Genomic DNA, 142708 nt, shown 5'->3' with positions numbered 1-142708 from the left:
CCCACACTCAACCACTGAGTGTAGGCTAGTGTGTTGTCTGAACCCAGCCAGTAACTGGGTTCGCATGACATACCATGGCTCATCATGGCTTATTTAAGCCACAGTGAACTGCAGCACCTACTGGTGCCATCCTGAATATTCAACCCCTGACCATGGTTCGTCTTGTCGTATATACCCATGGCAGCCATGGTGCACACAGGCACTGCAGCTCTTCATGGCTTATTTAAGCCGCGACAAGCTGTGTTGTTCACCAAGCGAGTGGCCCCTTGGTTTGCCATCAGTTCGGTCAGGTGACCTACCAGCTTCCTACAATAATCACCATCGAATCGAGCCCTTTTAGTACAAGGGTTTTCTTCAAAGCTTTCAGCAAATTGCAGCCTCCATTGGGCTTCAGTCCTTGCACCCACTGCCTGGCTTCATGTAAACTAGAAGGAAAAATATATATGAAAGTGGAATCTACTGCATGCCAGTTAGAAACATGCCAAAGATTTATAACAGAAAATACATACACCTACAACCACACCATCGATGCCCATACTTTGATTTATATGCCACTTTTGTCTCTCTCGTTCTTATTACATTTATATCCTGCCTTCTTTTTCCTCCAATGAACCTAAGGCGGCGTACATAATCCTCCTCCTCTTCTCCATGTTATCCTCACAACAACAACCCTGTGAAGTAGGTTGGGCTGAGAGTCTGTGATGGGCCCAAAGTCACCCAGTGAGCTTCCGTGGCCAAGCGGGGACTAGAACCCGGATCTCCCAGCTCCCAGTCCAACACTCTAACCACTACACCATACTGGCTCATTATTATTATTATTTATAACCTGCTCTTCTACTAAATGTACCCGGAGCAGTGTTCAAAGCACAAGCACATGTACATTGATGGTGCTATATAAATAAATAATAATAATAATAATAAGCAATTCTTAGCAAGCATGAACAGGAGATTACAACTAAAACCAAAGATGGAAACCTTGGAGCTGAGCAGCATACTTACACATTGACACTGATCTCTTGTGGCCTCTCCCAAAGACATGAAACCTCGGTCCCAAATGAAACGAAGTATAATTTCTTCATATAACAGAGCTGCTTATCTATTAATGACTTAAGAATAATAAGAAAGAAACCTTTTTGTCAGTAATGATCAGGGGTGCCCCCAGGAGAACTGGCTCAGCAGAAGACAAGGAATTATTATTATTATTATTATTATTATTATTATTATTATTATCATCATCATCATCATCATCATCATCATCATCATCAATAAATTTATTTCTTACTCGCCTCTTCGTTTGGATCGAGGCGAGGAACAGCAATAAGTATAAATACATAAAATTGATTAAAAACATAGTACACATTATTAAAACATCCTAAAAACATCCTAAAATTCCACTGGGGAGGCCTGCCAGAAGAGATCAGTCTTGATAGCTTTCTTAAATGCTAAAAGACTTTTAAGTTGACGAGTCTCCTCCGGCAGACCATTCCATAGTCTGGGAGCAGCAGAAGAGAAGGTCCTCTGGGTAATACTTGTCAGCCTAATTTTGGTTGACTGAAGTAGATTCTTCCCAGAGGACCTGAATGTGCAGGGTGGATTGAACAGGAGAAGGCGATCCCGCAGGTAGCCTGGACCAAACCATGTAGGGCTTTAAAGGGGATAACCAACACTTTATACTTCGCCTGGAAACTAATTGGCAACCAGTGAAGAGATTTTAAGACTGGTGTAATGTGGTCACCCCTAAGTATACCGGTGACCAGCCTGGCTGCCATATTTTGAACTAGTTGAAGATTCCGGACTAGGCACAAAGGTAGCCCTATGTAGAGTGCATTGCAGAAGCTGAGCCTCGTAGTTACCAGCACGTGCACTACCATCTATTATTAAATTTATTTGTATCTCGCCTTTCCCCCAATACCAGGACTCACAGCAGCTTTACAAAATTAAAATATAGGCCTTAGCTAGAAGTACCAGTTAGCCTGCAACGGAGGAAGGAAGATCTCATGTTGCGAGATTCCTCTTCTGTTTACATGTGACGACCTCAGAAGGAGAGGCATCGCGCCCGCCATTTTTTAAAAACTTAAAGGGCCAGCAGCGCACAAACGCTCGTGCGCAAACGGTAAAGAATTTTTAAAATTTAAATTACTTTCCCTACTCCCCCCATCTTACCCCGATGGGCGCAGTGCTCCTGAGGAGCGCTGCGCCCTGTGCGCGGCTCCTGGCTTTTCGCGAGGAATCGTGCAGAGCTGGGTCAAACTATGGCGCCGGGCCACACATTCTGCGGCCCGAGATTGCAGAAAAACCAAGGCTAAAGTGGAGGACAAGATCCCAGGGCAAGGGAAGGATCATCCCTCCCTGATCCTGGGATCCGCTGTGCATCAGGTGGACGCACGGGGATGATCCCGGAGATCTCCCTGGAATAAAGCCCCATACAATTAAAAACACATAGATAGAAATATACAAAAGTTTAAAATATAGTTAAACCTGTTGTAATATTAAAACATTAAAAATTCAAATAATTATAAAAAATAAAATAAAATCCAATGCATAAACAGAGACCCAGACTATTCCTCAAAGGCCTGCTGGAACAAAACAGTTTTTCGCCTGCCTCTGGAAGCATAGCAATTCCCTATATGTGCGATCAACTTGCCAGATGCAATGTTCTCGTTCAGTTAAGAAATGACCAAAATCGTTCCAGCCCTTCTCTCACCAGTTCCAGTCCAACACGCTGTCTGATGCATTGTCCCAACCCAGCGTCACTTCTGACGTTAAGCGCTAACACGTGCTTCAGTCATATTTACCAGAAGATCTTTTTGGAAATCGCGTAGTCTTGGTCCACAACTTATATCCGATGCATCCACCAGAACTCCGATGTTGTTGCCTTGAATAATACCAAACATCTAGAGGGAGGAAAAGGCAAAAAAGGAGTTCTAAAATTTCTGCGTACTGGCAATGACAGGGCCGGCCCAAGACATTTTAGTGCTTTAGCTGGAGCAGCAAACGTTAGCCTTCCTTCCTTCCTTCCTTCCTTCCTTCCTTCCTTCCCCCAAACCAAGGTGCACAGGACACAAAGACAGACTCATTAATTGGGCACCTGAGGCAGAAAATCCTACAAGTACCGCTCCTCATATCTGGCGGTAAAATTATAATAATAACAAACCGAAGGGATAACTATTTGCTGCCCTTTTAAACCTGCTGCTTGAAGTAGCTGCCTCAGTCTGCCTCATGGCAGGGCCAGCCCTGGATATTGACCAGGCAAAGATTTCAAGGGGACCAGCAAGTAATATGCCAGGTCAGTATCTATCACCCCCTGCTTGGCAGTTATGGATACACAACTGAAAATGGGGACTGCACTCTCTAGTTATCAACTTACCTAGAATCCGTTATCTATTCTTGGCCAGGACAAAATCCAATAGCAATGGGTTCCAAAGGTTAACGATGAGCTGTGCGAAGAAATATTTCCTTTTCATTGGGGCTGTTCACGTATAACGTTAAGCCACTGTCAGTTTATTTCTTTCTGGGGGCTTAGCGGAGCACATTGGCTGCCATTTTGAATATGGAGGTGATGCACTTGTAGCTTGCTGTGTCATACAAAGCCAGCAACAACCCTCAAATAACCCATGGCTTGTTTTAGGGTTAGTTGAGGGCTGTCCACCTTTTTAAACAACCCATGACAGTGGTTTCAGATGACACGGCATGACGCAACAGCCTCATGGCTAAATTAAGCCACTGTGGGCTGTTGTGTTGCGGAAACCGACGCGTTCAGCCAGTTTGCACAATCATAGAGGGGGAGATAAACAAATATGGCTTGTTTCCCCCTCCGTGATCGTGCGAACCCGGTAATTGTCTAAAACCTGTTGCTACTCAATTCCAGTGCTCTACACGGATGGTGATGACAGTGAATTGTTTTAATTTGAAAGAATGATGGGTGTTGTTTTCCCATTTTTGTACTACATGAAGGTGCTTTTTTTAAGCAAACAAATGGTGCCCATTACCTTTCTGCTGTCCTGCAATAGCCATTGAATCCGTTTGTCATATAGATCAATAGCCCTGTGGATAGGGAAATAAGAGCAAATATTGATAATGCAATACATTTTATATTGCAGCTGGCTTTGCATCTGTCTTATTCTAAATCAACATGGTGGGATTGTGGGAGTTGGAATCCAAAACATCTGGTGGGCACCCACCCCCTCTGGACTCTCACTTTCCTTGGCTCCACCCCCTCTGGACTCTCACTTTCCTTGGCTCCACCCCCTCTGGACTCTCACTTTCCTTGGCTCCACCCTTTCTGGACACTCACTTTCCTTGGCTCCACCCAAAGAAACACATCTGGAGAACCCCAGCTCGGCTAAGGCTGGAGCAGACAAGCTTGGGCCAACAGTCTAGCCTGGCCTAAGATAGCTTGCCATGTTCCAACGCAGATGTGGCCCTAGAGAGAGGGGATTGCAGAGGGAACATGTTGTTGGGTACTTACTCACGCAACTCAGATTCAAAATCGCTAACGGCCTCCTTCGTAAATTCAATATGTTCCGTCGCATCACTGGCATTTCTAAAAGGAAACATGGAAAGATGGAGGAAAGGGCAAACAAGGCCGGCTTGAAATGAGATGGTCTCGTACTTACAGCACCACGGTGCCTTTCTTGCTGAGGTCGTCTAAGGTGAGATGCCCGTTTTCTAAGCCATGGACCTGAATCCAGCCGTCCGTGGCCTTTAAGCCAGCAAACAGCACCACTGTATTATTAAGTCTCTGTTGACGAAAGGAGAAAAGTTGAGGGTTACAAAAGGCCTTTTTTCTATGTTCCTCAATTTAGAGGCAGAAAACTTGTGTGTTATGTTGTCAAAGCATGCGAACACGAAGACTCATGACTTAGCAAGATGGTTCCAGGGCGGCCCGTCCATACAAGGCGAACAGGGCAGATGCCCAGAGGTGCCAAATTCAAGGGAAATATGCACATTTTTAAAAAACACACAAATAAAAATGAACATTTTGTGTCTCTGGTTTATCTGATCTCAGAAACATTGTTGGATAGATAGACGGACAGAAAAATTGAATAATTGTGACTGCGTTTAAATATTAAATGGAAAACAATTAATGTTTCCCAGTTTTCCAAAACCAAACCAACCCTCAGCCTAGATCTGCTCTTGCGGTTTGGGGCACTGATTGAATTTTTCACCTACGACACCAGTTGCTGGCAGCTAGTTGAGATGCAACCTGGAGGGTTCAGAAAACTTGGGCCAGGGTTGGTCATGATGCCTAAACCAACCTTCTAGGATCTTCCCTACACTACTAACGGGTGCCCCTTAAGTTCATTGTCCCGGAGTCTGATTCTGGCAAAGCGTCTTCTGGAAGAATGGCGCCATCCATGATGTTGAAACCCAACCATGAGAGATCAAGGAGAATCAACAGGGTTGCATTTACCCATCACTGAAAATCTAAAGGGTGAGAATGGGGCATGAGGAAGGAGTTACATCTCGATCATCCCAGAGTGCAGGACACAGAATAGCGGGCTGAAGTTACAGGAAGTCAGATTCTGGCTGGACATCAGGAAAAACTTCCTGACTGTTAGAGCAGTACGACAATGGAACCAGTTACCTAGGGAGGTTGTGGTCCCTCCCACACTAGAGGCCTTCAAGAGGCAGCTGGACACCCATCTGTCATGGATGCCTTTAGGGTGGATTCCCGCATTGAGCAGGGGGTTGGACTTGATGGCCTTATAGGCCTCTTCCAACTCTACTATTCTATGGTTCTATGATCTGTCCTTCGTTTCATTGAATGCAAAAACTGACTTACCAGTAAGTCTGACGTCTGGTTGATATTAGTCACCAATAATCCATTGTCCTCTTCGAAATCTGTTATGGAAATGTTCTGCCAAGATCTGCGCCCATTGGGCGAGGTGGCACGTGATCTTGAACGTGCTCTACAAAAAGAGGGGAACTGGTAAGGCAACAGTGCAAGTGCAATTCTGTTCTTTTCAGACATGATATGCATCCACTGATATTTTAAAACCTAACAACTCAATAGCATATTCTTGCCTCCATTCCCTCCCCCTTGAATGTAAATAATGTAAGAGGGCAATGATATGGTCCCCAGGCAACATCCCAGGGACCATAGGATTGATTGAAGTCCCACTCCCAATTTCAGGAGGGGGGGTACATGATCCAATCCTTCCCCCTGCCCCTCGCAGCCGCTGCAGAAAGAACTGTGTTGGCTGCTTTCCGAAGTCATAAAAACAGCCTTGGAAGACCTCGTAGAGGTCACAAAGGGGCCATTCTGGTGGGCGGAAGAGGGCGGGGAGAGGAGAGGCCCGGATATGAAAAAACCTATGGCCTCTCTAGTCCCAGTGCTGCCCGTGCTGGCAGCCCTCCTCTAGATGGGCTCAGAGGCTCAGCTACACGAAAAATGCAAGAACAGGACGATGAATACTTGAAAACCTCTGAAATTGAAGTCTTCTTTGTAACAAGCAGAACTCTGATAAGACTGCACCTTAAGGGAGTGAAATTGGTTATCAAGCTAATTTTTGCATTCCCAAAGAGCTGAGTGCATTTATTTATTTATTTATTTATTTATTTATTTTTATTGTATTTTTATACTGCCCAATAGCAGAGTTTCTCTGGGCAGTTTACTCTTAAAACCATAACATACATGTCAAGATTTAGAACTTTAAAAACTTTAAAAATATCATATAAACCCAAAATAAGTTGTAGTCCAGGGAACGCTTTTCAAAAAAGATATATTTTAAGGAGGCGTTTAAATATCACTTCCAGTACAGAATAGGCAAATACAAGGCTCTCTTTGCATAAGAAAACTTCGTGGGACTTTGAAAAGGGCAAGAAGCGTCATCAGATGGGGGGGAATCATGGTTTCCTACCGTTGCTTCTCCGTCCCTGCTCCTTTCCCACAATACTTCCTCTTTCTTCCCGAGAAGAAAGAGGAAGTAAACAAAGACCACGTGGCCCATTCAGGGGCCGTTTTTATCAAGCCGCTTTTCCTGCACACAACAGGAAATGGCGGTGTATTCCATATTCCCCCCCAAAGTTATTTTTTGGGGGGTCTATTCTGTGACGAAAAGAAGGCAAGAATCAGTGGGAGGCCGATGGCGTTGCCTAAAGGACGCGCGAAAAACTGTCCGTGGGCAGAAGCGAGCAGCCAATAAAATGCTTGTCTTATGAACCCCAAAGTAACCCAGCTATTTCTGAGGGAATAGATAGAAGTAGTTTGGCAAAATAGTTAAGCGGCAATTGTACATGTGATCCCAAATAAATCCTGCTGAAGTCAAAGGGGCTTATTTCTGAGTAGATGTACATAGGATGATGATGATGATGATATTTATTTATTTGTATCCCGCCTTTTGCCCAATATTGGGCCTCAAGGCAGTCTTACAAAGTTTAAAACATACATTGTAAAACCCAGGAAAAGAAATGTACAAAACAATAACAACAACCCCACAATATTAAAACATAAACGTTTAAAATACACGACAAAATTATAAGTCATTAACATAGATGGAGGACCAGATTATTCTCCAAAGTCCTGCTGGAACAAACAAGTTTTAGCCTGCTTCCGAAAGCCCATCGAGGGGGGATCCAGCCTAGCTTCCCCGGGAAGAGAGTTCCAGAGCACTGGAGCAGCCACCGAGAAGGCCCTGTCCCATGTCCCCACCAAGCGCGCCTGTGAAGATGGTGGGACTGAAAGAAGGGCTTCTCCAGAAGATCTTAAAGCACGGGCAATAAGGGAGAATACGGTCTTTCAGATAACCTGGACCCGAGCCATATAGGCCTTTATAGGTCATAACCAGCACTTTGAATTGTGCCCGGAAACAGACTGGAAGCAAGTGGAGCTGTTTTAACAGGGGAGTTGTATGCTCCCTGTAACCAGTCAACAATCTGGCTGCAGCTCTTTGATTGCACTGTACAAGACTGTGTTACAACTCAGAAAAGTACAGATCTACACCAAGCAGGACATGACTCTTTGAAAACAGTTTGAGAACTGTATCTGGGGTGTGTCCTGGGCCCCACAGTTGTTGCTACTGTTAAAAACCGTTTTAAAGCAGTAGTGTAGATCCTGCCCTAGTTCAACTCTCACCTCTCTTGTGGCAAACTGGGTAGACAGCCCTTTAGGCAAGCCGTTCTGGGTCTCAGCCCCTGGGCTGCCATAATGACGTACATTATAGAATTATCCCAAAGATTACCAAGATAATATATGCAAAGTGCTTCGACCACTATGCTGATGCTGCTGTTCTTAGTCAAAGGAATTACTTTGATTCCTGGAACTGATCTGGACGGTATCATTTACAAAGCATCTAAAATTGACCACTGTACAGATTCAAATCAAGATAGATCATAAGCCTCGAGTCCGTTCATCATGCCCAAAGGTCAAAAGGGTCTTACCTCACATTTTTCAGGAACCAATCATTGTCCAGTAATTGTGCCATGCTCTCTGTTTCAGCGAGGTGTTGAAACGTCTATTATTATTTATTTTTTAAGAGAAGGAGGAGCAGCTGTCAAACACGGAATGTAACACCTTTTTCTTTTCTTCTTTAGCAAAATGACCTATTCGCACAAATGAACAGCTGTTGCATTTTGATTTTGCAATACGTATGAAATAACATCAAACTTCTTTTTAAAAAGAGGGTGGTAGAAAGGCCCGCATGCCTCAGGTAGAACATCCCTGGCCTTGGGAGATTGCAGCGATAAGCAAAACGTACTGATATTATTTGAAAGAGAAATGGACATGTATACCATTAATTGATAAGATCAATGGATTATTTATTGGAATTAACACCAATTTTGTATCACGGGATAGAAACTTGGTTTGGTAGATTTAAATTTAAAAGTTAATAAAAACGGTGGAAGTGAAAAAAGAAAGAAAGCTTACATCAAACCTTTGCAATCAAATGTTGGTTGAACAAAAAATAGCATGTTTCAAGACATATATTCTGGGGCTTACACATCACAAGGCTATGCTGAATGAAAAATTATTTAGAGCGTTGAAATAGCATAGATAGCTATGTTGGTTCACAGGGGTGAAAAATCCAGAATATACAATATTAGGTCAACTAAAATGTGCACAAGCTTTTGAGTCCTTCAGAATCCTTTATCATGCCGTATTTTGACACTGAACACTGACTGATCAGTTGCTACTGAAAAGAAAAGGCTAGAAGTTCATAGCTTGGAGGATTAACCACATCCAAGAGACGCAGACATAAATAGCAAGTCATTTATTATTGCTGGGATCTAACTCCAAAGAAGATGCACACATTTATAATACTAACAGCTATACCTGGAGGTGCAATTTTCTTGGGGTTGGTTTTCAATGTATGTCCTGCTGTGCAATTAATCTGGATAAAACTTATGCATGAAATTAGGACAAAATTGTGGTATCTTCTTAAGTCCTAAAACCTCAGGGAGTCTGCACTGATTTCCCTTTTTTTCATTATTTAGGAACAGCTGCACAAGCGGTTGCAGCTAAATACTGGGGGTGGGTGAAACTGCCAGTTTTGTCTCTCAGTTTCTCTATTTTCCAATCTTAAATCAGTTAATCTGGAACTTTGAGGTATTTTAGCTTTTGTTTTTACATTGACATGAAAACTCATAAGCATTCATGTGCACATTTATCCTAATATGTGCATTTTTGCCTAACTTCCACATTTTTATCATTGTTTCCCCTAATACATGAATTTTTGAACACCTTTCTTGATCGGAGAACTCACTCGTGAAATTCGGCGGAGTCCGAATGCCAAAGGATAACTGACTTCAAAAGCGCACGTGGTGGTTCAAAAGCGCGCATTAAAACATGAGAACAAACTCCTCTTGGATCTCCTGCTTGACACATCCCCTGCTAGTAGGGTGACCCTATGGAAAGGAGGACCAGGGCTGCTGGACCTTTAATAGTTGTACAGCAAAGGGAATTTCAGCAGGCGTCGTTTGTAGGCATGCAGCACCTGGTGGAGTTCCCTCTTCATCACAACAGATAAAGCTGCAGGAGCCCTGGCTCCTTGAACAGATACAAAAGAGGGCAGGGCTCCTGCAGCTTTAACTGTTGTGATGAAGAGGGAACTTCACCAGGTGCTGAATGCCTACAAACGACACCTGCTGAAATTCCCTTTTTATACAACTGTTAAAGATACAGGAGCCTTGTCCTCTTTTCCATGTGGTCACCCTACCTGCTAGTCAAAACTAGTTCCAGAGCTAAGCCCTGATGAAACCTGCCTCAAACGAAGCCCCATGCCATGCCGGATCACCACTTCACACACGGTCACTACTTCACACGCTTGCACCCTCCTGAGGAGGACTCACAAAGACTTCCAGGCAGCCTTGTCCTAAGATCGGGGCGTCACTAGCAATGCTGCATTCTCTCACGCACCTCCATCAGGCCTGTTACAGCCAGACTATTCAAAGGAGCACTCCCCGGCTTGGACTGTGTTTCCGTCGCCAATGGCAACGGAAGCAACCATTGTAACCCTGGGAGGGAGGAAAGGACTTAAGGCATCCAGAGGAAGAGGCTTGTTTAGCAGAGCTCAGGCAATGGAGCAGACTGGGTGGGGTGGGTGGGTAAGGCTACCCAGATCTAAAGGGGTGTGGAGTGAAATCCCTCAGTGCAGCGCAACTGAGGTTTTTTAAGCCATCTTCTCTGCACTCAGCACCCCTTTGAGACAAAGCGTTTATCAGTTTTGGTTATTTTTTAAAAAGACACACACACACTCCTGAAAGGTGGCTAGTGGTAATGTTCTGAAAGTAATACGGCCCCAGAGGGCTATACCACATCTGCCATCCCCCTCGCTGAATTTTGAGGATAGGTCCATGACACCTTTGAGGAAAAAGAAACTCGGGCTGTGTTAACATGCCAATGATCCCACTGGAAATCAACACCACACTTTTTGGGGATCCTTTGCAAATCACGTAACCGAGAAGTATGAAACACTGATGCATCCTCACCAGATGTGGCCTGAAAGCGCTGACCCACGTTAAAGCTTTCCACACAAATTCCATCCTGTTTAAACAGTGCACAGGTCCCTTCCTGTGTTTCACAGGTAGGAAGCGTGGGAATGGGCCCGTGTATGTGGAAACGACAGTTCAATGTGACAAGCACGTGAAAAGCTTACATGGCCAAGGGTTTTCTCGAACAATGACATTTATACCCCACCTTTCTCTGCAAAGCGGATACAAGATGGCTCACAACAAAAAATTAAGAAAATTATGTTCATTGTATACAGTTTGTATTAACAATTTGTTTGGAAATTAATAGCAACGAAGAAGAAGTCCTAATCCATTAATTTGTTTGGAAATTAATTGAAAAAAAGAAGTCCTAACCAATTAATGTTTGGAAATTAATTGCACACTGCCACGACACAGGCTCTGAACACCAGGCCCGGCCGCGGCTACTCCCTGCTCAAGCCAAGCCCCACCGCTTGATACGCCTGAGGCAAGGGATAAAAACCACCTTCCTCCAAACTATGTGGAGGAAGGGGTTAAATGGAGAAGGATTTCAATATATAAAATAAAACACTGTGAGTTATATGTGCTGAGGTGAATTATTGTCAGAGTGGGTGCTAAATGTGTAAACCTCAGATGATAAATGCCAAACAGACCCGTGGGGTTTTTGTGGTAGTTGAAAACAAAATAATTAAAATTTATTTTTAAAAGTTCACAAGCTTTGTTTCAAAATAAAACATTTAAAAACTTTTTTGAAACCTTTCATCCAATCCTTTCACTCATTCACATATGCGCTTTTCTTTCTCTCACACAATCACTCTTGAGCTTTATTATCAGTATTGATTGATATACATCCACTACGTGCACACCACACTCCAAAGACACCACTCTCTACACTGAACCTCCAATTTCCCAGAACTTAAGTACCCTAAACACAGAGAGCACTAAAGACTCTAAGAGGACCTAACAAGTCCCTCACAATCCCCCCAGTCCTTCCTTATATATGACTCCTCCCCCTCCCAGGACATTCTAACTCCGCCCACTCAGGCCAACATTCTAAAACCCACAGACTTACAAACTGCAGACATACATTTGGGAACTGACTTGTGGGGTGTAACGCCACACACACACACACACAAAAAGTCCTAACCCATTAGAAAATAATTGTTAACAGTTAAATATGACAAGCATGTGGAAAACTTATATGGCCAAGAGTTTTCTTGAAGAATGCAATCTACACCCCACCGTTCTCTGCTAAACAGGCACAACAAAAACGTAAGAAAGCAGCAGCAGAAGAAACTGCAACAAAATGTTGCAGTATAACCCCCCCCCCCATTAACAGGCTACCAGCCAGCCAGTTATGCAGGATACCTTCAAGCCGAGGAACCTGTGGTCCTCACTATGTTGTCGGAGATCATCTCCCATCAACCCCAGCCAACATGGCCAGTGGTCTGGGGTTATGGGAATTGTAGTCGCAATGCCTGGAGGACCAGTTTCCCATCTGTTGTATTAGACTACGTGCCAGCAGTGAGCAGGGCCACATCCAAAAGTGCTTCGTGAAAGTAAATTATTTGCAACCTGAGAACCCGTTTCTCCTTTTATGTGACCTGGCATGTGGCCCCACAACCTAACAGTGTAGGGTCCATTCACTCACACACATCCACACAAACACTGTGCAAGTTGCAAGCAGGCCATATGGGGACCTCTCATGGGTTGTACCCCGCACACAAGCTACAGCTTCTCCGTTCCTGGTTTAAACCTTTCCATCAGACTTTTAAAAAGCCTCCATTGGAAAGATTAACCCTGTGCTCCCCAGCAGACACCGCTCTCGTTAGGCCTTCAAAATGCAATAATAATAATAATAATAATTTGTTACCCGCCTCTCCCTCTGGGATTGAGGCAGGGTACAACACAAATAAAAATACCATAAAACACATACAACTAATTCAAACGTTTAAAACCAGTGCATCATTAAAAGCAGCACACCATTAAAAAAAGGCATCTTAAAATTCAACTGGGTAGGCCTGCCGGAAGAGATCAGTCTTTATGGCGTTCTTAAATTCCGGAAGACTGTTAAGTTGACGAATCTCTCCCGGGAGGTCATTCCATAATCTGGGAGCCGCAGAAGAAAAGGTCCTCTGGGTAATACCTGTCAGCCCTGTTTTTGTTGGCTGGAGTAAATTCTCCCCAGAGGACCTGAGTGTGCGGGGCGGATTGTACAGGAGAAGGCGATCCCACAGGTAGCCTGGACCCAAACCATGTAGGGCTTTAAAGGTGATAGCCAGCACTTTATACTTCGCCCAGAAACTAATTGGCAGCCAGTGAAGGGATTTTAAGTCTGGTGTGATGTGGTCACCCCTAGGTGTACTGGTGACCAACCTGGCTGGGAGCAAGGAAGCCGTCTGATCAGTGTTGGTGGGAAAGTTGGTGGGCTGGAGGGGGACTTCCTGGACCCTGGGCTTTTTGTTGTTGTCGAATAAACGTATTAGTTTATTAGCATAAAATACACAGCCACACCTAGCAATATAACACCGGAGGGATAAGGTTAATAAGCAACATTGCAGGGACTAACGTTGTTCTTACAATGTTTATGTTTTTGATGGTTTTAAACTTTGTGCACTTTTTAATGTTCACTGTTTTTAACTTTTGTAAACTGCCCAGAGAGCTTCGGCTATAGGGAAGTATATAAATGTAATAAATCAAATCAAAACAAAACACAAAAATAATGAAATGTTTTAACAGACTTTGAAAAATGGTAAAAAGCCTGGGAGAACAAAAAAGTTCCAGCTTGGCACCAGGAAGACCGCAGCGTGGCAGCACAAGGCAAGCTTCCTTTGGGCGAGCATTCCAGAGCTATGGGGCCACCACTGAAAAAGCCCCCCCCCTTTGTGTTATGCTCATGGGCTAGAGGGTCCCCAAACCCTCTAGCGGTCGGATCCAGCAGCAGGGCCCTTCTGATGTTCTTTTCAAGACAAAAAACTGGGCCCTGGCCTTTCCCTCCTGGGGATTATGGGAGCTGCAGTCCATCCCATCAGGGGGATTGTGGGAGCTGACTGTTAGAGCAGTACGACAATGGAATCAGTTACCTAGGGAGGTGGTGGGCTCTCCCACACTAGAGACCTTCAAGAGGCAGCTGGACAAGCATCTGTCAGGGATGCTTTAGGGTGGATTCCTGCATTGAGCGGGGGGGGGGGGTTGGACTCGATGGCCTTATAGGTGCCTTCCAACTCTGCGATTCTATGATTCTATGAAACCCCATCTGTTTTCTACTAGGCTGCAAGAAGGGACTTGGAAGACACCATTTAGGGCTTTCAATGCCAAATTGAGTACTTTTAATCGACCCCCAAAAACATCTTTCCCTGTGTCCAGTGTAAATCCAGATGTTACTGGACTGCCACTCCAGTCACCTTGACCACGGGCTTATGTGAGATGGAGTGCAACAACATCTGGAAGGCCAAAGCACCTGCAAGCCTCACCCCCCCCCCCCAGTTTTTAGTGGGTGCATTTTCCTTTTGGGGAACCTACCCACAGTGGAAGCTTTCAATCCTAGGCTGCACTTGCCATGATATTTAGCCACCTGTCCCTAATAACACCAACACCCAAACCAGTTTCATTTCTTTAAGTAGACAATTTATTTTGATAAACTTGCTCAATAACAAAAATACAAGTGAAGAAAATTATGTTCATTTTATACAGTTTGTATTAACAATTTGTTTGGAAATTAATTGCAAAAAAAAAAAAAAAAAAAAGCCCTAACCAATTAGAAAATAATCCTTAATAGTTGCAGGATGGCAGGGGTGTAGTGGGCAACAAAAGAAAAGACCACAACAAAAACTTTGAGGTCAAACTTTTAAATATCTTGGAGTGGGTCAGAAAAGCTCTTTTAAAATGACATTTCCTTCATCTTTTTTTGATCCTTCACAAGGTTTCATATATTTAACAGAAGGCCAAACAGTAACGGACATATATTTATATGGGTGGTGATGGGGACTGAGTTTTAGTAGTGTTTTGAAACTGTTAAAACGAAATAGTATGGAAGAAAATACCTAACTTGATTCCTAACCTCTGCAATTTTATCTCAGGCATAACTCCAGTGACGTTTAAGTTTGCAGAGTAAAAGGCCCAAGCTTTAAGATTTATCCCCCCGCATCTAAAAAGGGGATAAATCCCGCAGGATATTAAAATATTGCAGGGCAATAGAAATCCAGGTTTGGTTTCAGAGAAATCACATTGCAGGCATCTCAACAAAGGAGCAGGGAACTACCCTATTGATGTGAAATGTATTGGTCACAGATACAAGGGCCATACATGGTTACTATAAGCCTGTCAAAATGATTGTAGGAAGAACTTCATTTGCCCAGAAAGGGGATGTTAAAAAGAGTATTACCCAGACTGTGTACTAGGACATTAAATCTTTTTTTTATGGGGGGGGGGCATTAAGGAAATAGCAGCTAAGTGAACATGTCTGGATTAATAGAAATGAGCTGCTCTTAAAATAAAGCTGGCAGTTTTTGAAAAGGCTTGATGTGAACACTCACCCTATCAATGGGGATTTCCTTGGACAAAAAAGAGTTACACACACCAAACCAAATTAAGGGCACAGGTATTTATTAAAAAGCCTGGAAACGTTTTTCCCCCCCAAAAGAATCCTTGCACAAAGAGAAGCGGTAACTATTCCCTTGCAGATTTTACCTTGATGCTCTTAGGTATGAGAAAAATGCACACACGTCGAATTCCCCCCACCCAACCCAAAAAAGTAACAGACAGAAGGTTGGACGAACAATTGCACCATAAAACTGTGTTTTATATACAGTTTACAAGATATGTTCTTTCTGCTATAAATTAATACTGCACTCTTGTGTGATTTTATGAAAAGTAACGGTTGATTCTCTCTCCCTCCGACCCTTTTTTGCAGTTACAAATATTACCCCCACCCACCCCAAGACTTAAATGATTTAATTTCAAGTTACAGAGACTGAAATGCCAAATAGTTACGCATTGTGCTAGCTGGAGCGATTTCGGTTTTTCGCAAATGCTTGTGGATGGGTCAAACTCCCATTCACGGTGTTTGATCACAGCGAATGAAGACATTTATTACCGTCACGGAGCAATACAACTGGGATCACAGCTTGACATAGGCAAATATTCTTCTCCAGTTATAGACAGGAATAGGAAAATGTCACCATATGGTGATTTTTGTTGGGAGGGGAGGTCCTTCTCATGTGGTGAAGCTTTCTGGCAAATATGCCCCCACTTGTGCGTGTCTTTGTGCGCCTGGCTTAACAGACGATTTGGATAATCTGACCCTGATCTTTCCGCATTTCCCTTTGGCCTCCCGATTCCCTGTTTAGCACTGAGAATACAAGTTCAACTAGTTCGATGTTTTCTTGGGGACGCCTTCACAGCTCAATTTAAAAGTTAAGGCTCCTCCTGCATGGCCCTGCCATGTTTAAGCAGGCTTTATGTTTTGCGTCTCCTTAGAATGGCTGTGTGGGTGCGGACAGGCGCGTGTATGCGCAAAGTCTGGCTCAGACCCTCTGCTTCTTTCTCACAAGGCAGGATCTTTATACAATGCGTCCCTATTTTACGATTTCATGAAGGGAAGTACTCCTGGTCATTTAGGGAGCTCCCACTGTCTTCTAGTGGTTATTTTGATCTAAAGTACTTTTAGTGTTACTGTCCTGCACATCTGTTTTCAACATTAAGTAATAAGGGGAGAGATTTAAGTGGCTGAAAAACTTTCTTTCGAGACAGGGGTGGCACAGTAGGTACTGGGAGGAATGGATGCAAATTACACCTTCAAGCATGAAGCTGTAACACTTAGATCTGCTTTGCCACCAGTTGTAGAAAGAGACTTGGGAATGGGATACGAGGGCAAGATCCCAGCTCTATAAGGCGTGCCACTATAAACCAGTGCTTGGTGGTACTAGATATCATGGGTTATCGTGTTGTCTGAATGCAGTGCTTTTTCGGCAGGGAGACTTATTAACCGTGCAGTGCGGTTCGTTTTTCTCGAACAAGCCGCCTTGAGATTCCATGACTTGCTGTTGGGTTGTTCGGGGCGGTTCACCAGCCACGCCGCGTGGTTTAATGAGCAAACCTGCGGAAAACACGCTGCGTTCAAACAGCACAATAAACCGCCCTGTGGGAAAAGCGCTGCGTTCAGGCGACACGATAACCCCCAGTTTAGCAACTGTTCTACGAACCCTGCAAAAGAAAGGTCTAGAAGAGAGAGCTGCAGATACACACAGCTCAGCCCTACATCGCTCTGTCCTGCTGGGCAGCTATTCAGCGAGTTTGCGCGCTTGCCTTCCCATTTTCAAAACAGCACCTGTGACAAACTAGACAAGAAAAGAGGCTGTAGAATGAATGATGGGCTTATAGGAAAGCCACATAATTAACTATGGCAAGAAAGATCGTGGAGAAGGTCAAATGCTGCCAGCTTTTGTTTTGTTCCAAACAGATCGTAGCCTTGTGTCTTCAAACACCAGCCAGATACACAGGAATGATTCAGGAAGGGTTTCTGCCATGACAAGAAAAAGTTTCACCTGTTGAATTTCTGCTTGCCAGGCTGCTATTAGAAGCACAGCAGCCTGGGCAGCAATGATACGGGCAAGCAAAGAGGCCGTGGAAAAGAGCTCCAGGGAAGACAACCATCCCCAAATTATCCCATGGAACTATATATAATGCCCCTTTGCAGAAAATATTTTTGGTGGTGGTTTTTACCATTAAAGGGTCTGGGCGGCAGCAATTTGTGTTCAATCGTTCCCCAGGGGTCAGAGAAGTCAGCTTACTCATCCATGTTAAATATTAATCCTTGAAATAGAAATTCACAACGAAGCTCAGATCTTTGGACAGCGCTTCCTGTTAAGATATGATTCCTCCCTTCAACAGTGCACGATATATATGCAACTGTTCAAATCCGAAACCAGCAAGTATAGACAGGGGCATCTTTTAGGAAAAACCACTAGAATACATTCACACTCGCCAAGTGCTTTTGTGAGATCTCCTCAGCCAGCTGAGTGGAGAGATGAAGCATTTAACCATCAAATACCCCAGGGGGAAAAAATAGTACCACATATTCCAGGGGATTGTGGTGGTGGGGGAAATCACAGTCATTAATAAGAATTAATGGAGAAGAGATTTTAATGCATCAGCTTCCCCACACTGGGGCCCTCTGGAGAGGTTGGACTGGAAGCCCCAGCATCATGGTTAGGGGACGCTGGGAGCTGTAGTCCAGGGGCACCAGATCAGGAAAGATATATCATCCTGTTAACCCCTTGAAGCAATACTGTGATGGGAACATTTTCATGATTTGAAGGCCATTTATCATTTGATGCTGCGTTCATCTACCCCAGAGAGCCCCAAATTTTGTAGCGGACTTTGCATACCCCTATTACAATGGCTCAGGCTCTCTCGCTCAGACAGAAGCAACTCCCTCAGTGCCAGACCATAGCATCAGCTGCTGACAGCCTGGTAATCCTACATTATTCCACTGAGACCATGAAGAATCCCAACACAGGCCTGGCATGTTTGCAGCAACTAGGGAGTTGGCAACATCCTGCAGTTACTTCCCAACCAACATTCATGAACTTCTAACACAGTGGTTCTCAACCTTCCTAATGCCGCAACCCTTTAATACAGTTCCTCATGTTGTGGTGACCCCCAACCATAAAATTATTTTCGTTCTTCTCTACACAATCCATTGTCATGGGATGGTTTGCCAATGAAAATAATACATAATAGCTTTAATAATACAAAAGATGATACATGACATAGTTCAGTCAATACAGTTTCCTAAGACCATCGGAAAGATGTGTTTTCCAATGGTCTTCTGCGACCCCTGTGAAAGGGTCGTTCGACCCCCAAAGGGGTCCCGACCCACAGGTTGAGAACCGCTGTTCTAACATAACTCTTGCCAGGAAGAAACAGTGGCTAGTACGCGATACTATTTCAAGGCCCAGACTTCTGCCAACTATGCTTCGGGTCCAAAAAGAGATTGTAACGAGGACCTGCAAGGCCCACTCAGGAGCAGGTGCTTAACTAAGCAGGGCTGGTGTCGAGGGTTGAATTTGTCAGGCATTTGCCAAGGGCCCCCCCACTGGCACAGGGCTTAAACGGACCACCGCTGCTGCGCCCAGTGACGTAAACGGAGGAGCTTAGACGTGGACTGGTTAGTCCCAAGTAGAGCTGCACAGCACATTCTGGCAAGTGGCTGTTGCTTAGGCCTTCCTTTTTGGCGATTGCGGGCCACTGTCTGCCACGGGTGGGCCCTCAAGGACTCTCTTGGCTAGAGAAACCAGGAAGCGGCCTAGTAACTGAGCAAGGACAAGACAGTGATATGCATTGTAAAGGGCCTCAAAAGTGGCCTGCAAATGTTCTCTGTGTCAAAACAAAACAAGACATGAGGACGTCAGATCACCATTTTGCTCATTTCGGTAACAATTCTGGATTTAATACTTGCAAGGGAAAGAGAATTTGTCCCCTTTTGATGCCCAACCATACAGCTCATGGTATAGCTAACTGGAGGTGTCTTGTAGCAGATTTCCTATGCAGAAACTCATTTTATTGTACACCCAGAGGGAGAAGAGAGAGAGAAACCCAACTCCATAACACAACAGTTGCTCATAATTTAAGTAGTGTAATGTCCCATTATTGGGGTCGGACCTTTTAAAAGTATAACATGATCTTGCCTTCTACCCCAATATACAAATAAATTACCGTACAGAGAGAGAGAGAGAGAGAGAGAGAGAGAGAGAGAGAGAGAGAGAGAGAGAACACACCTCTTAGCTTAACTTAAAATTCCACCTAGAAAGGCATGGAGTTGTTTGTACCTATTACAAAAAACCTGTTAAAACCAAGGACTGCTACAAAGAATGAGGTAAACTGAAGACTCCCCCAGCTACGTGGCCTTCAGAGAAATGGCTTTGTTCTTTCGATTTTCCTATCAAGTTCTAGTTTTTGCACACCACAGTGTTTTTGCTAGCAAAAGTGCTCCAAGAGTTCTCTTCCAGGAACGTGCGTGTGCGGGTGTGTTTGTGTGTGACTGTCTGTCTGTATTTATATACATATATATGTATACACATTCTGTATACTGCATCAGCAATATATATATTTATATAAATATAAGGAAGAATTCCCAGGCCCGCCCCTCCCCGCCCGGCTCGGTGGTTCCTTGGTGTTTCTACGGCTCCCAGGAGTGGTGGTGATGGTGGTGGAAGGTGGACGGTTTGTTGCAACAGGTTTCCGAGAACATCTTTTGATCTGTTGGCTTCAGGGTGCAGTTAGTGTGAGATCGGTCCGTATTTTTGCTTTTCTTTTGGTGGCAAACACGTCTTGCCTATCACAGAAGGAAGATGCTTATTTCCTAAAGAGAGTGAGGCCCAGCCCCACTGTCAAGTCCCTTGGCAAACCTCTGGTCCACCAAGGTTCATAAATATTTTTGAGACTTTCAAAATTGTCAGGTATTTAAAACGGGGTACAGTACAGCGATGTCGAAAGGGTGGAGGAGGGGCGCAATAATGCTGCTCAGTGTAGAAAATAATTTCTCCTCTTCTTCTTCTTCTTCTTCTTCTTCTTCTTCGACACTAGTTCCTATCACAGTGCACACCTGACCGCATCCAGCTGCTCAGGAGATGAATCAAGGTTGTCTGTATTTGGTTATGGGAAAGGCTCTCCGCTTAAAAAAAATAAAATAATCCAAAGTGCATAGTGTGAACACAGAGACCTCTTTGTTCCGGTAAGACTGCCACAGCCCGACACCGGCATCCTCCCGAGAATGCGTCAGACGCCCTACTCTCCTTCATGACCGAGTGAAGCAAGATCTAGACATTCGTCAGCCAGGTAAACACACTTTGCCGGCAAATAGAAGTCCCACTATTGTAAAGAAAATGGATAAAACAAAGAGTACGTAGGACGACCCAACCGCTGTGTTGTTTGGAAGTTTATAAGGTTGGCCTCCCACTTCGTTGATGTAAAATCCTATGGGGAATATGAGGGCTGCCATGCAGAACAGGATCACTGGGGGAGGGAAAGAGAGAGAAAACAAGATTAGCATAGAGACGAGGCATGTTGGCAGGTCAAAGCGTAAAAAAGAGCATACGGACTGCAGGTCTCAGAAGTTTCACTCCACCTTCTCAAACGGGGGACAGGAAAGGCATTTGGAACCCCCCCCCCCAAAGGGCTAACTGCCATCTTCACCCTGTGGGGAAGAAGATGCGAGGGAGACTGGAGCAGGCAGGCACCATCGGGGCCTGCTTCAGTTGGACCCCCCCCCCCCCAGGGCTAACATCTTCACCTTGTGGGGAAGAAGCTGTTGGTTTGCCCCTCCATTGGGAGATGAGAGGACGGAGCAGGGCCTTCCCACCAGCCTAAACAGTCTCCTTAATTTCTTTTTATTTTCTCCCTCTTCCCTCCCCATCCACTTTTCCTTGTGTGTCACGTCTTTTTTTAGAATGTAAGCCTGAGGGTAGGGACTGTCTTCTTTATTGATACATTGTAAGCCGCTCCGAGAGCCTTTTGGCTGAGGTGCGGGATAAAAATACTCTAAATAAATAATAAATAAATAAATTTGGAGAGTGGGACGTGTGAGCTCAGGGACTCAAACTGAGGAAAGCCAAGCTAACAGATTTTTACCTAGATTGGGCGCTTTGTTCTTTGAACAGCTACTAAATGGTGACGCAAACCACTGAACTTCATGAATATCTTTCCGTACAGTTAGATCTTCAGTAGAGAGCTTCTTTTTGGCTACCCCTGCCATCTATAGCTGATGGGCTAGAGCCCTGTCCAAACGAGGCGGCACTGCTCAGCCCACTGAGATGTAGTGGCTAAAGTGTGGGACTGGGAGTCGGGAGATCCAGGTTCAAGTCCCCACTCGGCCATGGAAACCCATTGGGTGACTTTGGGCCAGTCACAGACTCTCAGCCCAACCTACCTCACAGGGTTGTTGTTGTGAGGATAACATGGAGAGGAGGAGAATTATGTACGCCGCCTTGGGTTCCTTGGAGGGAAAAAGGCGGGATTTAAATGAAGTAAGTAAGTAAGTAAATAAATAAGATGCTTCAGTCTGAGTGACTCCTTCAACAAGCTCCCCCCTTTCTAAACACTCTATCGGTTTCCCAGAGAAGTCTAACAGCTTCTAATTACAACTTGTTGAAATCTATATCTGACAAGTGGCCCTCCACTAACAGAATCCAGGCAAGGGATGACCCAAGGTAGGGTCTTTATTGTGGCATCACCCTTGCTGGGCAACATCTACCCTAAAGCCACTTACTAAACACTGTCCTTGTTGAGTTTTAGGTACCAGCTTAGCCTCTGTTATTTTGCTGGGCTTATAAATGAACAGTAAATGGCAAGGTTTTAGCTGGTCAGCCTTTTATATTATTGGGTTTTTATTGTGCTGTTCTGTCCTGCAGTTTTATCAATTGCTTTTAGCGTTCCTATAATTTTTAAAATTCTTTTTATCATAAGCCATCTTAGAGATATTAAATCAAAATGCAGGATGCAAATGGATTAATGAATAAAACGAGAAGGGCACGGAATGCGAGCCGTAGAAAACACACTCAGAAAAATGCGAATGTGGAGCAAATATCTGTAGTCATGCCCTAAGCACAAGCCAGGAGGCTGATGGCTTCTCATGCCACAGATAGCACACAATGGTAGCCATGGATCACCTACCTGAAACACATATAGCCTACCAATTCAAATTCAAAACAAAACAGGTGTCATGGCTAGGCCTGTTCCCCTTACGCTGGGGGAAGGAGTTTCAGGCAATCAATCTTAGAATCAGATTCTGAAGCAGAAGAGACGGCGCCAGAAATATACCAGCCTATATGGGGAGTGGGGGAGGTGACTCTCATGGGCTCTTCACCAGCTGGGAACGAACCTTCGCCAGACCTTATCTCTGAAAATGTTAACAACACAGTCTGTGGGAAATCAGTATGCTTCCGAGAAGGAGGGCACGTCAACTACACAGCAGACTAAAATGGGTGGAGCTAAAGGAAGGTGAGAGAAGGTCGGCCCGGCTAGCTTTTCGCCAAAGTCTTCTTCAGAACCAGTCTCCTTGAAGTTAAAGCGTTCTGGGAGAAGGCTTTCTGTTCTTCTTGAAAGGACAATTGTCTTGCTTAGTTTGCCTAGTTGACAGTTCCTAGAGGTTGGACTCTCTTCAGGTGGGAAGAGATGTTTTATGGCTTGAATAAAGCTTTGTGGATTACTTAGCAGGCCTCGTCATTGTCTCCCAAGAAGGCGGGAGGTTTTGAGAAACACAACAGCAGGCTTAATTCAGTTTAGCAAGACTCCAGTTAAGCTGCCGCCACTAGAGGGAGCTTAAAGCTTTCTGTTCATGTGACACCAGATGAATTGCTAACCAAGTAGGAGATGGGGGCTACTTTACTAGCAAGCTTCCAATTCAAACCGTTTCTAGCTTTGCCCATTTGTAAAGCGACCGTGGAGTCATATTTGTCATTGACCCCGGCAGGTTTTTAAGTGGGCGAGGGCGTGCGAGTGTCATTTTTAGTTCTGCTTCTATATTTAGCACAATCTCATCATTAGCGTCACATGCAAGCTGGGGTTACACAGGAAGGCAGAACGAGGCGGCGAAGAGAGAACGGTGCATGACGGAATGGACTGTGGCACTTCAAGTCATGAGCGGCTGATGCCGCTTTCGCACACCCCTCCGTGTGCCACAGAACCCAGCTGGCTGCAAAGCTGAAATGAGCAGGCTGGAGAGCAAGGATCACCAATCTCCCGTAAAGAGAACATGAGCACAGCGGGACGATTTTTGCTTATCGGAAAGGAGCGTTCAGAAACGCGACCCCCCGACGACAGTCTAAAGTGGTGCCTTATCACCTTTCTCCGCTGCAAGTCAACACCAGGGTCTGGTCAGCCTACACTACTAAGAACATGTGAAGTGAAGCAGCCCAGCAGAAAGAGGTACGTGGCCTTTGGTTTTCAACGCCTTGAACAGGATGTACCATCAGGCCTGCTGAGTCAAAACATATATCCTTTGGCTATGGCCAGGGCCTTCCTTTAGAGGGAGCTGCATCCTCTCTCTCTCTCTCTCTCTCTCTTCCCATTAAGACTGTATTAAGAGAAGCCTAATGGATCAGATAATAGGCCCATCTAGTCCAGGATCCTGTATCCAACCAAAACCCGGCACAGGCATACAGGAATTTGCTACTGGATAATAGGAACAACTCTGAGCAGTTCCTTTTCCCTGCTTCCTCCCTTTCCTCTTCCTTCTCCTTTCTCTGCCTCAGCAACAACCATTGTGTGCTCCCTCTCCTCCAGAAGGAAGCAAGTAACTACGTCTCACGCCTTTGCTCATTTACACGCACACGCCCAGCGTTAAGGGGTGCTTGTAGTGAAGCCGTGTTAAACAGCTTTCTGTGTATAAAAGCGCTAATAAAATTGATTTGAACTTCTTTTAAACTGGCTCTAGCTGGCCTTATTGCTACCAATGCTTAATGCTGTGTCGCCACGCTTTCTCTGTATAAAACAACTCTGCTGTCAGTCACACCAGCCTTTCCAACCATTGGCTTATGCCGGGTCAGACTGCTGGTCAATTAAGTCCTCTAATGCCTATGCCGACAGGCAGGAGCTCTCCGAGGCCTTGGATGGAGGTTTGCCCCCATCCTATTCCTGGAGGAGAAAGCTATCAATGGCTACTCGCCCTGATGGTTATGTGCTATCTCCAGCATGTGAGGCAGTAAGCCTGTGTGCACCAGTTGTTGGGGAACTTCGGCCGGAGGGTGCTGTGGCACCACGTCCTGCTTTGTTGGTCGCCGGTCCACATCTGGTTGGGCACTGTGTGAACAGAATGCTGGACTAGATGGACCTTTGGCCTGATCCAGCAGGGCACTTCTGATGTTCTTTGCTACCAGAGACTGAACCTGGGACCCTCTGCTATGGGGGGGGGGGGGGGGAGGAATGGGCAGAACCTCGTTCAGCCTGAGGGCTGAATTCCATTACGGGGGAAGTTTTCAGGTGCCATATTACAGTGGTGGGCAGCATCAGAGGTTAAAAAAAAAAGGGGGGGGAAGGCAGGGCCAAAATACCAGCATGTTTTAGCTCGATGGTCTTGCTGTCATGAACCAAGCCTTAGGACGGGCATGTTAATCTTTCAGAATCGGGGAGGAGAGAATCCATGCAAAAGTCAGAAGCCACCAAGGGATTGAGGTGTGTGGGGAAAGGGGGTAGGGCCAGAGGAAGGGATGTGGCTGTCTGGGGAACCCCGAGGGGTGTATATGGGCCCCAAGAGGACCGGATTTGGCCCACGGGCCTGAGTTCAACACCCCTGAAGGTATGGTTCCTCCCAAAAGTCAGGAAACAAAGTCCTATGAGGAGAGACTGAAAGAACCTTGCGAAGAGAAGATTGAGCGGAGACAGGATAGCACCCTTCAAGTCCTTCAAAGGTTGTCACACAGAGGATCTCTTCTCGATCCTCCCAGAGTGCAGGACATGGAATCATGGGCTCAAGTTATACGAAGCCAGACTCCGGCTGGACATCAGGAAAAAACTTCCTGAGCGTTAGAGCGGTACGACAATGGAATCACCTAGGGAGGTTGTGGACTCTCCCACCCTAGAGCCCTTCAGGAGGCAGCTGGACAGCCATCTGTCAGGGATGCTTTAAGGCGGATTTCTGCATTGAGGAGGGGGTTGGACTCGATGGCCTGATAGGCCCTTAGCAACTCAACTGTTCTAGCCCATGATTCCGTGTCCTGCACTGACAACCTTTCTAGTATTTGAAGAGCGCTATCATGTCTCCCCGCCATCTTCATTTCTCCAGGCTAAACACGCCCAGAATGAAAGAGAGTATCAAGGTAGGCCCAGGTGCTCTTTTGCCAACTTCCCCAAAGACAAGGTGATTTCCAGCTGTTGGTCCCTGCAGACATACAGCACTCAGGCACACACTTACTTCCAGTGAATGCTATCCAGCGTGCGTATTTAGTCGCTTCTCTTCGCCAGTGGGAAGCCACCAGCAAGCCGCACGTGACAGTCAGTGAAATGATCCCCATGATGATGAAAAACAAGGTGGTGACCCACTCAGGAGGCAACCGCGGAGGAATACAGGTCCTGTCACGTCCATGAATGGTTTGACACTGTCGCACAAGGCCAACTGTGAGAGCACCTGAAATGACACACACAACAAGACGACAACCCGTTAACGGAAAGTTTCGGGGGAAAGGAGATCGCCAGGGATGCGGTGGGTTTTTTCCCCCCTCCGGAAATGAGACCACTGAACACCCGGCTGTATCTGAATCGTAGGTCAATTTAGTTGAGATCCCCCTACCGCCTCCCTATACTGGGAACCCCACAAGCAAGACAATGAAGGGAGGAAGCAGCAGTCAGGCACCTCTCCACCGTGCCTGGGTCCAGCTCCAGCTGAGAGCCCCCTCCCTTCTGCTACCAACTGTCTCTGCAGAGGCCACTAGTGAGGGAGGAAGCAGCAGCCTGGCACCTCTCCACCATGCCTGGGTTCAGCTCCAGCTGAGAGCCCCCTCCCTCCTGCTACCAACTGTCTCTGCAGAGGCCACCAGTGAGGGAGGAAGCAGCAGCCTGGCACCTCTCCACCGTGCCTGGGTCCAGCTCCAGCTGAGAGCCCCCTCCCTCCTGCTACCAACTGTCTCTGCAGAGGCCACCAGTGAGGGAGGAAGCAGCAGCCAGGCACCTCTCCACCGTGCCTGGGTCCAGCTCCAGCTGAGAGCCCCCCCCTCCTGCTGTCAACTGTCTCTGCAGAGGCCACTAGTGAGGGAGGAAGCAGCAGCCAGGCACCTCTCCACCGTGCCTGAGTCCAGCTCCAGCTGAGAGCCCCCTCCCTCCTGCTACCAACTGTCTCTGCAGAGGCCACTAGTGAGGGAGGAAGCAGCAGCCAGGCACCTCTCCACCGTGCCTGAGTCCAGCTCCAGCTGAGAGCCCCCTCCCTCCTGCTACCAACTGTCTCTGCAGAGGCCACTAGTGAGGGAGGAAGCAGCAGCCAGGCACCTCTCCACCGTGCCTGAGTCCAGCTCCAGCTGAGAGCCCCCTCCCTCCTGCTACCAACTGTCTCTGCAGAGGCCACCAGTGAGGGAGGAAGCAGCAGCCAGGCACCTCTCCACCGTGCCTGGGTCCAGCTCCAGCTGAGAGCCCCCTCCCTCCTGCTACCAACTGTCTCTGCAGAGGCCACCAGTGAGGGAGGAAGCAGCAGCCTGGCACCTCTCCACCATGCCTGGCTCCAGCTCCAGCTGAGAGCCCCCTCCCTCCTGCTACCAACTGTCTCTGCAGAGGCCACCAGTGAGGGAGGAAGCAGCAGCCAGGCACCTCTCCACCGTGCCTGGGTCCAGCTCCAGCTGAGAGCCCCCTCCCTCCTGCTACCAACTATCTCTGCAGAGGCCACCAGTGAGGGAGGAAGCAGCAGCCGGGCACCTCTCCACCGTGCCTGAGTCCAGCTCCAGCTGAGAGCCCCCTCCCTCCTGCTACCAACTGTCTCTGCAGAGGCCACCAGTGAGGGAGGAAGCAGCAGCCGGGCACCTCTCCACCGTGCCTGGGTCCAGCTCCAGCTGAGAGCCCCCTCCCTCCTGCTACCAACTATCTCTGCAGAGGCCACTAGTGAGGGAGGAAGCAGCAGCCAGGCACCTCTCCACCGTGCCTGAGTCCAGCTCCAGCTGAGAGCCCCCTCCCTCCTGCTACCAACTATCTCTGCAGAGGCCACTAGTGAGGGAGGAAGCAGCAGCCAGGCACCTCTCCACCGTGCCTGGGTCCAGCTCCAGCTGAGAGCCCCCTCCCTCCTGCTACCAACTATCTCTGCAGAGGCCACTAGTGAGGGAGGAAGCAGCAGCCAGGCACCTCTCCACCGTGCCTGAGTCCAGCTCCAGCTGAGAGCCCCCTCCCTCCTGCTACCAACTATCTCTGCAGAGGCCACCAGTGAGGGAGGAAGCAGCAGCCGGGCACCTCTCCACCGTGCCTGAGTCCAGCTCCAGCTGAGAGCCCCCTCCCTCCTGCTACCAACTGTCTCTGCAGAGGCCACCAGTGAGGGAGGAAGCAGCAGCCGGGCACCTCTCCACCGTGCCTGGGTCCAGCTCCAGCTGAGAGCCCCCTCCCTCCTGCTACCAACTATCTCTGCAGAGGCCACTAGTGAGGGAGGAAGCAGCAGCCAGGCACCTCTCCACCGTGCCTGAGTCCAGCTCCAGCTGAGAGCCCCCTCCCTCCTGCTACCAACTGTCTCTGCAGAGGCCACCAGTGAGGGAGGAAGCAGCAGCCGGGCACCTCTCCACCGTGCCTGGGTCCAGCTCCAGCTGAGAGCCCCCCCCCCCTGCTGTCAACTGTCTCTGCAGAGGCCACCAGTGAGGGAGGAAGCAGCAGCCAGGCACCTCTCCACCGTGCCTGGGTCCAGCTCCAGCTGAGAGCCCCCTCCCTCCTGCTACCAACTGTCTCTGCAGAGGCCACCAGTGAGGGAGGAAGCAGCAGCCGGGCACCTCTCCACCGTGCCTGAGTCCAGCTCCAGCTGAGAGCCCCCTCCCTCCTGCTACCAACTGACACTGCAGAGGCCACCAGTGAGGGAGGAAGCAGCATCCAGGCACCTCTCCACCATGCCTGGGTCCAGCTCCAGCTGAGAGCCCCCTCCCTCCTGCTACCAACTGTCTCTGGAGAGACCACCAGTGAGGGAGGAAGCACCAGCCAGGCACCTCTCCACCGTGCCTGGGTCCAGCTCCAGCTGAGAGCCCCCTCCCTCCTGCTACCAACTGTTTCTGGAGAGGCCACCAGTGAGGGAGGAAGCAGCAGCCAGGCACCTCTCCATCGTGCCTGGGTCCAGCTCCAGCTGAGAGCCCCCTCCCTCCTGCTGTCAACTGTAACTGCTGAACTTTGCAACTAAGACTGTAGTGCCTGAATTTCCTTTCCTTTCCCCCGTCCTCCTCCTCCCTCCCAATCTCCTTTCCTTTTGTGTCATGTCTTTTAGATTGTAAGCCTGTGGGCAGGGACTGTCAAGAAATACTTTTGTAAGCCGCCGTGAGAGCCTTTTTTGGCTGAATGGCGGCATAAAAATCCTTAAATAAATAAATAAATAAATAAATGAAGCTAACAGCCCGCTGCTGCTGGTCCTTGCCGGCAGCTTGTTATTCACTTCCCCGCGGCTTGTGAACTTGGGGTTTACGCAGAGCCATCCCAACTACCAGCCATGGCTTTAAAAAACTCTCGGTAGCCAGCATCAGCAGTGCTACTGGGAAGCTCTGCCCCGTTCTTAAAGTAAAGAAGGTCTTTACGATGCCGTCCACCCAAACAGAGAAGGGAACAACGAGTGCATCTAGAACAACCAGGTTTTCCCCAGGAAACTGACACGCTGTGCAGGGCAGGTTTGCTTTTCAGCTCTGGCTTGCTGCCCAGGCCCCTCTGAGCACAAGGTTAAAAGAAGTAGGTCTAACACAGCTTGCGATCGGCATACATTTGTCCAGGTGTGTTGAACCTCCTGGGGTCCTCCTCCAGTCCTCTGGGGGTTACCCCAGGAGGCCACGCTCCCTTCCCCATATCACCAGGTGCTTCCTGCTCCCCCACACATCATTTAGTGTTTTTGCAGAGCTCCCCCCGCTCTCTAAAAGGTTGAAATGTCTTCCATGAGGCTTAGGCCCTTTCTACACCTAAGGGTTATCCCATGAAAATGGAGGGATTTTCCTTGCCTGCTCCTGGGATCCCGTTTGGCGTTTGGACGCACAGGAACGATCCCAGGACGATCCTGGGATATAGAGCTGGTGTAGACACGCCCTTAGTTATGAAAGGGGGGGGGTAAACTGTTTTAGGCATCACCCCTTTTCCCTACAGACCCCCCTTTTAATGTAACGTTTTGTTCATTTATTCATTTGTTTAGTTATTCGTTCTAAATAGGTTTTCGGTTGCCTTTAAGAGCAGAACCTCAATGAATAAAGTATCTTCTCAAATTAGACTACACGTCGTCACTCGCTTGCTTACACTTCAACGGGTCTCTGGAGGAGTTGATGCCCATTGATATATCGATGCACCATCTTGTGGTTTTTCACTCCTTCTCTTTCTCTTTTGTGCCGCTCTTATTTGAGCCAGCGTTAATGCAAAAAAAAAAAAGGTACTATTTTTACACAATGAAGGACACTGAATCCGGTCCTTGGGCTAAACAAATTCTGCACCTCTGTTCCCCTCCCTCCGAGGACCAAATTACAACCCACATGGGATATTAAAGATCGGACTTCCAAGTGTCATTTTTAAAGCTCAAAGCATGTGCTGGCATGGCATGGAATTGGCTCAGGGCAGTAGCTCTGGGTGGTTGGTTTAAAAAAATCCCTGCACTGTTTTCCCTCCACCCCGCCCGACACACAAGGCAACTGCCAAATTACCTGTCTTTCCCTCCCTCCCGTAGGGCTTTTAGCAACTTACAAGCAGAAATTCCAAGTAGGAAAATGATAAGGGTTAAAGGTCCCTCTGTCACTACTCTCATCCAATTCCACCCCAGCTCCTGGAGGCTGCTTTCAAGCTTTTAAAAGGGGGAGATCTGTTCGACGATGCCACGTGCGGTTGGGGCAACGCTTCTCTCCGTTGAGAATACATTGTTAAATTATTCCATCTGCGTGCCACGTTTAGGCAATAAGGGTGCAGGGAGAGAACTGCGTTGCACATGATGCAGAAGCTGGCTGAGAGAGTCATACACACCTCCTCCCCATCCTGCTGCATCTGTGTGAAACGGTTTTCGGGGGAGGGGGGCGCGGCTCCAACAACGGAGCACCCTCTTGGATGCACGCCTGCAGCTGGAGACGCTTTTAGAAGCCATCGAAGGCCGGTCTCTCCGGGCTGACTTCTAACAGCTAGGAAGCCATCACCTAGCAATGTTTTTAGCACGTGCTTGATTGGTTCTGTTGGTGTGTGGGTGTGGGTGTGTGTGTGTGTGAGAAAGAGAGAGAGAGAGAGAGAGAGACAGAGACAGAGACCCTATATATAACCGGTAGACAGAAAGTAGATTGAGATCTACCAGTAACCACTGAAAGATTTACAGCAGTTCAGCAAAGCTTTCTGACTCCTACTTTTTTTTATAGAATCATAGAATAGCAGAGTCGGAAGGGGCCTACAAGGCCATCGAGTCCAACCCCCTGCTCAATGCAGGAATCCACCCTAAAGCATCCCTGACAGATGGCTGTCCAGCTGCCTCTTGAAGACCTCTAGTGTGGGAGAGCCCACAACCTCCCTAGGTAGCTGATTCCACCGTCGCACTGCTCTAACAGTCAGGAAGTTTTTCCTGATGTCCAGCCGGAAACTGGCTTCCTGTAACTTCAGCCTGTTTAACAATAGCAACAACAAAAAGCCGCCACCCCCCATTCTCCTGCTAGAGCAGCCTTCCCCAACCTGGTGCCCTCCAGATGTGGCCTACAGGTCCCATCACCCCCAGCCAGCATTTGGCCATACTGGCTGGGAGGAGCTGCAATCCATCACATTTGGAGGACATTTGATTGGTGAAGGCTATGCATATGCAGGTCATCCCAATGGGTGGAATGGGGTGCAAGTGGTACCTGGTTCCATCCCTTGAGCCAAAATGTTGCATCGGACTCTGCCGCCATTCACCCCCAGCCATTATTCTGCACCTGGCTCCAATCAATGGACCCTGGGGATTCTAGTAAACAAAACAAGAGCAACGCTTGCAAGCCTGAAGGTCTGCTCGCAGCAGCTATAAGCTACCCTGAGCCATTAGTATGGGGCAGGCTAGGCAACCAATCAAACCAACACACGATCTCTCATCTAGTTGAGTTCACACACAACGCTATAGCTTTGGCTCAGGCACTCCCGGTTCTCCTCTCCTCCTGTGGCACAGCCACAAGCTTGGAAACCTGTGCTTCCACTTTAGATTAACATCAGTTCAGTTTTACACCTGACCCATAAACGGATAGCCTTAATGATGGGTTGTCGACAACAAGCCAGCTTCATAAACTACGGTTTAAAGTTGGCCTGTTTCAACAAACCACAGTTAAGATTTATCAAAGTTTGCCCAAGGTTGGATGTCATGACAAGCTGTGGTTAATCTAAACTGGGAAAGCTTCCATACTCCATGCAGCCGTGTCGGAGGAGTAGAGGAGAGTACGTAAGCTCAAGGCAGCTCGTCATCATAATGCAAATCATGGCTTATTGTTTCAAGCAACCTCCCCACCCACAAGCACTGTTCAAGAGTAACAATGATAAACCATCCAAGTGTATAACGATGAAGCTAGACAAGTCCTGAACAAGGGGGTCATGGCATTGCCAGTGTAGCTTCATTGACAAGTCTCACCCACATGCGCTTGTGCTATCCTCGATACCATATGGCAGACAGCTGCCTTTGGCCAAACTGTCGAATTCCACATAGCCCTACCCATATTTCGCAACCAGTCACATGTGGCATAATGATGTTCACAGTAGCCATTTGGGCAGGGCTGGCCAGAAACAGACAAGACCCCCCCCCCGTGTGCCAAGACTTCACCTAGAGATAGACAATCGAGGAATTTTCTAAGTTACTTACGGCGATGCTGCACATTTCCATATTAGCAACTTTCCGCAGTTTGTTCCTTTAAAGAACACGTTTAAGGATCCATTTTGGAACCTTTCCGAGGCACATGACCTACATTGGGGACCTGCACAGATTGTAGCCAAATGAGAGATGTCACTTGTCACTGCTCTGAACGTTGCACACAACAGCAAAAGCTACTCTAAATCCTCCGAACGTCCTGCACATTTGCCACAGAGCATGGGCTTCATTTTCCAGAAAATAAGGCCAAGATCATTAACAGAATAAGGCCGCGTAATTAATACTCTTTGTCCAGCAGTAGAAGATTTATTCTAAATTGTCTCGATGCAGGAAAGGAGCGCAACAATGCAACATGACCTTGTGTGTACCGCAGAAAAAGTGTTGGGTGTTTCTTATTAACTCGAAGCACAAAACTCTGGCTTGAGTTGAATTTCACTTAGCGCTTTCAAGATGCAAGTGATTTTACAACTTGAGACCAACTACGTTCCAAACCCGACTTCGCAGCTGCAAACCCACAAATATGAATATGTTCCTGTGATTTCCAACCAACTTTTGGTGGCATGAAAAACCTTCGGCTCTTCTCTCTAATGCTTCCTTGTCTCTGAGCTTACAACATATTCGTCCCAATGGCCACGCTGGGATGGGGTTTGGGAACATTCCGTATGGGGAATGAGAATATTCAGCTGGAGGATGAGAAATATTCCACAATTGGCATTATGGGCCAGAAGTGGATGTAAGGCAGACGAAAGAGAAGTGGTCCTTGGTTGGGCTGGGGGCGGAGTGGTGAGATTGGGGGTGAAAAGAGGATTTTGTTGGGTGAAGACATCCGTGGGTGAGAGGAGATAGCCTAAACTTTACCCCCTCTTTGTTCACCTTCCCAGAGCTTCTTTGGTTTATTTGTTTGTTTGTTTATTTATTGCATTTATATACTGCCCCATAGCCGAAGCTCTCTGGGTGGTTTACAAAAGTTAAAAACAAACTCAGCTCATGTTGTTAAATGCTATTAAATGCCTGGGAGAAGAGAAAGGTCTTAACCTGGCACTGAAAAGATAACAATGTTGGCACCAGGCGAGCCTCATCGGGGAGATCATTCCATAATTGGGGGGCCACCACTGAAAAGGCCCTCTCCCTTGTTGCCATCTTCCCAGCTTCCCTCGGAATAGGCACTCGGCGGAGGACCTTAGATGTAGAGCGCAGTGAGCGGGTAGGTTCGTGTCGGGAGAGGCGTTCCGTCAGGTATTCTGTTATTTAAGATGGCAAAGACAAGCTTGGACATATCATAGAGTCAGAGTTAAGAAGGGCCTCAAAGGTCTTATAGTCCAATACAGGAAAACCATTTCTACAACATCCAACCTCTGCTTAAAAACCTCCAGTGAAAGGAGAGCTCCCTCCCTCCAGAGGCAGTCTCTGTGATATGGGGAAGGCAGGCTACAAATGTTTTAATAAATAAGTAAATAAATAAATATCAAATCACTGTGTACTAGCCCCTCTGGGAAAGAGAGAGTTTCCACATCAGCCAGCACCCTGAGAAACACACACCATCATTGTAGAAGCTCTCCATACAAGGTGTCTGAACCACAAAGAATGCAGAAGCCAACTTTGCAAAAAACCAAGCCGATGGTAAAGGTAACAGGTAGACCAGCTCTAATGCACATTGCAAACGACAGAAAACTTAGCCTTTATATTACGCAACATACAACATAAATGATGTAGCTAATCAGCTTGAACAAAGTAATAAAATAATACTAATACTAATAATACCACCGAACTGGGCTGCGAATAATACCATTTAAATTGTTCCGATTTCCTTTCAACGCAAGTAAAACAGGGACCTTATTAACCCAAGCCTCTTAAATGTAGAATAACTTGGGTCATCCCAAGGGCGACTAGCAATGCAAAACCCAAGGCCTTATCATTTCTAAGAAAGACAGAATATGTATATGGCTTAGAAGGAGAGGGGGGTGGGCCTGGACTTCTTGGAGACATTCAGCAGTGGAAATATAGTTGAGCTTTATCCTCTGTGGTTTTCCTAAGAGGAAACTATTTCACTCCCCCAAAGCCAAGCCACTGACCAAAGTAATGGCTGGTGTTTGTACTGGAGGGGCCAGGTGGAAATGCCAGCATCTCCTGGGAGTACGTTCCCCATGATCAATGAATGCAGGGCTTTCTGGCTCACAACCACAGCTGGGACCAGCAAGGTCAGATTGCAAGGTCGGGCTGCTGCTATTTGACTGACATTGGCAATGTCTGTTTAGATGCAGAACCAAGGCGAGAAGAAAGAAAGACCCTGCTGGATTAGGCTGGAGGGTACATTTAGACCAGTAGTCAATAAGCCGAGGCATCTCAATATGTGGATGAGACAGTGGCGTATGGTCGAGGGGTTTACATTTGTTAGATGCGGGGGAACATTTGGGGGAAAGCTAGATCTGCCACAAAAGGGATGGGCACCGCTTGAAACAGACTGAAACCGGACCTGCTGGTGCTTAACAAAAAAAAGGTAGCGGAGCAGCTTTTAAGCTAGACCCACGGGAAAAGCCAACAGAAGCTGGAAAGCATCTGATTCAGGTTGAATCAACCCTGGGGGATGGAAGTGAAAATGGTTCCAATTGCCCAAAGCTATCCTGAGCAAACTTAGCAGTCCTCTTGCGGTGAAAGATCAGAAGATAGGAGAGTAGGAATAAATGGTTGATTCTCAGAATGGAGGAGGGTAAACTGTGGGGTCCCACAAGGATCTGTATCGGGGAATACAACTTGTACTGTATTTCAACTTTTGAAATACAATACAGCTTTTCAACTTGTTCATAAATGATCTGGAATTAGGAGCGAGCACGGAGGTGAGGTGTCCAAGTCTGCTGATGATACCAGAGGGAGGTTTAAACAAAAAGGGATTGCAAAGGGCTCCAAAAGGTTTTCTCCAAATTGGGAGAATGGGCGTTAAAATGGCAACTGCAGGTCAATACAAGTAATTAAAGTGATGCACGTTGGGGCAAGAAATCCCAGCTTCATGCAGGGAATGTGAGACGGCAGTGACAGGCCAAAAAAGAGATCTTCTGTTTGTCTGTCCTAAAAAAAAATCTACCAATTCCTTCAGATTACCACAAGTTCTGGTGTTCTAAGAGAAGGAGAGGAGATTCTTTTTATCCACACCATACAAAGGTTCTATGAATCCCCATCATGTCTTCCTTACCTGATACTTTTCCCTCTAAACAAAGAAGTCCAAAACACTTTTTCTTGCAGGGAAGACGCATGAACTGCTTGACTGTTTTTGTCAATCTTCCCTTCATCTTTTCTAGGTCTGCGATGTCCTTGTTGAACCCCGATCGCATCTATACAAGCTTTCGAATCGTCACAGAGCCCAAGACGTAAAACGGAGTGCGGGACTCTCCCCAATATACTAATTAATTCATTATACTCATCTCAATCCCCCTCTCCAGGAGAGCTTGAAACAACCCAGTGAAGAAGCTTCAGCAATGCACTCATTTGGGCCAAGTGGCGATTCTGGAGTAGGAAACCCAGAGGGATCTAGAACTGCTGTGTGGCAGCTGTTCCACAAAAGGAATTTCTGGCAGATTCATGCTCAGCAAGTAACCTGCATGTTGCCACATATCCTCAAGTTCTAGCCCATGCAAGGGAACCAAAAGGCACACCTTTAATTTCTATGACATGTATGCAAATCTCACTGGCTAGCATTTTGCATTTTCAAGGTTTATAAGGGTAACGAAAAAGAACTTCCCGGGAAGGGGGGACAGCCCCTTGTGACAAAGCATTTTCTTGTCATTCACAGAGAAAGAGGCCCATTCATTGCACTGTCCTAGATCTCGGTATGGGAAATTGAATCCCGACCATTCTTGTAAGAGGTAGGGTACTGACAATTCAACCTCTGTTTCAAGACAACGGCTCTCAAAAGCCGAGATTGTTCTGGCTGCAGTTTAATTGAGCAACTGTGCAAGCGCAGCGGCTCCTCCTTCCTTCAAAGAGCTGTTTTCTTTGGGCACTGGATGAATTCGCGGCGGCAAAAAGCGTGTTCTCCGTTTTCCATTCAACGGGACAAAGAATGAAGACTTTGATGGAATCCCTTCCATCGGGACTATCAAAAGGATCTCTTGTTTACTTCCACTCACTTAAGCATGTGGAGGCCTATTGCAGGCAACATGGTCCCCGTGGGCTTATGCGGGCCAGCAAGGCTGTTATTACAGGTGAGAATTTGCACGGAGAAACGATTCCAGCTTAACTTTAAAGCCTCAGGCTGTAGCAATAGGGCTGTCAGTTTGCCCAACCCGTTCATCACTGCTTAAGATTGCCAACGATGATCTAGTCTCTACCACCAAGGTGTGCCAGGGGGAAGGCTGGGAGGTGCCACCGTGAGTCACACTGCTGCTGCTACTGTACTCTCCTAGATGGGCAGTTGCTAAGCCAAGACAAACTCTTTTGGGTCAAAGGTAGCATTTCTCCCACTGTCCTCAAGCCATAGGATAACCATTAATAACTCTCTCTACATCAGTGGTTCCCAATTGGTGGTCCACGGACCCCAGGGGGTCCACGTAACCCACCCAGGGGGTCCGTGGCAACGTTCACATATTCACCATTCATTTCTGGAGTCCACTGACAACGAATTCCTACCAGAAGTAAAATGTACCATCACTGAGCACCTGCGTGATTTAGCGAATAGCTTCAGAGATGACTTCCCTGCACCTAATCTTGAACTCATGGATAAGGAATCCTTTTGAATGTGGTGATGCACAACTAACGACTCTATCTGCAGAAGAGCAAGATGCACTTGTTGACGTGACTTGTGATGGTTCATTGAAATCATTTTTCAAAGAATATAGACTGGACCAATTCTGGGTGAAGGTTTTCCCCGATTATAAGAAGTTAGGTGAAAAAGCTTTGAAACATCTAGTTCCCTTTTGTTCCACATATGTTTGTGAACAAACATTTTCGACATGTTGTTCGATGAAGAACAAGCATAGAAATCGGCTCGATGCTGATCCAGATTTGAAATTAAAAGTAGGAAATATTGAACTGGAAGGGATTGTTCGGGACAAAAAGAGGCATGATTTCTCCCATCACATTTACATTTAGTAGCTGCTAGACAAGTCATAATTTGTTTAATTGTAAACTAGACGTTAGTAAAGTTAAATTCGTCTTTATATTCCTAACTAAATCATTGTCATTTTTGTGTGGTAATATCACAAATATCACAAATTTTATGGTCTGTTTTTTAGTATACCTAAAATCCTTTGCTTATTAGGGGCTACCCCTTATTTTCTCCAACAAATTGCTTCGCACAGGTAACTACCATAGAGATAACACATTTTTCAAAAGTAGGGGGTCCATGGCTTGGCATTTGAAGAACAAGGGGTCCGGAGTACTTAGCTAATTGGGAACCACTGCCCTACATGATTTATATAGACCTCCCCTTGCAAACAGATATGAATCAATTCATATTCCCATTAACAAGGTGACAAGGCGGAGGAGCATGCTTTAAGGATCTTACACGCTCAAACTACTTGGGATAGTAATTCTTGCACTTGGCTAAACCTGCATTTGTTTTCACAGTTGGGAGGACTGCCTTAGTGAACAGGGTGGGGGAAATTCACTGCCAGCTGGTTAAGGGCAGGATTCCTTGAAACATTTTTCACCCTGAGATAATTCAGCATGCAAAAACACACGAGTTAGCCTGGTGGAGTTCATCATTGCTGAAAAACAAATACAGCAGCCTGTGTGTGATGTCAGTGCTGCCGGGAGGCCAAGAGAGTTGAAAGAGAAGGCAACTAGGGGACTGTGGTATCCCAGGATGCTACCAAACTGGATGGAGCAAAAACTGGAATGGCTGTGTTAGCCATACCAGTAGCCCTACATTAACAATTGTGGGTAAATCCAGGACCCCTCAAGAGATTCCAGTCTGGCCAGGTCTCGGATATTAGCACCAGCCCTCTTTAAAGTGTGGAAAAGGAAAGGTTCCATGCAGCATTGTGGAGAACATCTCAGGATTCCCTGCAGATTCTAGAAATCCAAGGAATCCAGGCAGAAATAGGAAAACACTGTGAAAGTCATAAGAACAGAAGTGCCATGCTGGATTGGACAAAGGGTCCATCTAGTCCAGCACTCTGTTCACACAGCTGATGGCTGGCCAACCAGCCATCAGCCAGGGATGAACAAGCAGGACATGGTGCAACAGCACCCTCCCACCCATGTTCCCCAGCAACTGGTGCTCACAGGCTTATTGCCTCGAATACTGGAGATAGCACACAACCATCAGGGCTAGTAGCCATGGATAGCCTTTGCCTCCAATAATTTATCCAACCCTCTTTTGAAGCCATCCAGATTGGTGGCCATCACCACATCCTGTGGCAGTGAGTTCCATGATTTAACTTTGCGCTGTGTGAAGAAGTACTTTCTTTTATTTGTCCTGGATCTCCCACCAATCAGTTTCATGGGATTCCACTCCCCTCTTCACAGAGGTGCTCAGAGATGAAACCTGATCACATGAATGAGCTAAATCAGCTAACAAGTAAGCACGACTTCAGTTACCCTGCCATTTCTTAATGTCTTGTTCATTCCTACTGTACAATCAAGTTCCAAGCAAACTGAAACTTGGAAAACCATAAATGCTTTCCCTTGTGTTTTAGAAATCGAATAAGTCACCCTTACCGGAACTGTTCACACTTGAAACTATTTCCTAGGGATGACCGAAGTTCAAAATGCTTACATGTATTTCAGCACCATGTTTTCACAGAAATTTAGAAATGGGAAGAAGCCAATGGAAGAGGAGCCCGCAATTTTCAACAGTGACGGGACCCGTGGCAATTTAAGGGAATTTGACTGTTTGGAAGAAAACCGAGGCCTGATTCATAGAGGAGGAAGATAGCTTTGACAGCTAGGACTACTTCTGACTCCACCCAGTCATCAACTTACCAGCCAACTCGGGTTTCCTAGGCAACAGAAATGGAAGCTCATGCAATGAAAGGACGGGAAAGCGCAAGACTGTGGTACCTGCTTCTTCTCCCACTTCTTAATGCCGTTGAATTATTCAGAGAGTCTCGGGGCTAAGAGCGTGACATTAACCGCGGCACTCCTCACACCCCTACAGACAAATCGTTATGAATAATCCGTAGCACAGCAGTAGCCGAAGGCAGCTGTGCTGCGTGTGCGGAAGAGCATACAAATGGAAAAAGGTCTGCCCAGAGATCTAAGGAGGCTAGTAGGAACGGTAAATGCATAACAGTGCCCCCCTCGGAGACTCTCGGCGCATCTTCGACTTCAATAAGATATTAGGGAAGTTGAGCATCCCAGAAAATAATTATTCCAGTCAACAGGACACATGTATGGACTAAATCAGCCTTCCTCAACCTGGGGCGCTCCAGATGTGTTGGACTACAACTCCCAGAATGCCCCAGCCAGCTGGGGCATTCTGGGAGATGCAGTCCAACACATCTGGAGCGCCCCAGGTTGAGGAAGGCTGGACTAAATGGAGATGGGAGCAGGCAGAGACTACCAGACTACTAACTGTCATCTTCACCCTGTGGGGAAGAAGAAGGAGCTGTTGATCTGCCCCTCCATTGGGAGATGAGAGGGCGGAGCAGGGCCTTCCCACCAGCCTGAACAGTCCCCTTAATTTCTTTTTATTTTCTCCCTCTTCCCTCCCCATCCCCTTTTCCTCGTGTGCCATGTCTTTTTTTAGAATGTAAGCCTAAGGGCAGGGACTGTCTTCTTTACTGATCAATTGTAAACCGCTCCGGGAGCCTTTTTGGCTGAGGTGCGGGATAAAAATACTATAAATAAATAAATAAAAAATTAATAAATGCCGCCGATAGCAAAATTTACTCTCGAGACTTTTTAGGGGGAAATAACAGGCAACAATGTGCTCCTACCATGTTGTGCTCCCATTTCCAATGCTATTGGACTGCTTTCTCCACTTCTCGCCTGAATCATGTTCATTGGGGATGTTATGCTTTGACCCGTTACTTCTACCCCTGGGCAGTGCAGCGGGTTTTCCAAAAGCTTTCCCATAGGCTTAAATGGATTTGGATTGGATTGGGCATGCTCAGATGTGTTCTATCCCCAATGTTGCTCCTCGTGCGGCACAGTCAGGAGACTCAGCAATGTGTAACAGATTCGGCTCTAGTTAATGGGAATTCATGTGACACTGTCGCCCCGGAAGATGGACTGGGGTCAGATGGAACTAAAAGGTTGAAAGCTTTTGCATGGGAAGAGCAGGAAAGGGGTGGCATATGCTCCAGAGCTACACTGGAAGAGAAAGGCCAGCGATCCAGCCGGTTGTGCAGTTCCAAGGAGGCAGTTCTGGGCCTAGACAGAAGTGCTGCCAATGATCCTATGAAACATAATATGCTGGAATCCAGCTCAGAGCTGCTGGTGATCATGATAAAGGAGTTGGCAGAAAGGATGGACAACAGCAGCAGCCACATTGAACCAGACCAGGTCACTCGCACTGGCAGCAAGCCTTGCCCACACAGCATGTCACAATGACATCACAGGACAAATGTTGGAGGTGTTAATACTAGGATGGCATAGGGCATCCTGGTGCAGATTCGACCGCTGTCCTTTCTCCTCCTCCTCCTCCTCCTCTTCCCCTCAGCTATCCAGGCTTTCCCGATCATTGCCCTCCTAGCTCTGAGACACAGATGCTAACGTCAGTGCCGTTGTCTGGGCCTGGGATACTTTGAAGGACCGCCTTCGCCCAAATAAGCCTACCTACACACTACGACTTTCCTCAGAGGCTTTGCTTCATGAGCACAGTGTGTGAGCGTGGAGAAAGGGGGTGGTGGGGATATGAGCATTAGGGCCTTCTCAGTAGTGGCACCCAATTTGCGGAACTCTTTGCAAGGATGCACACACTACTATTTCTCTGATATTTGTTTAGGTGGCTGTCCAAGGCAGTGAGCCTCGTGTGGCGCAGAGCAGTAAAGCAGCAGTTTTTGCAGCTGAAACTCTCCCCATGGCCTGAGTTCGATCCCAGCGGAAGCTGGTTTCAGGCAGCCGGCTTGGGTCGACTCAGCCTTCCATCCTCCCAAGGTCGGTAAAATGAGTACCCAGCTAGCTGGGGGAAAGGTAATAACGGCCGGGGAAGGCAATGGCAAACCACCCCGCTATAAGGCCTGCCAAGAAAACGTCAGCGAAAGCTGGCGTCCCTCCAAGAGTCAGTAATGACTCAGTGCTTGCACGAGAGGTTCCTTTCCTTTCCTTCCAAGGCAGTATTATTCCAGGGAGCTTTTGGAGTTCTATGACTGAACGGATTTTGTTCTGTATCTCATACTGATATTGAACTGGAAGTATTTCCTACAGAGGAGCCATAAAATCAAGGTATATTAGAAGAAAGAAAACTTCTGGGTCTATAGACTCAAGACCCAAGCTGTTCATGGACTTAATGTAGAAAACAATACTTCTTAGAAATTAAAAACAAACTCTTACAAAAAAAAATTCCTCTGCACATAGAAAACTAGTATGTCAAAAACAGGGTTTTTCTAGCCTTCTCCCCTGACATGCTAGATTTTAAAGTGCAGGGGATTTGGAGTGGGTAGGAAGGAGCATTCATTCACACTGAACCCCACCTGCTACCTGAAGCAGTACAGGCCAAATGTGAGTTTACCTTCTTGCCTGTTGGAGAAAAACAGGCCTGAGTCATACATATTTAACTGAATAATCTCCGTTTTCGCACTGAGTCCTGAGTCCTGACCAGCATAAATAGAAAAGTGGGCAATTTTTGTGTTGTGTTGTGGCAATTAAAATGTTCTTTGACAAGGACTCCATTTAAAATACACACAGAGAGAGTTTAAAAAGTGATATACTCTCACACTCAGATAACAACGAGATTGCATTTAGATTCATTAGGGTACTAACAAATTCAATCTGTGCAAAACAGGAGGTTTTTATATAACCGTATCTGGGGAGAAAGAGATGCACATTTTCCCAAACATTCTTTTTATCAGTTTTGTCCTGAATGGAGCCTATTTCCGCAGGTACCACTTAAGATGTAATCTGAGAACATATATTCGAAACATGGCATCATAGACGGAGGCTTTATTTCACAGGTTCTTCTGGCAGGTTGTTCAATTTACAGATTAAGAGGCAAACATGTTCAGACCTGTGTCCCGAACTCATAAATCTTGCCCCACCACATTCAAATCTTGCCAGACGTGTCGTAAAGCACATCAGCACTTAGTGTTAAGAGGAGGATCAAGACAAAAAGGCATCCGTCACAGCCTGAATTATTACCCTATCTAAGATTTCTAAAACATCTGAACACTCTTTGCTCATCCCCATCTTCAGCTAGCTATTATTTAAAGTGACTGAATGGATGAGCACCCCGTTCAGAAGTTTAATGGCATTTCAGAACAGCAAACCATGTACGGTCCTTTAGCACATGCATCGTAATAAAAGCGTATCTATCGGTCACTACACTTTCCCTAATGTGAACAGAGACCCACCAATGCAGGCAAAAAGGCATGGTAAACCAGACTCCTCCTCCTCCTCATTATTATTATTATTATTATTATTATTATTACATTTATATACCGCCCCATAGCTGAAGCTCTCTGGGTGGTTTACAATTATGTGCTGTACAATGCTTATTATTCTTATTGAAATCTTATGAAGTTGCTTATCCCAGTAATAATAATAATAATAATAATAATAATGGCTCCCAACAGGCCAGTTTTAGACTGTAAGCTCCTTGAGAGCAGAGCCCTGTCAAAGATTCTTATATACAACTCAGAGGCCTTAGCTTAGCCTTTGGCATCTCTCATCGGTCTTTTTTTTATTATTTTAAAGGTTCAGCTGATGAGGAAGTTCCCTCTCTATTTACGAACCCTGGAGAGCCACCATCAGTCAAGAGATTACAAGACTGGGCAAAATGACAAATAGTCTGACCTGGCACAAGCCACCCTCCTATATGTGCCCAGATGATGTGATTCATATTAGTCCGTCTGATCATCGGATGAATCATTTGCTGCACCCAACATACTGGGGGAGGCGGGTGGGAGAAAAGCATAGCCACATGGTGTGCGTATTCTCAGATTACAGCTTTAGTAGTACAGGCAGAAACCGTATGTGAAATGAAGCTCTCTCTGGCGCTATTCATTTGCTTAGTGTTCTTAGGCCTTGCTCTGTGCCTCACCACCTTTGTATTCTTTCTGGAAGTCTGGGCAACACAACACACACACACACACACACCAGCATTCTGCAGCACCACGGTCTCCAATGCAAATCCCCACCTCCAACTGCCATGAACCCTTATGCTTAAAAAAAAGCAAGAGATCCTATTCACTGATCTCCTAAGTCATGTCAAGTCTAGCCCTCAACACAGAGCAAAACTGGCAACCTGGCTTTAAGGTGACGGAATCCGAAGCTATCCCGATTGTCATCGTCGCTCATCATTTTTCAAAAGCATCCGCGCCTCCAGACATGATCGACTGGCAGCACGGAAAGGTTATTCCGGGTTACTCCCTGGAAAGCACAATGAAGATGTTGTTGCGCTCTTGCATACCAAAGCAGAGCATTTGGCTCAAAAGCTGAAGGGTATTCTTGCCCAGCTCAAAGTTGAATCCACGTTGAATTCAACTCCTGCCCCATAACTAATACGCTGAATCGTTCTGGACATGCATTTTCCAGTGTGAGCCATAGTGCTGCAATGGGAAGTCACCACTGACATGGAAATCTAGGATGTTTTGTTTTGCAGTGGCAAGAGGCTGCAAGGGGAGCAATCACAGAAACGGAAAGGCCAAGGAACCGATGCAGCCGCGTCACCGTCCTGTCACCTGAGCCTCATCGCTCCAGCAAACCAGAGGCACTACCTGACCAGTCGTAGACTTCTGGTTATTCCACGATGGTGGAGCCAGAAGCTACAATGACCACATAGCTGTTCTGCTCCTGCGTAAGACAGTTATATTTAGCTTCACACAGAAACGTAAGTCAATCCCAATCAACAGCGAGCATAAAAATAAGAGAGGCATGGTTTGCAGAGTGGGAGAAGCATTCCTTGGGGAACGGGGCATGAATAGGTGAGGAGCAACCTCATCCCTAAATCCCAGCAATGTGGTTCTGGTGCTTCTTGGCTTGGCCAGGAGCTGAACTTACTCGTTCTCCTTTGCTAATCAGTACAATTTGGTGGGAGCATTCCACTGTGTGCCCATCACGTTCTGCAGACGCTACTGAAAACAATGAGTGCATTTTCTAATTTTCCACCCGGGTTATTCCAACCTGTTTCTCGCTGGTCTTCCTGATTCTCCTCTTACACCTCTTGTGCTGCTATTCACTTGATATTTTCTGTTCATTATGCAGATCATTACACTCCTTTACGCAGTTCTCTTTGCTAGCTTCCCTTTTCTTCTGCTCTTCATCGCAAGCATCTTGGGCAGAATCCAACGGAGTTTCCCCCCCCCCCCCCCCCCCCCGCCGATGGAACTGTTTCTATCAGCAGAACCGGGAAAGGGGTTGATTCCCTGCTGCATACCCTCAGAATCTACTCTGGTTAAAGACATTGGTTAAACATCCTGGCAGCTCTCCTGGATCCAGCCAGGGGACCATCTTGTCCAGCATTCCATTTCAACAGTGGCCAACTAGATCCTTCAGGGAAGCCCACAAAGGCAACTGTCCCCCTGTGCCGTTGCCCTCACCACCCGACTCAGGCAACTGATACTCAGTGTGCCTTTCTGCCTCTGAAGGTAGGAGACCAGCTTTTCCTCCAATCCGCTCACAGGGAGGCTAAGAGTGATCACTGCCATCAAACTATGAGGAAAAGGAAGAGGACGTGTCTGAATTGAGTCAGAGAGTAGGGATAACGCAGAGGGATGGAAGTGTGTGGGCATCATTCCAAGGGCTAGCCAGAACCGAAAGGCCCTACGGACCTCCTTCTCCTAGTATGAACCTACACTACAAGAATCAGAGGGTCTCCTACAGGTGCCTCTTTTGAGGGACGATGGGAGGGTAGCAACAAGGGAGAGGCCTTTCTGGGGTGGCTCCCCAAACTGTGGAACCCTCTCCCCACTGAGGCCCATCTGGCGCCAACATTGTCATCCTTTTGGTGCTGGGTGAGGTCTCTCCTCCCAGGCATTTGACAACATACGGTAACGTTTTTAAATGGTTCCTGGATATTTATTGATAAGTGTTTTAAATTGTTTGCATGCAAATGGTTTTTACATTATGCTTGTATTTTTAAGGTTTTGTAAACTGCCTAGAAAGCTTTGGTCGATATAGAAATGTAATACATAATAATAACAACAGCCGCTGCCAGGGTTAATACTCAAAACATCATGCTCCCTAGAGTACATCGGAACAAATTATCCCGTCCCTTCCGAGGTTAAAAGGTCATGGGGACAGCGGAAAATACGCAAGGTGTAGTCATGGCTTTCAGGCTCCACATGACAGAAAGGACGTCCCTCTCAAGAATTTAGATTGAAGCTGTGACCCCTGTTAAGAACATAGGAAGAGCCCTGCTGGATCAGACCGAGGGTCCATCTGTTCACACAGTGGCCAATGGGCTGTCAACCAGGAACCCACAAGCAGGACACGGTGCAACAGCACTCTCCTGCCCATATTCCCCAGCAATTTACTGCCTCCAACACTGAAGGTAGCACACAGCCATCAGGGCTAGTAGCCATTGTTATTATTTATTTATTTATTATTTTATTTATTACATTTATATACCACCCCATAGCCGAAGCTCTCTGGGCGGTTTACAAAACTTAAAAACAATGAACATTAAAAACAGATATACAAAATTTAAAAACAACCCAAAGTATATATATATATAAAAAATCCATTTAAAACATGAGACGGTGTATCTCTTGGCTCTTCGCTCTCAGTCCTTTTGCCAGTTCCTACCCACCTTCTACATGCAAATCTCATCTATCGAAAGAAGCTGGAGAATGGAAAACTCGGGGCTGGAGGGGACGCAAAGCTCAGTCCATTCCCACCTCTCCACGGGCCATCTGGGAAAGGATCCCTGTGAAGGATCCTGACTTCCGTTACAATCCCATCTACCTGCTGGGCATAAGGCCGGTCTTCTTGAGGTTTTGATAGCCTTCTCCTCCAGGAATTTACCCAACCCACTTTTAAAGCCACCCAAATTGGTGGCCATCACTTGTGGAAGTTAAGTCCATAGTTTAACTATGCCCTGTGTGAAGAAGTCCTTCCTTTTATCACTTCCTGACTCTTCCACCAATTAGCTTCATCAGATAACCTCATTGGGTTCCAGTTTTATGTATTACAACTTTAAAGCAGAGGTACCCTTAAAGGACAGCAACACGTTCATTTGTGACACCCAAACTAGGAAGGGGCCTTTACCGGAATGGCAGGGACAGACTATGACTACGGGTGAGCAATAGAAGCTATATCTCAAGCAAAACAGAAGCTAGTATATTGTATTTCTTCGATTCTAAAACACACTTTTTTCCCCATATAAACATCTCTAAAAAGGGGGTGCGTCTTAGAATCGCGGGTGCGATTATTCTTCTTAGAATCAAAGCTTTTTTTTCTGTTGGTGGTACTGAAATTAGTGTGTCTTACAATCGATGGCGTCTTGCAGTAGAAGAAATACGGTAGTTAGCTGTCTTTAGCCTATTCTCAGGGCTGCGTACAACTCTTAAGCAATGTCAAATCACCGCCCAGGCAACACAATTGGCTCACTTTATGGAAGCATGCGCTCTTTCAACATATACAGCCAAGTTTCTTTTAGTATCCTGAGGCTAAATCAAGTTCAGTGATTATGAACACACCAAGCAGGAAAATCGACGTAAAGGCGAGGCATTTGTGCAACTGAAATCCCTACAGCATAGTTAACAGAGCTCCTCCTGCAATAATAGTTCTCGCTGCTCAGCCCTTCTGGCAGAAAAGCGGCTACTAAGAGCAAAACCGGCTGCAGTTCGAGGGTGGTCTCGCAAAATTCTTATCCTCCCTGGGTAAGTTCAAACGCTTGCAGAAGCCTAAAGCAATACATTTGGGTAAGAACAGGTGTAGTCTGCATAAATACACACCCTCTCAAAGTTGGCATATTGAAGACAACAGGAAGGACATGAAAGCTCGTTTTGAAAAAAAGAGGGCTAGCCTATGCTGTGAAATTCAAGCACTTTAAAGATTTCTCCAGAAATCAAAGAGGATTTTGATCTCAGAATGACCAGCAATGCTGGCACTCAGCAGGAAAATAATAATATTAATAATAAAGAACCAGCATCCAGACTAGGTCTGGCAGTAAAAGACTTTTCAGGCTTTGGACTGTGACTAGGGAGCTTCCAATGCACCGACTTTTTGAGAAACTGGATTTAGGAGGGAGGCAGGAAGGGGAAAGTGGAAAAGGACCACCCATATCCTTAAGATTCATTGGAGTACCCTACTGTCTATTATTTCTTTATGAGCCACCCTTCAGCATAAGCTCCCAGAATGACATACATTGAACATTAAAATTCAATAAACCAATTTAAGACAGGAAGAGCAGCGCCTGTCCAATAAACTAGCCTGCACCGCAAAAGAGCAATTCAAAGTCAGCTATTCCACGTGTCGAAATGTGTTTTTTAAAGGCTCCTGCTTTGCACCAAAGGCACAGAGGCATGGTACTTTGGGGAAGGCGGTGCAAACGTGCAATGCCATGACCAAGAAGGCCCTCTCTCAGGTTACTACAACCGTCCAAGCATCAGGGATGGTGGTTTGAGACTGGGATTCTGGTAGGAAGAAGCCCTTCAAGTAAAGCAGCTCTACCGTCCCAAGCCATTTAGAGCAGTGGTTCCCAAACTTTTTCAGGTGACCGCCCCCTCGGTTACACAAACTCATGCCCAGTGCCCCCTACCCTTCCCTATAAAAATCATTATTCAGAATAGCCGTTTTCAACGACCCACTAAGGAAGATAATAATAATGGTGCTTTTGAAACATTTCAATTCACCGTTAAAAGGTCTCTTCTTAAACAGTATTAATACATGTGTGGATTCTTCTCCTATATGGTTTGGGACCAAACTACCTTCTCCCATAAAAATGTCCCTGAGTTTTAAGACCTTCTGGAGAGGCGCTTCTCGGAAAATACCACCTTGGACGCCCCCCTGCCGCCCCTTTGCCTCTTAGCGCCCCCTTGCCTCTTAACGCCCCCCCTATGCAATCCCACCGCCCCCAAGGGGGCAGTACCGCCCACTTTGGGAACCACTGATTTAGAGGTTTATATAAGCAACAGCCAATACTGCAAACTGAGACACCAACATAGTTGCTTAAAACTAGCAAGACGTGTTTTTTTATATATAGCTGGTCCCAGTTAGGAATCTAACCGCTGCATTTTGTACTAACTTCAGTTTTCAAGAAGTCAGTGTTCCCCCATACAAAACGTCGCAGTGGTCCAGTCTCAAAAGTCATAAGAACATAAGAAGAGCCATGCTGGATGAGACCAAGGGTCCATCTAGTCCAGCACTCTGTTCACACAATGGCCAACCTAGTGTCGACCAGGAACCCACAAGCAGGACATGGGTGCAACAGGACTGCGCCATTTGGTGCTCCACCTCAGATTGCAAAATGTCTAGGGCTGCCCCTAAGAAAGACACCCAACTTAAAAACAGAACAGCAAGTAATCATGAGTGGGGAAAGCTCAACTCTCTATTTCTGTGGCCAACTAGCTTTTGCAGCCCATTTTAAAAATGAGGGCGGCCCAAAGCATCAAAAGGAAACCCTGGATTTCTCTCTCTCCTTTTGCTGTACGCTACTTGCATACAGATTCGACTAAATCCAATTTTAATCAAGGGTGCTTCCTATAAGACATTTTGCACAAAACAGGTTTTAAACCAGTGTAACTTCCTAAAGAGACCGGTTGACTTCCAATGGCAGAAAGGAAACTCCAGAATCTGGGAGACAGAAAGCGAGAGCTGGTGTGAAATGCCTAGAACAAAATGCAAAATTCAGTGTTTTCACACTTTGCAACAGATACTCCATTTCTATTCCTGAAAACTGCTAAATTATAGCATTAAAACAAAACATCGCTACAGAAACACAAATACAAAGCTGTAAAAACAGGCTTATTTTGGAGTGAAAGCAAGACTATAGATTGGAACTATTATGGTATTGTGAGCTGCAGTGGAATTTTACTGAACGCAATGCTCAGCCCCAAGACAGCCTTTCTGCAGCTCTGCTCCACTTAATTTGCTCGTAAACTAAGGCTTTCATAATGCTATAAAAACATCTGTTGCTAATCTTGCTGCTGAGTGCAAGTTTTTCTTCTTCATCTGTGTTTTAATTTTAACAGCGCAACAAACTACTGTACACAAGCCGATGTAAGAAGGAATGGTTCTAATGAGCCGTTCAGAAAGAGGTACTAGCAAAAATACAGTCCAGGGACCGGTAAATTAGTTTTGGGGGGGGGGGGGGCAGGAATGGATGCGTTATAGCACTACAACAGCTAGTTGTGTTGAGTGACAAAGACGTTATATTTGGACACATTAAAGGAATTGTTAGTGCACAAGGAGAGAGAAAGTGTCCACATGATGGGGCAATCTAAAACAGAACCCAAGGTTTTGTCCTCTGTGAGTTTAGACACGCCCAGATCTGAAGGCTGTTGCGGTCACAGTGGCTTGGCATCATGAGAACTCTTGAAAAGGGGTTGGAAAGGGGGAAAATGACTGGAAGACGGACAAGGCATCTACACGTAGACCCTGATGGGCCATCTCATTTACCCAGGTAGATCAAAACACATTGGGTAGTACTGTATCTAATGTCAGTCCAATGAAGAGTAGATCCATTGAAATGAATGGGATTTGTTAGTTGCAACTAACTTAATTCCCATTCATTTCAATGGATCTACTCTACATAGGACTAACATCGGATACCACCCATTATCACAAGACAACTGGGAACACAGGAAGAAGCTGGACTTGCCCAATCTGGAGGTGATGGGAGTTGCCTTCCAGCACGTTTAGAGGGTGCCAGGTTGCGGAAGAAAATGAATTACAACCTGGAATGTAGCTGGGGGATTCTGCAGTGAAATGGGAAGCCAGAGTGCTATAGCTGCTAACAGAGTATTGGGCTAGGAGCGGAGAGATCCAGGTTCAAATCCTATGAAGCTCGCTGGGCGACTTTGGGCCAGTCACAATCTCTCAACAACCTAACCCACCTCATAGGGCTGTTGAGAAGACAAAGGGAAGGGGGAGGAGAGAGAACCATGTCTATGCCTCCTTGAGCTCCTGGGGAAAGTTGAGATATAAATGCAACAAAAATTAAAAATGATTTGGAAGAAAAACACATTCCGAATTCTCTTTTTCACAAAGTCTTAAAAGCAGGCAAATGCAGTCACGTTGCTTGCCACCTGGGCCAGGCAAGGGGGTCATTTTCTACAAGGTAAGCTGCCGATAGGCAAATACTGGTTCGCATCTACCCTACCTGTAGCCCCCTATCTTGCACGTTTACATCTGGACTGAGATTAGCAGCCAGCCGACTGGGGAAATGAATCAAAATATGAGGGCAGCTCAAGGTACGTTTTCTCTGTCTTCTGGGGAAGAAAGGATCGCAGTCATCGCTGCCTCTCCTTGGCAAGAGGAGACGGCACAAAACACTGGTTACTGCCAAGTGTGCGCTATTTTTTTTTCTGGCAGAAGAAAGAGTTCACAAAGGCAGTTGTAAGGCAGGGGAGAGGGAGAACCGAAGCAACGCCCCTGTCCTTGTTTGCCTCTGGCTTGTCTCCACATTTCTGTCTTCACAAGCAGTGGGTCTAAAAGAGCACACGAAATGGACGAGCAAGTACTAAGGAATTTGCAGGGTGGCATGCTGTGAAATATTATTATTATATTTATTTGCATCCCGCCTTTTGCCCAATACTGGGCCTCAAGGTGGCCTTACAAAATTTTAAACATATACATTTTAAACCTAGGAAAAGAAATGTACAATAATAATAATAATAATAATAATAATAATAATAATAATAATAATAATAAAAAATAAAATAAAATACAATATTAAAACATAAACTTTACAAGTCCTTAACATAGATGGAGGACCGGTTTATTCTCCAAAAGCCTGCTGGAACAAACAAGTTTTTGCCTGCTTCCAAAAGCCCATCAGGAGGGAGCCAGTCTAGCTTCCCTGGGAAGAGAGTTCAGTGATACAAAAATATATACCGGTATATCTAGCAGCATCTTCAGTCTTGAAAGATCTCTTTCAAAAGAAAACCAAGCCTCCCCACCCACCCCGCAAAAAACCTACCCAAAGGCAGGTTTCTTTCCTTCCTCATTGCAGGGGGAAAGTTTGGGAACTGGCAAGGATGAGTACATGAGCGCTACCCACTTTTCTGCAAGGATGAGATTCAGTATCCTGGGACTCAGCTGTCATGCGAAGTTCTGACACCACAGGTGCTAATGACTCGCATCCCACTCCATCTGCACATGCTTTTCTCAGTCATTGTTCTGCTGAATGCTCAAGAGTATTCTGCTAGTCCTTCCATTGTTGTAGATAGGATGAGCACGATGGGAACCTGTGTTATTTCAACAGCCTCCCTCTCGTGGAGCTTAGCACTTAGCAACTGCTATGCAAATCAAGATCCTTTTTGCGTTAGTACCTGGGGCTAGGCTTGTGTGTGTGTGTGTGTGTGTGTGTTGGGGCGGGCGGGCTAATCCTGAAACAAACAAGGACTGTGGGATACCTGTTGGGACAACAGAAAATCCAGATGGCTCTGTAAGAAAAATGTTTCCCTGGTACACGGACCTCATGCTTGAAAAGAGTTCGAAATCTTGTGCAAAGGAAAGCACTAGCCCAGTTGAGATGCAATAGGTATTGGATGTATGTGCTACCTGCAATATCTGAGGCAGTAAGCCTGTGTACACCAGTTACTGGGGAACATGGGTGCGAGGGTGCTGTTGCACCATGTCCTGCTTTGTTGGTCCCTGATTGACAGCTGGTTGGCTACTGGACTAGATGGACCCTTGGTCTGATCCAGCAGGGCTCTTCTTATGTGCTCAGGACTTTTTGAGTCTGGACCACTGTGACGGTTTGTACGTGGGAACGCCGACTTCTTGAAAACCACAGTTAGTACAAGATGCAGTGATTAGATTCCTAACTGAAACCAGCTATATATTGGTCTGATCCAGCAGTGCTCTTCTGATGTTCTTGGATCCTTAATAGTGACATTCTTCCAAACGATGAATAGCATTGAGATCCACACAGTGTGCTCCACTGTTCCCTCCTCTCATCACACAGATGTAGAGGAGACTTCCTGTTTTTTTAAAAAAATCAGTTTCCTATGATGTCCGAACCAGAAAACTATGGTTTAACCTCATAAACGAGGTCTGCAAAAGGACATGTCCAGGCTGTATAAACCACAGTTATCTTGTTTAAATGTCACAGGAAACTGTGGTTTAAGAAACTAGGAAGTCTCCTCTATAGCTAGGTGCATGAGAGGAGGAAAAGGAGCCAACACTGGGTTTCGGAACATGTTTATGGTCCAACAAACTATGGTTTGCTGGAACGGCCCTGGGACATCTGAACTGGAGCACTGCCTCCACCCATTGCTTTTGCCCATTGCTAATCTGAGCAAAATCTGATTATTGTTTCTAACTCAGCACAAGATCACGGAGGAGCCCTTTGGCTGCCTTTTTCTGCTACCTCAAGACTGGGTCTTTCTTCTCTACCTTCTATTCTTGCTTGGCACAGCTTGTCCGCTTGGTAATGAGCTTTATTAGCCTGCTCAAGGTCACGGATATCTTTGAACTGTCGTCTTCAAGACTGTTTAAAAAAAACTATCAGAGAGAGAAGCAAAGTTATGGAAAATGTTTACCCAATTACCACCAGAATATCCTGCCCAATCAAAACTAACCAGCTTCACTGGAAGTTCCATTGTTCCATACAGCAAGGGAGAAAGCAGAAGAGGGGGGGAATGGAAGCTGACGATGTTGCCACAATGAGGACAAAAGGCGTAGATGCTGCGACACTAGCGTAAAAGTGCTCCTTCCACTGAGTGGGCTTCTGCACTGTGTTTCCATGGAAAATTCTAAGCAATCTTCAAGGGCAGCCCTAACATCACAGCAATCTTGCCTTGAGCTTAAGAGAAGCATGAGCTTCGTTAGATCCAAAACTATAAAAGGGGCTGAAGTCTTGTCAGATGGAGAAACTTTCAGAAAGGAGGAGATAAGGAGGAAGGGGGAGAGAACAAGAGGAGGGCAAGAGGGAGAGCGAGAGACCAAGAGAGACAGGGTAGCCCCAACCACTTTGGTTCTGGCCCAACCCGCCACCAGCAAGTGGCTCCTGAGAGAATATATGGCCTTGGACAGAAAAAAAGATTCCCTATCCTTACTCTAATTGCTACACCACAGTGGTTGCCAAGATATGAACACTCCTCTGTTCTACCTGTTAAGAGAATGGAAATGCTGCTAGTTCAAAATGTTTTTATATGGATTGGGATGGAAGAGGGGGAAACGAACTGAAGGATGACACAGACTGCTACTAGGAGTTGTGAAGATTAACAATCTGTTTGGAATACCATGGGGTTCCCCCCCTCCCTCCCACTGCATACCTATGGATAGGTCAGAGGATGAAAAGTGTACTTGGGGGGAAATGGAAAAAGGGGACGGAGGACATAGAGGAGTCTCAAGAAGCCAGACTCTGCATCTATCGCACAAATTCATGCACAAATACGTCAAAATAAATCCATCCAAATCATTGTCAGTGTGGCATCAGCATCGTCTCTTGCACATAGTCTCTTTCAAAGAGATACCCGTCCCTGGATGTACACAGATGAACTCCACTTATTACTCAATCAAAAACTCAGTTAACACTTTGGCCTTGGCTGAAGTGCTTCTCTGTGCAGCAAATTCCTTCAGACAACCTCAGGCCGGCATCATCCGGCAGAAGACATTCAAGAGGGCAGTAGCACGCACAGCGCTGATGAAATGGTTGACACATACGACATGGATTTTTCTGCGGCTCCCAACAGTCCTTTAAAACATGTGGATGGGTTTTCTCACCCATCTTATTTCATTCACAAGTTCAGCATCTCGGCTTTTGATCACCATGGTCACGGTTCTTTGACTTATTAGAGTAATGCTACTTTACTCCAAAATCCTAACACACATACGAGGAATCCAGCTCTAATGATTACAAATACAAGTTAATTTAAGAGCACAACCTGGGTCTTCAAGCATTGCAGCGCAGTAGGCCAACTCCACCCCACTGCAGAAGGCGAAAAAGAATTGCGACTCACTGTAAGATGGACAAACGGAAGACATAAAACAAAGAAAACCTGAGCTGCTCGTCCTGTACCCATTTTTTAAAGAAGAAGCGAAAAGTAGGCCAAGCTCAGAAGTGTGACCCACAGCTCTTCCTTACTTTGGCAAAAACGCAAGCCAACGTTTTATATAATCCTGTTCACATGCAAGCACTGACTGTGAGGGAAACTGGCTTTTAATAAGCCAGAAGTCATTAACGGATCGCGTTTTGCCGATTTCCAACCAGAAGTCTGCTGGCACTGGGCTTCTTTTAAGCAAATCTCATGGCAGCAGTAAAACTATTTGCGCAAGTTTACGTCCCGTCCCCAGCCCTTCTTAATAAAAAATATTCTGGGGAATGTATGTATATGCTGAGAGAAATGGTCCCATACCCTGCCCACGGAAGATTCCTTCAGATTCCCTGCTAGTTCCTATGCATCTAAGCCAAGATTCCTGGGTCTGGTCGTCAAGTAGAAACTCATTGATTCTGCATCAGACTACATAATATGATTTATAGCATGAGCTGAAAGCACTTCCAGTTCTTGTGAAGAGTTGGAACAAACACGCTGCTAGTGGCAGGCAGCCTGCCGCAGCTCGCTCGCTACACAACTAGGCAATCCCGGTTTTAGAATCATAGAATCATAGAATAGCAGAGTTGGAAGGGGCCTACAAGGCCATCGAGTCCAACCCCCTGCTCAATGCAGGAATCCACCCTAAAGCATAGAATCATAGAACAGCAGAGTTGGAAGGGGCGAGACATTTCAAGACGAGACATTTCTTTCTCGGGACTGGTTTCTCCCATTCCTTCAAAGTTGCTGGGATGACATCGCGCGAGGGCTGTGCTGCCCCCTGGAAAGACACTGGAGAGGGTGCTTTGCATGGTCTAATCAAAAGAGAGCCGACACTGTGGTTGGGAAGCTGCCTTGCACAGAGTCAGAACACTGGTGCCTCTAGCCCAGTATTGTTGACACTGACTGGCAGTGCCATGCCAGGGTTTCAGCCAGGAGTCTTTCCAGCCTTATCTGGAGATGCCAAGGATCAAACGTAAGACTTCTGCATGCAAAGCATGTGTTCTACCACTGAGTTATACCGGTCCCCATGACTGGGAGGGGGAGAACATGTATGGAGCTACACACAACGCCACATACTGAAATAGGACCTCGTAGGCACAATTAACCTTCACATTTATTGGTGCCGATAGTGGCCACTGGAAAACCTGAGCAGTCTCTGGGTTCAGGTGGGGGAAGTCTCTCCCTGTCATGATCCCGACAAAAATCCCCTCTCTGAAGCTATTTCCCTTTCAAGAGAAGCCTCTACTGACATCAATGCAAGCTTCCCTTGGAAACCAAATAGCAGCTCTAAAGAGCGGGGTGGGGTGGGTCTGGACTACTCACCGATTCTGGCCTGCTTGCATTGGCTGCCTATACATTTCCGAGCCCAATTCAAGGTGCTGGTTTTAACCTATAAAGCCTTACACGGCTTGGGACCACAATACCTGACGAACGCCTCTTCCGATATGAACCTACCTGTACACTGCGCTCAACATCTAAGGTCCTCCTCCAAATGCCCACTCTGAGGGAAACTCGGAAGACGGCAACAAGGGGAGAGGGCCTTTTCAGTGGTGGCCCCCAATTATGGAATGATCTCCCTGATGAGGCTCGCCTGGCACCAACATTGTTATCTTTTCGGTGCCAGGTCAAGACTTTTCTCTTCTCCCAGGCATTTAACAGCATATGCTTATTTTGTTTTTTAATGGACCCCAGAACTGTTGTTGTTTAAATGGATACTGTTGTTTTATACTGTTGTTTTTAAATTTTTGATAGTTTAAAATTTCGTATACTTTTTAATGTTCACTGCTTTTATTTTTTGTAAACTGCCCAGAGAGCTTCGGCTATAGGGCAGTATATAAATTTAATAAATAAATAAATACTCTTCAGGCTTTCCCATGGTGGCTACTTGCATGACAAAGAAGATGCATGTTAATTCCATTCACACAATTAATGCCAAGTCTAGTTTGGCCCTTAATTCCTAGATACTCACTAATTCTGTTCTCAAGACACGACACACAAGGAAAGAGAGATGGGGAAGGAAGAGGAAAGATACAAAAATGGCAGAGCAAGGAGGGGGGACGGATCTTAAACTGGTGCTTCGTAAGTGGCAATGCATTTACTATATGAAAATTGCCCAACTGCATTTCAGCCAAAGGAATTCCTGAGGGGTGCAAAAAAAAAACAATGGTACAATAAGCTAGAATTTTAAAAATTCTGTGCACGCTGCCTGATTGCTCTCGCTGCAATTCATGGAAGGGAGATATAAGTCAGAGTTTCTGAATTATCTGTCACAGCAAAACAACCCAGGGATAGAACATCCCTGGATTACTTAGCCGCTCCTGCGTGCGGCAAGAATAATCTGGCAGCATAAACTGGCACCCTGCCACATTCACAATAACCCAGGATTTAAAAATATAAATATCTGGGTTACTGTGACATACAACCTGGACCATTTTTAGAGATGAACATTACAACAAATGTAGCACTCAAAATATTTAAGATTAAAATGCACAAATCAAAGACTTATTTCTTTAATCCTAAAAAAAGAGAGAAGTTAGGTAAACACATCAACTACAACAAAGCAGCATGTTTAATGACCCCAGAGCACACATCCTGCTGCTACACCTGGGTCAAGTTTATATGCCGTTTCAGCACAAATCAAGGTACAATTCTTTATCCTGCTCACACCTCTAGGTCTTCCATTTTTATACCCTCACCAATGAGCATCTGGGGAAAATTAAAGTCATTTCATCTACAACAATAATTGTGTCCAGAGAACTTTACATTTCATCAGCTCGAAACAGGAGGGGAGCTACAATGGGAACACCATCACAGAAGACTTTATGTACTATATAAAGCATGCCAGGGTCAATTTCATTATACGTTTCACAGATCATCAGCACATCAGGGTTTAGAAAGCTTTCACTGCTGCTATCTGTACTGTCACTCAGCAGTGCATTATAGGACATCTTTGGAAGCACAATGAAGTCTGCTTTGTTTCAGAGGCGTATTTTAGAAGGGTGGAGTGAAATTAAGTTTTTATTCCAAACAGTGACCCTAAACTGATTAACAGGCAACATTTATATTAAACTTTTCATTCAGCCGCTCTCATTTCAGCTCGGGGACGGAGAAACCAGTATTATCAATATAATGCCTTCTCTTTATTACTCCCATTTATTCCTCAATACCACGTAAATGCTCAAGACAGAATTCATTAGAGTCACAATTCCTCAAGGGTGAGGCAGGAGTCGTCTAGCGGATTGCAAGTGTTTAATAAGTAGTTCACTGGGATGCCAGCAGCATACACGGGGGGGGGGGGGGGACGGGGGATGGATGGCCACAGCAGTGGAGATATCACCCAACTGAGTGGGGACTGTCACCGGTTTTTTTGACGTATGGGACATTTGTCTGACGCACTGATCTTGATGAGGCTCTATATTAGGTACTGAACACTTCCGTGCCAGCTGATAAGGGAAGGAATCGAACAGGCCTCAAGCTGCTACTCAAAAGTAATGATTTATTCTGTGTAGACTGGCCAAAGCGCATTGACCAAGCTCGGGGCCGAAGGGTCTTAATGTGTCTTACTCTATTACACTCCTTGAGTGAGTTGTTTTAACTGGAGTACTCAAGTTCAGACACATGAAGACCTTTTGCTCATGAGAAAGAATACGGATCTTCACAAAACCCATTTTCAAACATTTCTACCCGAAAGGGCTTCCAAGGCAGCTTCTGAACAGAAAACACAACAGGATATCAACAAAAGCAGAGCAGGATTAGTCCCTGCTTTTTGCCTAAAACAGATGGATGAAGCAACTGAACCTGTTCAAGGAGTGATGAACCTCAGGCCTTTCCCCCCAGCTCAACAGTTTCCGTCAACCACCAATCATTTGACGTGTTTTTCCTGGAAATGACGGGCACTTTGAATAGGAATCCAAAGCCAATGAAAAGGAACTGGCGTAACGTGTCCTAGAAAGTGAAACTAGCAAGGCAAGCTGCATTTTGTACCTGCTAGTGTTTTCCCCAGTCCTACCTGGAGACGCCAGGGAATGAAGATGGAGCCTTGAGCATAGGAAGCATGTGCTCTAACAGAGCCACATCCCTTCCCTGGAATGGTGAAACACCTGAGAACCAATTCCCGCGATGATACACAACAGACCTCCTCCACCAACAGTGTCCACGCCAACTACTAAAGGCCACCCAACAGAATATTTTGAGATCTAAGAATCTACACTTTGGTCGACATGAATATCACGTTGCCAAGCTTACAAATTAAGGTTTGTGAGAGCAGCAATGAGTTAAAAACACAAGTGTTTTCTCATTGCAATAAGCATCTGCTTCAGCATATTTCCTAGTTCATTAAATCATGCTTTCCAGTGATGCTCGAACCATGAAACTGTGGTTTAAGGATTCCCTGTAAACCAAGATTGCAAAGGGAGGGGAGAAGGTTGAACGAGCTCATTGCTCAATCCTGTTCCAACAAACCATAACCTGTGGGACCAAGATTCTTAAATGTGACCAGGCCTTTTGCTAGACAATACTCCTATTTCCAGTGCTACTCATATTTACTCTTTCTACGACAATAAGATGTCCCTCAAGCAATTTCAATAAGCAAAATCCTATTGTCTTAGCTCGGAAAGCATTCACTGGTATCTTAAATGTAGATTTTTCTTCCTGATTGCCTATTGTAACCTGGCTCCCTCTTGTATCCATTTCTAAGTTTAAATTTAGATTCCTACCAGCTGTATTACCATGAGCAAGGACATTCAACTGTTGTTTTAGAGATCTACAAAGGGCAAGGGTGCAAATACAAGGAGTAAGTAATACACCTGTTTTAAATAAGCAGCATAGGAAAATTTTACCAGACTATTTTTTTAAAAATTAACAACTTGATGAATTACCAACTGGTCATATGGAAAAAGCTTTGGGGAGGGTGTGTGCATGTAAGTAAACTAGATTGTCAGTTAAAATATATCATTAAAATTCATAACTTATTGCTGTCACAGCATAGCAGCTTACAGGGTTATCTAAATGAGAAGAAAAACAAGGTCACTTGTGTGCAAAATATTAAATTTCACAGACGCACAGTCAATGGGGTTTACTGTTCAGCAGTAGTTGCACGCAAGTCAACACAATGACATGCCTGAAATATCAATTGTAGCCAATATGGCCTATATGCAAAAATATGCATCAGTCTAAGTGGTTATGAGGGATCCTCTTTCGCAAGTTACCCAGTGGGATTTAGCGACTAAATACCAACATCCATGATAAGCTAGCTAGCAGCAGCTATAATGCAGTTGCATTCTGTATTGTGGATTGCCACTGAACAGATGCTGACAAGGCAGGTACTTGACTACTGCCCAAGGCATAATTGAAAGCACAAACATACACAGTACAAAGCCACAATATGTGGTGGTGGCCACCCATTTGGATGGCTTTAAAAGGGGGTTGGATAAATTCCTGGAGGAGGAGGCTATCAGCGGCTACTAGTCCTGATGGCTAAGTGCAACCTCCAGTATCAGAGGCATTAAGCCTGTGTGCACCAGTTGCTGGGGAGCATGGGTGGGAGGGTGCTGTTGCACCATGTCCTGCTTTGTGGGTCCCTGGTCGACAGCTAGTTGGCCGCTGTGTGAACAGAGTTCTGGACTAGATGGACCCTAGGACTGATCCACCCCGGCACTTTTTATGTTCTTATTGCTTTAAAAGTGTTAAAGACATCTCAGCTGTCCGTCCTCCCACTGAGCTCCAGAAAAAAAAGCATCCATGTTAGAATCAGTAGACCACTGCAAGGTACTACAGCTGGCCCAAGACATTTTGCTGCCTGAGACGAAAAACGAGATAGCACCTCCTCCCATTCCATGTACAAATACACTGGTAGCTGCAGCTTTCCTCAGTCCTGATGATGGGACAACATCCTCTATGGTATCTGAAGGCAATAGGGTAGTAGTAGGTTAGGGGGCACAGGGCAAAGCCATGTGACACACAGTTCTTTCTTCCAACACTTTGCTACCACCTCCCAGCAATTGCCGCCTGAGTCAACCACTTCACTTTGCCTAATGGTAGGGCTGGTTCTGCAAGATACAGGCACACATACAAGCACACCTGTACCTATCACGTAACTGCAGAAAAACTTAATCAAATTCTGTAAGAGTTGAAAACTGAGATTTCACCAGCAAACTGGAACCAAAGAGACCCGTAGTTCTAGACCTTATACCGAGCACTGGTTTAGTGAGATACATTAACATCACCGGCAAACACCCCATCTACCTGCTCAGCAAGCCACATTCCAGGTTGGGAATTTGCATTTGGTGGCACATTGGTTAGCAGAGTGACCTTTCAAGCTGATGATGCAGGTTCAGTTCCAACATAGTATAGACAGTTTTGTGAAGGGGTGAGAGCTCAACGTTCAAGCACGTGCTTGGAATGCAGAAGATGCCAGATTAAATTAACAGTAAAGTTTAAAATTTCTCAGGCAGCAAGCATTGAGAAAGACAGTAATTGTAGATCTAGTAGCACTTCTGCCATCCGAGAGGAGATGATACTAGGCTATGTAAACTGAGGCTCTGACTTAGTACAAGGCAGACTCATGTTATTCTGCATTTCTACACATGCACAAGATATACTACTAGGTGAAGAATTCAGTTTCCTGAAATTCTCAGCCGAAGATTTTTTTAAAGATTATTCATTAATTTGTATTTTTATACCACAAAGAGTAATCCAATAAATAAATAAATATCAATGATAAAACTGTATTAAAACAACATTCAAGCCAGTTATTAAACTATATTAACGGTGTTGGGTTTCTAATCCTGATAGCTGCAAAGATGAGCTAGAAGGGTGTGGCCAATTATGTTCGGACGTTCCACAAACCAGGAGGAATGACCGGGTAAGCTATGCTACATGACTAGGAAAAGCAAAAGAATGCAAAAGCAGACCAGCTGGAGGAAACGGGGGAAACACACAGATAAAAAAACAGCAAAACCAAAACAGAACCTTCATACTGCCAATGAATAATATTTACAACAGACTTGAATGTGTATCATCCCTTATTTGCATGTCTTGCAATGGTTTTTTGCTGCTGCTTCTTTTTTAAGAGGGAGGATTAGCCTGAGATCATCCACCGGTATGCGCTGCAAAGCCCTTGTCTTCTCATTCATTCTTGTGCTGGCACATGGCAAAGGGAAGGAGGGAGATCTGTCTCTCCTCTCAGCCCAATCCCCAGCATATGACCCCAGCATGCAGCTAAGCAATGACAGTAGCTCTTGAAGGCTATCTGAAGGAACGCCTCCTCCCATATGTACCTGCCCGACGCTAAGGTTATCCTCAGGGGTCCTTCTCCGCAAGCCCCTGCCAAAGGAAGTGAGGCAGGTGGCTACCAGGAGGAGGGCCTTCTCTGCTTTGGCACCCTGGCTGTGGAATGCGCTCCCTAAGGAGGTTCGCTTGGCACCTACATTGTATGCTTTTAGACGCCAGGTGAAGACCTTTTTATTCTCCCAGCATTTTAACAGTATATAAATAAATTTTAACTTGGTGTTTTAAACTCGTAATTTTGCATTGCTGCTGTTTTTATCTGGTTGAGCTTTTATATTGTATTTTATGTTATGGTTTTATACTGTTGTTTTATACTTTGAATGTTTTTAATTTTTGTGAACCGCCCAGAGAGCTCCGGCTATTGGGCGGTACAGAAATGTAATAAATAAATAAATAAATTTACTGCATTTATTGCATTTCCATCCCACCATTTTTCCTCTAAGGAACCCAAGGCGGCAAACATAAACCTCCTCCTTTCCATTTTATCCTCACAACAACAACCCTGTGAGGTCCATTGGGCTGAGTCTGTGACTGGCCCAAAGTCACCCAGTGAGCTTCCATGGCCAAGTGGGGACTAGAACCCAAATCTCCCGACTCCCAGTCCAACACTTTAGCCACTACACCACACTGGCTCTTGAGAAGATTACACAATGTAGTCTTCTGTGAAAGTCTGGCTCGGCTTTCCAATGTATGCAAATGAATAGATAAAGGTAATTCTCTTTCTTCTAAAAAAGGCAGCGGTGACTTATGAACGGGCTTGTCGGAGGCAATGATGAAAAGTTACATCACAGGCCTTAGATGCTGTTGTTGAAAAACATAGTTGACCTACAGTCTGTAACCAAGAGATCAACGTGAGCTTCACCGCAACAGGCTTAATTTCCATTGTTTCCATATTTTATCTTTATACTTCAAGATGTATTGCAAAACAAAAACTTTTGCAAGCGATACAAAACATATCCTCATAGAACAACAAGCTAGATCTGTTGAAGAGTGCACCTTATTTGGTCCATCACCAACAAATAAATCCCAGTCTTTAAAATAAATAAACGTAATGCTGGTTTCCTTCCTTAATTCTCATTATTATTATTATTATTATTATTATTATTATTATTATTAATTTATTTATTTATTTATATAGCACCATCAATGTACATGGTGCTGTACAGAGTAAAACAGTAAATAGCAAGGCCCTGCCGCATAGCTTAAGGCATGGCCACACTCTCGAATTCTACCTTCTACCTATGGGAGGGCTGTACCTTTATGGTAGAGCTCCTGCTTTGCATGTGACCATCCCAGGTTGAATCCCCGGCAACTCCAGGTAGTCTAGGGAGGATTCAGGGCCAACAATACTGGATGAGATGGACTGAGTCAATAGAATGCAGCTTCCTCTGTCTCTACTTTCCATTCTGAAATCTCAGGAATAGGTCTCCATTATCTGTATCTTAGCATAGCAAACCCTATCAGCCGTTGTAACCATATATTTACAGTACAATCCTATACATGTCTATACAGAAACATTTAGCGGGGGGGTCCCACTGGTTCTTAGTGCAGCCCCTGCCTCCACCCCAAACTGCCCCCCCCCAAAAATAGGATTGCAACCTAAATAATTTCAGGTAAAATTAGAGATAGGATCCCAGCATAATTCAGAAGTAATAGCAAAGGTGTTCTTTTCTATTGCAACAATATGCATCATTTAAGCTACTTGCAGAATTTTAAGTCTTTTTTATTATTATTCTTTAAACATAAACCGCTCAGAGCACTTTACTAGTACAGCAGGGTGGAAATTTAGGCGCATTTACAAATCTCAATTAGATTTTCCTCTGAGCGATACCAACACAAACGTTAAAGATACAATGGCAAACCTTGACAAGTTTACCATCAGAAAAACAGGAACAATTCTTTATTGTGAGGCTCCAAATGACAAAGAACTTTTTTTTTTAAAAAAAGAAGAAGCTCTAATTGAAGACATTTTATGGCAGGGGAGGGCAAAAAGTAGTTGTAGGTCTACCAGGGTAACCAGGAGTGGATTTCTGTCAGAAATTCTTCCTGATATACTGCATGTTACAGAGAGATCTACCAGTAGATCATTTTAATTCTAAGTATATGTCTTTTGAACCAGATCTCTAGATTGTAGAAAAAAACCAAAGTAGATCCCACTAGCCTGGAGCCTACTGTTCTAAAACCATATAAAGAAAGCAAATTTAATCTTCCATTTCCCATACTTAAAATATCTTATCTGAGTTAGCCATTCAATATCAGTTACTTGATGTGTTGGCTACACTTAATCATCCTTCATATTTTAAATGCTAAAAACTCTTAAAGAGGTGTCAAATATCAGTTCGAATTTGAATTAGGCTGAAATTTGGCAAACCTTACGTTTCTACGGATGTTTCTAAATCACTAGACTATTCAAATAGTATTTTGATGAAATGAAGCTTTCTACCCGCTCAATCCAAATGAGGATTTAATAGTCTTAACAGCAAAAGGACCTCTCAGCATATGAAAAGAACACTTCATACACTTGCCTTGACACTGAGTGGACATCTGATCTCAATGGAAGATCATTATTTTTAAAAAAGGTTTGATGCAATCTAAAAGTATGTTTCTGTGAAAAGTAATATGGCGAAGATTTTAAAAAAGAAATGTGTATTGGGTCCAGTAGTTTTAATTGTGAATTCGACTGCACTGGAGCATAAAATTAGTAAACATTTTATTTATTGTATCGGACTACTTTTCTGCCAATTAGGTCCCTGGGTAGCTTAGATAATAAATACAAATTCAGAATAAAAACAAATAAAGAAACGATAAGACCAGCAATTAAAAGCAGCCAAGTGAAACAATTAAAATGCCAATTAATTAATTCCATTTCGATACTGCCTAATGGCCAAAGCTCTCTGCCAAGTTTAAACATGTTAGAAGTCATTGGAGAATGAAATGATCTTCGCCTGGCACCAAAGGATAGCAAAGTAGGTGCCAAGCAAGCCTTTCTGGGGTGGGTATTTTGTAAACAGGGTACCACTTGAGATGGATGAATCTGTCTGTCTTGCTTTCTCTCACATCCACCTTCATAAATGGATCCCAGGAAAGGCCTCTGGTTTAGCTCTGCCATAACCTGGTGAGAAAATCCCACACTTTGCCAAAGCACTGAAGAACGGAAGAAGGGTGGGGGGAATTGCACTTTTTAAATTCTCCCTTAGCTGCCAACAGTAAATATGAAATAAAAGCAGATTGACCGCAGATTGACCCACTGACATTCAAATGCAGCAAAATGTAGGCCGGATCTGAACGGTGCCTAAGATACTGCCACCGGAGGCCAATATATTAAGCTAAGAGCTTCTGTACAATTTATAAAACACGGCTCTGTTTCGAGATATAAAACACTGCGTGTAAAATAGTTTGAATTATATCTAGCACCTTTCCGCCAAGTGAGCGGCCCCAGCTTTGCAAGAGAGCGTAGCGCAACAAAACGACCTCTCAATTACAGATATCAGGCACAAACCAGTGCTACTGGACTGGAGGCAGCATGACTGCAGACACCAGTTTCTGGGGAAACTGACAAGCCTGCCTACTATTGTATTTGCAATTGGCATCCATTCATTGTTCCTAATGAACTTACGAAATGAAAAAATTTCCATGGAAAAATAAAGTAGCCACTACCCAACATTAGTGCTCTGATCAGCCCCAGGAAGCGTGACCAATGGTCTGGAATACTTGAGAGTTGCAGTTAAAAACATCTGAATGGTACCAGGTTGGAGAAAGCAGGCTTCAGTGCTATCACCCCAGTTGTCCAGGTGTACCTGCTGCTACTGCTCTGGTTAGATGGCATCACAGGCAGAACTCTAGAAATGACTCTGTTCAGAAGACACACTAAGCCACTGTGGTTAAGCACTTTGAGCTAAAAATTATGGCTTAGCATGTTGCGTGAACCATGACTTAGCATGTCGTGTGAACCACTCCTAACCATGGCGGCTACATAGCCACCGTTTAAACTTGCTATTTACTGCAAAAGGGTTAGCGGCTTAACCGTGACTTAGTGTGGTCACCTGAACAGGCCCACTGGCTGCTGGAGGTATGGGGAGCAGTGATGCATTAAGCCCTCTCTCCAACTCGCTTGCTATAGTGTTATACCTGACAAGGGCAACTTGACATCACCTTTTTTGCTTGCAGGGTTCTGGGGCACTCTATGCGTGCTCTCAATGTCACCGCAAGTAGCCCCATTTAGCTCGCTACAAAATGAAATCGTACCCCTGTCGGAAGGCTCTACTCCAGTTGCTGGAAAGTGCTCCCTGCCTACCTCAGGAAAATTCGATGCAGCAGAAGTGACGCAGAGTCAATTTTCACACAAACAGGTGTACAAGGTATCCAACTTCTGCAGCCTCCACAAAAATTAACCCAGCCAACAATTTATTTATTTATTTTACAAGAAAACGGAATGGCTGGTTATTTGGCAATGTCAAGCAACGCTACAACTGCTGCCTACTTTTTACTGTGACTTATACCCTTGTGAGCAGCAAAGCACCAGAGGTAAGAAACAATGGCTGTCACCACAGACAGGCCTTGAAGGAAGTAGCCAGAAGTAACTAATGAAATGAGACTAAATGAGAATATCTTTAAGAGCAAATAGGCCAGGAAGTCTTTAGGTGTTAAACTTTAGGAAAAGTGGAATGCCTGTTTATTGTGAGGGCCAAGAAGGTTTTACACCAATACATGATATCACTGACATCGTTACTGCTCTAAGAAAAAAGTGCAACCCAGCTTCTAAATTAATATGCCTGCGGCCAGACATGTTCCAGTTTCCAGTGAATGCCTCATTGCTGTCTTGTTTTGCAACTCCATCATCAAAAGACAGGAATCGGGACCCAAATGTTTGAATTTCTCTCATACAGCTGCAACATCTCTGTGATTTCATGGCACTTTTGAGGAATTGAAGGCTGCTTTGTGTTCTGTTCCATTTATTCAGACTCCTGATGGAACTAACACATCAAGTGGAGAAGATATGGAAAAAAATCACCCCAGGGATGGCGCAGGGTGGGAGGATTTAACTACAATGGCAAAATCCCTTGTTTTCTAAACCACATGTGAAATGGATCCTTCCACAGAAACTTTATTACATTCCAAAGTAGAGAGAACTCTTGAACAAAGTTGGGAAGGCAACAGACATCATGTCCTGGTTAATTCTCACTTCAGTAGTTGCTTACCTACCTCAGCCTCTGTCTCAAGATAAAAAAAAACCCTATATATAAAACAGTTTGGAACAGAAAACAATTACACATACCATGTTTCCATCAGCTGATTTTCCCAAGATTTTTTGTGTATCCTCAATTTCACCGGAAATGGGCATTTTTAACATGATACATTTCCCTTTTCTCTCTCTGTTGTCTCCCCAGTGTCAAATGTTAGATTGTAGGTTCTTCAAAGGAAGGACCCTTCCTCTTAAATTTTAGAAAACAGGCATGCATTTGCAGCAATTAGCTGTCTCCAATTTTGATTAGGCAAATAATCAGAAAAGCTCTTTGGAGTTCCACAAAACATGCCGTTGCAAGAAGGCCTCACAATACACCAAAGCAGTCCTGGTTAGGTTGCAAACAAACTTAGCATTTAAAATGGAATTATTTAATAAAAATCGATTGCATTACGAGAATAAATAGTGTGATACAGTTGGATAATTTACACTTGCCACTTGAAATAAAAAAAATATATCCTGCATTTTTTATGGGGAGTAACATCGATATCATCACCCTAAAAAGATATTCCTATTCACCGCCATAGAATTAAGTATGTCAGAAATAACGACAAAAGAGGTATAGAATATCCCAGAGGACTGTAACCTGCCTGCCATATCAGGTAAACTCCACTGGATGTCAACGCGGTGAACTCCATGGCATTAATTAAATCTATTCTGGTTGATGCACCCTCTGGCATTGCAATTTAAACTCTTGCTTCAGACAGGCTCACCCACATACAAAATAGTTACCATTTACAGTTGCATCAGGAAAACAACAACACGCCAAACACCAGCCCCAGCCAAACCCATGCTGACATTGCAGTGTAACCAAACAGTGATCCCATTCAGTTTCATGATGTGGAACCAAAACAACACACACCAGTTCCCTCAGCCGCCTCCCTCACCACAACTACAAAGTCTCTACCTTGATACAGTTAGGAGATGGCAAAACATCCGTTCTTACTTCAGGGTCAAATACCTGTCCAAAGGTGACCCAAATGTTGACTGATCAAAAAGCTGCCTTTGCAGACTGCTTTTTGTGATTAAGCATCCAGCTCCTGACCCCTGCTTTTCAGGTACAGTATTCAGATTCTCTTTCTGCCCCAAACAAATGCATTTCCCTTCCTTTTTCCTCTTACTCCCATTCTGGGAACCATAACGTTACACAGCCCTTAGGTTTCAAGAAGTAATTCAGAGACTTTTAACACCTCCAACTCCAGGTTGCTCCAGCCCTCATCATTCCCTTTCAGTCCATGGTACAATGGCTTGAGATTTGCTCACGCAAGCTGCCTCTGCAATGAGCCCTCGCCCGCCAGACCCCTTGCTCCACCTCCGAGACAAAAAAGGAGTCTGCTTGGAGGGCACAGAGGGCTGCAATATGGAAAGACCAGGGGGCAGGAAAGCCTGTCTTGTTGCAAAAGAGCAGCTTGTGCTCATGCAAACACACTATTTCTGCTTGCTCTTGCCCCATCCCAAGAAAGACTTGGATCACATTTGGCTGACGAAGCAACAACTGCTTCTTCGCCTGGAGCGACCCCAGCTTGCAAATTCCCTTCCATGCTTCTTTTAAAATTATTTATAAGCCACCATCTGCATGGGCCAAGTGTGCCAACTCACTCACGGAGCCTCCTCTTCCCTATTCACGAAGCGGCATGGCAAACGCAAACAGAATCGATGCATCACTCACCAACACGATTAGTGCATAGGTCATCTGTCTCTCTTTCCCTGTTTATCTGTAGTGCCCTCCCATCCGAATTGCCAGGCTAACCGTTTTTGTATTTGCTTGGGACTGCACATTCATCTTCCAAAAGTATCATGAGACAGTTCTTCCCATTAACAACCAACAAAGTAACATTATGTTTTCTTGATTCATACTGGCTTTCTCTTGGTGCTGCATCCTTCCAGGAAGTTCACCCATGCTAATCTGCAAAGCACACATTTTTTCAGATGTGGCTAAATGCAGCCCATATGCTGATTAAGCGAATAGCTAGAGAAAATTATTATCACAACGGTTCCATCTTTAATTCCTTAGACAGAGGATTAAACTAGAACAGTGGTAGGTATCCCTCCAGGTGTTGATGAACTACTACCCCTATCACCACTGGACAGGCTGGCTGTGATGGGAACTGTAGTCCAACAACATCTAGAAGGTCTCAGCCTCCCCTGCCCTCTGCCAGGAAATATCAAAGTATATTCCGCATGCCTAAAATCTGCCCATCCCTGGTTTAGTGTCAGGGTGGCAAACCTGTGGTCATCCAGATGTTGGATTACAACTCCTATCCTTTCTGACCATTGATGGGGCTGGCTAGGGTTGATGGGAGTTGATGTCAAACTATATGTGGAAGGCCACAAGTTCCCTTCACCTAGTTTAGCAACTTTGTGGGATGGAGGACAAATAGAGCGAAAAATGTCTTTGGGTCTTCATCTGTTCTCAAACATGAACTCTGCTGGATCTGACCAATGGTCCATCCTGTTCCCGACAGTGACCAAGCAGATGCCACTGAGAGCCTCATGAACAGGGCATGAAGACAATTACCCCAAGCCTCTGCTATTCAGCAGCCTACAGCATTTGGAGGTTCCAATGGTGGTCTGATCAGCTCACTCTCCCCACTACTCTTTAAACTCAGATCCTCCCTAGATTTTGCTAGATTTAATATCCCACCTTGGCACAGGCGTGCTCAGGACACCTAACAAAAGCCCCATTGTACAAGACAGTTAATTGGTACACAAGCATAGGAAACATCCCAGAGAAGATGAACCTCAGCTGAAATTGAAGAGCTGGGCTTGGCCAGCTGGATCCACCCACCTTGGCGTTGCTCCCCATTACACTTGACCTCCTGTGCTTCTTCCTGTTTCCAAAACATAATCGGGCCAAAGGTCCATCAAGTCCAGCACACTGATTTTCACAGCTGCAACTGCGTGGAGAGCGCTGGAACACACCACCCTTCTTCTTCCTTCTGCACTCGGCCTCCTGTATTTTTTAACTCTGACCTAAATACAAACCCCCCTCAATTGGAGTAGGTCCATCTAACCCAGCACCCTAATTTTCTCAGCAGCCAAACTCTTGAAGTGCCCCCCCCTCCTGCTTCCTTCCACTTAACTTGCCTCCCTATTCTCCCCCTTTCCCTAAACATATAAACCACCCAACCAGTTCAGGCCAAATCTCCACACCTTGTTTCCTAGAAGGCGACCACTTTCGAGAGCTGCATCCGGCCAGCTGGAATTCACCCACCCCCCACCCACCCTCGTTTTGTCCCGCTGCACTTATCCCCCTGTTCTTCCGCTGTTCCAAAAAGAGAACCAGTACCGGACGCAGTAAGCCTATATACAGCAGTTGCTGGGGAACATGGGCAGGCGGGTGCTTTTGCATTCCTATCCTGCTTGCGGGTTCCTGGTGAACAGCGTGTTGGTCACTGTGTGAGCAGAGTGCTGGACCAGAGGGAATCATATCATAGAATCATAGAATAGCAGAGTTGGAAGGGGCCTCTAAGGCCATCGAGTCCAACCCGCTGCTCAGTGCAGGAATCCACCCTAAAGCATCCCTGACAGATGCTTGTCCAGCTTTGGTCTGACCCAGCAGGGCTCTTCTGATGCCCTAACCAGACCAAGGTCCACGTAGTACAGCACCCTGATACCCGCCATGGCCAGCCAGCATCTTAGAAAACCGGATCTGTCCCCTGCCTCTCCAGAACCATCAGCCCTTGGCCTCTGCTCCCCAGGCAGGCAGGCAGGCTTTCCTCCCTGCCTGCCTGCCGTCCTTCTCCACCTCCTCCTCCCTTCCCAGCCCTCGGTCCCGTCCGGCCGTCCTGCCTGCCTGCCTTCTTCCCGGCGTTCACCCACCCGCGGACTCGCCGGTGTTGATCCAGTCCGGGTTCGCCAGGCTGGCGATAGCGAAGATGTCGGCGGCCAGAAAGAGGCATCCTGAGATGATGGTCAGTTTGTCCATGTCCTCCGGCTCCGGCCTCGGCCCGGTTTCCCACAGGCGGGGCCCGGGCCGGGGGCTCCTCACAGCCGCGGCTCCATGGCACGGCTCTCCCGCTCGGCTCCCGGCTCCTGGGCGCGCGGCGCGGCTCCTCCTCCTCCTCTTCCTCCTCCTCCCCACGCCCCGCCGCCGTTCTCCTCAGGTCGCCGCTGCACAGGAGCGGGCGGGCTCGCTCGCCGCCCCCCCCCGCGCCCCCGACTCGGGACGGCGCCGGAAGCAAAACCCGAGCAGCACCAGCCCCGCGACCCGGAAGCGGACGCTCACGTCCTCGTCCTCAGCTCCCCGCGCGCCTTTCACACTTTGCCCCAGACGGGGCGGAGCCTGAGGAAGAGACGACGACGACAAGACAGCGAGGGGCGGGGCTTCGAGGAAAAGAGGGCGGGTGTTGTTTTTTAAAGGCGGGGTTTATTCCAATAAGGGGGCGGGGTTTGGGAGACGGGGTTTAAACGAGGGCAGGCGCGTAAGGCGGGGCTAAAGCGGTTGGAGGGCGGGGCTTCTGGTTCTCTGAGGCGTTGAGGGCCCAAATGAACATTCTTCCCTCATCTTCCTTGAGGGAACATCTCGCTCAAAAATAGTGGGAGTTGCTCATTTATTTATTAAAAGAGTTAAATACTATTTAGTGTCTAAATGGCTGTGTTTACCATAACACCGCCTTGAGATCCTAATTATATATATATATATATATATATATATATATATTTAAGGATTTTTATGCCGCCAGCCAAAAAAGGCTCTCATGGCAGCTTACAAAAGTATTTCTTGATATAGGGCGGGATACAAATCTTTTAAATAAATAAATAAAACACAGAATGAGCCAAAGGCCTTTCCCACAGTGGCCGACCAGTAAAGTGCACAAGCAGGACATGAGGGAAATAAAACTCTGGCTCATGCTCCCCAGCAACTGATGTTGAGACTCAAACAAGCTCTGTGACTAGGAGCCGCTAAAGTCTTGACCAGATACAAAAGAGGGCAGGGCTCCTGCAGCTTTAACTGTTGTGATGAAGAGGGAATTTCACCAGGTGCTGCATGCATACAAATGACACTTGCTGAAATTCTCCCTTTCTGTACAACTGTTAAAGATACAGGAGCCTGGTCCTCCTTTCCATACAGTCACCCGAAATATGATTGCACCTGAGGACTGCTTGGTTCCTTAGGGGGCACAAGGCAGGCTGTGTAAAACAGATACAGCTCTGACCTTCAACACCTTCTCAACACTCGCCTCTCCCCACCCACCTCCAAATCTGCCACCCCACTCTGCCTAATGGTAGGGCCGGTGCTCCTGCTCAGTACTATATTGTTGCTTTTGAGACATTTTATTTTAAAATGTAGGCCTCACTGAGGAAGTAAATTGGTTTCTTCAGACTGCAGGTGGGGAGCTGCTCCTCCATACCAAAATGAAACCTTTATAAGTACAAAATTAGACGTTAGGGAGAAAAAATCTAGCTTTTTCCCTTGGTATTAGGGTGACCACATGAAAAGGAGGACAGGACTCCTGTATCTTTAACAGTTGTATTGAAAAGGGAATTTCAGCAGGTGTCATTTGTATATATGGAGAACCTGGTGAAATTTCCTCATCATCACACCAGTTAAAGCTGCAGGTGCCCTGCCCTGATTTAAATCTGGTCACTCTAGTATAGCTCTTGCAGCTTTAACTGTGGTGATGAAGACGGAATTTCACCAGTTTCTCTCTATATATACAAATGACACGTGCTAAAATTCCCTTTTCAATACAACTGTTAAAGATACAGGAGCCCTGTCCTCCTTTTCATATGGTCACCCTACCAACTTGGTATCTAATTTTCTATATGGTAAGGATTCTATAGGTTACTCCACCTCCAATATTTTGGAGCAGCCCCCCACCCCCATGCAGCCTGAAGTAGCACAGACACAGGTATACACTGGCCAGTTCTACACTAAGCAGGATATGACACTTTGAAAACAATTTGAAAACTGTATATGGAGTGTGTCCTGGCCCCAACGATTTTAAACCGTTTTAAAGCAGTAGTGTAGGATGAGGCGTGATCAGCATTCTTAGAGCAAAGGTATGTCTTCTTTTTAAAAACAATCCTATCTATACTGCACTGCTCTTCCACAAGTGACCAGAAACCTACATCAGACCCGTTTGCAACCAATGGTGTAGGATGACTGACCAATGACTGGTATTTTAGATTGCCAAGTCTAGCAACTGCAAAGCCACAGAGTTGTAAGAATTCTAAAAATATATCTAACCGTAGCAACACCCCCTTTCTTTCAATGGGCATCTTGAAATTACACACCCATAACACTGGTGCATACAAAGCTAATTGCCATGTGACATTTAAGCTGTGGACTGTTTATCCAGTTTATTTTTAGATCCTTCTACACAAATTGCAGGGTATAAAATTGCCATATTCAAACTGCAAACCTATGCAGACTTACCTGGGACGAAGTACAGTAGAACGATGCATTGTCCGAGCAAACAGGAAGGAGGGGGTATGTACATAGGAGGAACAGGGGGAGGGAGCAGTTCTTAACTCTTCCTGAACATACTGATTCTCCCTTGAAAATGACCCCCTCCCCAAGATATCGCCCCCCAACTCCAGCTTGGCTCACTTCTGGTTTCAGAGCCTGCCTGTGGGAAAGAACCATTTTATTTTGGGAATGAAAGAATGGGGAGGACCCTTGCTCAGTGGAAGTGCATCTGCAGAAGGTCCGAGGTTCATGCTGACTGGAGATGATAGGAGCTGAAGTCCAAAACACCTGGAGAACACAAGGTTGGAAAAGGCTGCTGTAGTCAGTAGCAGGCTAAATGGATGAACTCTGATATGGCACATCCCTATGTTTGTAACCTGCCTGGGCAGCATTTGAAATGAAGAATTGCTGGGTTGGGAAGAAGGTTTAAGCACAGTAAAACCATGATTTCCTCAACAAGTGCTATCTATCTTCACATAAGGACTATGAAGGAAATATGGAGTTAGCAACCCCATGCATTTTTCTCATAATGTCTAGTTTTGCCTTTATTTTTAAATAAACATGCATAGGATTGGCCAAAGCCACGGTTCAACTCAAAGTTAAACTGCCCTTAGTACTATTGGCTTCAATGGACTTAAGCATACCTAACTCTGTATTGGATTGTGGCTGAAGAGCCATGTCCTTTAGACAAGTGAGATCTGCTTCTACCTTTGAAACTGGGTGGCCTGACCACTCTGATCCCCACAGAGCACCGGTATCCAATATGTCTGGGCACAGAGATACACTGCACACACCCTGGAATTCTTGCAGTATATAAGCCCTGGTATATAAGCTCTCATAATGATTGCCATTTCTTTGCTAATAAACATTGGGTTGGATCCAGGTTTAACCATTTGAAATCAGATCATCAAGAGATACCCACCTGGTGATACTCAAGATTAGAGTTTCGGTCCATCCCACTCTCTCTGGAACATCCTACCACAACAAATGATTAGTAAGTTTTGCAACACCTACTAAAACATACCTATTTCAACAGGCCTTGACGGGGGGGGGGGGGGGGGGGGAATCTACACTACTGCTTTTAAAGCACTTTAAAGCACTTTGAAAACATTTTGAAACCTGTATATGCAGTGTGTCCTGAGCCCCAACAGTTGTCAAAACTGTTATAAAGCGCTTTAAAGCAGTAGTGTAGATCCCCCCAGGAAGTGAATCTTGTCCTCTGTACATCACTTAGAGTTTTCTTTCGTATAAACAATTCCTAAATATCATCCATTCATTAAATAAATAGAACCATTGAAATTAAGTTAAGCATTACTAACCTAAGTCCTACTGGTTTCAATGGGTCTACTCTAAATTTGGATCTAACTCTTTATTATTAGCAAGCATGGGGGGAGGTTTGCGATCAGATTTCCTGACACATCTATTATTATTTAAAAGCAGCTGTGCTTCCATCCCCCCCTCCCCAATTGTAATCGGAGCAGCAACATTGGGGGAGGTGAGATTTAACCCTTCTCCCCATGTTGAGGAACGTGTTTTATTTGGTTTTTTTTAAAAAACCAAACAAATCCAAAACCTTACCTCCCTCAAAGCTGCTATTTTTGAAACCCACAGAAGATGGTTTAAATTTTTGTGAACTGCCCAGACAGCTTTGGACATTGGGCTGTATAGAAATGTAATAAAGAGATAAATATTTACCCGACTCAGGAAAGTGGGGCTAAAAGCATGGGATCATGGCAGCAATTCAGGGAAACAGTTAATCCTCCTCTCCAACAATCTATTTATTTATTTATTTCATTTATATATTGCCCCACAGCCGAAGCTCTCTGAGCGGTTCACAAAAGTTCAAACAGTAAACATTAAAAAGTATACAAAATCTAAAAACCATCAGAAACATAAAAACAACAGTGTAAAAACAAGAGTATCAATTTAAAAAACAGCAGTTCTGGGGTCCATTAAAAAACAAACTTAGCGTTGTTAAATGCTGTTAAATGCCTGGGAGAAGAGAAAAGTCTTGACCTGGTGCCTGAAAGATAACAGTGCTGGTGCCAGGCGAGCCTCATCAGGGAGATCATTCCACAGTTGGGGGGCCATCACTGAAAAGGCCCTTTCCCTTGTTGCCATCCTCCGAGCTTCCCTCGGAGTAGGTACTCGGAGGAGGACCTTAGATATTGAGCGCAGTGTACAGGTAGGTTCATGTCGGGAGAGGCGTTCCATCAGGTATTGCGGTCCCAATGCAGTGCTGATCCAATTTGGGATGGGTGGAATATGGCTGCCCTTAACCAAAGATCAGAATGTCGGAAGATTCGATTACAAGCTCTCCTTCAGAAGATTTGATTGCAAGCTTGTGGTAAATAACTGGCAAGGAGTCCAACTGCATGAAGATGAGGCATCCCAAACAGGCGGCCCCGTCCTGGTTTTTATTAAGAACTAAGTGGTTACATTTCTTGTGTACAAGCTATGATTGGTTGTTAAGTACAGCATGTTAAATGCATGATTACCTCGTGCACAGGAGGTGTTGGTTAGTGTGTGTTCAGCATGAATATACCATATAAGGGTTAAGGAAATACGTGATCATAGCATAGTGTCTTCAATACTGTATTGTATTCTGTGGCTTTTGCGTCAGCACATTCCAAGGCATGGCCAGCAAGTGCCAAGATGTTTCTTAGCAAGGCTTTATCTTAAAAGTGTTATCCTTGTGTTCCAGCACATCTCAGTATGGTATGCCAATACTGAATGTGTGCCAGAGAGGGATAACAATTTCCCCTACACAAGCTCTCCTATAATATACAACTGCCCACCAAGAAAAGAGACAGTTTCAATCTCACCATCCTTGCAACAATGGTGGATGCACCTTGAGCATACAATAGGCATAGTCCATTTGTCAGGGCAAGTTCTGATCTTCAGCCATGGTTGGAGGTTCCAAGAAGCTTGGAATCAACAACACTAGGATTCTAAACCGTTACTAGGTGTCAACGTCACCTTGCCTACAGCAGTGTTCTTCTCATACGTGACACTGCACGTTGGTGGTCACTTCCCAAATGGCATTTCTCCATCCATGTTTGGTTACATAAAGAATCCCTTAAGGCTTTACAACCATGGACCGCAGGAAGTCATCTTGTAGAACAGAGTCATCTTGTCGAAGGAGGTCATCCTCCAGAGGGAGATCAGCAGAGAGAAGGAGGGCTTCCGTCGATAGGACATCGTCCGTCAGAAGGATGTCTTCCAGCAGAAGGAGATCATCTGTTGGGAGGAAGTCGTCTCTCAGGAAATCATACATCAAAAACCTATCTTTTAGAAGTCTATCATCAGGTAACTGACACCAACTAAATTTTAAATTCCCTTTACAGCTCTTACTTCTCTTCCCTTCTTTCTCCATCAATGCCAGCAGTTCTTTGATGGGAGCTGGTGAGACTGTGCATACAAGCAGGGCCTACCCAAGATATTTTGCTGCCTAAAGCAAAAAAGAAGATGGCGCCCCTCCCATACCAAGTACAAAAGCCAACTGGACTGGCAGCTGTAACTTTCTTCAACACTGGCAATGAGACAACCTTCTCTACCACATCTGCAGGCAGTAGGCTAACTTAGGGGGCACAGGACAGCCCACATGGCTCTGTCCTCCAACACCTCACTGCCACCTCCTAGCATCTGCCGCCTGAGCCAACTACCTCATTTTGCCTAATGGAAGGGCCAGCCCTGCCTACAAGACTGTCTTTCAGGTGATGCTCTGGTGGTATAGACGTGTCAGAGAGTCCTGTTGACATCATTGTCCCATACATATGGCTCAATAAATTATGGCTTTGCAGGCCAACATTCCTCTTTTCTCGTTAGGATTACTAAAAGCACCAGTCAGGTTTTGATAGATGGGTTCCTTGGCTGGGACCCAAAGAAATGTGTGACCTATTTGGCAAGCCCACAGGGCCTTGGGGGGTGTGTGTGTTGCTGTTCTGAAACAGTGGGCCTGTCATCCAGACCTTTTGGGGAAGGGAGAACCAGACAGGCAAAATGAGCTTTGCAACATACCCACATTCTCTTTCTCTACAGAAGACGAAGATGAAAGCTTGCTTGCAGGGTCTGACGATTACGACCATTACTGGGATTCAGGTGAGTAGCTGTAGACTGAGGATGGAATTCATCTATGACTGGGGTCTCCACCATGGTGCCCAGGACACCAATGTAGTCCTGGGCACCTCTCTTGCAGCCTGCCAGGCTCCACAGCTTTAATAATTTTTATGTTAGTTCTTAAGATTTTTTAAAATTAAAACCTTTTTCTAACTGGGAACTTGCCATGCTGCAAAGCACAGTGTTGCCTCCACACCATCTTTATTTGGGTGAAAAGAGTAGGTTTATGTTTCGGAACTCACCTCACCTCTGCCTTGTACTTAGATTCTTGGGCAAGGCACTTTTCTTTCCGTTTCACCAGTTTGCTTTCTGGGAAATGAGTGGGCAGCCCAAGACATTTTGCTGCCTGAGGCAAAGGACAAAATGGCGCTCCTGCCCATTCCATGTAAAAAGCCAACCGGGCTGGCATTTGAAACTTCCTTCCACATTGGTGATGGGACAGCGTTTCCCACTCTACGTGAAGGGAAGTGGCTAACTTAGGAGGCACACGGCAGGTCGCATGGCAGGCCGTTCTTTCCTCTAACACCTTGCTACTGCCTGAGGCCACTGTTTCATTCTGCCTAATGGTGGGGCCACCTCTGTGCTTGTGATCTTTCATAGAGTGGTGGACATACGGCCTTGCATGGCATTTTAAGGTGGTTGTGCTTTTGTTTCTCCAGGAAACTGGCATTCTTGTGAAGTTCAGCAAATTTGTCGCTAACCAAAAGAAATAAAATCATACAATAGTAGAGTTGGAAGGGGCCTATAAAGCCATAGAGTTCAATCCCCTGCTCAATGCAGGAATCTACCTTAAAGCATCCCCGACAGATGCTTGTACAGCTGCCTCTTGAAGGCCTCTAGTGCGGGAGAGACCACAACCTCCCTAGGTCACTGGTTCCATTGTCATACTGCTCTAACAGACAGGAAGTTTTTCCTGATGTCCAGCCAGAATCTGGCTTCCTCTAACTTGAGCCCATTATTCCGTGTCCTGCACTCTGGGATGATCTTTACAATTAGAGTCTAAATAGGATTGAGGAAACTCAAGTTCAAATCCCAACCAAGCTGTGAAGCTCTCTGGATGATTTTGGGGCAGAAATTATTTCTCAACCTGACCTACCTTATAGGGGTTGCTGTCAGGATAAAATGGGGGTGGAAACCAGCATGCCTTGGAGAAATGATGGGATAAAAATGCAATTCATTAAGGAAGAAGGAAAACATGCAGCTTTTCCCTAGTGTAGTTCATACAGATTGTACTGCTGAACTGAAGATTGATGGGCATGTGTCGTGTTTCCCTCATCATGACGGCATGGTAACCAGTGTGAAATTGATTTTTACAAGTTATTTTTATTTATTGCATTTTTAGGTCACTCAAATAGCCAAAGCTCTCTGGGCGGTTCACAAAAGTTAAAACCATCAGACGCAAATCTGCCCTGCCCTCTTTTAAATCTGGTCACTCTAGTAAAGCTCCTGCAGCTTTAACTGTTGTGATGAAGAGGGAATTTCACCAGGTTCTCCATATATACAAATGACACCTGCTGAAATTCCTTTTTCAATACAACTGTTAAAGATACAGGAGCCCTGTCCTCCTTTTCATATGGTCACCCTAGTTTAAAAGCACAATAAAAATAATACATAAAAGCACAACTAGGATGGAGCAGCGATGGGGAGATTTATACAGATTTAAAATACTGTTTTAAAATACAGATTTAAAACCTCTTTTTCATTTAGATTATGACTATTCAGATATAACGGAATCTGAGCATACTCTGAGTACAACAGTGAAGACAAATATCCAAATGGAAGAGGATGGGCTAGGCTTGATATTAATCCAGAATGGGCCTTATATCCAGATATCCGGTCTAGTGGAAAAAAGTGCAGCGGTGAGAGATGGAAAACTCCGAACAGGTAAGGAGAAAAGGCAAAAGAAGCGTGATGTAACGCTCATGCATGTGCTGGGAATGAGACGAGCTTTTAAGGTTGTAGCATCACTTCTCAAGGCCTGTCTAATCCGAACTTTTCTGGAAATGAATAAATCATAGAATCATAGAAGAGTTGGAAGGGGCCTCTAAAGCCATCGAGTCCAACCCCCTGCTCAATGCAGGAATCCACCTTAAAGAATCCCTGACAGGTGGCTGTCCAGCTGCCTCTTGAAGGCCTCTAGTGTGGGAGAGCCCACGACCTCCCTAGGTCATTGGTTCCATTGTCGTACTGCTCTAACAGTCAGGAAGTTTTTCCTGATGTCCAGCCAGAACCTGACTTCCTGTAACTTGAGCCTATTATTTTGTGTTCTGCACTCTGGGAGGATCAATAAGAGATCCTGGCCCTTCTCTGTGTGACAACCTTTTAAATATTTGAAGAGAGTTTTCTCTTCCACCTGGCAAATTCTTAAGGGAGCTAACTAGAGGTTACAGGAGACACACATCTGCCTCCGATCCTTGCTTTTCCCATGCAACTCCCCAGATGCATCTAGTAAAAGTAACGTGTGATGTTGTTGTCACACATTACTTTTACTTTTGTCGTTAGGTTTTCTGCCACCTAAACTGGAGCAGGGATACAGGAATGCTGATTAAAATGCAATCTCAACATTCTCCCCGCACTCACTTACTTTAATTTTCAAACTTGTTCTGTACACAATTTTACATTGATGTGAACATCTATAAACATACAGAATTGGCAAAGATAGATGCCTGATGTAGCTCGCCAGTGGAATGATATATGTGTTAATGTTTTGTGAATGGCCACTATTACGGTAATTGTCACTATCCTTTCAACATTTTAATTCCCTCTGATCTCAGTTTACAATTCCTCATGCCCCAGCACATGTATGTAGAGATCTGCCAACTTGAAGTTAACATTTTGTGCATTTGATGAAGTGGGCTATTTCCACAGAAAGTTATGCCATAATAAATTCCAAGGTGCCCCAAAACTCTGTTGTTTTTGCTGCAACAAACACAGCTACCCTTCTGGGAATGAACTGATAAAGCATCTTTATGGCCGTGTTCAGAAGACACCTTAAACCATGGCTTTAACCACAGTGAATAAGGCCTTTTGGCTTATTCACTGTGGTTAAAGCCATGGTTTAAGGTGTCTTCTGAACAGGGCCAGAGTCATCTTTGTAGCCAAAACTGATAGTACAACCAGTAAACGAAGAACTCTTTGCTTCTCCTTCCAGGTGATATCCTTCTTAAAATTGGACATGCCAACGTCTTAGGATGGACACTGCGAGAACTAAGGCAACTTTTGCACAACACTCCCATAGGGACAGTTCTACAAATCCAGGTTTACAGGGATTTTATGAAACTACCAGTTCGGTGGGAAGTCGCCTTTCACAACGTGCCAGAAATACAAGGAACGGAGATAACGGAGTAAGAATCTGAAATTGTGGGGAAAGTTGAGCCCGTCTCTTTGCAACCACCCATGTTCAGTTTAGACTAACTTTTAAAGAGATTGCCCAGGGAAGTTTGGTGTCGAAATTCATCTAAGCGTCATGTGCAAAACCTTGCAATGGTCTAGCACTAGATGCGTCGCGCACCCCAAACTATATGTGGAATTAATTTATATTTAACAGGCTGCCCTACCCTAGTGATTTAGTGTGGACGTTTATGCAGAACAGATGTCTTTGTTCTTTGCAATCTCCAAAGAGCTCCTAACGTTAGGTTGCATAAGGCATGGAGGAAACAAAGAATGGAACTGGAGGGCAACGGGTGAAAGAGGAGGAAATAGAACAATGTACATTGATGGGGCTATATAAATAAATAATAATAATAATAAATAATAATAACAAGGTATCCCATTGCATTTTTCAAGTTTTGGCAGTAGGTGGTAGCAGAATGTGTTGATTGGACTTGATCTTTCCAGCCGCCCCACCAAACAAGGATCTTTTAGGGACATAAGGCTCCATCTCTGCTCAGTATTGCAAGCTTTCCCTCGAAGTGGCTGTCGAAGGTTTCAGACAAGGAATTTGGAGCCTGTCCTCTGTCACCTGTTGCAACGACTGGTTAGCTACTGAAATACTCCAAACCTGTGCATTCATGGCACAATCAACGAATTGCCACCAACGGGGCAGGCCTGCGGGCACCCTCGCTGCCTTTCTCATCTGCTTGTTCAAACAGCAGCATTGAAACTGGCAGAACGAAAATGTCAGATAAAAGTAGGCAACAAGGCAGCTTCTGTAGCAAACAAATGTCATTAAAATCTAATGGTTTGGGGTGGGTGGGAAAGAGGCAGGAGATGCAATTAAGACAAGTTCATTGCACTAAGACTTCTATAAGCCTGGTTTGCATGCAACAAAACCCAGGTTTTGGTGTTGTTTTAAATCCTGGGTTACTGTGAACAAACTGAGTTTGACCCCCTCCTGCCCCTGGGTTTAGTATGATATTCAAACCTGTAATTCTGGTTTATTGCTGGTGAAACAAGCTAGAGTTCTGGGTTCAGCTGTCACAGTAAACAACTGCTCTTGCTGGCAGGAGGAGCCAAGTGGGAAGATGGAACCATCTAAACTAGCACATTGGAAACTTTGAAAACTCTGGTTTACCATTGCATGTGAACCCAGGCCACAGGGTCTGTGTACGTTGCAATCTGGTAGGCAATTGGACAGTATGTTCTTAGCATTTTATTTCAAAGCTTACTGCTGTACTAGACACGCCCCAGGATTTGTTCTAGTTCATGTATCTCTAGTTCACGTATCTAGTTCAGGATCTCTTCTCGATCCTCCCAGAGTGCAGGGCACAGAATAACAGGCTGAAGTTAAAGGAAGCCAAATTCTAGCTGGACATCAGGAAAAACTTCCTGACTGTTAGAGCAGTACGACAATGGAACCAGTTACCTAGGGCGGTGGTGGGCTCTCCCCCACTAGAGGCCTTCAAGAGGCAGCTGGACAACCATCTGTCAGGGATGCTTTAGGGTAGATTCCTGCATTGAGCAGGGGACCTTGTAGTCCCTTCCAACTCTGCTATTCTATGATTCTATGTGGTTTGGGGCAGGGGGGCTTCCTGTAACTTCCTGCTCCATTCACCTGCCACTTCTTTCTTATTATTTATCCAACATGATTAAGGACTTTTCTGTTGGGAATAGGATCGAAAGTGACCATCTACCTCTCAATCTTACCCTTTTACTACCTGCTTCTGTACACATTGCTCCTAATCATCAGTACAGAGACCCAGATCTAACCTTCAGGTACAAGAGAGTATACTGGTCAGAAGCAGTAAATATCAATATCGCTGGCATTTTAAACTGAGCCCAGAATGGTCTGTCAGTGGCTCTAACCAGCTCTCAGGTATTTCTTATTACCTACTACGGTGGGCCTTCTCTGCAGTGGCACCATTTGGAAAATCCTCTCTCGTGTAGTGCAAGAGGCAGAAAAGGTGGCACAGTTTAAAAGCCTCCTGAAGACTGCCTTTTCCACCCAGACTTTCCCTGGCCTGTAAGTTAATTAATTAGGCCACTCCATTTTACTGCTCCTTTATTATAGTTGGACGTGTTTTCATGCTGTGTTTAAAAGAGTATTAAAATACAGTATTATATGTTGTGAACTACTGAGAGATTCTATTATATTCAATGGTATATAAATCATAGAATCATAGTAGAGTTCGAAGGAGCCTATAAGGCCATTGAGTCCAAACCCCTGCTTGCAGAAATCCACCTTAAAGCATCCCTGACAGATGGTTGTCAGGGATGCCTCTTGAATGCCTCTAGTGTTGGAGAGCCCATGACCTCCCTAGGTTACTGGCTCCATTGTCGTACTGCTCTAACAGTCAGGAAGTTTTTCCTGATGTCCAGACGGAATCTGGCTTCCTGTAACTTGAGCCCATGATTCTATGTCCTGCACTCTGGGATGATTGAGAAGAGATCCTGGTCCTCCTCTGTGTGACAACCTTTCAAGTATTTGAAGACTGCTATCATGTCTCCTCTCCATCTTCTCTTCTCCAGGCTAAACATGCCCAGTTCTTTCAGTCTCTCTTCATAGGGCTTCATTTCCAGACACCTGATCATCCTGGTTGCCCTCCTCTGAACACGCTCCAGCTTGTCTGCATCCTTCTTGAAGTTTATTTAATTTAACCCTAATTAAATAAGCCCTTTTGACTGCAGATAGCTGAGGTTAGAGCTCCCGTAGGTGCTCTACCCCTGAGCTCTCCCGTAAGCAGCACAATGACATTATTTTCTAAAACTCCACTGTTTTCATACATTTTAGCATATCAAGTTGTGGAAGTGAAGATGCCTGGACTAGCAGCGAAGGCTCGGCTGATGATGGCAATGCAAAAAGGCCTGATGCTGATGAGAATTGGATTGGTGGGGGCCATGCAGTTAGCTTCGATGACGACGGCGTCTGCACTTCAACTGGAGTCACTTGCGCGACTCTTCATAACAGAGCTGCACCCTCAGACACTTTCCGTAACGTTAAAGCGGTACGGTCGCTTTCTTTCGACCCTTCTAACCAACCCAAATGGATCTCGAAAGACTGGCACATCTTCGAAAGGAAAACCTACACATTCACCGTGGGTTCAGACATTGGCTGCGACATTATGGTCCATAAAGATTTTGAAGTCGAAAGTGACACTGACGTTTCAACGTCGTATTTAACATCTTCTTCGCCGTATTGGACTATGTCAAAACATCGTGCCGAGTCATCAATGTCATCTACTTCTTCCTCTGTGTCGGACGCATTTTGGCTTGAAAACTTTGCTTATGAATTCGAACAGTAAGGCAAACAGATCCAGGTTTGCACCTCCAGAAACCACATTTCTTAAGTTGGATCCAATTAGCTGGATTTTCACTCATAACTCATCCTTCAACTGAAAACCTGTTTTCATTTGTTCGGCAATCTGAAAACCTGTTTTTTTGAAACAAGAGATGCTTTCTGGGTGGGGTCGGGGAAGGGAAGGGATCATCTTGGAAGTGGGGAAGAAAAAAAAGAGAGACTACAGTCCGTTTCCTTACAGAGATCACGTTTCTGGAAGTCTTGTAGTCAAGCCACAAGGTGTAACTGCAAGAGCAGCAAGCAGCAGTGTTCTGCTTTCAGAGGTAAGCAACCAAATTTTAATTTCAAAATGAATTATGCTGGTCTAGAAAATTAATCTAACCCTTGCATTTATCAGGCTAGCTATCAGCAGGGAAGGGGGATTTCTGTTTTAAACATCTAAACACAAGCCCCACCTTTGGAAACAAATAAATGGTATGGCGGGGGTGGGACCACTGGAGAACATTATTCCGTTCTCTTGTGTAGCCAGATTTTCAATGCATATGAATTGTTTTAAGCTCTCAGGGTTATAAAGGTACATGCCAAATAGTGTGATGGCCAAGATTTCTCCAAGTCTGCTTTATTTTTTTCCTTTTAATTAATTCTATCCTATCAACCAGATTATTATTTTTTTTAAAAAAAAGACCTCCCAAAGGGACTTTGTACGCTTCGTGGAGTTGCACAAATTTGGCATTGGCATTAAGAGTATGGTTTAGAAAATTAATTATTCCCCATTCCACCTGGCATGCATGTATATGTATGTGTAACATATAACTTCAGCTAGCCTTGCTAGGCTCTTAGAACAGCTAAGTGAACAGGGTTCCTTAATTACACACAATAATATACCCTATAATTAAAGTAAAACATTTATATACCTTCCATTTCCATCCTAACAGATCCTACAAGGAGGTTTATCTACAATAGAACCCTATAAAATCACAACTAAACCCAGAACAATTAACAGGAGCAGATGGCAATGTAATCCATAGGGAGACATTTTTCTCCCTTTCTCATAATAGAACCCAATGGGGTCATCCCAGGAATCTGGTTGGTGGGAGATTCAGGACAGATAAAAGGACTTCCTTCACACAGCACAGAATTAAACTATGGAATTCACTACCACAAGATGTGGTGATGGCCATCAATTCAGATGGCTTTAAAAGGGGGGGGGGTTGGATAAATTCCTGGAGAAGGCTATCAATGGCTACTAGTCCTGATGGCTAAGTGCAACCTCCAGTATCAGAAGCAGTAAGCCTACATACACCAGTTGCTGGGGAACATGGGCCCTTCCTGGTTTTGGTGTCCCAAATGAATGTGTTGCTGTCCTTTAAGGGTACCTCCGCTTTAAAGTTGTAATACATAATACTGGAACCCAATGAGGTCATCCTATGAAGCTGATTGGTGTAAGAGTCAGGAAGAGATAAAAGGAAGGACTTCTTCACACAGGGCGTAGTTAAACTATAGAGTTCACTTCCACAAGACATAGTGATATAGCCACCAATTTGGATGGCTTTAAAAGTGGGTTGGATAAATTCCTGGAGGAGAAGGCTATCAATTGCTACTAGTCCTGATGGCTGTGTGCTACCTTCAGTGTTGGAAGCAGTAAGCATACTGTATATATACACCAATTGCTGGGGAATATGGGCAGGAGGGTGCTGTTGCACCGTGTCCTGCTTGTGGGTTCCTGGTCGACAGCTGGTTGGCCACTGTGTGAACATAGTGCTCGACTAGATGGACCCTTGATCTGATCCCAGCACGGCTCTCCTTATGTTTTTATGCTCATAAAAAGTCCAGGCAGATGAAGCAGTTTTAAATCGCCACCTAAATGCTAAAAGAGGGGGTTCTAAACAAGTGTTTCTGGGAAGAGTGTTCCACAGTTGGAGTTGCCACCACAGAGAAGGTCTTCCCCCCAGCCATCTGCCTAGCCTCGAACAGTGGAGGCATTTGGAGCAGAGCCTCCACAATAATCTTAACAGGCAGGATTGTATGGGATAAGGCACAAAATGATGCTCAAACCAGCTGTCAGCATAAGAACCTATAAGGAGGCAGGATAGGTTTATCATTGCTCCCCTTCCAAAGGCATCCACTAGGAAAATTCTGTGAGGCTGCAACTCCCCCAAGGCCACACCCAGTCCTCTATCCAGGGGAGCACAGTGGTTCACTATACAAGCATAAATTCTCAGGGTTCTCACTCCAGCTAAACTCCACATTAAATACCATATGCCACTACCTGGGCTAGGGAACAATGAAAATGCTTTAACGGCATAAGAGTACAGAAGGCACAACGATAACGTGGACTCCTGTAAGATTATGAGCTCTGCGCTTTATTTCGCTTAGGACGTGTAACCTACAGATTCAGAGCATCAGGGACACATAAATACAGGATGAAAAAAAGCAGTTCAATGCAACTGTGTTAGAGTTCACTGTGAGCTTCTGCTCCTATGTTTTGCTTCTCACAACTCATCAACAAAAGGGACATTTGTCAAGTCCCCACTAGCTGCCATCGACTTCTTTCCACTGACAAACTTCTTTGCAGCCTGAAAAATAAAGCAGAAAGTTTGCAGATGAAGCAAAATTTTAGATATTAAGATACTAACATGCTTTGGAATCAGCAAAGCAGAATGATTTCCTATCAGAAATCTGCCTGGTTTTGTGCTATCAAAAACCTGTAGTAGCGTAAAGTCTGATGATTAGAGAAAAGCAGAAAGTAATGATGTTTATTTAAATATTTGTATCCCCCACCTTTCTACCAAATCTAGGCCTCCAACGCAGTGAACAAGGATAAAAATAAGAAACCCAGCAGTTGAGGGCAGTGGACACCCAAATCCCAAGAAATAAATTGCCAGTCAAGTGCTAGCAAAAGTGTGGGTGGATAGAAATGTTTTTACTTGAAGTAGCAGTGTAAATGCTTGACAGATATAGCAGAATATGGGGGCCACCACAGAAAAAAGCCCTGTCCTTGGTAGCTACTTACTTCACCTTCGAAAATAGGGGTAAGACCAGGGCCAAGCCTCAACTTCATGGCTACGATGACAAGCTAGCTTAACTTAAGAAGCAGGGTCGTCTATTTCGTTAGTACCACAGAATTGTTTCCCCCTTCCTGTTTTCTAAATGCGGAGACATAATTCTGTTTAATACAGTTGCCGATAGGGCTGTAGCACAATCTACGGCACATGACTTACATTCACAACGTCAGCAGCGGCCACAGAATCAATCTTCTCAACCACAGCGGCCGGCGATGTGCACGCCCCAGACGCCAGTGCCTGAGAGCCAATTTCATCGAGAAAGCCTTCGGAAGACTCGACAGACATCAAGAAAGCTGCTTTCAGTTGGTTTCTGTCAAGGGTATTGAGCAGAGGTGGTGAGTAAAGCAGCCGGCTCAAGAATCCATAAACGTGATGGACACTTCTAAGGTGTGTTTAAAAGACTAAGGCCTGCTGTAGCTACCACGTTTGGTTTTCCCCACAGAAATGGAAACACTCTCATTGATTTTAAGACATCAGGATGGCAGATTACGCGAAGACGCTTGCCTTCCGAGACAAGCTGCACACAATAAATGTCTCCGCCGTAGTGCGGAAAAAGCTTCCCCTGGCCTCATTAAGAGTGTGACAGAATTTCACACTTTGCCATTGTGTTTCTGAGCCACTTGGACTTTGGCTTCAAGTCCCAACTTGTGTGGCAAGTAGCTCAAGCTGTGCAGAAGTGTCCCAGCTTCAGCCGGTCTCTTTCCACAGAACCTGGTGGAAAGGATGAAAAGCTTATGCCACAAGTATTTGCTCATCTTTAAGGTACTATAGGACCCTCTGCTGATTTTGCCACGCACTTAATATGGCTTCCCCTCTGGAATCTATCCCCTGTTCCTACAGTTGTTGTCTTCACTCCTTCTCCCAAAACATTCGTTTCTCTGAAACCCTTTTATAACTGCTCCTCTTCTCGTCCTCACAAGAAAAACCCAGAAACTACAGAAACATCTCAAAACATGGAGGAGAGAAAACAAAAAGCAATGTGATCTTAATACACTTGAGATATGCAAACATTCAACATTTCAGATTTGCTATCCATTTCAAAGCTTCAAGTTCTAAACTACCCAAAGAAAAAGCAACGTGGTTACAGAAAGAACTAAGAACTTAGGACAGGAGGCTAAGATGGAAAAGTAGAAGGCCAGATCACACAGTAGCCATGGAGACTTCAGAAAGGGAGATCTAAGCATGGTTAGTTTAGGTCAGTGGTTCCCAAACTGTTTCAGGTAGCCGCCCCCTCGGTTACACAAACTCATGCCCAGTGCCCCCTACCCTTCCCTATAAAAATCATTATTCAGAATAGCCGTTTTCAACGACCCACTAAGGAAGATAATAACAATAAAATTCAAAAGAGTGACAATTAATTGAATATTTATTCAAAATCCGAAGCACCCGCCGCAGGCTTGCCGAGGGAGGGAGGGAAAAGAGAGCGAACGTCTCTGTTTTGCAGCCGGCGTGGCGGGGCACACCAAGCAAGGTATGTCTCTTCATTAGCGTTTTTGGTGCTTTTGAAACATTTCAATTCACCATTAAAAGGACTCTTCTTAAACAGTATTAATACATGTGTGGATTCTCCCCCTATATGGCTTGGGACCAAACTACCTTCTCCCATAAAAATGTCCTTGGGTTTTAAGACCTTCTGGAGAGGCGCTTCTCGGAAAAGACCACCTCGGACACCCCCCTGCCGCCCCCTTGTCTCTTAATGCCCCCCTATGCAATCCCACCACCCCCTAGGGGGCAGTACCGCCCACTTTGGGAACCACTGGTTTAGGTTAATTCCCAGCCTATAATCGGTATGAACAGAATGATATGGAGCATATTTACTAGTATTGTCTATGAGCTTTGACAAGCTTTTTTTGTTTGTTTGTAATCCCATCACAGGATGTTTATTCCTTTAAAAACCCCATCAATGATGTCATGGGAAAGCCACAAGACATTCTCCAAACAAGGCAAATCTGGCCCGGGTCACCTGAAAAGATGCAGCTTCACGCGTTCATCAGGAGCAAAAACAGGCCCCAAAGAAAATGTCATAATCATGTACTTCGTGAAATCATGATTTTTTTGTTTCGGATTTCTAAAGCCTAAGAGTAAACAGGTTTGAGTGTAAATACACTTGAGTGTTCCATTGGTTTTTCTCTATGAATACCCCAATACCATCTCATTTATCCTAGTTGATTAGTAAATTTCACATATACACGAAATTGAGAGTTTTCTTTAGTATAGCAAAACTTTTTTTCAAAGTGCAACTGACTATATTGTACATCACCATTCCTGAATATCAGGAATGTTTGCCAAGAAAAAAAAAGAGGGGGAGGGACAGCTATAAAACAGGCCATGATTCTATTAGAAAAATATTCCTGGCAGGGTAACTTACTTGGCTCTGGTGAGTTCTGCATCAGTAAGTCCACCCTGGGAAACTGCCTTCACTTGGTTCAAAGCAGCTTTGATTACCTCGATTTAAAATATATATATAATTTTACTTCAGATTGCAGTTGATAGAATTAACCTCCCATTTATTTATATACTCATTCAACTAGCAAAGATTCCTAGCGATTTTATTAGATACCCCCCCTTACCCATATCACAGAACTAGAATGAACGTAGTTCCTTGTGTGGGAATCTGTGTGGGGAAAAGTGCAGAAAGGAGCAACTAAAATGATTAAGGGGCTGGAGCATCTCCCCTATGAGGGAAGGTGACATCAACTGGGATTGTTTAGCTTGGAAAAAAGGAGGCTGAGGGGAGACATGATAGAGGTGTACAAAATTATGCATGGTATGGAGAATGTGAATAGGGAGAGATTTTCTCCCTCTCTCAAAATACTAGAACACCCCCCCCCCCCGAGTCATCCCATGAAGCTGATTGGTGGGAGATTCAGGACAGATAAAAGGAAGAACTTCTTCACACAGCGCGTAGTTAAATTATGAAACTCACTACCACAAGATGTAGTGATGGCCACCAATCTGGATGTCTTTAAAAGGGGGTTGGATAAATTCCTGGAGGCAAAGGCTATCAGTGGCTACTAGCCCTGATGGTTGTGTGCTATCTCCAGTATTCGAGGCATTAAGCCTGTGTGCCCCAGTTGCTGGGGAACATGGGTGGGAGGGTGCTGTTGCACCATGTCCTGCTTGTTCATCCCTGGCCGATGGCTGGTGGGCCACTGCGTGAACAGTCCTGGACTAGATGGACCCTTGGTCTGATCCAGCAGGGAACTTCTTATGTTCTTAATCTAAGGATCAGCTTTTCAAGTTTGAGGTTTCAACATCCTTATTAAGTGAACTGATAACAGATCTGGTCTCCTATGCTTGGTTCAGATGTAATTGGAAGCTATGCATGGACAGCCACGAGCCGCTTTCTGCAGCTGGTGGAGTGGCTTTGTGAGGCTGCAAGCAGGTCTGTTCATATTCTCTTGTCACAGAAGCCTAAACTGTGCCACGGTCAACCGAACATCCATGCTTTGATTCCGATTTCTCTGTTGTGTGCCAACAGGCTCCTTTATGAACTTTATGTTCCCAGTTTGGGAAGAATCTGGAGCTGATTGCAAGGGGAGAAAACAGTGGCAGGAATATGGACTACATCAGTGGGCACATATGAGCAGGCACGGGGGCCCTGAGACAAGGAGAAATTGTAGCACCCACCCCACCCCCATCCCAAGCACAGTAGCACTACTGCTGCAATCCTGGGGCCTCCAGCAATAACACCAGCACATTTCTAAAACATACCTTACATTAACTAGAAACTTTAGCGGTACCCCACCTCTTCCCTCCTCATTATTTATTTATTTATTTATTTATATAGCACCATCAATGTACATGGTGCTGTACAGAGTCTCCTTTTCTTTGTGTATCATGTATTTTTTTAGATTGTAAGCCTGAAGGGTTGATTGTAAGCCGCTCTGGGAGCCCTAGCAGCAGTTTCTGCAGCCGAAACTCTCCCCAAGGCCTGAGTTCGATCCCAGCGGAAGCTGGTTTCAGGCAGCCGGCTCGGGTCGACTCAGCCTTCCATCCTCCCGAGGTCGGTAAAATGAGTACCCAGCTAGCTGGGGGAAAGGTAATAACGGCCGGGGAAGGCAATGGCAAACCACCCCGCTATAAGGCCTGCCAAGAAAATGTCAAGGAAAGCTGGCGTCCCTTCCAAGAGTCAGTAATGACTCAGTGCTTGCACGAGAGGTTCCTTTCCCTTTCCAATTAACTAACCCAGATTCCAGAGCGGTGAACATAGGTAAACAGTAAAAGAAAGAAGATTAAAAAAGCAAATTAAAATTGTTCAATTTAAAACAAAGGAGCCAGAAAAACAGTGGCCAGTCAGTTGGGGAAGGCTTCTAGAGACAGGAGTTGTTTTCAGGAAGCGCCGGAAGCAGCCTAGTGTTGGTGCCTGCCTGACCTCCAGGGGCAGAGAGTTCCACAGAGAAGGGGCCACTACACTAAAGGCTCTTCTCCTGGTGGATTCCAGTTGGGCCACAGGTCCACGTGGAACCACCAGGAGCCCGGCCTTCGACGACCTCAGAGATCGGGCAGGATGGTAAGGGAGAAGGCGCTCTCTCAGGTATCCTGGTAAATACAAACATACATACATACATACATACATACCATTTCTGTATTAAACTATAGGGGAAAACCTAAATTCTTATTAAAACTTGCAGGTTGAATGCATTTCTAGTTAACTTAATCTGAGTAGACCAGGATTAACCAATAGCTTACCTCCCCGGCATCTGAAGCCTGAGATATGGTATAAACACCAAAGAGTCCAGAATCGCTGTAATTTGCGTTAAATGCTGCTGCCTGAGAAAGAAACGTATTTTCAGTGCGCACATTTCAACAAGCTTTTTTTCTTCACTCTAAAATATTTTTGGCGCTTAAAGCTTCTGAGCTTAGGTAGACCAAGATTCAAACGGGTGGCTTAGGAACAAAAATCATCGCCTAATGAACGAAGTCTTAACTGATTAAACCTATGTGTTTTAGTTGGTAACAGATGGATTAAATATACATAGATCTGCATATAGGACCAGCTTCAAGGGTAGGTATGGTCAGGCATACGCCAAGAGCCCACACTCTAGCAGGCCACACTGAAAAGGTATCGCTGGAGTTGCTCCTTCTTTTCAGCACTGCAGCCTGGTTTTTCACCTTCCTCTAGCTCCCGCCCAGACAACAGAGATGGTGAAAAGGAAGAGCAAGAGATGCCCTGGGCTACTTGCTCACTGGCCCTCTGCTTGTCAAGGAAGCGAGTGGTAGCAAGGATGAGCCACCCTGAGAGCCTTTTTTGGCTAAAAGGCGGGATAAAAATGCTATAATATAAATAAATAAATGAGACAGGGGTGTGTGGAGCAATAGCAGCTGATACCCAAGGGTCCTCGAAAACCGGGAGGCAGCTCTGTTTGCATAAAACAATTCTGAAGTTAAAAAGGCACATCTGTCTTGTAGCAAGCATTACCTCAGAAGAGGCATTCCTGTTGACATGAGGGAATGCCTCTTCTGAGAGAAGGGGGGATGCCTCTTCTGAGAGAAGGGGGGATGCCTCTTCTGAGGTAAGAGGGGATGCCTCTTCTGAGGGAAGGGGGATGCCTCTTCTGAGGTAAGGGGGGATGCCTCTTCTGAGGTAAGGGGGGATGCCTCTTCTGAGGGAAGGGGGATGCCTCTTCTGAGGGAAGGGGGATGCCTCTTCTGAGGGAAGGGGGATGCCTCTTCTGAGGTAAGGGGGGATGCCTCTTCTGAGGGAAGGGGGATGCCTCTTCTGAGGTAAGGGGGGATGCCTCTTCTGAGGTAAGGGGGGATGCCTCTTCTGAGGTAAGGGGGGATGCCTCTTCTGAGGGAAGGGGGATGCCTCTTCTGAGGGAAGGGGGATGCCTCTTCTGAGGTAAGGGGGGATGCCTCTTCTGAGGGAAGGGGGATGCCTCTTCTGAGGTAAGGGGGGATGCCTCTTCTGAGGTAAGGGGGGATGCCTCTTCTGAGGTAAGGGGGGATGCCTCTTCTGAGGGAAGGGGGATGCCTCTTCTGAGGGAAGGGGGATGCCTCTTCTGAGGTAAGGGGGGATGCCTCTTCTGAGGGAAGGGGGATGCCTCTTCTGAGGTAAGAGGGGATGCCTCTTCTGAGGGAAGGGGGATGCCTCTTCTGAGGTAAGGGGGGATGCCTCTTCTGAGGGAAGGGGGGATGCCGCTTCTGAAGCGGCATTTTGCCACCTGTTTTTGCTGTAACAGCTTTTAAAAACAATTTTTAAAAACCTGCGGACAGTATAGAAAGACCCTCTGATTAATCAATTAACGATTTCATCCTTACTAGAAACCAGTAACACATTCCACTGGGAGCTTCTACCACAGGAGGTCTTACACAAGACAGTGCATGAGATGTTCCCACTGCGGTCTGCCACATACCTGTAAAAAGGACAGTTCGCACCACACGCTAGCCCACACCTGGTGGTTGTTTTGAACTGTGGGTTGTTTGTTGAGCTGTGGGTTAGTGTGTTGTCTGAACACAGCCGACAACAAGGTGGCTTGTTCGAGAAAGCATCTTAAACCATGTGCTTAAGGTTTTTTTGGCTTAAGCACTGGGGTTATGTGGATTACTGGGTTGTGTGACAGCCCCAAAGGGCACATGCCACACACAATCCTTTCCAAGGATATAAACGGCACATAGTTTCCGCCTGCTTTCTTTCCCCTTGGTAAAGTAACGGAAGCAAGTCCAAGTACTTACATCAAAAGGTAGCGGAGTTGCCTTCGCAACACCCTGGATGAGCTTACTGGTAACTCTGCTTCCTCTCTTAACAAGAGGCCCAGCCGCAAGAACATGCTGAAGGACACTAAATGCGTTTGCTTCTGCACTTCCTCCGGCAGCTCCTTCTGCTACTACGGCTGCATGGACAAGGCTCTGGCCGTTCTGCTCTCGGATTTCGCCTTAGCAAAAGGCAAAAAAGGCGTCATAAGCTAGCTGCTGTATAATGCATCCACAATCTTTATACCAACAGGTTAGTGCTTTTTTTCAAACTGTTGACTGCCATGACACAGGCTCTGAACACCAGACCTCACGGCTGCCACCACTTCTTATGGGGCGACACAGGCTCTGAACACCAGACCCGGCCACGGCTACTCCCTGCTCAAGCTAAGCACCACCGCTTGATACGCCTGAGGCAAGGGATGAAAACCACCTTCCTCCAAACTATGTGGAGAAAGGGGTTTAAAATGGAGAATGGATTTTTAATATATATAATAATGCGCTGTGAGTTATATCTGCTTAGGTGAATGATTGTCAGAGTGGGTGTTATATGTGTAAACTTAAGATGATAAATGCCAAACAGACACGTGGGCTTTTTGTGGTAGTTTAAAAACAAAACAATCAAAATTTATTTTTAAAAGTTCATAAGCTTTGTTTCAAATAGCAACATTTAAAAACCTTTTTGAAAGCTTTCATACAACCCTGTCACTCATTCACATACGCGCTTTCCTTTTTCTCACACAATCACTCTTGAACTTTCTTTATTCTCAGTATTGGTTAATATACATCCACTACATGCACACTACACTCTAAAGACACCACTCACTACACTGACTCTGAACTTTCCCAGAACTTAAGTACCATAAACACAGAGAGCACTACAGACTCTAAGAGTGCCTAAAAAGTCCCTCCCAATCCCCCCAGTCCTTCCCTTATATATCACTCCTCCCCCCTCCCAAGACATTCTAACTCCGCCCACTCAGGCCAGCATTCTAAAAATCACAGACTTACAAACCGCAGACATACATTTGGAATTGACTTGTGGGGTGTAACGCCACATTGACATCAAATTGGTCATCTGCCATAGAACCCGTATGTATTGCAAAGGGTTCTGGGAAACATTTCTTGGTACACACTCTGATCAAGGGGGCACTTGTCTCACGGGAACCCCATGGGAACAGGAGGTATACCCTAAAAAACCACACTCAGCACTCCTCTGCAATAGTGATGTCTTTCAGGGAAGTTTGACCAGGATCCTGAGCCTTATCATTGAGGAACTCTTGACAAGCTTCCAAGGAATGCCCAAGTTTCCCTGGAACACAGTTTGAAAAACTAGTGTGTTATTCATGATCGTACCATTTCTGGAAGACACCAAGAAGACCCTCGGCGAACAGCTAATGTCCCTGCCATAAAGTATGCTAGGGGCGTATTTATTTAAATTAAACATATTTGTTCATAATAAAATAAATCAAGATGCATTTTTAACTTGGCTTTTAAAATGGCTGTTACGGTTTTTAATACTATCTTTTCAATGGGATTTTAAAAAAATGTTTTGGACTTTCTGTAAATCACCTCGATTGCCTAGAAAGGCTGTAGAGATAGACAGATATAAATAAATAAGAGGATTTTCAAAGGGGCCAAGAAAAGTTGTGCTACTCTGCATCTTGAAATACTACAGCAACTTTAGAATTCGCCACTTGCCTGACTCAATGGGGCTGGGTCCGGAGGCCCACGTGGTGCAAGGGCAAAGGACTGGACTTGCACAAATCCTTGCTCAGCCATGAAATCCATTTGAGCGGCCAGTCGCACACATTCAGCCTAACCTACCTAACAGGATGATTCTGAGACTAAAATGGGAAAGGGGCCACAGCTGATCTTTCTACGCATGCAGAAGGTCCCAGGTCCAATCGCCAGTGTCCCTTATGTCCTCCTTACTTACAAGGATCATGGAATAAGTGATGGGAAAGACCTTCCACTACCTGAGACCCGGGAGAGCCACTGTCAGCCACAGCAGCCAATAATGATCTAGATGGACAAATAATCTGACATGGTTACTGAGATCACACAACGTGACAGGCCAGAGTATGTGTTGAGCAAGGGGTGAACTGTGGGTATGTTGAATCGTGTGTTTGTGTGTTGCGTGAACCCAGCCGCGCTAACAAACCATGGTTTGTTGACCATGAACAACCCACAGTTCACAACCTGACAACAAACCATGGGATTTCTTGAAGATGGGATTAACAAATCCCATCTTCATGGGATTTGTTAGCATGACCGGGTTCACACAAGCTGCAACTGAACAACAATCCCCATTTCAACAACCACCTGCATTCAATCCGTACTTTGGCATGTTGTAATTTGTGTGAACCCAGCTGTTATATAAGGCATCTTCCTACGCTGCTGTGAAGCCTTTACACCACCCTGAACTCCTTGGAGGAAGGCTGGGATAAAAATGCAGCAAACAAACAGGAACAAGGGACGGTAGTTCAGGCCGCTTAATGTGCGCTAGGACTTTCTTTTGTGAAAGGCAGCCCCTGCATATGCAGCGAGGCAACAACACAGTGGCTGGGACTTGTGTATCGCTGGTCTGCAGGCCAAACACTGGTCCCAGAGCAAGAAATCAGGGGGTAGGACCAGCGCATCTGTCAGTCTAATAATTCGTCGTGCCATCAAGAAAGAAGCCAAAAGATCGGACTTACCTCCACGATACTTGGCCTTCTCCCCAGCTGAGCCAGCCCCGCTGCGGATGTTTAGAAACTGCTCTCCGACCTGCTTCAAGTCAGAGTGGCTGACACCTGAAAGACAGCGTTTGGGTCAGCTTATGGGGATGAGGGCTCCAGGTTCAAAAACACACACAGCAGGGCTGTAAGACAGAGAAGTCACTATACCTACCTAGCCCCACCAGAGCCATTCGGGCACTTGTGAAGTTGCTCTGTACAAAATGCTGCAGCTGTGGAAAAGGGGAATGTATGTTTTTAAAAGTTCTGCTGCACAACTGATTATGAACACACAAGAGCCTTGCTGGATCAGACTAAAGGTCCATCTAGTCCACCGCCCAGCTTCTACAGTGGTCAGCGAGATGCCTCTGAGAAACCCACCATCAGGACAGGAAGGCGATACCCCTCCACAAGCATTGCCCCCAGAAACCAGTAGTCAGGGGTACATGGTCTCTGAGCAGGAGGTTCCATCTCTCTATCATGGCCAATAGCTGTTGACTGAGCTTCATGAATTTGCCTAATCCCCTTTTAAAGCCAGCTGAGCTAATAGCCATGACTACATCTTGGGACCATCCATTAATCAATGTGCAGTTATCAAACCCAGATTCAAGAGGGTTTGTTAGTTCCTTCCAAGTTTGAAGAGCTGATCTCCGGTGGCTGAATGCATGAGATGGATATGTTGGATAAGATCCAGATGGGCCCCATATATCCAGGAAGAAAGAAATCTTCCACACTGCCACTCATGAAAGATCGTCCTTCCTTACAAATGAAAACTTTCAAGTTAATTCTAAGTGGTGTTATTTTTAGCGTAGCGGCTGTAAAGAAATGTTGCCACAATTGAGGTTTCTAAGCTTTTTATTCTAGCCAACCCTAACACTGCATTCAGCTTCTAAGAATCTAGGTGGCTGCCTAAGTCCTGAAAGAAACGTACAGCAGGTCACATGGAGAAAAACAATGTGGGTCAGCTCACACTCACATACAGCATTTAGTTCTTCCCTGATTTGCAACTAAGTTACATCCAAAGAGGGTGAACTGCAGTTTGCCCAAACTAGGATCAAAACCCAGGATCAAGCCTTGGTTTTCAATTGTGATTTGCAGGGCAAAGGCAAACCAAAGGAATATAGAAAGCTGACTAATATCAGGTCAGACTGTGTCCATCTAGACAAATATTTCTACTCTTGACAGAGCAGTGATTGTCCCTTATAAGCTGCCAAGGCACCGAATTGTTTCCTGGAACTGTTTGAAAACCAATGATTATTATGAGCATCTCAGAGGAAGGACAGGACACAAATATAGGGGGGGGGGGGGAATGCTTTCTTTTAGTGCTATTCAGGTTCTTACCTGCTCTGATGTAATCTTTCCAACCCTGTAGTCTGGACAGTATAAGGAGTTGGCAAGAGCATTCCGATAAGCTGCTGCATGCAAGTTTTCTAGAAGGCCTAAATATAAAACAATGGGAGAATGTTCTGGTGGTGGTGTTGTTTTCTCTCTAGAAACGGCTCGAAGGAATTTGTACCCAAGCAATATACTGCAGGAACCGAATGCTCCTTGCCCACGTGGATCATGTATACAGGATCCATTGGGAAAAGAGCAGGAACACTCTCTTAGCTCTGTTTGAGGATATATGCAGAACCGTTTGCTAGGCCATAGATATTGGCTGGCAATTAAAGGGTTATTTTTTAGGAATATCTAAGCCCTGCTGTGGGCCTACTGGGATTTTAAGGAAACCCACAAAATGCTGTTTGCTTTGAACAGCAGCCCTCCACGTTTATTTTAAAGTAACTGCTCCTGAAATACCGCTTGGCACAGGGGAAGGCAGTTCACGAAACAGCGCGTCCGAAGGCCCCACGTCACAGCAAGCGTTGGGCAACGGAGGCGGGGGAACGAGCGATGCCTGATCCTGACCAAGTTCTCTGTTTCCTACCTCGATGTTTGCCTTGCCTCATTCTTGCTCCTGAACGTGTCTCTTTCCCTCCCCAACAGGAAAAGCGTTCATTTTCTAACATGAAAAAAAAACCCGTATACTTTTCTAAGCCCGCAAGGCAAATGCACACACCCCTTCTTAGGCTGAAGTGTGAAAATGAGGTTGGAGAGGAATTGGGCATTTCTGGAAGTGCAGAGTTGCACAAGCGTGTGTTTTCGAACACAGACACAAGCTCGGGAAGTTAAGACCATAAGAATTGCCCTGCTGGATCAGACAGAGGGTCCATCTAGTCCAGCACTCCGTTCACACAGTGGCCAACCAGCTGTCGACCAGGGACCAACAAAGCAGGACAGCACCCTCAAACCCATGTTCCCCAGCAACTGGTGCACACAGGCTTACTGCCTCGGATACTGGAGGTAGCAAGAATGATGCTCCTGGTCGCATTCGCAAACAGAAACAAGATTCTTGTGCATCCTTAGCTGGCTATACAACATCCAGCATCATTAATTAAAAACAATTTCTTTGAGGACCCACCAGGGAAAAAGCTTTCTCGCCCCACCAGGGAAAAACCGCTGTGACATCCATCCACAGGACAGCTAAACCATTCAATTAAATTTGTACATTTCGTCTTCAAGTGGGGTGGGCAACCTGGGGCCCTTGTCCTAATTTCAAAAGCCCTTTGCAAGTAACTGGAGCAGACCCGTGCCCAGGACCATCTGCTCTGCCCCGTACAACCTACTGGGCCAAGAGGAAGGGGAGAGAGAAAAGAAGGTGGGAGAAAGCAAAGACTTGTGGCTTAGGAGCACTTACCAACTTGAGGGTTTTGATAGGCAATGGCCTTGTCAAGGCTTAAACGGGGATTGGCGGCAGATACCTCCCAGGTCCTGAATTCTGGAGCGGTAGTGACGTTTATTAAATACTCCAGGACAGTATCACTGAATGAATTAAACAAAGGGGAAAGGTAAGGCTCAGACCAACAGAGATCAAGACAAGGACCAAAATGCTCAACCTTAGAACATAATATTTAAAGGCAAGAGGATTAACAGCGAAATACTTCAAGGTTTGACGATATTCCTTCCGAGAACAGAACTTAATTGTGATCTAACATCAAGATATGCGGTACAGTTTTCAGAAAAGGAAACCAGATACGTACTCTACTTCAAGCAGTTGATGACCTAAAGACGGAAGGCGGGGAAGGGAAAGGGGTAGTGCGAGATAATAAACAAGGGCAGAATTCACATGTGTGTTTTTCTCCCTGAAGATCATCATCTGATCGTCAGGAAAATAACTTCTGCACACAGATGTACTAAAGGCACAGCAGTCGCTGACCAGGATCAGCCTAGGCTCACTGTAGCGTGTCACTCAGTTCTCAGGCTGCTTCTCATAATTGTTTCTACACAAGGGTTTATCAGAAATGAGGTTTTTGTCTCTAGATTGAAAAACAAATCTTAACAGTTTCAAGTAGTGATGCCTTCTATCATCCATCTAGCTTTACCTTTGAATTATTTCCTCAAGTTTCACCTTCCCCCTTCCCCTTTCTGTCTGCTTTTAGCCTTGTACCACTTTTAGTTCCTGTGCATCTTTAAAAACACTCAGCATTTATATAGTGTTCAAAGCACTTCAATTTTCCACTAGGCCTGGGTCAGACATCTCAGCAAACTACAGCTAGGCCGTTGTGAATGAGCTCTGTCTCCCCCACTGGATGCTCCAATTCACTCCCTTGTTTGAGTTTCTTTGAATGTTACCATGAAACTCAAAAGAAAAAAAATGTCTAACAGTATAAAAAAAAAAATCACACCCTTCAGCACATCCCATCTAGTCGCCAGTGTATAAACCCAAGACAATCTGTTATAACAACGTCTGCAGAAATTATTTACAAGTACGTAAGATTTTAACGGTTTTATACTATTTAAATATATGCACAGGCCTGACTTGCAAAGTGCCCTATAAAGTATTTATATGTAGTACTGAAATTGCTTTATTGGTTACATGTATGCACAGGCTGTGCTTGCAATGTGCTTTTCTAGTCGTAACTTCTTCTTTTTTTTAGTTCGGAGTTGTCTCATTCATATTTTATACATGTATTGTTACAGATCCTTGAAGAAGGCCTAATAAAAAGCCAGAGGCTGAAACGCATCGGGCTTTTCTTCGACACATTTGTTTACAGCATCAGGAGACCATTCTCTCTTTGTGTTCACCCTCCTTGTACACCCCCTCTTTTAAGGTACCACAGCAGGACTTGGGGTGTGTGTGTGTGCCAATTCAGCACAACTCCTCTCTGCTTTAATGAGTTAATGAATTAAAAGAGCATGAACAAAACAACAAAACTGGTGCATTAACATTCTATACGTTTATCAATCGGAATGCTTACAGAACACGTTGAAAACTGATTTGCTACACATCTAGAAGCTTACATATAATCGCGTGGGCATTCAACGGAATAAATCGTGTTCTCTCGGGTAGAAGTCACACTAAAGAACAAAAGAAAGGGGTACATTTTTTCAGAAGGTCGTATGAGCTTACTGGCAACTCCACAACAGGATTCAGACAGAGAGAGCATAAAGAACCTTTCTATTTTTAAATACAGTGTCTCCTATCTGAAAATTTAGCACACATACATATTAAATGATTAGTGACACTGAACTGTTTTACCGGATATAAAGCTACTAAGAGTTAAGCACTGCTCACTAATGCTTGTCCTTTGCTGTTTATTTCACAGAATTAATGTACCTGGCACTTTACATAAGCAAGACATAGGAGTCCATGCCTTCAGGGAGTTTGCAACTGAACTATATAGACAAAGGAGATGCAAACAAAAATCTACATACCAAATACAACGGGAGTTTAAAAAGAATTATTAACACTCTACTGCAGCCTTCCACGACCTGTTGTCCTTCAGATGTGTTAGATGCAACTCCCATCATCCTCAACTAGCACTGCCAATGGATGATGGGAGTTGTAGTCCAACCTATCTAGTGTGCAAAAGGTTGGGGAAGGCTGCTCTACTGCAAATATGTTTAAATTAAGATACCTCCTTAAATGCGCATTTCTTACCACACTTAATTGGAATGTGCTTCTAGATATTAAAATAAATGAACTTGCTTCCAATTAAGTCAATTTTGGGGGGGGGGGCTGAGGTGCAAGTGTTTAGCATAATATGACATACTGGACAATTGTAGGCGTTTTTCTTTAGCTAAAAGAACCTTCAAAATCAAGTACAGCCTCCAACCCATTCACAAACTTCGCTTGGTAAGATGCTACATTTATTGACAAGAAACCCAATATAGTAACAAGAGCGAGCGTTGTGCACTGCCCCTGTTAGAATGTGAACCCTTGAACACCGTTTTGTGCCCATGTGTACGTGGGATCTCCCTGGCCCCACAAATATGGTTGGTGAATTAAAAGGGTGAAAGGTGATGAGAAGTCAGGGACACCCCATATATAGATGGGCAAGAAACAACCCACCTCCAGGTGCAGTAAGGGAGATGGAACATAGGAAGCGAGCTCTGTATTGTCGACACTGACTGTCGGCGGGTCTCCGGGATTTCAGGCAGGGGTCTGTCTGAAGATGCTGAAGAATGAATGTAGGACCTCAGGCACTCTGTCCTTGAGCTACACCCACTCCTCAAATAAGTCTAATGGCAGTGCCAGCCTCTCCCATCCACCAACCCTGCAGGGCTTCTTTTAAAACACCAGTTTTAAAACCCGTTCACTGGCTGCCAATTAGTTTCCGGGCGAAGTATAAAGTGTTGGTTGTCACCTTTAAAGCCCTACATGGTTTGGGTCCAGGCTACCTGCGGGATCGTCTTCTCCTGTACAATCCACCCCGCACACTCAGGACCTCTGGGAAGAATCTACTTCTGTCAGCAAAAACTAGATTGACAACTGTTACCCAGAGGACCTTCTCTTCTACTGCTCCCAGACTGTGGAATGGCCTGCCGGAGGAGACTCGTCAACTTAACAGTCTATCAGCATTTAAGACTGATCTCTTCCGGCAGGCCTATCCAGTGTGATTTTAGGATGTTTTTGAAATGATTTTAGGATGTTTTAACAGTTTTATGTATTTTATATTTAGTGCTATTCCCCACCTCGATCAGAAATGGAGAGGCGGGTAAGAAATAAATTTATGATGATGATGTGAACACAGGACCTTTCACAACCTAACCAAGAGCGATACCCATTGACCAACCTTCCCCACCCTGGTGCTCTCCAGATGTGCTGGACTACAACTCCCACCATACCCAGCCAGCATGTCCAATAGCCCATGCTATTGATGGGAGTTGCAGTCCAAGAACCCTGGAAGGCACCGGGTTGGGGATGGCTGCTCTAGACCCACAAGTCAGAAAAAGCTAACACCTGGGGATGCCGTTTCCACAGAATTCTTCTAAAGACAGGCCAGTTTTTAAGGGATTACAAACCTTAGGCTGCCCCCAACGGCTTCAACACCACGTGTGATCCGGTAGGCAGAGGTTCCTTTTGTCGTCTGTAGAAAAACCCAAAGTTATATTTTCCAAACAAGCACTTCCGCTGCGGCTAGCCCATACATTTTTTTTAAACTTGGCCAGCATGGACTGTAAGCAGGTGCACATCTGAAAGACAACATGCTCTCCACCACTGGCATAATGGGTGCCTCAACGTTCTTGTAACAACACAGCTTTGAGCTTGTATGTCACTTGGGGCCAAACTCCGCACAATGCAAGCAATCTCCAATTAGATCTCCCAATATCTTTCTCTTCCTAAAAGTATTTGGATTTAGGTTACCCAGGGTGGGAGGTAGTGAACTAACACTCTGATGCAAATTGCTCCACCCAAAGCTTCTATCAGCCACACAGTGGGACACACACATATATGAGTACCTGTATTTTCCCACCACCACTATCCTGTCCTGAAGCTGCTATTAGCCACAGGCAATCTACCTTTGGGAAAAGAATTCATATATACCGTGCTACGGTCCCAATCCAAATTGACTTGAATTTCTGTGAAGCTTTCCCCACCCCCCCACAAAACTGACAACCAGAAAAATACTCCTTTTTATTTTTTGTACATAACGCTAAATCATGGTTTATGTTAACCATGGCTTGTTGCTGCACCCATGAATTGTTTTGCAGGCAAACTTCTCGTTTTCCCTATTTCTGGCTTGCTGCTCTCCTGCCCATTTTGCCAGCCTTCAGAGCAGTTTCGTTTTCTGGCTACGTTTGCTGGGTGCCTCTGTTTCAGGACATTCGGCAGTGTAGACAAGTCAGAGATAAGCCACAGTTCCGGGTTCAGACATCACATCAAACCTTGCTTTAAACAAGACAGACTTAGTAAGTCTGGGCTCAGACTTCAACAAAAAACCATGGCATCTATTTGTGGTTTGGAATTTGTAATCAAACCATGATTTGTTTGCAAAGATGGGTTTGGACATGGCAAGTCAGATTTCAACAAACCACACCATGATTTAGTGTTATGTGAGGACCTGGGCAATAGCATGAACATTTGGTTTTTCAGAATTCCAACTCATTTCCCCTCCCAAACTAATTCCCCAGCCCCAACTTCACTTTTAGAAAGCTAGCCCTAAATAACCTTTGCTTTCTTAACTTAAATACAAAGAATTAAGACAAAGAGGAAAACGCACCAGGTTAGATGCAAGACGGAGCAGGTGAGAAGTTCCCAAATTGGCGGTGGTCTCATACCTGCTGCCTGCTTTAATGAAGACCCCAATCCTTGAAACTGGACTATAATTTTCCAGAGAAACAATCGCTAAGCCATTGGGAAGTTTTGTAATCTGCATTGAGGAGAGGAGACACCAGTCCATGTAAAAATAACACTGTTCCATTTAATACAAATGTTAAATTGCAAAACAACTTCTACTTCAGACTGACCTCAAGATCCTGGGGAGAAAGTTGTACTTTTGCTTCCTTTGCTGCTGCGAAGACTTCAGGTTTAGGTAAAGTTTTGAGAGAATAAAACCTCTTCTAAACAAGAGAGCACAAACAATTGTAACCCAAAGAAATTTGATTTCATTTTCATTATCATCAGAGCATCTAATTAACGAGCTATCAGCTTAATTAGAAAAGTTTGTCTTCAAATCACTTTTGTTTCATTCACAGTTAAAGCTTACCTACAACCATATAGATGAGGAGTTTTTGTACAGCACTTTTCGATGTATGAAATTCTTTTATTTTTCCTTATCTGTTACAATCTTAGTAGCTTTACAACACAGACTACTTCAAGAATCAGGGCTTGCTCTTCTTTTCCCTCCCATGGATTGAGTGTGTCTTTCCTCCACCATGGCAAGCCATTTGACAGGCACATTCAGCAGCGAATAGGGAAATGTTTTATTTGTTTTACCTTGACTTATTTTAGTGCTCTCTGATTTAAGTGCAATGAGCTTTTAGTTTTTGTAAACTGCCCTCGAGGCCCTTTATAGGGCAGAATATAAATGTCTTTATAAATAATGTTAAAAGGCCTTGAACATCACAAAGGCTAACCAACCCTTGTCCTAGCACACCAGAGTTCTGGCATAACTTTCTCCCTGACATCATGTTTTCCTACATACAGCATGACTGGCTGGGGCATGCTGGGAGTTCTTGGTCTTTCTTCTGTTGAAACATGCTTTATTAATTTATTTATTTATTACATTTCTATACCGCCCAATAGCCGAAGCTCTCTGGGCAGTTCACAAAAATTAAAACCATAATAAAACCACCAACAGGTTAAAACCACAAATACAAAATACAGTATAAAAAGCACAGTACTGCAGTACAGTACTGCACAGTACATGCATAGTACTGCACCCTAATAAAAGTGAAATCCCTGCACATAGAAAACTAGCACACCAGGGTTCCAGCATCACCTTCTCCCTGACATGCTATTTTCCTACATACAGCGATTTCTCTCTTGTTTCCCTGGAGGGAAAAACATTTCATTATGCACGCAACTACTTGGCGTCTGAAGCGGTCCAGGTTAACCCTTTCAGGCTGTGCTTGGCCTCCAGAGACAGGCCGACGCAGGGCGCCGGGGGTGACCTTCAGCCTCCCCATGGAAGGAGCTGCTCTAGCCCCCGCCGCTCCGCCGCCGTCCTCACCCACACGCCGGGCTGAGGAGAAGCAGCAGAGGCCGGAGAGAGAAGCAGCGCCCCGATTCACCTTCCCGTCTTGCCCCCTTGGAAGGCCCAAGTCAAGGTCGCTTCCGTGCCTGGGGAAGGGCCGCTGCGTCCCCTCCAGCTCGCCGACGCCTGCCCAGGCGGCTCCTTCCCTTCGCCTCCCGTCCTCCCCACCCCCCGGTCGGCCTCACTCACCGAGAGGGACCGCGCCGCAAGCGTAATGGGCTTCATCGCCTTCGACGGCCACAGACGCCCCAGCCTCTCCGGGAAGGAAACCAAGATGGCGGCCCCGGAGAAGGAAGCGGAAGACTCGGCCTTTCCCAGCATACACCGCGCGGCCACTCTATCTGTCGCGCTGAACCATAGAGAAAGACATTCTTTTTTCCCCTTAAGTCTTACGTGCCAGAAGATAGAAAATAACTAGGCTACAGAAACCATAGAGAGGGAGTGGCTAGAGTGTCCCAGATTGAACCAAGGGGTTCGTAGTTTTGCAATAGCAAACTTCCGGTTCCAGATTGCAGCTGGTACAACTTTCCATGTGCGGGGCAGCAGTGTTGGAAAGTCAATACGTAGGCAGTGGAGGCTGGTGGCTCCGATTTTGGTGGGGCTGTGAATACTTTCTGAGTTTCAGCCAGAAAGGGCCGGAAGGAGCTATCCAAGGTGCTGAACTTTCTTTGGGGATAGCGTTCAGCACCTTGAATACCCTTAAAAAAACGTTCTGGTTGAAACGCAGAACGGATTCACAGCCCCAGCGAAATCGGAGTCACCAGCCTCCACTGATACCTAGGGATTCGTTTCCCCGCTCTCATTCTCCCACCCCGCCAACCTGTAACATCTTGCCAACGCCTGATGAAGAGTTCTGAAGCTCTCGAAAGCTTGCACACTTCCCTAAAAGGTACCTGTGCGTGTCTACCGCCTTGAATACCAGTTTTTCCTAGGTAAATGGGGATGATGGGAGTTGGGGTAGGGATGATGGGAATTGGGGTGGGGATGATGGGAGTTGTAGGCCACACTATTCACACACATACACACACAGAGCCATCTAGCTATCTACCTTCCTACCTACACACACACTGCAAATATACACGTGCAGCCCATACACACCCATATCTGCCTACCCGCACACTCCATTGCGATTCTCCCTGCTCAGAAGGCGTGCGCGGGCGGCTTTTTTGCGCGTAAGGCGGGACAAACCCCATCCACCCCATTCACAAAATCCCAGCGCTTGCTTAGCCCGCTGCCGCTTCATTCATCCCGGCGGCTTCCCTTCTGCCCCAACGCCCACTAGGCGGTGCTCGGCGCTGCAGCCTGTCTGCGGCTGCTTGGCCATGTAGTAATAGTAGGACGGCCCTTGGCCGCGATTGCTCAGACGAGTGTCAGACAGAGGCCGGTCGCCGAGGCTGGAAGGACGCGGCTGGCGAGGGTCTCCTCCGGTGTGGCGCGCCCCCACCAACACCGCGACTACTGTTTACGCCTAGTAGTAATATTTACTACTACTACTACATCACCGTCATGAGCCACGCCGTGCCTCCTCCCGTTTTTCTAGGGGCCGAAGAAGTGGAAAAATACTTGCCTTCAGCCAGCCTGCTCATCCCGCCTCTGGAAGTCGCCTTGGGCAACTTCTCCAAAGGATCCGAGGGAGGCGTCGTGCAGCCGGTGCGCACCGTAGTGCCCATCCAGAAGTACAACGGGTGAGAACCAGTAGTAGAGGAGGAGTTGGGAGACTCTTGGTGTTGTGTAATATAAAATATTATATATAGAGGTATAACAATAACTACAATTTCACAATAGACATAGGCCACAGTTCAAACACATACACAATATATAATATTATGGCTATTGAACTATTGATGAAAAAAGTGGATTATTGGGATAAAGTAGCCAATATATGGGACAGCGTAATATATAAAGTATTGAAATACTATTGTGATTCAATTTTTGATTGTGGTTGGAGGGTAGATACCCTAGTGTTGTTGGTTTAATTTTTGTGAACCACCCAGAGAGTTATTGGGCAGTATAGAAATGAAATAAATAAAGAAATAAATTCACTGTTGTGCAGCTAGGGCCAAACTTGAGAGCCAAAATCCAAGGTCCCACGGACCACCCTGGAGAGTGGCCTTTTCAGAAGCAAACTCCGTGATAGTGCTATGACTGAAGGGAGTTTAAAAATGCAAAACTGTGTCGTTTTGGAAACAAGTTTTGTTGTTGTTCAGGCGTGTCAATTACATAGAAGCAGGTTAAAAGCATGAATGGGGGTCATGGGAAAGAAATTTTACTTGTGTGTTTCTTAAATGAAGTAATATGCATGACCACAGTAAAGGAGCTCACCCATTAGCTCATTAAGTCCAGCACCTAAAATTACCCAGCTGCCCCAGGGGTTTTACCTATAACAGCTGGGATTGTTTACCTTAGAAATAAGGCAAGTTAACATGAGAGAGGTGTACAAAATTATGCATGGTGGGGAGAATGTGAAGAGACGTTTTTCTCCCTCTCTCATAATACCAGAACCTAATGGAGTCATCCCATGAAGCTGACTGGCGGGGGTTTCAGGACAAATAAAAGGAAGGACTTCTTCATACAGCGCACAGTCAAACTATGGAATTCACTGCCACAAGACGTAGTGATGGCCGCCAATTTGGATGGCTTTAAAAAAGGGGATTGTAGAAATTCATGGCGGAGAAGGCTGTTAATGGCTACTAGTCCTGTTGGCTACCTCCAATACCAGAGGCAGTACGCCTATGTACACCAGTTGCTGGGGAACATGGGTGGGAGGGTGCTGTTGTACTCAAGTCCTGCTTGTGGCTTCCTGGTTGACAGCTGTTTGGCCACTGTGTGAACAAAATGCTGGACTAGGTTGAACCTTGGTCTGATCCAGCATGGGTCTTCTAATGCTCTTAATGTTGTCTTACTTAGAATAGTCCCATTGAAATGAATGGGGCTTAAGTTAAACTGACATTGGATTCAACTCATTGGCTTCTCATGCCACTACAGGTGTCAGTTAACAGAGCAACACTATCCTAGGAAAATTGGGACAATTTTGACTTATGAAAATAAGCCCCTTAGCCCCCCACCTCTAGACTCTAGGGCAGCCCACCATTATAGGAGGGCTGCCCTACTACACAGCACTTTGCAGAGGGTCTCCTCGACACTGGTGGCAGGCTGATGAAGTTAGTGATTCGTTATGCTTTGACTACTGTAATGCGCTCTACGTGGGGCTGCCTTTGAAGACGGTTTGGAAACGGTGCAGCATTCAGCCACCCAGGTATTGGTGGGGGATGGGAAGTCTGCTCATGTGACACCAATCCTGCACCAGCTGCCGGTTGCCAGTGCATTTCGAAGCCCAGTTTTAAGTGCTGGTTTTAACCTTTGAAGCTTTAAATGGTTTGGGGCCCAAGGTACTTGAAGGACCGCCTTCTCCTGTACCAGCTTTCCCACACTCTGAAGTCATCAGCTGCCGCCAAGGGTGAATACAAGGGACAGGGCCTGTTCAATCGTGGCCCCACATCTCTGGAATCAGCTTCCATCAAGGGCTCGTCAGGCCCTTCTTTGCTGGTCTTCAGGAAGGCTCTGAAGACATACTGGTTTTTGCTGGCCTTTGGGTAATCTGTGGGCTACAGCTTTTATGGGGTTATCTGTTTTAAAGATTTTTTCTATCTTATTGTATATTTGTTTATGGACTATTTGTATGCTTTTGTATTCCCCCCCCTTGTACATCCCCTTGAGAGGAGTTTAAATTTAAACATAATTTTAAATGAATAAACACACCAGTAAATTATTTAAGCTTTAGAAATGGTTGCTGATTGAACTTCTTGCAAGCTTGGTCGCTAACAGGGGAGATCTACTTGGGTGATTATTCTGCCGCCCTGTTTTTCTGCTTGTCAGCTTTTTAGGAGTCATGCCTGCTTACAGTGCAAATGACGACGCTCTGACAACCAAGTTGGTGACCTTTTATGAGCACCTGAACGACCCGAACGTGCCTTCGCATCAAGCCACTGTGCTTTTATTCGATCCAAGCAACGGCACCCTCAAAGCTGTAAGTCTGTGTGATGTTTGCGTGATGCAAGTGTAACTTCAACCGACTGAGCCTCTGAGCAAGTGCTGGTGAGATCAAAGGGCTTCGACTTTGGACCTGGGAAGATCACAGATCTTGGCACTGTCGGTTTGGATCCAGTTCAAATTTCGGCCCGGCCGATGGTCTTGAACAAATGTCTTTTTTTCTCAGGCCTACTTTCTCCCTGTGTTAGTCATCCTGTATCTGGGCTGTACTGCTGTCGGTGGGGCCTGACATATTCATTTAAAACTTAATTATTTGTAAAAAAAACCCCAACAACACCAAAAAGCCCCACTAGTGAATGGATCTGGCTTAGCCCTTAGTTTGATGCATGCAATGGCTTCAAGTGAGCTTACACTGATGTCAGTGTTGGACACATTGCGTTCACCCCGTTTGAGTGAATGCACCCCTATAGTCCCTGAGAGAGGGGTCTTCCCACTCTGTTTTCCTAAGGGGGGGACTACCCCAAAGCAAAAAGGAGAGGGATAGCATATAACTGTGCCCCTTGACCTATGAATGTCCCCTGGCCTTGGGCTATATGGACTGCAAAGCTATGGTTAAGGACGTCTGCCCCTAAGTGGTAGAAGTTGTTACTGCAGGTTTCAACCACAGAGATACATTAAAATTAATTACAATTAATGAATGCTTTTTAGAAACAAAATAACCCTGAGGTGCACACACCTAGGGTCTCCTTAGTAAGCGTGCCACGTTTCAGGTGCCTAGGTCTTGGCACTATGGCATGGATGGACGGACAGACAGATACAGTGGCGTAGTGGCTAAAGGGTTGGACTGGGAGTTGGGAGACCCGGGTTCTAGTCCCCACTCAACCATGGAAGCTCACTGGGTGACTTTGGGCCAGGCACAGACTCTCAGCCCAGCCTACCTCACAGGGTGGTTGTTGTGAGGATAAAATGGAGAGGAGGAGGAGGACTATGTACACTGCCTTGGGTTCCTTGGAGGAAAAAAGTTGGGATATAAATGTAATAAATAAAAATAATAAAACAAAATAAATACACATGCTTTATTATGATTATAAGCACCTATTCCCCCTTTCGGCATATGTGTGAGAGAATTCCCTTTGCTTAAGAGTCCAGCAATATGGCAGGGATGGGTGGAGTGAGCAATTTGTCCTGGGGGAGGGCGCTTGCCTCCATCAACCCACCCACCCCTGCCCAAATCTCTGGTGCAATGTCTCCATTTCCAATCCTTGATGGGTTGCAGAATTCACAAGCAGAAAAGAGATGTTGTTATGTGCCTGGTTCACATGAGGGGAAAGCGTTTGGGATTTATTTGCTTCTTGCTGTGCTCTTTTCATTCTGTTTGATGTTCTTCTTTTGGAAAGGTCATGGATGGCAGTGTCATTACAGCCAAGCGCACGGCTGCGGTTTCCGCCATCGCCACTAAGGTGGGTGCTTTCATTAAATGCAAATAAAAATACGGACGGTGAGGGCTCCTGGGCAAGATCCCCTCCGTGGGCCGCCTCCCTCAGTGAGTCGGTGTTCTCACCGCCATGGTCACCAGCTGCTATTGCCCCTCCTCCTCCTGTTTCTCATCATTGCTACCACTTGCTTGCTTGATAGGCAGAAAGTAGGGCTGTGCTCTGCTCCATTTCGGGTTGTAGAAGCGGGAGCGGAGCGGCCCGATTCGCCTCCGCCAAAGGCGGATCCAAACCGGGTTGGGGAGCTGCGGATTGAGGCGAAGTGGTTCGCCTCTATCCAGAGCTCCGAACGCAGGTAAGTGGGGGGTAGGGAAGGGGGGGCAAAATCTCGATCCGCCCCTCCGGATGGGGAGGGGTCAGATCGACCCGAAGCGGTTCAGGCCAGATCCAGAAGTTCTGGATTCAGCCACGAAGCGGGTTGGGGGGTCCGTGCCCAGCCCTAGCAGAAAGCCAGGGATCCCCCTTCTCACCACCAGGCAGGTAAACAAGCCAGGTTGCAATGATGAAGAGAAAGAATAAGGTGGCTCTCTCAAGGATAGGCATGGCCAAGGGCCCACAGCCCACTTGTCAGTGGGCCCTTACTATGGTGTGGGCCCTTGACACATGGCCAGTTATGCCGACCCTTGACACCACCCATGACTACGCTAAGCTGCTGTTGTGCTATCAAAACACCTCCCCAAAAAGGGGCTTCTCAGTTTGCAGCCTTCGAATGTCAATGGGTGTCAGTTCTCACTACCAGCTTAATTATGCCAAGCCCGTTCTTGGATTGGCTTTCTGTTTCGGATGAAAGAGACCCTTTGAGTTCAGACCTTCCCTTTGTAGCACTGAGTTCTGCAGCCTTCTCCGAGGGCTGTTCTACTTCAAACCAGGTCTTCATCCTCAGCTGCCCATTCCAGGGTTTTTGCAGGTCTGTTTGAGCTTGGCTCAAAATCAGCGCTTTGGGGGCTGAATTGACGTCAAAGGGAATCCACATGAATGAAGTGATTAGAGTTTGCCGTTTTCCCCTCGTCCCCTTTGTTTTCACGGCATCCCTCTTCAAAGTGTGGATCTTTTGAAAAGGGCAAGAGATTCAAAGACTTCATAGCGATTAAGGAAAAAAAGCAAGAATTGAGGTGTGTTTTATCTCCTTTGCTGCGTCCGGTCTTGTGGGCGTGGAGGGGTCTGCAGAGGAGGGCTTTGTGTTTGGTGACATCAAGGCATTTGGGGATTGAATTGTTCCTAGCTTCACCAACTTCCTAAATCCTGTCGGGTTACCTGATCAGACTTCCCCAAACTGGCACCATTCACATGTGTCAGTCTACAGCAAGGATGTGGAACCTCAGCCTCGGGGCAAAACCGGCCCTCTAGATGGCCCTGCCCCCTTTCCCTGACCACCAATCATTTGGTAGTTTCCAGGCTTTTGTGCAGCTTTTCCCCATTCTAAAAAATTGAAATGCCTCTAAGGCTGAGTTACTGGCAGCAAAAGCTTTAAGTTAAAACACGTGGGTGTTGTTGTTTTTTGTCCTGCCTCCTTTTGCTTTCAGCTTCTCTGAAATGGAATTTGGTCCTCAGGTTGAAAGAGGTTCTTGCACCCTTGGACTACAGATCCCATCATCCATAGCCAGCCTATTGACTGGGGATAGTGGGAGTTGTAGTCAGACACATCTGGAAGCTACCAGGTTGGGAAAGGCTGGACTAGATTTCTGACCAGACAAGTATTTTTTTTAAAAAAAGTGCTTTATACCCTTTTATTATGAGGAGCAACCAAAATCTCACCAGGTAGTGAGGAAACTTTTGAATCCCCCATCACTCATCCTTTAGGTTGGATTAAAAAAACAAAATTAGAAAAATTGTGGAGGCGGGACAGTAAAGAGGAAAATAAGTGTTTGGCATGATAAAAGAACCTTGGAATCTGCCGTACATAACACGGACGGGGCATTATTTTGTAACAACTGAGAAAATGAACAAAATAGGAAGCTCATTTCCCCCCCCCCCCATTTTTTATTTTCCAAAATGAATACCATGAGGTAATTTTTTTTGTTACTCACAGCCATACTCATTTGGAGGTCGGGGAGGCTTACTTTTCTCTGCCAGCATCTGCTTTTCATAGCTGCTTCTAGCAACGGTCAAGTAATTTTCCCAGAATGCCTTGGCTGTTGTGTCATTCCAAGGCATTTTAGGGAAAATGGCAGCTGCCAATGGGAGCTGACGCTTCTTTTTCCCAGAATGGACCCAGAAGCACTAGTGTTCAGGCATTCTGGGAAAATCAAAATGGCGACAAAGAAACAAAAGTAGCTACCAAAACAGATAAAATATTACCAAGTGAATAATGCAATCAGTGTGATTTGAATGGATGAATGACCCCAATGAAAGAAGTATCGAGTAACAAAAATGAATGGTTGTAACAAAATATTCTTGAATATCCTAGTTTATTTATTTATTGCATATTTATACTGCCCAACAGCCTAAACTCTCTGGGCAGTTTACAACTAAAACCATAAAATCCAGATTAACACTTTAAAATCACATAAAACCAGAATAAATTACAATCCAGGGAAGGCTTGTTTAAAAAGATATGTTTTTAGGAGGCGTTTAAAAGTTGTTCCATTTTCCGCCTCCCGAACTGCACGAAGGAGGGTTTTCCAGAGGATGGGTTCATAGCACTCTTAAGACTGAGTACTGGAGGCATTTGGCAAACAATTTAGTTCGCTCCTGCGAGATGTAGAATAGATTTCAAGTTGCACCAGGGACTAATGCGACATAGAAGATATGGCAGTTTTTCTTTTAAAATATAAATGTCAGCAGTAGTTCAGACCTACCTTTGGCTCTAATTGGAACACCCAGGTCCCTTGTGAGCCGGAGAGAGCAGAAGTAAAGACAAATGTAGCAGGGCTTTAATTAGCAAAGCTGGAGGTGATTTGTATGTATTGTGCTAGGAAGGAGTCGATAGAAGCCAAACTGGGTAGTTTTCGCTAGTGGTTAGCAACCAATCACCCAAGCAGGAAGAAACAGCTGGGGTTTGAGAACTATGAAAAAGAACTATGAAGTCAGAGGTGAGGTCCAAGGAGGAGATGAGGCCATGAACTTTAAGGCAGGGAGAAGTTGTTAATTCAAAAGGGGGGATGTTAACCACAACTCCTTTTTCCTGTCGGGTTTATTTTCAGCTCTTAATGCCAGTGGATTCTGAAGTGCTGTGCATCCTAGGGACCGGTGTTCAAGCCCGCAGCCACTATGAGATCTTCATGGAGCTGTTTTCATTTAAGGAGGTAGGAAGCCCAATTAAATGAACAAAATAGAATGCTTTTAAAAAGCATTCTTCGAGCGACGTCAGCACATGTCCTCTTCATACAAATAGCTCTGCCGCTGGGCCACCATCCCCCTGTCTTTAATCAATTCAAGGTTTTAATTTCATGCTGGGTATATATATATATATATGGGGGGGGGGTAGAGGAGCCAGGAGCTGAGGAGGGATCAGGGATCGCCTACACTACTGCTAGGATGTTCCTGCCTACCTCTGTGGCCGCACGTTGGGGAGGAAGAATGGTCACTCTTCTCGTCCATCATGCTCGCTGTAGCGAGTGAAGATCATAGAATCATAGAATAGCAGAGTTGGAAGGGGCCTACAAGGCCATCAAGTCCAACCCCCTGCTCAATGCAGGAATCCACCCTAAAGAATCCCTGACAGATGGTTGTCCAGCTGCCTCTTGAATGCCTCTAGTGAGGGAGAGCCCACAACCTCCCTAGGTAACTGATTCCATTGTCGTACTGCTCTAACAGTCAGAAGGTTTTTCCTGATGCCCAGCTGGGGAAGCCTGGAGGTGTCTTCTAATAGGCCCATGAGGGAGGAGCTCATTTGCATGAGAGTTGCAAAAGCTGGCAATCCCAACACAGAAAGCAATTTCTCTAGCAACCCCATTGATCTAAATTCCTGAATAGTCGGGACACAGAGCTAAGCCTCCTTTGCCTGGGGAAAGTTATTCATATGGGCCGTCCCAAGCATAGGTTCTGCAAGGTCCATTGCCTCTTTGCATAGCTGTAGGTCAGGGTGCAGATCCTCTCTCAGGGGCCAAATGTGGTCTGGCTGGGCTGCCGACCTGGCCCTCTGTGTTCCCTTGAATAAATCAGTTTATTTGTGTAGCAGAAGCCATTACAATGTCACCCTGTATGCTACACCTTCTTTCCTCCTGCTACACATCCTTTCTTCCAACCGCTCATCAACGGATGAGCTTCTGTGCAACATTTCCCCGCCCCGTTGGCCACGCCCACCACTGGACCGCAGCCCCCGGAAGCCTCTCTGAAATGGAATTTGGCCCCCGGGCTGAAAGAGATTTTGCATCCCTGGTGTGGGTTGTGAGTCTGGATGCCACATTTTACGTATTGATGATAGCTGACCATTTTCCCTTGAAGGTGAGGATCTGGAATCGCACCAAGGAGAACGCTGAGAAGTTTGCTCGCTCCGTCAACGGGCCGGTGCGAGTCTGCTCTTCCGCTCAGGAGGCCGTTACCGGGGCGGATGTGATCGTCACAGTCACTATGGCGACAAAACCAATTTTATACGGCGATTGGGTGAAACCCGGGGCCCATGTCAATGGTAAAGGGCACTTAAAATTATCGTTGCCTTTCCCAGTACTAGTGAGCAGATGCATTTCAAATACTAGAAAAGAAGTATTGTTTTCCATTGCTCTAAAGGAGAAGGACCCAAGGTTCAAATAGCAAAAAAGCAGATACCAACTTCGCATTAGGAATAACTTCCTGATGGCATGACTTGTTTTGGACTGCAACTCCCATCATCCCTGACCATGGAGCATTCTGGCTTGGGCTCATGGGAAGTGTAGGCCAATACATCCGGAGGGTGTCAGGTTTGGGAAGGCTGGAGAAGAGTATGGTTTTCCACTCTTCCAAGAAAACACTTACATAGGAACTATTGGAAGCTGCCTTATACTGAGTAAGAACCTTGGTCCAACTACCTCAGTATTGTCGACACTGACTGGCAGCAATGGCTCTCTAGGGATTCAGCCAGGAGTCTTTCCTAATCCTATCCTGGAGAAGCCGGGAATTGAACCTGGGACCTTCTGCATGCAAAGTAGGTGTTCTACCACTGAGTTACTGCTCCATCTCACTGAGCGGTATCATGGTTATCAAAGTTAGTCTGTTATGCGCAGCCATCTGGGTGCTTGGCCAATGTTTGGAATGGTAGCAAGCACTGACTCCTTGGCCCTTGATAAGCTGGCCGTGCCATTTGTCACCGATCAGTGCTGTGCACACTTCAACTAGCTCCAACCAGCATGGCCACTAGTCAGGAATCCTGGGACTTGTTGTCCAAAACAGCTGGAGGGAACCATTCAGTAATCTGCTAAGCCACATTAAGGGTTGTATGTGGTTGTGCGCACAGCATTGATCTAATACACCAGGAAGCTGCTGTATATTGTGATATTGTTGTGGGCTGAGCTGTAGATAGGTATTAGAAGTAAGCTGGAAATTAGGAAGTGAGTGAAGGGACTCACCAAAACATACCAGAGCCACCCCTGGCTGCTTGGGTAAAGTCCCACCTCAAACAGGAAGTGCTTGATAGTGCTTCCTGTCTAGGAAGACCCAACAAACCTGCTGAGTGCTTGGGACCAGTTCAAAGTCTGAGAGTCTTCTGATGCTCTAGAAGGTGATCCAAATCACAACTCCGTGGCTCACCACATAGGATAGCTCCAGGGAAAGCCAAGGCATTCTGGTTCTAGACCCAATAGCTCTTGACAGGTTCTTGTACACAACTACAGCAACATAAATTGGGAATGGGGAATGTGTGGCCATCGTGATGTCATTATCCCACAATATTGGCTATGTTTGCTAGGGGATGGTGGGAGCTGCAATCCAACAAGATTCGGAGGGTGACACAACCCCCACCCCTGACACCATGCTCCTGATGTTCCAGTACATCAATCCTTCGCAATTGTGATATCGCTCCACTTAATTTGCTCAAGCAAGATGCAAATTAACGAAGGATTGCTAGGGAAAACTCCTAGAAACTTGCTTGATTTGAAAACCCCCAAACGAAACAGACCTGTCGACCATGCTTTCATTAACTTGAGCTCAAGAATGTGCTAAGGATTAGCTGATCCAGATTAACTGGTTTTAAAGAAAAAAGACACTCCTAATCTGCTTTAGGCAATAATCCTGTATGCACTTACATAGAACTACAGTCCACTTAAATCAGTTGGGTTCATTCCTACATAATGCATTTAGCACTGCGGCACCTGAATAGTTCCAAGGCTACTACGTATTCCCCATTAACTGCTTAGTCTGGAGTTTAATCACATGAAACTCCCTCTTCAATTGCCAACTTTTTGAGTCTGCAACAATAACATCTCTTTTCAAAGTTTGTTTCTAGTAGCAATGAACGGTTTCGCAAGAACTGTATATAACTGTATATAACTGTATATAACCGTATTTTCCAACTGTTTCTTTCCTGGGAACATTTTTTTATTACAATGTATTCCCATTCTTACTTTTACTTTTAATCTAGCAGTTTAGCACAGAATCCCCAAAATCCAGTGTGTCCCAAGTACCCTCTTCACTCTCTCTCTCCCTCCCTCCCTCCCAGACCTTTTTCTCAATCTCTCTCTCCATCCCTTTCTCTCTCAGAGCTCTGAACTGATTGCTTGCAGGAGGCTTCTGAAATTACACCAGGGAGGGGGAGCGCACGTTGCATGTTCCTCCTGACAGTTCGGCATCCGTTCTCTTATTTACATATTTCCCCCACTTCGGATCACCCTTTCCGGATTCCTTCTGCTTTGTCTAGCCAAGGAGACGGGGAGCGATTTGCGAGAGCAGACAAATCAAAGTCACAATCCCACACCTCATCAGCGCCTGTCCGAGGTTTTCCCCTCGTCCTCCCCCCACTCATAATCAGTGCTTTGTCTGAAGCAGCATGGAGCGTCGAGGGACCATTGGTGTCCTCGTTTGCCATCGCAGTACAGACACAAAAGCCTGCCTCTGCTTGGATATTCCTTTTTTCTTCCCCAGTGAACCCAGTCCTAACGCTTGAGTACGTTTTCAGATAAATACACGAGCCCCTCGTTTCTCTGATGATTCCCGGCCAGCTTCTTTGTTTTCGTTTCAAAAGGAGGGTTGTTGATGGTGCATAATCCTTAATCGTAGGCCTTTGAGTGGAACAAATCAAAACCCAAATCTCCCTGAAATTCAGAGAGGTGCAACCAAAAGAGCACATGCTTAGGGGCTGATTTAATTTTATTTACTACTTTTACATCTCACCTTTTCTCCAAGAAACTCAAGGTGCTGTGTGTGGTTCTTCCGCCCTTTATCATCCTCACAACAACCCTGTGACTGGCCCAAGATCACCCATGGAGCTTTGTGGCCCTGGAGAAGAAGCTGTGGCTCAGGGGTAGAGTACCTGCTTTTCATGCAGAAGGTTCTGGGTTCGATCCCCATCATCTCCAGATTGGACTTGGAAGGAATCCTGCCTGAAACCCTGGAGAGCTGCTGCCAGTCAGTGTTGACAATACTTGGCTAGATGCACCAAAGGTCTCACTCACTACAGGGCAGCTCCCTACATTCCTGTGGCTGTGATTTTGAACTCGGGTCTTCCAGCTCCTGGTTCAAGACTACAATTCAGCTTTCCCCAACCTTCTGCCATCCAGATGTGTCTTTCATCTCTTTGGGACAGTTCATACAACACTCTAACCTGCACGTAGTGGTTGAGTGTGGGTTGTTGTTAAACCGTGGGTTGTTTGTTGAATTATGGGTTAGCGTGTTGTCTGAACCCAGGACATTTTCTGCATGGTGGCTTGCTAACTAGGAAGTATGACTTGTTAATCACCCTGAACAACCCAGAGACAAACCATGGGTTTTCAAGGTGGCTTGTTAGAGAAAACTAATTGTACTTCTACATCTTGGGAAATGGATGTGTTCTGTTATTTAGCCATTGGAGCAAGCAGACCTGACTGGCGGGAACTGGATGATGACATCATGCGGAACTCTGTGTTGTACGTAGATTCGAGAGAGGCTGCTCTGCGTGAATCAGGGGATGTTATTTTATCAGGGGTAAGGAAGGTGATTTTCTCTCCCCCCATTTTTTTAGCAATACATTCTGGCTGAAATCCTAATGTCTTTGTCCAAGATATCCATCAGTACCTCTTCAACATTAGTGAGCCACTGGCTAGAAGTTTACCCAGCCATTAGTGGCTGGCAGTTACAAGCCACCATTTAAAATTTCCCACAAGGGCCAGTGCAGCCTTGGTCCCTGGACACTGTGGGGAAATTAAAATGCCCCCCCACACCATAAAGTAACACCACCTGGGGCATCAAGAGAAATTTAAATGGGTGGCTTGCAGGCAGTGCAGCCTGGTGGCTCCAGTGTCAGTGGGGCAGTGAATCCACTCCGGGTTTCAGTCAGAACCCTAAAGGAGCTATCCAAGATACCTCGGATAGCACCTTTAGAGTGCTGACTGGTTCTGACTGAAACCCGGAGTGGATTCACTGCCCCACTGACATCGGAGTCATTTGCCTCCGCTGTTTGCAGGCCCACTTATTCAGCTGGGAGGGCCCAGGGCAGATGTCAGTAGTGGTTGGATCTGCCAGGGAATTGGGACCCCAGCAGCTGTCCAAGGATGCTGATTTCCCCCCAAACTTGCTGATTCCTCTCTTTTTGTTGTGTGAAAGGTGCCATTTTGGCTGCGTAAGCAACAACACTCACCGCCTGAACGTCAGGAATAGAGGGAATGGCAGACACTGACAACTTGTTTTTGGTTCACAGGCAAAGATTTTTGCAGAGCTGGGTGAGGCCTTGTTGGGAACGAAACCAGCTCTGTGTGAGAAAACAACTGTGTTCAAATCACTGGGTAAGAATAACCCCCTCCGGTGCACAAACGGCAACGCAAGACAATGCTTTATTATTTACCCTCTTGCATGGGAATGCTGCTGATTATCTTCAAGCTCGCAAGAGATATTTCCCCCACAGTATCACAAAGGCAGTCATCCTGTTTTCCTCCTTGAAGAACTCGAACCAATTACTCTCAAAGGGCAAACAAAAACATTAATGAATGTATTGTCTGTCTTTCTATGCTGCTTTAAAGCTGAACGTAGCGATTTCATCCCTGAGCCTAATTTATTTAGGGCACAATCCTATGCATGTTTAGACAGGGGGAAACGTCCTACAATGGGGCTTCAGACGGGTGGTCTACCATTTTTTTCCCCGTGAGCCAAAAGGTTGAAAATGGGAGCGGGCCAAGATGACCTCCGAAGTGATTTTCGGAGAATTGAGTGAACTCAAAAATCGCCGATTCTCCTATTCCTAGTCTACATCCTACTTAAAGTGTAGTGCCCATAACTGTACATAATATTCTTGATGATCTCTGACCACTGCAGAAAAAGGGGGAACTATTACTGGATAAATAGCTTGGGTGCTTCAAAAGAACCAAAAAAAGGAAAATAACTAGGCAGGTGAAAGTCTATTCTATATTCAAGGCCAGGTATGTGTTTGTAGTAGAGGAGGATCAAAAGTAGAGTTAGGGGGATTCCACACGTCGTACTGAGGCTGCTTCCATGCGGCCCCAGTGCGACCCCAAAGCGATCGTGTAACTTGCCTGGAGAAGCGACGAGGAAGAGGCGTCCTTGCCACCGCTGCCGCCACCTACCTCCGACCCGACTGGGTCGGAGAGCTCGGCGGAAGAAGGCGGGGTGGAGAGCAGAAGAAGCTCTCCACCCCGCCTTATTCCGCAGAGCTCTCCGTCCCCTTAAAGAATCCCCCCTTGTTTCACAGCAGAAAAGCCAGTTCTGGAGGGAGATACATCTGCCTGGTCCCCCAAGAAGGGAGACATTCCTTACATAAAGGTTTCCCCGTCACAGAGAAGCTGCAATAGGGGTGGGTATGGGGGGGGGGGGTCAGCTTGTACAGTATTTTTTGCCCTTGCTGCAACTTATATCTGGAACTGCCTCCTAAAACACCCCTATGACGCTTCTTTTATTTCCTCAAAACTAGGGTGGCCACTTCCGCATTGCCCCCAAAAAAGAAGATGCAGGGTTGCATAAACATTGCAAGCACTAATTTATATGTATAGATGGAAATGTAGAACTATTTTTTTAGAACTGAAATATAAATAGCATACATCTCACTATCGTAGGGAAGGCTGGAAAAAAGGTGACCTGTAATGGCTGCTCAGTCTGCTGTCTAGGTGATAACTATGGATGGGCGACTTTAAGACTCTTCTTTCTAACCGTCTCCTTTCTTCAGTCCTTGATTATTAAAGGAGTAAAAAATAGCCAAAGGCAAGGGTGGAACCAAGTAATCTTCTACAATAATATTATTGGTAAAATTATTTATTTATTTATTTATTTATTTATTTATATAGCACCATCAATGTACATGGTGCTGTACAGAGTAAAACAATAAAATAGCAAAACCCTGCCGCATAGGCTTACATTCTAATAAAATCATAATAAAACAATAAGGAGGGGAAGAGAATGCCCCAAACAGGCACAGGGTAGAGTAAAACTAACAGTATAAAAGTCAGATCAAAATCAAGTTTTAAAAGCTTTAGAAAAAAGAAAAGTTTTTAGCTGAGCTTTAAAAGCTGCGATTGAACTTGTAGTTCGCAAATGTTCTGGAAGAGCGTTCCAGGCGTAAGGGGCAGCGGAAGAAAAGTTTTATTGAAGTGTCAGGTGCCTACGCGTTTCGAACGCGGTGGCGTTCTTCCTCAGGGCTTTATCTAAAAAACAAAGAAATCCTTTGTATCATAATATTTACAATTAGAGGCATTATCCAAGTATCTGTGCCTTAAAACTTTATAATATCTAGTTAGATATTATAATATCTAGTTAGAAAAACTTTAAAACAATATGTATAACGAGACATATGAATTGCAAACAAAAGGATGTAATACATCATAATTCAGCCAATTGGAGTATCTATGCAAAGTATAACAACCAGGAACAAATCGTCTATGCTACAATAGTAAACAACAGTATTTACTTACAACGTTAGTGCAGTTGTCTGCAGAACCTGCTAGGCTAGCATGATAGAGGAAGAAGTGAGATATATCGAAACCCGTAGGCACCTGGCACTTTAATAAAACTTTTACCAATAACAATATTATAGAAGATTACTTGGTTCCACCCTTGCCTTTGGCTATTTTTTACTCCCCTACGGGGTTTTCCTTGCTTTCACACTTGATTATTAAAGCCATCTTGGACTGGATAGCCCTTCAGATAGAGGGGGCTTCAAATAGACAGCTGACAATAGAGTAGGACCATACTCAAAACCTCCCTTGTCTGGGAACTCTTCGGCACAATCTGTTAATTCCCAGTCCTTGAGCAGTATCCTACAGTGACTTTCCAGAAACTCAAATAGTATTGGTTTCCCATTACGCTTGTGCAAGTAGTTCCGTAAACTTTTGTCCAAACAGTTGCACAATGCATTGCACAATGGGCGGAAGCAGTTGCATAGCTGATTACAAAAGTGGCATGCGCAACCAGTTGCGCAATGGGGGCAAAACGTTGGCACAACTGGTAGGACAATGCATTGCGCGATGCATTGCGCAATGGGCGCAAGCGCTTTGCACAGCAGGTTGCACAGTGCGTTGCTCTACAGAATGCACGAATTATGCAAAACCGCTTGCGCAAATGTGACTTGAATTGGCTCCTTCTCTTGCACTTTGTTCAGAACATCATTTCCGCTAACAGAATGACACAGTTGGATACTCAGCACCCTAATTCCCTACTGTAACAAAGTGCAAGTATGAGTGATTGAAATAAATGCGTGTTCCTCCCCTGTTTATCCCTGTGTCTATTTCCGTACCCTCCACTCCTTTTTGGGAGGCCTCCTAGTTCAATGATAGGACATCTGCTTTGCATTCAAAAAGTACCAGGTTCAGGCCCCAGTAGGACTGGGAAAGATGCTTTGTCTGAGACCCAGGAGAGTTGTTGCAGGTTAATGTAGATGACACCAAATTGGACCGACCAATATATATTCAGATAGAGCCTACCTACATAACGTGCACAGATTGCAGGCTTTTGAGAGCTTCCTCTTGATGCCCTAGAGGTAGTGATTCCCATAAACAACCTACTTAGTCCAGTTGTTCTGCTCCAGCCTGAAAATCTTGTTCTTTCACCCTGTTGGCTGAGATTTCAATTCCGTTGCTTATTTCAGGAATGGCAATTGAAGACACAGTGGCGGCAAAGATGGTCTTTGATTTCTGGTCAGCTGGCAGCTGAAATGAAGATCTACGGATATCCCGAGCAACAAAACAATAAAGTAGCCCTCCGCGGGGTATTCTTCCCCCATCCCATTTATCTTTTAGCAGCAATACCTTGTTAAAGACTCTAAGGCTGCAATTGCATACATATTTACCTGGGAGTAAGTCCCACTGAACTCAGCGGTGCTTACTTCCGAGTAGAAATGCCTAGGATTGCACTGTATCTCTTCCTGTCATTTTTAAAATAGCCTTTCTCTTGGGGACAAAAGAATTGAATAGGTAAACCTAACTTTTATAACATGAATAACAAATCTTTTTCTGTATACTTTTGTAGCAATTGTAATCCTGTCTTGTGCTTAGTGTGATGAAAACAGGTGCAGACTTTGTATATTTAGAAAGCTACATCATTCTCTAATACAAAATCATACCTTAATGGCCCTTGTTTCATTTTTTTTAATTGGATAAATATTTAGAGGCTCCAGCACTTAAAAACCAACTTTTGAAGTGTCTGTTGTTGGCTTGATTTCAGATTTTTAAAGATGATAAAATTCTGTGTTTCTTTTAAGGTTATCATGTGCTGCCTCTTTTTAAACACACACACACACACATGTGAAAACAAAATACCCAAGGTGAGTCAATATTGGTTGGAAAATAGCTATTTTCTGTATATTGCAGCAAGAATATAATGGGCATTTGCTACTGGACCAGATATTTATTTATTTATTTTATTTATTACATTTTTATACCGCCCAATAGACGAAGTTCTCTGGGTGGTTCACAAAAATTAAAACCATGAAAATCACAACAAAACAACCAACGGTTTAAAAACACAAATACAAAATACAATATGAAAAGCACAACCAGGATAAAACCACACATCAGAAATTGATATAGATTAAAATACAGAATATTTTATTTATTACATTTTTATATTCCCAAAGTATTCCTATTTGCTGTTCTCACAAGGTTAGTAGTTGATTGATAGAAGTGTGGGCTAAACAGCCTAGAGAAATATGCAGGAGAAAATTTGGTATACTTGGACACACTGCTATGACAGTATGTGTTCTAGATGGCTTCAGGGGTGGGGTGGGGTATTAAAGGGGGGAGGGGCCCTCCAGAGAAATAATGCATGGGCCTATACATGCTTTCTTCTGATTCGACAGCTTTTGTTACTTGAATGAATGGTCCTTTTCAAATACAATCGCTCCCTCTAACTGTAAACTCAGGTGGTGAGTGATGATAGAATTCTAGCTAAAAATGGTCGCATACAAACAAGGGCGGTGGTGGTGGTAGCAGCATACTCAAGGGAGCCTCAAGATTTGCAGAAGTATGAAACATCCACAGTGTCTTCCACAGGAAGCAACCTTTCTCCGCTCTGTGTTCTCCTTAGTAGGAAGACTGGTTTGTATCTGCAAGAAAGGCCGCTTTCTAACCACCCCTGGTGGGATTCCTTTAAAGGTCATAGGAATCTCCACAAATCCTTCCCATCAGGGGGCCTGGTTTAATTTAGATGGTGCACCAGTAGGGATTTATGTCAGAATCTGGGAACAAGTCATTTCTGAGGGGGGCTTTCCTGCGATAAGGGAGAGTGCTCCAGGAAATACACTCCTCACGGGATCTTCTTGCGCTTTGTAAAAAATGTATATATTTCAGGCATGGATATTGATAAAAGGTTCTTTCTTCCATGCAAATTTACTCAACAGAATTATTTGCAATAATTTCACAGGACTGACAAGGGCAGCGTCAGTTCTTGGTCAGAGAGGGCTCTCTGGCATCCCTGCTCATTTGCCAGTGGGCCTTGGCAGACATATCTGGAGGTGGCATGGAAGAGCAGTAATGGCACTAGGCAGTTGGGTGTAGCTGCTGTTTCAATTTCTCATAATGCTCCAGAGTACGAAGGAAAAATGGGCACCATCTCCTTGTCCCACATACAGAAGTTGACCAGAGTGATCATTGAATTTTCCTTCAACACTGGTAATGGGGCAACATCTTCCACCATACCTGAGGACATCAAGGTAGCTATAGGGGTGCAGAGTGTCATGTCTAACCCTACTGCCCCTGTTTTGGGAGAAGAGGTTTCAGGTAATCAATCAGAATCAGATTCAGAACTAGAAGACGCAGCGCCAGACACCAGCCAGCCTGTACCAGTGGGGGAGGAAGCTCTCACGGGCGATTCTCCAGCTGGGAGTCAGCCCTCTCCAGAGCTTATCTCCTCAAGGCCAAATCCTACACACTCAGTGGGAAGTGAGGTTTCGTCTGTAGGTGAGCGTCCCAACAAGCTAGCTGATGCTAGGGTCCACCGGAAGCTCAAACACATGGGTGGGGGGGAGGAAGGCGTGAAAAAGTCGGTTCGATTATGGCAGAACCTGCCTCCGCACCAGGCACTCAGAAATTACAGGCATTTGGGAAGTGGCTTCCTGTTCCTCTTGAGCGGACAATTGTCTTGCTTAGTTTGCATAGTTTTGCCTAGGGGGACGTTCCCAAGAGATTAGACTCTCTTCAGGTAGAAGAAACGTTTGTTGTTTAATAAAAGCTTTGTGGATTACTTAGCAAGCCTCGTCCTTTGCCTCCCATCGAAAGCAAGAGTTTTCTGAGAAACATGACACAGAGCCGTCTGAGTAACACTCGAAGCTCTGTCCTGCAACGCCTCACTACTGCTCTCTTAAGCATCTGTTGTTTAAGACACTTGCCTCACTTTCCCTAATGTATGTCCAGCCCTCTATGACCTGGGGGATATGCTTGGACAAGATCACACAAGTGAGGGAACCGGTTAAGAGGATTGGGTATCAATAGGGGGCAAATAACCAAAAAAGAGAAAGGGACCTGGCAAACAGGAGAGACAAAGGCATGTTCAAAGGAGCAAGACCAGACAAAGCCAAGAACTTTGAAGTGGGAGCTATGGACCAGTTTGGCATCTTTCTTCTGCCCACACGTAATATCCATCACCACCTAAAGAGCTCTATCCCTGTAATGCCATTAAATCCAGAGTCTAGTTTCCTAACTGTACAGCTTCGTGGAGACACCTCCGCTACTGCCATGATCGGAGAAATGCTTGTGGACCATCTCCCGCGAATGGATCTGGTCCTCGAAAGAATCAACATGCAGACTATAATTAAGTTTCTGAACTAGCTAAGTAGCTCCACAGGTGCAGAAAGCTTCTGGTCAGAAATCTAACCCTCGGTCCTCTGAAGCACAACAGATTGGTGCAAAGCTGTCACAGTATGATTGCTTCGTGCTTTATAGTTCTGTATCTTCAGCCTTCCCAGGGCTTGCCAAAGCCTGCTTTCTTCTGCCAATTGCATGCAGGATTTTCTTCCTTGGACCCAACTGTATCTGTACGCTCCGTAGATCTTCATCCGAACAAAGCGTTAGAGCCTCTAAATCAATGTTTTCACTCATCAAGATGGGAAGGAATTCGTTCAGGTTCTGGGACGCTAAGAATACTTCAAGCGGGGTGGCCTCCACTTTTCCATCATCCCATCCTATTTCCTCTTCAATCCAGGATTCTTCAATATCGTTCTCTGCCTCTGCATCCTCAACAGTCTCAGGCTCTTTGAACTGAAACAATTCTTTGGGTATTTTGAAGCTGGTGTCTTCTTTCTGGGGAAACGCTGCCTCAGCATTTTTGCTTGTGGGCAATTTGCTTCTAAATACAATGTTGCCAAGACCAGGGCGATTGAAAATGGACTTTTGGCCCAGCTCATCTTCGTCTTCAGAAACATTGGTTCCTCTTTTAAAGTTATTCATTAGTTCTTCCTCGTCATTTTCATTGAATACATCCATCACAGCAGTTCGGCTGACTAGGTTGTCCTCTTCTTGGCCACTGCTCCCTACTTCTTGATCATAAGAATTCTCCTCTTTCTTTTTTGTTCTTAGCTTGAAGGTGTCTTTCAAATGTTTGGGCAGCGCGTTTAGTGAGCTGGTTGTAAAGAAATTAGACACTTTTGCCCTCCTGTCTGTCCCCCTAGTGGAATGCTCAGATCCTCCTTTGAAACTTTGGGCCATTTCATGTTCGTGTTTCTCTTGACGCCTTTCACATTCACGGATTTGCTTCTTTGCATCATGATGGGCCTGGGCCTTCAGTCTGGATACTTTTCTGGAATTCTTTATGTTCTTCTCAGTAGCAGCATTGTCAAGAATTCTGACGCATTCATATTGGTTCCTGCTGGCAGCCACATCGAGAGGAGAACGCATGTCATTATCTAGGGCGAAGATATTGGCGCCAAAATTGATTAAGAAGGAAACGCAACGGACATTGCCATTGGAGGCCGCAAGGTGTAGAGGAGTGTTCCCCCAAATGTCGCACTTGTCTGGATCACCTCTGGGGAAGAAACACAAAAAACACTAGAATTTAACTCACATGTAAGTACACAAGAAGAGCTGTGATGGATCAGACCAAGGTTCCATCTAGTCCAGCATTCTGTTCACTCAGAGGCCCACCATTGACCTGTGGGAAACCCACAAGTAGGACTTTCTCTAGGTCTATAGGATTTTCTTCTGGGGCTTCCAAACAAGCCTTTTACTGTGCAATTTCACTGCTTCATTAATAATTTTACAGGAAGTCTAAATGATAGCATTTTCCTCCTGCATGTGGCATATAGCTTCATGCAGAGTACGTGCCTGAGGCCCCTATTTGGCTAACAGGCTAGTGCTAAACTGCAAGGGTAGTTGACTCTGGTGGCAGATTCACTTCTGGGTCCAACAGCAACCAGGGAGTATGTGTGTATGTCCGCCGATCCAGATCAGGACACCAGTAGGAGAATAGGGTTGAAGAGTCCCACCCCACACACCACGGTCCTGATCCAAACCAGCCTTTTACAGCTGTTTAATCAAGAAGAAGAAAAAAGCATGAAACCAGTCATTGACATTTGGGCTATTAGCAAGCTCCTTTTCTTCACTGCCTCGTCTGCAGCACTGAATTTTGGTGGAGGTACTGGTGGGCTGCAAAAGCATCCAGGGAGGCCACACACAGGCCTTGTATTGCTATTCCTGCCTTAGTGTTACCCAAAAGGGAATTTCCTATTTACACTCATTTGCATACATTTATATATGCAGATGAAAAACACTCACATAACTGTCTCTCTTTTATCTGCCTTTTTGGCCGCATGGCCAAGCTGATGTGATTGTTTCCCCCTCTGAACGTAAGTTGCTGAGACCTTGCACCTCACTTGTTCCCAGAAATGCCCTTTGTAACCATGGCAGCATCTTCTATGTTCAGTAATAGGATGGAAACACTTTTTGGCTCTATAACATGGTCGATGTACTTTTTTAAAAAAAATTGAATTCAGACAGAATTCATCTTCCCCCTCTCTTGCCCCAGGTCCTTCTTTAGTACTCAAACTGTTTTTGCTTCTGAGATGTTTTTCAAAAATGGAAACATGAATAAGGCACTACTTGTTTTCAATTGTGTCCCAGAGACTTGGAAGTCATTGCCCTTTCAGCAAACTTACTCTGCTACCTATAGATTCAAGGCAGTTGGAATCTTTTTTCCCATCATAACATTTTCTTTTGTCATGTGGCTGTGCAGTAAAAAAAAAGATTTACTTGCTCGAAATCACGCCCAAACCGGACGTGATTTCCTACGCATTTGAAAAGAGATGACCATTTTGTCTATTGCAGTGTGTTCTAGTTTCTCATTATTTCAAAAATCTGAAAACCCCAGACCAAAGACTAGGGTTCAAATTCTTACCGGTTGACCTTAGGTGAGTTGATGTCCCTCAACCTAGCCTAACTCGCAGGGCTGTTGTGAAGATAAAACGGAAAGGGGATCAGAAGAACATCATGCTGGATGAGACCAAGGGTCCATCTAGTCCAGCATTCTGTTCATACAATGGCCAACCAGATGCCCGTAGGAAATTGGCAAGCAGGACATGTCAAAAAAAGCACAAACAGCACCCTTCTGTCCATGTCCCCCAGAAACTGGTGTACATAGGCATACTGCCTGCGATACTGGTGGTAGAACAGAGCCACCTAACCCCCTTTTAAAGCCATCCAAATTGGTGGCCATCACTGTGTCTTGTGTTAGCAAATTCCACAGTTTAACTATGCACTGTGTGAAGAATGCCTTCCTTTTGTCTATCCTGACTCTCTTACCATTCAGCTTCATGAGATGAACTATTCCTCCCTGGGATGGATGTGTGAATGAGGGGGGCTAGGAGGGAATTGGTGGCAGGGGGGGTCTCAGGCAGGGGGGAACCGGGTTTATTTATTTATTTACTTATTTACTTTTATTACATTTCCATACCACCCAATAGCTGAAGCTCTCCCTCATGTTCGCCTTTAAAACGTCCAAAGCCTACTAATTTGCGGTGGAGAGGACAGGGAGAATTTATTTATTTATTTATTTATTTATTTATTTCATTTTTATACTGCCCAATAGCTGAAGCTCTCTAGGTGGTTCATATAGAGATCTTATCAGGACCCAACCCTGGATTCATTATTGGCACCAAATCCTGGAAAACGTGAAATAACGCTAAGTATAAATAACAACAAACAATAAATTCGAAATAAATTCCCTCGCCACTAAAGGCACCTGTTCCCACAGCAATTACTAACTGGTTTCCATGTAACTTTTCCTCTGCAGGGGAAAAAGCAATGTGTGTGAGGTGGGGGACCAATTTTTCAAGAGTAAGGAAAGATTTAAGTACTCCTCCCCATTGCTTAGGTAAAATTTGAATCCCCACCCGGCCCACACCTACAATAAAGTAAAGAGAGAAAGTGTGTCAAGATAAAATTCACACAGGGCTGCCTCAAGACATTTCGCTGCCTGAGGCAGAGCGGCAAATGTATAGTGTGCTTCTCCACACCACGTCCAGTTAAAAAATACCTAAAGTTGCTCAAGGGTTTTTTTTTTGGCACCTGAGGCAGAAAATACCACAACTGCCTGTCCTGCTTCCTGGCAGTAAAAATGTAATAATACATTTTAATAGTTAAGAATTTTCTACTTTTTTTTATGACATCCTGTGCTTGAGGCAGCTACCTCCCTCTGAGGCAGCCTCTTCCCTCTCTTCAACATAGTAACAATGGCCTTTTGGATTAAGGAAAAGAGCTTTCTGGATTTTGGGACAAGCTAGAGACTGAGGCACTCTGTAATCTTTCTTACACCGTTCAAATGGCTTCCTTCTAGTGGACTGTCGCCCACAAAAGCAGATGCTGTTATAATTTTTTTAGTCTCTGAGGTGCCTCAAGACCCTTGGTTGTTTTACTGCGACAGATTAACAGTTATATGAGGCAGTCATTGGTACAGACATATTTGGCCCTCCTTTGAGCTTTCTCTCCCATTCCCATGAAAGGTGCGATTATTATAAATCTCCTCACAGTTGGGCGACATCATGGCTAATGGTACTCTGCATCCAGCACAGAGTGTTCGTCTTGCATACTAGTTTATATGCTCAAAAACTATCCACCTCCTCATCGTTTTATTATTCATTTATTTCATTTATATCCCACCTTTTTTCCTCCAAGGAACCCAAGGTGGCATACATAATCCTTCTCTCCATTTTATCCTCACAACAACAACCCTGTGAGGCAGGTTGGGCTGAGAGTCTGTGACTGGCCCAAAGTCACCCAGTGGGTTTCCATGGCCGAGTGAAGACTAGAACTCAGATCTCCTGACTCCCAGTCCAACACCTTAGCCTCTACACCACACTGTCTACACAAGTACTTAAAATATATTAGGTTCTGTATTTGAATAGAATGCATAAGCCCTTAATTGCAAGCTCATGCCATCGAGAATGACCAATCTTTCAACCAACAGCGTGGGACCCCATTTATTTTTTTTAATGTTCACATTGCTCTTTCTTCTTCTCTTTCTCAGCTTATTACAGTGTGTGCTCAGGCAACACAGACCTAATGGTTTATTATTCTTTTCTCTAAGGAACTGTGAGGATTGTAGTTGCAGAATGATTGCAATCTCTAACAAAATGCTTTGCAACTGCATGAAATTACTATTCCTGGCATTTAGAAAGGAATATAAAATGGGTATAAATTTGTCGTGAAGCCATAGCTCTCTGCTCTTTCTATTTTACTTCAGCGTTCTCATTTATGTACTCTCTACGGAACTCAGAACAGCATGTATGCTTCCCTTCTCCGCCGTTTTGTCCTCACAACAACCCTGTGAGGTATGTTAGGCTGAAAGGAACAACTAGCCAAAGGTAGCCCAGCATGTTTCATGGCTGAGTAAGGATTCGAACCTGGTCCAAGTCCAAGATTCTAGCCACTATGCCACACTGCCTTTGTGAAAAGGTAGAGGGTATAAAGAGGAAGCCTGCTAAATAACTGAAGGGGCTCTTCTCAGTGGGCCTCTGACCATAACTACCCTTGACGCTGGTTGTGGTTCTCTGCCTCACTATGGACATGTAAAAGCTTTACTTTTCTATCTATGAAGCAATGTTCATTTTAACCACAGGGGAATAGGGCTGTAAGCTTGGGATAAGCAATTATACTGTTTAAAGGTCACTTTTATTGGCAATAAAATATAGCATATGAAATCAGCACACCACACCTAAAAGCCAGAAAGGAAGAAATGTATTCTGTTCACGCACTTAATGTTTGCCTTAAGTTCCAATGTTTTCCCTATATGTTTTCCCCCCCTAGTTGCCTTCCCTCTGCATTCTGCTTTTTCACTTTATTCCAGTGGCCTCTTCTTCCCCTCCCCTTCAGGACAAGTAATGCATTTTAAACAAAGGATTTTTTAAAAAAAATAGATTTACTAGCAAACGAAGCATGGGGCCTAGCAAACAGAAGGAAGACAGTGGATTTACATGATGGCTTCCCTGTAGTCTTTTGCAGGGCTGGCTCAAAATATTTTGCTGCCTGAACCCAAGGATGAGATGGTGACTTCCCCATTCCACCTACAGAAATTGACCAGTCTATCAATTGAATCTTATTTCAACACTGTTGATGGGACAGCATTTTCCAGTACACCTGCTGGCAGGTTAACTTAGGGGGTGTGCAGGACAGGTCACATAAGACACAAAATTTAGGGTGACCAACTGTCAGGATTTCCCTGGATTTGTCCTGGTTTTTGTTCTTTCCATGGTGTCAGGGGGGATTTTCTGTAATTTTCAATAATGTCCTGGAATGACATTAAGGCTGCCATTAGCATGGCAGGAGGGAATGACATGCTTTCTTGAGGCACATCATTCCCCCACCCCGAGCTCCAATTGAGGTCTTAAAGGGGAAAGTGGGTCAATCATAGACATTATAGAAAAGGCCCCAATTGGAGTGGATGGTGGTGGTGCAGAATGAAATCCTTTCCCCTCCTCCACTCCAATCGGGTTCTTTAAGGTGGCGGGGGAATAACGTACTTTCTGCAGGACTCAGAAAGCTGCTTCCCCACACACACATTAGGTGTCCTCTTTTTTGGTTTCCCAAATATGGTCACCCTAACATAATTCTACTCACCAACAAAGGGGAACAGCCAAAGGATTGTTTAAACTGCCCAGACTGCACCACCCAACATTGCTGTCTGAGGCAGCTGCCTCACTCTGCCTAATGGTAGGGCCGTGGTTTTCCAATCCATATTGATTTTTCCCACTGATTCCGAATGCTTCAACATGGGATCAAATCCACATTCAGTCCCCACTCAGGCAACCCCTCTTTGTAAAGCCTTCCAAATATGGACGATCTGCTAAGACTTTCAGGAAGATTTTTCAACCGTAGCTGGCTGAAAACACGGATACAGGCTAGAACACAGCAGGGGGAGGAAATTACGTTGTGTGACTTCAACTAGAATAAGGTGAAACTCATAAATTGCAGTACTGTTATTTTTTAACCGAGGGTACTTCTAAGATGAAGGGCTCCTAGCGCTAGGATTCAACAAGTAAGGTGCAGCTATTGTGTCTTTCCCTTAATGGTTTTGTTTTTTGTGGTAAGAAAAAGGGCAGAAGAATCAGTGTGGAAATAACAGGAGGGTTTCCTATAAGATAAACAAGATTAAGACCCACTGTAGGACTCTGTGAATGAGTCAGGGAAAGAGGAATTACATGATAAAAGCCTTGTTGGAAGCACTCGAAATGTGAGATAGCTTTCTCCAAGAAAAGCAGAGCTAAATTAGTTACAGTGGTTTCCCAAAATATAGGCAATTCGTATATAATTTGCATCCAGACATAGTCTGGTCTTGCATGTTCTGAATTCTTTTGGCCCACAACCTTCTTCAGTACTTATGTAGGATGGCGTTGACTCCACAAAATTAGGAAAGCAGGCAGATGGGCTTGGAAGCATTGTAACAGACATTCCTATCAAACTTATTTTGTCATCATCAGCAGATGGAACACCCCTCGGGACACTGATTGATTTTACCTTTGTAGAAAGAAATATGGGAGATTAAATGAACCAATGCCTTGTATGGGGAAGAACAAACTCAAGGTCTAGTTTGGTCAATGTAAGAGTTCTATTTATCATGTAAAATCAACGCTGGGTATTTTTACATAGGGTTTCCTCATCCTTGCTCGTCTCAATTCAGTTCTAAAACCAGAAAACATCCCAAGTTAATTGATGGCACATTTTAATTTTCCCTACCACGGTTACTATATATGGCCAAAAGGGCATTATGGTACATATCTAGGCCTATTGGACTTACCCTCTTCGGCAAATGATTTCTAGGGCTTCTAGGTTGCCGTGGTAAGCCACCAGCAGGGTAGGCGTCATCCCATCCACATCCAAAGAGTTAAGATCTTTTCTAGTTGCTTCCTTCAGTAATTCCAGATTGCCGTCAGCAGCTGCCTGGTGGTACCGGGTGGACATTTTCCCCTTTGGTAGTCTCTGCCTGAGACAGGATCACACTCACCCTGTGTTGTAGTCAAACTCAATGGCTGCCCACTTCCAAAATGACGGGTAGTTAATTAATAATCGCAGAGGCGCTAGCTTCATCGAGATAGAAATGAGGAAGCAAAGGTCACTCCCAGGACCTTATTTGCATGGAACGTCTTACGCTACACAAAGCAGCATGATTGAAAATGTTATATCCACAGTTTTAGTACGTGTGGCTTTGAAGAGCTTTCATCATAGGGCAAGCAGGACCATAGGAAGCTGCCTTAGACTTGGTCCGTCTACCCCAGTATTGTCGACACTGGCTGGCAGCAGCGACTCTCCAAAGTTTCAGGCAGGATTTTTTCTTGCCCTACCTGGAGATGATGGGGATCAAACCTGAGGCTTCCGCATGTCAATCATATGCTCTATCACTGAGCTACGCCCCCTTGATCAGACAAGACTTTTAATATGCTGTTGCCTTGCCCTACATGCGTGATTCTGCAAGCTGTTCACAAGACGTTGTTAGTCCTGGAATGGCACCATTATTCCCTCCCTACACTTTGCCCATATGTATTTGCAGTCAGGAAAATCTGTTAATGTTTTCTGGCATGCCATAGTACCCTAAAAAACCTCTGGTAGGATCTCTGTTTTGGGGACCATGTAGCTGGCTGGGGATGATGGGAGTGATGTCTGGCACACCTGGAGGACACATAATAATAATAATAATAATAATAATAAGAATAAGAATAAGAAGAAGAAGAAGAAGAAGAAGAAGAAGAAGAAGAAGAAGAAGTATTTCTTACCCGCCTCTCCATCCTGATCGAGGCGGGGAACAACAGTAAGTATAAAATACATAAAATACCAATTAAAAACATAGTATTCTTTCTTAAAACATCCTAAAAAAAATCATAAAAGCATCCTAAAATTCCACTGGATAGGCCTGCTGGAAGAGATTAGTCTTTATAGCTTTCTTAAATGCTAAAAGACTGTTAAGTTCATGAATCTCCTCCGACAGGCCATTCCACAGTCTGGGAGCAGCAGAAGAGAAGGTCCTCTGGGTAATGGTTGCCAGCCTGATTTTGGCTGGCTGAAGGAAGTTCTTCCCAGAGGACCTGAGTGTGCGGGGCGGATTGTATGGGAGAAGGTGATGCCGCAGGTAGCCTGGACCCAAATTTCAGAGGAGACTGGGCAATAGCAGCAAAGAAGACTGTTCCATTGGCTAAATTTGCCCCTATAGATGAGGAACATAAGAAGTAGGGTTGGCTCCATGTTTGACGGGTCCCTGGTCAATGTGTCCTCCGGTGGCCTTCCTTCTCTGTCAGAGGGCTTACCTACCTGTGGTGGCAGCACTCTGAGCACTGCTAGGTGTAGCCATCCTTTAAATTTCCCACAATGCTCCAAAGCTGGGGCATTGTGGGGGAATAAAAGTGTGGCTAGATCCCTTTGCCTAGTGCTGTTCAGAGTGCTGGGACAGAAGAAATGAAGCTGGAACAAGACTTGGCAGTTGTCCACAGATGCCTGGTGCTGACGTTGTGCCAACATACTGAGTAGTGCTGAAACAAATAAAATAAGAGTAAAGTCTTATTAAGTACAGATCAATGGTCTGACGTGGCACAAAGCAACTTTCTACTTTCATTAGGATGGTCTTTTCTTTTGGTAAAGGCTATATGGCTTTAACCTATTGTTGTTTTTAATTATATCCCACATGTAGTCATTAGCTGCACTTGATATCTGACAACGACTCTTTCTCTGGTTACGTTTGCAGAGATACAGCAGTGGAAGCAATTGCCATTTTGAGGAGGTTCAGAAACACACTGGCTAAACGCAGCGGAAGTTCATTAATTTCCGTACTTCTCTGGTGATTTGCAATAGATTTCCATCGGTTTCGGAATTGCAATAGTTTTAATGAGTGTAAGTGAAATTGAAAGGGGGGGGGGAATGAATCTCTGTCATGATGACTAGCCTTGTGCTAATTGCTTCTCTCTTAGCCTTGATGTACCTGACCTGTAAAATAGGAATAGTAATTGGTTCAGCTCTTCTAAGCCAGCAACAAAACTTTGCAGTGCAAATTGCTCATGTTCAAAATTCCAGCCAGCCATACTCTCTTCCAGGATACTCCATTCCAGCTCGTTTCTCTCAGAAATCAATTACCCATTGATTCCGTGTCCGGTTGTTTTGCAGTCCCCCCAACCTTGAGCTTAGTTTTCTTCTTTTTGTACTTCTACAAATTTTGGAGTTTCCATAAGCCTGCTGATAGCTCTCTTGTGTGTGGATGGTGTGGTTTTGACAAGGCATAGAGCTTCTCTACACGAGCAATTTATTCCATGGAAGTTTGCAGGTCCTTTACACAACATCATCAACTCCCAGGAGATCTCCTGCACCTTCCCCCGGGAATCTTGCTTTTTAAAAGATCGGAGAATCTGCAGTATTTAAAATTAGCACAAGATGTCCTCAGTGTATAAAGCTGGCATAGTGCTATAATTCTGCCACTAGATGGTGCTGCTTCATTGAACATAAGAGCACTGCTGAGAGGGGAAGTTTCCAGTTCAAAATCATGTGGATGCCATCTAAATAAGCCCATCCTAAACACGGAAAGACCCCAGAAGTAGAAACTCTGGTAAGGTGTGTTGGGGGGAGTTCTCCTTGATGTAGAGACATCCTCTGTTACTGGCAGCAAGAGCTTTAAGCTACAATATGCAGGTATTTTTATTTTGGCTTTGCTGCTTTCGCTTTCAGCACTGTCCAGTACTGGAATGTGGTTCCTGAGAGTTTCTCTTAAATTGAATTCAGTCGGGCTGAAAGAGGTCCCCCGCTTCTGCTCTATGCTCAGCCTTCCCAATATCCTATCTCTCTCCCCCCACCCTTGCAAGGAACTCAAGATGGCTTATGTGGTCCTCTTCTCCATTTTATCCTCATGACAACCCTGCAAGGTAGGTTAGGGTGAGAGTCAGTGACTGCACCAAAGTCACCCAGTGAGCTTTATGGATGAGTGGGGACTAGAACCCGGGTCTCCTGAGTCCCAGTCCAACACTTTAACCAATAAACCACCCTGGCTTTCTTTGAAAAGATACAATTTCTCTTGACGCCTTGAGCCTCGCAGCAAACACTCCTGAGCCATCAAAATAAAATGGAAATGGTTTTGGATTTACATGCTCTGTCACGGTCAAGTGGACTGAGTGACCAGCCGGAGTAGGAATAAATTAAAAATATAATAAAACCCTTGCTCAATGAGTTGCATTGTGGTTTCTGTCAGGCAGTTTAGAAAAGATCTAACAAACTTACCCCAAATTCCCTCTGAGGGGTTTATTAGCCTGGTTACATCCAAAGTTGTAATAAATTAGTTTCTACCAGTCTTTGTTCTTCTTTTAAAATGGTGAAGTTTTTAGCAACTAGAATGGATCTTTTCTTTTTCTTTTTCTTTTCTTCAGGAAAAAGTTGTAAAACCCAAATTGCTTCATGCTGAAACAGGGAAGCAAAGAATCCAGGGAGAAGTGGAGGATTCATGAGGCTAAACCAATGGCGAATGGTTGAAAAATAATGTTTTTGAACTTGTTATGGTTGTTAGACTCCTCCTTACAGAGCAAGCCCGAGGCAGGTTTCCTCAGAAATACATGCCACTGTGTTTCATGGGTTTTACTTCCTAGTAAGCATGTTTAGGATCGCAGCCAAAGTTTGTTTGTAGAGGGGCGCGAGGATTGTTACTGGGTTGTTATTTTGATTCTGAGACTGATGACTCACCAGATTCTGTGTTTTTGATTCTCTATTGCCTAGACAACTCAAGGGTTTCTGAGAGCTTGTTCTTCAGAAGAAAAGGTAAGCAGTGTGTGTGTGTGTGTGTGTAGTGTGTGTGTGTGTGTGTGTGTGTGATAGGCTTGTTATATTATTTGGCACACCCATATGCTTTAAATTTCTCTATTTACTAGGGGTCATTGCAATTTTCTTGTCCTAATAAATTATTGCCCCCTATTTTTGCTTTTCAGGGATGCCCTATTAAAGTTTTGCTATGTGCAAATTTGCAACAAGAGCAAAAGTTGTATTACCTGCAAATTTGCAACAAGGTGGGTGATCCCTTACCAAAAGTCTTCCAAGAAGAAGATGCTGAATTTGTTGGGGATGTTATAGCCCTGGATTTGCTGCACAGAGTATCTGAATATTGGACTAAGTAACCTACCAGGCCCATTTCATTGGTATGGTTCTATGTGCCTTCAGACCACACAATGAAATCTATAGCTGGTTCATGATTATTATTTATTTAAAGTTTTATTTATTTATTTAAAGGATTTAAAATAAATAAGCCAAAAGAAGGCTACTAGACCAGTTTACAAAGATGAATAAAAAGACAGTCCCTAAACCTAGGCTTAAAATCAAAAAGGCATGACACAAAACGAAAATGGATTGGGAAGAAGGAGGAAGAAAGAGCAAGCTTGGACACTAGAATCATAGAATCATAGAATCATAGAGTTGGAAGTGGCCTTTAAGGCCATTTAGTCCAACCCCCCGCTCAATGCAGGAATCCACCCTAAAGCATCCCTGACAAGTGGTTGTCCAGCTGCCTCTTGAAGGCCTCTAGTGTGGGAGAGCCCACAACCTCCCTAGGTAACTGGTTCCATTGTCATACTGCTCTAACAGTCAGGAAGTTTTTCCTGATGTCCAACTGGAATTTGGCTTCCTTTAACTTGACCCCGTTATTCCGTGTCCTGCACTCTGGGAGGATTGAGAAAAGATCTTGGCCTTCCTCTGTGTGACAACCTTTTCAAGTATTTGAAGAGTGCTAGTTCTTGGTGTTGTTGTTATAAAAAGTTCTTAGTGTTGTTCTGTCTGGCAGGGAAGAGGGAAGTTGCTCCCTTTTTTCCTGGCTGTTGCATGAACCCAGGCTGGTGTCTTTCTCGCCATAGTAGTCATAGAATCATAGAATCATAGAATAGCAGAGTTGGAAGGGGCCTACAAGGCCATCGAGTCCAACCCCCTGCTCAATGCAGGAATCCACCCTACAAAGTCTTCCTGGGAGGAGATACGTCCAGGTTCCCAGTATCTCTTGGGGGCCCAGTGGCGGAGTCCCGTGATTGCTGCTCATCAGCTCTGCAGTCCCAGAAGAACTCCTTTCTCCAGTGTTTAAAACATGTGAAGTGATCCTAACAGCACAAGATTTACTCAGAGTAGTAATCAATGGGACTAACTTATTGGTTCAAATGGGTCTCCTTTAAGCACGACTAAATCTGGATCTAACTCAAATTATTTTTGTTATATTTCTATTGTTCAGGCTTCTTCAACTGGAATTGATCTTTTGTCCCATTCCACCCCATGCACTGTACAAGTATTGTCAGGGAACAAAATAGCCAACGAAGTATATCGATCATTTCAAATACTTCGCTCTCCTTTGTGTGCAGAATGAGCTGAAAACCAAAGCTATACATAACGGAGAAAAGAAGCAGAAAAATGACTTTAGATTTGGGAAATTAGAGTTTCAGAACCGGAGTTGTTTATATCTAGCCTTTGACAGTGCCTTCTTTTCAAAAGCAAAATGACAGAGAAAGAACAGAAAAAGAAGACAAGAGATGAAACTGAACCTGTAAAAGGGAGATGTGACATTAGGGGTATAAATGTGTTGCTGCCCAGACAAAGGCTGAGATGTAGAATGCTGATGAAAACCGTATTAGACAGGAAGTTGTTCCAACCATTAAGGAACTAATTATATTTGTTATTCAACTCGGACCACAGTCACACTGGTGTTTAACTCTGCACATCCTTACTACCCTTTTCTTTGGGCTCCTATGCCTTTAGCTGTGGGACGGCAGAAATTCAGTCAACGTAGATTCCCCCCCCCCCTGCCCCAATATCTCCATGCTGCTGATTGTTTTCTGCCTACTATGCAGTTCTGAAAATGTCTCAGTAATTAAAAGACAGGTGCCCACTGTTTTTATTTATCAGACATGGGCTATTGCGTTAGACTAATGCTACCGAGTGAGTACAATGGCCAGATTCAAGAAGACAGAGCACTTGCATCTTTAATCATTATGTAGCAGGGGAGACATCAACAGGAGACAAGTTGCTGAAATTCCCTTTTCTACACCAGGGATGGGCAGAACGTAGGTCTCCAGATATTTTGGATCAAGTCCCAGCATTCCTCACCATTCACCATGCTGGCAGGGGCTTCTGGGAGTTGAAGTCCAAAGCATTTGGACAGCTGGCTTCTGCCTATTCCTGTTCTACAGAGAGGTTCAGGAGATCTTTTGCATCTGCCTGGTTCAAATCCCCACTTAGCTAAGAAGCTCATTGGGACAGTTGCTAGTTTTCCAGTTTAGCTACCCTGTAGGGTCGTTGTGAGAATATGCGGTGGGAACATCATGTACATTCCTCTGAGCTTCTTGGAGGAAGAGTGTGAGATTTCAGAAATGCAACAAATAAATAAAGCATTACATTTTAATCCCAGCCTTCCTCACAAGAGCTCAGGGTTGTCATTTGTATGGGTCACCCTGATATTGTAGAGCTGGAAAAAGTGAAGAAAAGAGCAACTAAAATGATCAAGGCGCTGGAGTAACTCCCCTATGGGGGAAGGTTACAACGCTGGGATTGTTTAGCTTGGGGAAAAGGTGAGTAAGGGGAGACATGATAAAGGTGTACAAAATTATGCACAGTGTGGAAAATGCTGATAGGGAGACATTTTTCTCCCTCTCTCACAATACTAGAACCCAATGGGGTCAACCCATGAAGGTGATTGGTGGGAGATTCAGGACAGAAAAAAGGAAGGACTTCTTCACACAGCACATAGTTATATATGGAATTTGTTACCACAAGATGTAGTGATGGACACCAAATTGGATGGCTTTAAAAGGAGACGGGACGAATTCATGGAGGAGAAGGCTGTCAAAGGCTACTAGTCCTGATGGCTATATACTACCTTCAATATTATTTATTTATTTAAAACATTTATATCCCGCCCTATATGATTAAGATCTCAGAGCGGCATGCAGATAAAAAGCATACAGTATAAAACAATAAATATGCACAGTTAAATCAAATTAAACCATGAACCAAGTTAAAACAATATATAATTTAAAAGCAGTGAAAGCAGTTAAAACAGTTAAAACAATGTGCCAGTGAGTTTAACCATCAAAGGCTTTGATAAAAAGCCATGTTTTTACTTGGCAATGAAATCATTGTTGGCACCAATTGGGCGTCCAAGGGGAGGGCATTCCTATATACACCAGTTGCTGGGGGAAATGGGTGGGAGGGTGCTGTTGCTGCCATGTCCTGCTTGTGGGTGTCCTGCAGGCATCTGGTTGGCCGTTATGTGCTGGACTAGATGGACCTTTGATCTGATCCAGCACGGCTCTTCCCATGTTCTTATCCTCACAACAACTCTGCTAAGGTAGGTGAGGCTAAGAGAGAGAGAGAGAGTGATTAACTCAAGCTTATCCTACCGAATTTCCTGGTTGAGTAGAGATTTGAACCCTAATGTCCTTACTCCAAGTTCAGCATTCTACCCTGATCTTCCCCCAATCTGGTACCCATCAGGTGCATTTAACTACATCTCCAATCATCCCAAACTAGCATAGCCCAACTTATTTGCACCGCACCCAGTTGAGGAAGGCTCACCTAACCACTACACCACACTGCTTTTCTAACGAATTGCTAGACAATGCAGAGGAGGATGGTGCTTAAATGTAAGTAGTCACAGGTTCAGGACCATTTAATATAAAAAGCTTGAAAAGCCAGTGTGGTATAGCGGCTGAGGGGCTTGGGAAACCAGGGTTCAAACTCCTTCCGAGCCCTGAAGCTGAGTCACCATTTCAAGCCTGACCTACCTCGCAGGCTTGTTGTAAAGATAAAGCGAGAGAGGAGTGGGGAGGGGAGAAATATGTACACCCAGCCCTCTGAGGTCTTCGGAGGAAGGGCAGGATATAAACGTGTTAAATAGAAGTAACATTTTCTCCTTGCGAAGTGATTTTCCAGAGAGGAAAATCGTCGTTCTGAGCACGGGGAAAACGAGAAAATGCAAAAGAGGCGAGAGGGGAAGAACGTGCGATCCACAAGCCACTTAAGGGGCGCAATCCTATGCATGTTTAGACCGGGGGGGGGGAGTCCTACAGCTCTGGGGAATGCTGAAAGTTGTAAGAGGTTTTTTCTATTTAAACATGCATAGGATTGCGCCCTAAACCTCAGTTCTTACTATGGTTTGAAATTACTCATGCGGATTGGATTGCAGCCCGATCCTATCTATACTTACTCAGATGTAGGTCCTACTCGAGTCAATGAAGTTTACTCCTGTGTAAGGCTGCGATCGTATGCACACTTACCCGAGATTTAACTCCCCTGGGGCGATTTCGGGGGTGGTGGGAGGTTTAATCCACCGCTCCAGGTGGACGGTGGTCTCGATCCAAATCGGGGCCACGCTCACTTACTCTA

The 142708-nt window shown here is 45.2% G+C and overlaps 6 protein-coding genes across 7 annotated transcripts in view; 2 read left to right on the top strand and 4 right to left on the bottom strand.

Annotated features, from left to right (window-relative positions):
• The window catches only part of VWA3A (von Willebrand factor A domain containing 3A), a 37959-nt gene extending 29525 nt beyond the window's left edge, over positions 1-8434 (bottom strand). Inside the window, exons 1-8 of the mRNA XM_063143044.1 lie at positions 8383-8434; positions 5786-5912; positions 4617-4741; positions 4469-4543; positions 3990-4044; positions 2796-2894; positions 1000-1106; positions 300-425 (exon numbers count right to left, since the gene is read on the bottom strand). Coding sequence (XP_062999114.1) covers positions 300-425; positions 1000-1106; positions 2796-2894; positions 3990-4044; positions 4469-4543; positions 4617-4741; positions 5786-5912; positions 8383-8426 — 758 coding nt within the window. The 5' untranslated portion in view covers positions 8427-8434. The remainder of the gene's footprint in view (positions 1-299; positions 426-999; positions 1107-2795; positions 2895-3989; positions 4045-4468; positions 4544-4616; positions 4742-5785; positions 5913-8382) is intronic.
• An 11659-nt stretch (positions 8435-20093) lies between these two features.
• Positions 20094-71297, bottom strand: MOSMO (modulator of smoothened). The gene is made up of 3 exons (XM_063143104.1): positions 71006-71297; positions 25841-26053; positions 20094-20946 (listed from the first exon to the last, which is right to left on the bottom strand). Exons 1-3 carry the CDS (start codon positions 71109-71111, stop codon positions 20762-20764), a joined length of 504 nt encoding a protein of 167 aa, XP_062999174.1. The 5' UTR covers positions 71112-71297; the 3' UTR covers positions 20094-20761.
• An 8156-nt stretch (positions 71298-79453) lies between these two features.
• On the top strand, positions 79454-84514 carry PDZD9 (PDZ domain containing 9). The gene is made up of 3 exons (XM_063143480.1): positions 79454-79601; positions 80869-81061; positions 83887-84514. The coding sequence occupies exons 1-3, from the start codon at positions 79493-79495 to the stop codon at positions 84395-84397; spliced, it is 813 nt and encodes a 270-aa protein (XP_062999550.1). The 5' UTR covers positions 79454-79492; the 3' UTR covers positions 84398-84514.
• A 2221-nt stretch (positions 84515-86735) lies between these two features.
• On the bottom strand, positions 86736-106187 carry LOC134409997 (cytochrome b-c1 complex subunit 2, mitochondrial). The gene is made up of 14 exons (XM_063143031.1): positions 106078-106187; positions 104660-104752; positions 104413-104562; positions 103214-103278; positions 101210-101266; positions 99606-99730; positions 98213-98310; positions 97047-97104; positions 96854-96949; positions 94137-94336; positions 92151-92231; positions 89827-89903; positions 87615-87768; positions 86736-86969 (listed from the first exon to the last, which is right to left on the bottom strand). The coding sequence occupies exons 1-14, from the start codon at positions 106111-106113 to the stop codon at positions 86886-86888; spliced, it is 1374 nt and encodes a 457-aa protein (XP_062999101.1). The 5' UTR covers positions 106114-106187; the 3' UTR covers positions 86736-86885.
• Positions 106188-106738: 551 nt separating this feature from the next.
• Positions 106739-123802, top strand: CRYM (crystallin mu). 2 transcript variants are annotated; one of them, XM_063143107.1, is made up of 9 exons: positions 106739-106777; positions 107429-107573; positions 109765-109915; positions 111276-111338; positions 114515-114616; positions 115758-115941; positions 119281-119402; positions 120115-120199; positions 123505-123802. In XM_063143107.1, exons 3-9 carry the CDS (start codon positions 109778-109780, stop codon positions 123567-123569), a joined length of 759 nt encoding a protein of 252 aa, XP_062999177.1. In that variant the 5' UTR covers positions 106739-106777; positions 107429-107573; positions 109765-109777; the 3' UTR covers positions 123570-123802. The 2 variants fall into 2 exon arrangements, with proteins under 2 accessions (XP_062999177.1, XP_062999176.1); XM_063143106.1 differs by lacking the exon at positions 106739-106777 and having other exon boundaries at positions 107285-107573.
• Positions 123803-126787: 2985 nt separating this feature from the next.
• Positions 126788-134296, bottom strand: ANKS4B (ankyrin repeat and sterile alpha motif domain containing 4B). The gene is made up of 2 exons (XM_063143292.1): positions 134133-134296; positions 126788-127871 (listed from the first exon to the last, which is right to left on the bottom strand). Exons 1-2 carry the CDS (start codon positions 134294-134296, stop codon positions 126788-126790), a joined length of 1248 nt encoding a protein of 415 aa, XP_062999362.1.
• Between the last annotated feature and the right edge of the window lie 8412 nt (positions 134297-142708).

This window comes from Elgaria multicarinata, chromosome 17, assembly GCF_023053635.1.
Source record: "Elgaria multicarinata webbii isolate HBS135686 ecotype San Diego chromosome 17, rElgMul1.1.pri, whole genome shotgun sequence".
Taxonomy (NCBI): Eukaryota; Metazoa; Chordata; class Lepidosauria; order Squamata; family Anguidae; genus Elgaria; species Elgaria multicarinata.
This window is presented reverse-complemented; position numbering and strand designations above follow the sequence as displayed.

What these genes read in the sequence shown, in the direction of transcription:
- MOSMO (XM_063143104.1), bottom strand. Translation starts at nt 71,111, where the DNA reads ATGGACAAACTGACCATCATCTCAGGATGCCTCTTTCTGGCCGCCGAC. An exon ending in CAACACCGGCGAGTCCGCGG is followed by an intron (nt 26,054 to 71,005) that starts GTGGGTGAACGC and finishes GTGTCATTTCAG; the next exon opens with GTGCTCTCACAGTTGGCCTT. An exon ending in CTGGATAGCATTCACTGGAA is followed by an intron (nt 20,947 to 25,840) that starts GTAAGTGTGTGC and finishes TCCCTCCCCCAG; the next exon opens with TGATCCTGTTCTGCATGGCA.
- PDZD9 (XM_063143480.1), top strand. Translation starts at nt 79,493, where the DNA reads ATGGAAGAGGATGGGCTAGGCTTGATATTAATCCAGAATGGGCCTTAT. An exon ending in AGATGGAAAACTCCGAACAG is followed by an intron (nt 79,602 to 80,868) that starts GTAAGGAGAAAA and finishes TTCTCCTTCCAG; the next exon opens with GTGATATCCTTCTTAAAATT. An exon ending in CAAGGAACGGAGATAACGGA is followed by an intron (nt 81,062 to 83,886) that starts GTAAGAATCTGA and finishes CATACATTTTAG; the next exon opens with CATATCAAGTTGTGGAAGTG.
- LOC134409997 (XM_063143031.1), bottom strand. Translation starts at nt 106,113, where the DNA reads ATGAAGCCCATTACGCTTGCGGCGCGGTCCCTCTCG. An exon ending in GCCGTTGGGGGCAGCCTAAG is followed by an intron (nt 101,267 to 103,213) that starts GTTTGTAATCCC and finishes TTTGTTCTTTAG; the next exon opens with TGTGACTTCTACCCGAGAGA. An exon ending in GAAGGCCAAGTATCGTGGAG is followed by an intron (nt 94,337 to 96,853) that starts GTAAGTCCGATC and finishes CCTTTTGCTAAG; the next exon opens with GCGAAATCCGAGAGCAGAAC.
- CRYM (XM_063143106.1), top strand. Translation starts at nt 107,395, where the DNA reads ATGAGCCACGCCGTGCCTCCTCCCGTTTTTCTAGGGGCCGAAGAAGTG. An exon ending in AGCTGTTTTCATTTAAGGAG is followed by an intron (nt 114,617 to 115,757) that starts GTAGGAAGCCCA and finishes TTTCCCTTGAAG; the next exon opens with GTGAGGATCTGGAATCGCAC. An exon ending in GGGATGTTATTTTATCAGGG is followed by an intron (nt 119,403 to 120,114) that starts GTAAGGAAGGTG and finishes TTTGGTTCACAG; the next exon opens with GCAAAGATTTTTGCAGAGCT.
- ANKS4B (XM_063143292.1), bottom strand. Translation starts at nt 134,296, where the DNA reads ATGTCCACCCGGTACCACCAGGCAGCTGCTGACGGCAATCTGGAATTA. An exon ending in GAAATCATTTGCCGAAGAGG is followed by an intron (nt 127,872 to 134,132) that starts GTAAGTCCAATA and finishes TTTCTTCCCCAG; the next exon opens with AGGTGATCCAGACAAGTGCG.